Source organism: Salmo trutta, chromosome 39 (assembly GCF_901001165.1).
Source record: "Salmo trutta chromosome 39, fSalTru1.1, whole genome shotgun sequence".
Lineage (NCBI taxonomy): Eukaryota > Metazoa > Chordata > Actinopteri > Salmoniformes > Salmonidae > Salmo > Salmo trutta.
In genome coordinates this window covers 14093073-14237251 of record NC_042995.1, presented here as the reverse complement: position 1 = coordinate 14237251, position 144179 = coordinate 14093073, and the positions used below count along the sequence as shown (strand labels likewise).

Below are 144179 nucleotides of genomic sequence, written 5' to 3'. Positions count from 1 at the left end.
CCAGGTCTGCAATACAAGGACTCATTTAAATTGATTTACATCTCCAGACCCAACAATAAGTTGTCAATTGAATTCTCATTAGAATTCAGACTCTCGTTTGAATAATGTCATACGGCTCAACGTAGACGGATGAAAGACAGACAGTTGACAGCTTGTCGGAGTATGAGTTTTAATCAAACGAGGGGAAAATGCCACGGTGATATTGATGCTATGGTCTTTAGCTCCCTCACTGCGTCTGTTTTGCTGTGGTTATTCTACAAAATGTGGTAAACAGCTATCTTATTATGGATGTGCACGTTACATTTTGGCTAATGTAATACTTGTAAAATATGGTCTCAGTTTATCATTCATTTATTATTTATAATCCACATTCATGTCCATTGCACTTTAGTGGAACATAATGTATCACTTTAAGTGTGAAATAATGGAGCATTTCCCTAGCAAGCTGCAAGAGCTACACAAACTTCATAAAAGCATTGCATTTTAAGCTTGTCCATTTGTAACATCCGCCTCTATATAAATTGCATGATCAACCAAATGGAACTAAACGTAATTAAGCCCAGTACAAGGTTAATTTGGTCAGTAATGGTATTAAATGAGTATATGGAGATAGTTCCCTTTCTAAATACCAATTCATTAAATCCCTGTTATTAAAATATGAAACTGGGAAATTACACAGAGCATATACACATTAACGGTCATTAGTAATAGATTCATGTATTTGTCTTAGCAAAAGCCTCGCCAGAGAGTCTCAAGGTGAATTTTTATGTTCAATATAATTAATCATCACTTCAGTAACCTTTTATTCCAAATCTAAAATTGTCATTACTTGTACACACACTCATGTATTCATATCTTTCTATGGTTAGGCTTGGTCAAGGTCCACGCATCAGAAGAGCTATTCAAATATACAAAATAAACTGGGTGTTATAAGAATCTTAATAAGCGTAATAATTGGTAAGTGGATGTATTGATTCAAGTTGAGGTGGCTGGTCCATAAAGGAAAATTGCTTTTTATATTCACATTTAACTGTAATTCAAATTCTGATGTTATTGTCTTGCATTCGTTGTGGTCTTTTGTGTTTGGCCCAAGGCTGATCTCCACAATTGTCACGTCTCTCTACGAGAGGTGGGTGTAGGAGTCAGGCGCAGGAGAGGAGATAAACGCAATCACAAGAGTTTAATAAAGTCCATCAAAAAGCATACAGGCACAGGACCAAAATATACAGACCAAAATAACCAATAGAACGAAATCCTAAGGAAATACACCTGAAAGAAATAGATGAACAAAAATAACATCACCCAACATAAACCAGGGAAACGAAAATAAACCCACACGAAACAAAGCGGGTAGAGAGAAAATAAATACCCACACTAATCAACCTAAACAAGGAACAGATGCACAAACAAAACACACAAGACAAAACTAAAAAGAAAAAAGGATCAGTGGCAGCTAGTAGACCGGCGATGACGACCACCGAGCACCACCCGAACAGGGAGAGGAGCCACCTTTGGTGGAAGTCGTGACAGTACCCCCCCACTGACGTGCGGCTGCCGCAGCGCGCCGAAGCCGACCTCGAGGACGACCCGGAGGACGAGGCACAGGGCGATCCGGACAGCGGTTGTGGAACTCCCTCAGCAATGATGGGTCCAAGATGTCCCCCCTCCTTACCCAGCACCTCTCCTCCGGGCCGTACCCCTCCCAATCCATGAGGAACTGCAGGCCCCCTACCCGGCGCCTAGAGTCCAGGATGGACCGTACAGTGTATGCCGGTGCCCCCTCGATGTCCAGGGGGGGGACCTCCCGCACATCAGCGTCCTGCAGTGGACCAGCTACCACCGGCCTGAGGAGAGACACATGAAACGAGGGGTTAATACGATAGTGAGGGGGGAGTCTTAACCTATAACATACCTCGTTTATTCTCCTCAGGACTTTAAATGGCCCTACAAACCGTGGGCCCAGCTTCCGGTAGGGCAGGCGGAGGGACAGGTTTCGGGTCGAGAGCCAGACCCAGTCCCCCGGCGTGAACACTGGAGCCTTACTGTGGTGGCGGTCAGCGCTCACCTTCTGCCGTCCACCAGCCCGTTTAAGAGACTCCTGGACGGCTCTCCAGGTCTCCTTTGAGCGCTGCACCCAATCCTTCACCGCAGGAACCTCGGTCTGGCCCTGATGCCATGGTACCAGGACCGGCTGATAGCCCAACACGCACTGAAACGGTGACATGTTCGTGGAAGAGTGGCGGAGTGAATTCTGTGCCATCTCGGCCCATGGGATGAACCTCGCCCACTCTCCTGGCCGGTCCTAGCAATATGACCGCAAAAACCTGCCCACATCCTGATTAACTCTTTCCACCTGCCCATTACTCTCGGGGTGAAAACCAGAGGTCAGGCTGATCGAGACCCACAGACGCTCCATAAACGCCCTTCACACCCGGGACGTAAACTGGGGACCCCGATCAGAAACTATGTCCTCAGGCACCCCATAGTGCCGGAAGACGTGTGTAAACAGGGCCTCTGTGGTCTGCAGTGCCGTAGGTAGACCAGGCAAAGGGAGGAGACGGCAGGACTTAGAAAATCTATCCACAACGACCAGGATCATAGTTTTCCCCTGCGATGGAGGAAGATCGGTGAGGAAATCCACCGACAGGTGGGACCAAGGCCGCTGTGGAACGGGAAGGGGCTGTAACTCCCCTCTAGGCAGGTGTCTAGGAGCCTTACACTGAGCGCACACCGAACAGGAGGAGATGTACATCCTCACGTCCTTAGCTAAAGTGGGCCACCAGTACCTCTCTCTAAGACCCCGCACAGTCCGATCAATACCTAGAGGACCAGAGGAGGGTAGCGTGTGAGCCCATCTGATCAATCTATCGCGAACACCAAGCGGAACGTACTTTCGACCAGCTGGACAACCTGGTGGAGGGGGATCTGATCGTGATGCCCGCTCGATGTCCGCGTCCACCTCCCACACCACCGGTGCCACCAGGCAAGAGGCCGGAAGTATGGGAGTGGGATCGATCGACTGCTACTCAGTATCATAGAGACGGGACAGTGCGTCAGCCTTAGTGTTTTGGGAACCTGGTCTATGCGAGATGGTGAAGCGGAATCTAGGGAAAAACATCGCCCACCTAGCCTGATGGGGATTCAGTCTCCTCGCCGCCTGGATGTACTCCAGATTACGGTGGTCAGTCCAGATGAGAAAAGAGTGTTTCGCTCCCTCAAGCCAATGTCTCCACACCTTCAGGGCTCAGACCACAGCCAACAACTCCCGGTCCCCCACATCAGTTTCGCTCCGCCTGACTGAGCTTCCTAGAGAAGAAAGCGCAGGTAGCAAAGCTTGGGGGGGTGTGCCCGAGCGCTGGGAGAGCACAGCTCCAACCCCAGCCTCAGACGCATCCACCTCCACTATGAATGGCAAAGAGGGGTCCGAATGTGCCAAAACGGGAGCATCGATGAACAGAGACCAAAAGCTTTGTCCGTCTCCGCTGATCACCTCAAATGCACCGCCCCCCCCCTTCAGCAGTGAGGTAATGGGAGCAGCCACCTGTCCAAAATCCCAGATAAACCTCCGGTAGTAATTGGCAAACCCTAAAAACCGCTGCACTTCTTTTACCGTGGTCGGAGTCGGCCAATTACGCACGGCCGCAATGCGGTCACATTCCATCTTCACCCCAGATGTGGAAATGCGGTACCCCAGAAAGGAGGCAGATTGTTTGGAAAACAAACATTTCTCGGCCTTGACGTATAGGTCATGCTCCAACAATCGTCCAAGTACCTTGCGCACCAGGTACACATGCGCGGCGTGTGTAGCAGAATAGATCAGAATGTCATCGATGTTGACCACCACACCCTGTCCGTGCACGTCCCTGAGAATCTCGTCTACAAAGGATTGGAAAACTGCTGGAGCATTCTTCAACCCATACGGCATGACGAGGTACTCATAATGGCCAGATGTGGTACTAAACGCGGTTTTCCATCTCCATCTCAGATACGCACCAAGTTATACGCGCTCCTGAGATCCAGTTTTGTGAAGAAGCGTGCTCTGTGAAATGACTCCACCGCCGTGGCGATGAGAAGTAGTGGGTAACTGAAGCCCACTGTAATGGAATTTAGACCTCGATAGTCAATACACGGACGCAGACCTCCATCCTTCTTCTTCACAAAAAATAAACTCAAGGAGATGGGTGACATGGATGGCCGAATGTATCCCTGACTCAGAGATTCAGTGATATATGTCTCCATAGCCACTGTCTCCTCCTGTGACAAGGGATACACGTGACTCCTAGGAAGTGCAGCGTTAACCTGGAGGTCTATCGCACAATCCCCTCGTCGATGTGGTGGTAATTGGGTCGCCCTCTTTTTATTGAAAGCGATAGCCAAATCGGCATATTCGGAGGGAATGCGCACGGTGGAGACTTGGTCTGGACTCTCCACCATCGTCACACCGATAGAAACACCTAAACACCTACTTGAGCACTCCTCTGACCACCCCTCTAGAGCCCCCTGTCTCCACGAAATTTTTGGATTGTGATCAGCCAACCAGGGAAACCCCAGCACCACTGGAAACGCAGGAGAGTCAATGAGGAAGAGGCTACTCCGCTCCTCATGCCCCCCTCGCGTCACCATGTCCAGTGGAACCGTGGCCTCCCTGACCAGCCCTGACCCTAGTGGTCGACTATCTAAGGCGTGCACGGAGAAGGGTTGGTCCAACTGAACAAAGAGAATCCCTAACTTATTAGCGAACCCACAATCAATAAAGCTCCCTGCTGCACCTGAATCTACTAGCGCCTTACGCAGGGAGTGAGGGGAAAATTCAGGAAAGGAAACATACACATACATATTACCAACAGGGAGCTCTGGGTGAGTTTGGTGCGGACTCACCTGGGGTGTTCGAGCAGCGCTCTGCCTGCCCTCTCGACTCCCAGACGAGCTCCTCCAGCACCGGTCAGCAGTGTGTCCTCTGCGACCACAACTGGTTCAGGAGAAGTCTCCTCCGGTCAGCCTAGCGGCAGCACTTCCCAATTCCATGGGAATCAGAGCAGGTAGGCTGGGAGGTGGAACGAGCAGGACCCGATCAGGATGCCCACGGGAGCCAGCAAGTTGTCCAGTCGACTGGACATGTCTATGAGCTGGTCCAAGGTATGGGAGGTGTCCTGACAGGCTAGCTCCCTGCGGACGTCCTCTCGTAGGCTACACCTATAATGGTCTATCAGGGCCCTCTCATTCCACCCTGTGCCTGCAACCAGGGTCCGGAACTCCAGCGCGAAGTCCTGTGCGCTCCTCGTCTCCTGCCTCAGATGAAACAGACATTCACCCGCCACTCTACCTTCAGGTGGATGGTCGAACACAGCCCGGAAGCGGCGGGTGAACACTGGGTAATCCTGCCTCACTGAGTCTGGGCCTTCCCAAACTGCATTGGCCCCCTCCAGGGCTCTCCCCGAAACGCAGGAGACGAGGGCATTAACACTCTCCTCTCCCGAGGGAGTTGGGCGAACGGTCACTAGGTAAAGTTCTAATTGGAGCAGGAACCCCTTGCACCCGGCAGCCGATCCATCATACTCCCTCGGGAGCGCGAGTCGAATCCCGCTGGAACTGGATACCGTTGGAGAGTGTGGTGGTGCAGGCTGAAGAGTGGCTGATGATGGTGTAGAGATTCCACTCCTCTCCCATCTCTCCAGTCTCGACAGTACCTGATCCATAGCTGTTCCTAACTGGTGGAGAACGGCTGTATGTTGGTTTACACGCTCCTCCATGGATGGGGAAGGTGCGTCTGCTCCTGCTGACTCCATAATTATGGTGCGGGTTTTCTGTCACGTCTCTCTACGAGAGGTGGGTGTAGGAGTCAGGCGCAGGAGAGGAGATAAATGCAATCACAAGAGTTTAATAAAGTCCATCAAAAAACATACAGGCACAGGACCAAAATATACAGACCAAAATAACCAATAGAACGAAATCCTAAGGAAATACACCTGAAAGAAATAGATGAACAAAAATAACGCCACCCAACATAAAACAGGGAAACGAAAATAAACCCACATGAAACAAAGTGGGTAGAGAGAAAATAAATACCCGCACTAATCAACCTAAACAAGGAACAGATGCACAAACAAAACACACAAGACAAAACTAAAAAGAAAAAAGGATCAGTGGCAGCTAGTAGACCGGCGACAACGACCGCCGAGCACCACCCGAACAGGGAGAGGAGCCACCTTTGGTGGAAGTCGTGACAACAATAACCTTATTGTAACGGTCGTCGTATGAAGTGGACCAAGGCGCCGCGGGTTGAGTGCTCATTTGAACTTTTATTTGAACACTGAAAAAACAAAACAAGAAAACGAACGAACGCACAGTAATGCAGGCTACACACAGCTATGCAAAAAAACAACTTCCCACAAACCACAAGTGAAAAAAGGGCTACCTAAGTATGACTCCCAATCAGCAACAACGATGTACAGCTGTTCCTGATTGAGATCCATACCAGGCCAAGAAAGAAATACACAACCTAGAAAATCATAGAAATACAAAACCAGAACAATACCCAAAAACTCCTACAACACAAAACAAACACACACCTCTTACATAATAACATACCCAATAAACCCCGAAACACTCTAAACAAACGCCCCCTGCCACGTCCTGACCAAATTATAATAACAAATAACCCCTTTACTTGTCAGGACGTGACACTTATTCTCACCTTAGTATTCAAAGTTTATTTATTTATTTATTTTTATTTCACCTTTATTTAACCATGTAGGCTAGTTGAGAACAAGTTCTCATTTGCAACTGTGACCTGGCCAAGATAAAGCATAGCAATTCGACACATACAACAACACAGAGTTACACATGGAATAAACAAAACATACAGTCAATAATACAGTTGAACAAAAGAAAACAAAAAGTCTATATACAGTGAGTGCAAATGAGGTAAGTTAAGACAATAAATAGGCCATGGTGGCGAAGTAATTACAATATAGCAATTAAACACTGGAATGTTAGATGTGCAGAAGATGAATGTGCAAGGAGAGATACTGGGGTGCAAAGGAGCAAGATAAATAAATAAATAAATACAGTATGGGGATGAGGTAGGTAGATAGATGGGCTGTTTACAGATGGGCTATGTACAGGTGTAGTGATCTGTGAGCTGCTCTGACAGCTGGTGCTTAAAGCTAGTGAGGGAGATATGAGTCTCCAGCTTCAGAGATTTTTGCAGTTCGTTCCAGTCATTGGCAGCAGAGAACTGGAAGGAAAGACGATCAAAGGAGGAATTGGCTTTGGGGGTGACCAGTGAGATATACCTGCTGGAGCGCGTGCTAGGAGTGGGTGCTGCTATGGGGACCAGTGAGCTGAGATAAGGCAAGGCTTTACCTAGCAGAGACTTGTAGATAACCTGTAGCCAGTGGGTTTGGCGACGAGTATGAAGCGAGGGCCAACCAACGAGAGCATACAGGTCGCAATGGTGGGTAGTATTTGGGGCTTTGGTGACAAAACGGATGGCACTGTGATAGACTGCATCCAGTTTGTTGAGTAAAGTGTTGGAGGCTATTTTATAGATGACGTCGCCGAAGTCGAGGATCGGTAGGACGGTCCGTTTTACGAGGGTATGTTTGGCAGCATGAGTGAAGGATGCTTTGTTGCGATATAGGAAGCCGATTCTAGATTTAATTTTGGATTGGAGATTCTTAATGTGAGTCTGGAAGGAGAGTTTACAGTCTAACCAGACACCCAGGTATTTGTAGTTGTCCACGTATTCTAAGTCAGAGCCATCCAGAGTAGTGATGCTGGACGGGCGAGCAGGTGCAGGCAGTGATCGATTGAATAGCATGCATTTAGTTTTACTTGCGTTTAAGAGCAGTTGGAGGCCACGGAAGGAGAGTTGTATGGCATTGAAGCTAGTCTGGAGGTTAGTTAACACAGTGTCCAAAGAGGGGCCAGAAGTATACAGAATGGTGTCATCTGCGTAGAGGTGGATCAGAGAATCACCAGCAGCAAGAGCAACATCATTGATGTATACAGAGAAGAGAGTCGGCCCGAGAATTGAACCCTGTGGCACACCCATAGAGACTGCCAGAGGTCCGGACAACAGGCCCTCCGATTTGACACACTGAACTCTATATGAGAAGTAGTTGGTGTCCCAGGCGAGGCAATCATTTGAGAAACCAAGGCTGTCGAGTCTGCCAATAAGAATGTGGTGATTGACAGAGTCGAAAGCCTTGGCCAGGTCGATGAATACGGCTGCACAGTAATGTCTCTTATCGATGGCGGTTATGATCTCATTTAGGACCTTGAGCGTGGCTGAGGTGCACCCATAACCAGCTTCGAAACCGGATTGCATAGCGGAGAAGGTACGGTGGGATTCGAAATGGTCGGTAATCTGTTTGTTAACTTGGCTTTCGAAGACCTTAGAAAGACAGGGTAGGATAGATATTGTTCTGTAGCAGTTTGGGTCTAGAGTGTCACCGCCTTTGAAGAGGGGGATGACCGCGGCAGCTTTCCAATCTTTGGGAATCTCAGACGATACGAAAGAGAGGTTGAACAGGCTAGTAATAGGGGTTGCAACAATTTCGGCAGATCATTTTAGAAAGAGAGGGTCCAGATTGTCTCTTATTCTCCAGTATCCCAGAACGTTTTTGAGTTAGTGCTACAGGATGCAAATTTCTGTTTGAAAAAGCTAGCCTTAGCTTTTCTAACTGCCTGTGTATATTTGTTTCTAACTTCCCTGAAAAGTTGCATATCACGGGGGCTATTCGATGCTAATGCAGAACGCCACAGGATGTTTTTGTGCTGGTCAAGGGCAGACAGGTCTGGAGTGAACCAAGGACTATATCTATTCCTAGTTCAATTTTTTTGAGTGGGGCATGCTTATTTAAGATGGTGAGGAAGGCACTTTTAAAGAATAGCCAGTCATCATCTACTGACGGGATGAGGTCAATGTCATTCCAGGATACCCCGGCCAGGTTGATTAGAAAGGCCTGCTTGCAGAAGTGTTTTAGGGAGCGTTTGACAGTGATGAGAGGTGGTCGTTTGGTCGCAGACCCATTACGGATGCAGGCAATGAGGCAGTGATCGCTGAGATCTTGATTGAAAACAGAAGAAGTTAGTTAGGATGACATCTATGAGGGTGCCCGTGTTTACGGATTTAGGGTTGTACCTGGTAGGTTCATTGATAATTTGTGTGAGATTGAGGGCATCAAGCTTAGATTGCAGGATGGCCGGGGTGTTAAGCATGTCCTAGTTTAGGTCACCTAGTAGCACGAGCTCAGAAGATAGATGGGGGGCAATCAATTCACATATGGTATCGAGGGCACAGCTGGGGGCAGAGGGAGGTCTATAGCAAGCGGCAACAGTGAGAGACTTGTTTCTGGAAAGGTGAATTTTTAGAAGTAGAAGCTCGAATTGTTTGGGTACAGACGTGGATAGAAATACAGAACTCTGCAGGCTATCTTTGCAGTAGATTGCAACACCGCCCCCTTTGGCAGTTCTATCTTGGCGGAAAATGTTATAGTTAGCGATGGAGATTTCATTTTTTTTGTGGTTTCCTAAGCCAGGATTCAGACACGGCTAAGACATCTGGGTTGGCAGAGTGTGCTAAAGCAGTGAGTAAAACAAACTTCGGGAGTAGGCTTCTAATGTTAACATGCATGAAAGCAAGGGTTTTACGGTTACAGAAGTCAACAAATGAGAGCACCTGGGGAGTGGGAGTGGAGCTAGGCACTGCAGGACCTGGATTAACCTCCACATCACCAGAGGAACAGAGGAGAAGTAGGATAAGGGTACGGCTAAAGGCTATATGAACTGGCCGTCTAGCACGTTCGGAACAGAGGAGCAGGTTTATGGGCACGATAGCATAGATTCAAGGCATAGTGTACAGACAAAGGTAAGGTAGGATGTGAGTACATTGGAGGTAAACCTAGGCATTGAGTAATGATGAGAGAGATATAGTCTCTAGAGACGTTTAAACCAGGTGATGTCATCGCATATGTAGGAGGTGGAACAACATGGTTGGTTAAGGCATATTGAGCAGGGCTTTAGGCTCTACAGTGAAATAAGACAGTAATCACTAACCAGGACAGTAATGGACGAGGCATATTTATATTAGAGAGAGGCATGCGTAGCCAAGTGAACATATGGGTCCAGGGAGTGGTTGGGCTGACTGGGGACACGGCGATTCAGACAGTTAGCAGGCCGATGCTAACAAGCTAACAGTTAGTAGGCCGGGGCTAAACAAGCTAGCAGTTAGCAGACCGGGGCTGGCAAGCTAGCAGTTAGCAGACCGGGTTAGCAAGCAAGCAGTTGGCAGACCGGGGCTAGCAGTTAGCAGACCGGGGCAGGCAAGCTAGCAGTTAACAGACCGGGGCTAGCAAGTTAGCCTTTGGGGGACATCATGATGGGGGTAAGTCTGTTTTTGCCTCTTCGTGCGGTGACGTCGATAGACCAGTCCTGGAATTAGTAGGGTTCCAAGTAGCTCTAGGTAGCTAGTAGGCCGGGGTTAGCAGAATGGGCCTTCAGCTGACGTCGCGCCTGAGGGGCCTGTTGGAATCCTCGGGCAGATTATGTCGGTATTCCAGTCGTAGAGGATCGGCGGGTTCCGTGCCCCGTACCGGCAGTAGAAGGGGTCCGGATATTGTAGCCCATGAGTGGGCTTCGGTGGTAGCACAGGAACCCTGGCTGGGCTAGCTTCAGGCTAATTGGTGCTTGCTCCGGGATGGAAACGCTAGCCAGGAGTAGTCACCTGGGATTGCGGTTACCTAGTTGCGAAGATCCAGATGAAAATGTTCATAGTTTTCGGTAGGAATCCAGGGATATGGGGGAATTTTTTAAAAATAATAATAGGTCCGTTATGCTCTGGTTTGAGTCACGTTGTTCGAACTGGCGAGAGCTTTCCGAGCTAAAGGTTAGCTGATGACCGCTAGCAATGGTTTGCTGACTGATAGCTGGTAGGTAGTTAGCTGGCTAGCTTCAGTTGAGGGATTCCAGATCCGAAGTAAATAGAAATACTTTAGAAAAAAAACAGATCCACGCCACATTGGGTGAGGCGGGTTGCAGGAGAGTATTTAGAAGTTGAGGTTTAGGAAAATATTTTTAAAAGATATGCGAAGAAAAAGATGTAAAAAGAAATATACAAGGGACACGACAGGACAAAGACAAAGACGTCTGACTGCTACGCCATCTTGGATTTCAGATGGGAGGGTTTACATTTACCTTCACTACCTTATGTTCAAGTTTACTTTGTCAACTTTATGGACCTTGTATTTCTTTAAGAGTGCAAAGGCACAGAAATCACTACTTTATAAAAATATATTCATGTTTCCTCAAGAAAACAAATAGAAATAGAGATTCTACATGTCCAAAGAGAATATCCATCCTTGAAACAACTAATGTCGATCACAAAGTAACTCAATGACTCTCCACAGACTTTCTCTCGATATCATTGAGTCTAGAACCCAAACACTGTTCCACTCAGCTGAGCGGTGTCTTCTGCTCTCTCTTTCAGCGGTCCCTGGATACGTTGGAAATTTCAATTTTGATGGAAAAAATCTATTGTTGTACCTGTCCCAAAAACCTCTCATCCGTCTGCATCAAATGATTACAGACCTGTCGCTCTGACCTCTCTCCTGATTAAATCTCTTGAAAAGATCATCAAGGCATACATCATCAACACCACCAGTCACCTTCTTGACCTCCTCCAATTTGCATACCAATCAGAGAGAGGGACAGATGATGCCATCCTTTTGCTCTTACATCTGGTGTACATGCATTTGGAGGGCGGTAAAACCCATGTGCCTATCATGTTTGCAGATTTCACCTCGGCATTTAACACAACCAATTCGTTGGTCCTCGCGGACAGACTGAGAGGAGACTTCGGACTTGATGCTATGCTTATCACACGAATCACCAACTTCCTAACTGACAGATCTCAGCAGGAAGGAGTTGGCAACACACTCTCTGAGGTGCGCACTACTTCAGTTGGAACCCCACAGGGCAGTGTTCTTTCACCAGTACTATACATATTGTATACAGACAGCTGCCGGAGCCGGTTCCCAGGGTACCACCTGATCAAATATGCTGACGATACTGCTTTGGTCAGTCTTCTCGTAGGGGATGAAACGGAGCACGGACCGGCTATAAATGATTTTACTGTCTGGTGTGAGTCATCCCATCCGATTTTAAATACATCAAAAACAAAGGACGTGGTGATTGACTTTCGAAGGAACACTACCATGCACACACCATCGCTGATTAAAGGTGAGCCCATAGAAATAGTGGAGGAGTACAAATACCTTAGGCTAGTCATTGACAACAAGCTGTCCTGGGATCAGTGTACTGACGCTATTTTTAGGAAAGGCCAACAGAGACTGTATTTCCTATGAAAACTGCACTTTTTTAATGTTGATCTAACCATCATGGTTCTCTTTTATAAAGCATTCATTGAGAGCATTCTGTCCTACTGCTTGACCTGCTGGTTTGGGAATATCAAGGTTGCACAGAAAAATAGGTTGGGCAAGATAGTCAGGACTTGTGGAGAAATCATGGGGCAGAAACAGCAAGAACTGTCATCTCTCTACCTGGGCAGATCCCTCCAGAAGGCCAATAAAATAACAGTTTTCAGCTCCTTCCCTCTGGACGCAGGGACAGACTATCCAAGGTTTAAAAAATAGGGCCAAATACTCATTTATTCCGAATGCAATTCTGAAACGTAACAAATGTTGGACTAATTGCTCTTAGCACTTGCACTATGAAACAGCACTTACCCTGCCTATTTGTTTATAAATATCCTTTGCTATTTATTTTATATTTTTTATATGTTATATGTTTTATGACTGCTGCAAGATGAATTGCCTCATTGAGGACATTGAAGTTTTCTGAATCTGAATGTAATTTAAATATCTGTCTTTTATTCCCAAGATCTCTCCCAAATGAAGTAGTTGAACCCTTGATGAAATGAATTGGTCTAGGTTATAGCATGTTCACTGGGGGTTGGTCGAGATCACCGCTGTCCATAATCCTCTGTACCCCAGGGACCAGTAGATGTAGTGTGGGTGTGTGTGTCGGCGCGAACCTTTTTCCCCTGAGACGATTCCACGTGACCCTCCCAAATAGCCGTCTCAAATTAGCCAGGCCCGATGTGCTCTACTGGCATGTTAACTGTTATGAGAGCTCACATGTACGAGCTGTGTGGAATGGTGGTCTGCATCCCAAATGGAACCCTATTCCCAATCTAGTGCACTAGTTTTGACCAGGGCCCATGGGGTTATACAGGGAGTAAAAGAGGACCATTTGGGAAGCAACCCTGGCCATGGACGGGGCGGCTATGAAAAGGACCAGGAGACAATAGCCTTCAACTGACAGGCTCATTAATGGGTAAAATTGTCTTTACACAGGTCACCCGAGAGCTATAATTAAAACGCATTATAGATTCTTATTTTTTATTGAAGCAATTAAATAAAGCAACTGCAAATATAACCATCCGAGAGGGTGTTGGTCAACAATGTGTATTTGAGAAAAAAGGAGGGGGTGTTTAGGTGAGATTTGTAATGCTGCTCACGCATGTTCATGCAGGCACGTGTACAAAGGCTCATACACGGGTTTAGACACATGCACCATGCACGTTCACACACACACACAGGCACGCACGCACGCACACACACACACACACACACACACACACACACACACACACACACACACACACACACACACACACACACACACACACACACACACACAGAGAGAGAGAGAGAGAGAGGCCTGTGAGGTTTGATAGATGTGTCACATCGGAGCGTTGAATGAAAGCCAATTACATTTATAATGTCAAACGTTGAACAGAAATTAGCCACAGCGTTATTACGGGCAAACTAATTGCAAGGAAATGCTCAAATGATTCAAATCACCGGGGCTATTTCTAGACATTAGGCATTTGAAGATAGCTACAACACTAACAATTTGTACCACCCATTTTATAATTACATTTAATAGGTTGTCTTATCAGAGCTCCAAACGTGGATTTGGATTATCACTCCCCTGACTAGATGGACGGGGCCAAGTTGTATTTGTCTCTCCGTGACGACTGCTCACATCCATCGCATAAGAGAAGGGGAAAGAGATAATATTCGGAGGTTAAACTCCGGAATTGCCTCTTGAAAAGGTAAAAAATGAAGCAGAACACTATTGGCCCACCTGCTTTGTATTTTAAAGCAGGCAACCTGGAAGGTCTACCATTGGCATTCAGGGCCACTTGACTTCCAATGCAATAGATTTCCTACAGTATGCAAAGATGTACAGTTCATGGAGAGGCCCCGTCTTCAGCATTGACCCCATCCATGCTATTGACCCCCTGCATTGTGAAGCCTCTTGGAACTCAAATGGGATGCTAATATGCAGCAGGAGAATAGTCTAGGCTGTTAAGCATATGTAGCACTTGCGTTACTAAGGCTGCCTTATTAGTCTTTTCACGAGGCCCCACATTTCAAATCATTAGAATAACAACACAATTGGTTTCGCCGAGACGCGAATCGCCCTCTCCAACCAAGGTCAGATACTGTAGAAGGTATCTTGGGAATGACGTTAACCTCTTTTTCATGAAGCTCGACGTTTCTGCTTCATCGACATAAACCAAGCGCTTTATTGGTGCGTTGTGGGTCAGTAAATCCCCCTACAGTTTTTCACGAGACATCAGTACGAAGATACGAGCCCTCGGCGCTACACATCCAACGCCGGCTGTACTTTACTGTATTCACGCTGTCTGATGATACCTAAAGAACGTCTGAGTCGATCTCTGTGTAGTCACGCCCTCACATCTAACATCGAAGCAGCTTAAGTTTCTGCTGCTACACCCGGATGCCTTATCCACGGGTGTACAATCAGCAACATAAGCAATAGGCCCTTTATCCTTAAGTCCACATCATCCTACAGGCTGGCATGGAGACATGGGGCTCTGCTCCGGAGTTAAGGAAAGATTACTGACAGTGTGTCCTCTGAGTTTCTCCCTGTGACGGAAGAGCGCTATTTTTCATTGGGCGCCTTTTATGATTTCATCGGTGGTGCCTGATGCTTTCTGATTGAATTGAATGGGCTGTTTGTTAGATGTTTGTGTAGAGAAATGGAATGGAATGGTCTGGAAGCCTATATAATGTGGCTCCTTAGAAGGAGGTCAAAATGAATGGGAATCCCTCAGGGTTTGTCTATGGGATGACCATGGTCTTCAGAGCAAGGATGATTCAGACGCAATCAGGCTCTATGGCGTCTGTCTGCAGTTGATGATATTCTGATCCATGACATTCACACACACACACACACACACACACACACACACACACACACACACACACACACACACACACACACACACACACACACACACACACACACACATACACACACACACACACACACACACACACACACCTCATCCATCCCTCCCCAACATCTTGCCGCTTCCCAACATGGGCATGGTGGGGTCTGTGAGGTCTCTGTGCCTAGCTCTGCCTGGTATTGAGTCATTAGCCATTCCAGACGTAACAGGGCGATCAGCAGAGCCAGCCTGGCCTGAGACAATTAGAGAGCCCAGAGGTGGCTGCACATCACAATGAGCCCAGCATCCATGATTAAAACATCAACTGCACTGAATATGCTCTGCCTACCGGGGAAGGGGGGGAGGAGATAGGAGCTAAGGCATTAGAGGCTACATCGATGTTATTCTATTACGTGTCGGTTTAACCAGCTTCAAGAGTTGTTGATGTTCTGATGGAGAACTGAGTAAATGATCGATGCTGGATCAATAGTAATAATAGCAGACTGTTTTGCTGAAAAATGTATGTATCAGCTTCCATGAGGAAAATGTTGTCGAGTGTTATGTTATTCTCTTTTTTCCTTCAAATATGCTATTTGCATAAAATGTAAACGGTTTAATTAAGCTTTAAGTGTCGGCGTTGTTCTGACATCACTGGAGAATTCTATTGGCTTTCTTCTATTCCCCATGGTGGATTGCCCTCCTTCTCCTCCCTCTCCTCCTTCTCCTCCCTCTCCTCCTTCTCCTCGCGCTCCTTCGTCTCCTACCTCTCCTCCTTTTCCTCCCGCTCCTCCTTCTCCTCCCTCTCCTCCCCCACCTCCCTCCTGAGTGTCTCTGTCCCATAATCACCACTGACTCCCTGTCTCCCCCACCATAGTAGACCTCCCAGAGGAGCCTCCCTCCCTCCACTCCTCTCCCTATCCCAGTCCCTCATCCCCCCAGTATGGAGCCCTCTGTGCCCAGCCTCTTGTCCCTCTGTCCCAGTCCAGGCTGGCTCTATGATTCAGCCACCATGGAGGAGTAGAGCCCCAGAGAGCTCCTCTGCTGTGTCAATAGGACTCCCTGGCAGCCATCAAAAGTCCCTCTGTCCCTCTGTGCACCAGAGAAATTCCCTCCCCCCTCTGGCTGTAGTAATTTACTGTGAGCTGTCAAGTGCACTGAACTAGCAGCCCCAGTGCAATTTGGGTGCATGGTGAACAAAAACACTACATTACCCATGATGCTTTTTGGCTGAAGGTGTGAAAACCTCAAGGCATTCAGACCTTGGTAGGTGGAATTATTTGCCATTAGTTGCATGCATATCATGATGTTATGGATTCTGATGATAGATATATTGGTGTTGAATCCATTCTTATCAATTGGAAATAAGACATCGCTGGTGATATTGTAGGATGATACAGATGGATATAACTACAGAGCTTAACGTAGATACAAGATAATTAAGAATAAAGGGAATGGTAATTGTCTAACATGTAATAATCTGCTTTGATGAAGATGTGGCTGTCAACGTTGTCTCATTGAATTTGAAGCATCGCAGCACACGCTCCTGCTCTGACAAACGCTATAGCACCTCATTAAATGTGACGGTTGGCATTATTCAAATTCGGAAACAGTTGTACCTCAAAGAGCAAAGAAAATTATCAAATTGATTTGATGATGGTTAAATTGCGAGAGAAGACATGGTCTAACCATCCCATGCAAATGAGTCCAATTTAGAATCGTGTATTCTGGCTGGGAAGCGGCGTTGCAAAAATGATCAGGCCAGCCAGTCACAGATATTAAAATGAATTATATCAAATCGGAATTTTAGTCACGCTACATTAACTAATATAACGTTATTAACATTTCAAGAGGGGAAAAAAGCTTTTGCCTGCAAAATTAACAGTGACTGGAGTGACCTGCAGGCATGCTCGTCTGATCAGTCTAATGACAGCATAATGGCATATTTACATTAAAACCTCGCCAGCTAATATGGGATTCAGAATTAGACGTTAAATCAAGGATTATTTATTCTGGCCTACTTGGCCTCTTCTGCGACTATTTCTTCTCTCACTTCAATGGAAAACCCCAAAACTTTTTCATTCGGAGTCTCCAAACTGTGGTTCTCTTTCCCTCTCTATTCTCATTCTCACTCTCTCTCACTCTCTCTCTCTGTCTACATCCTAATGGTCTCTTTAGTTACAGCTCTCTTTGTCTTTCATCTACTCCTCTCGTTCTCTCGGTCTGTCTTTCTTTCTCTCTCTCATTTTCTCAGGGGATGAATTCAGTCTTTCACCAGGGTAGAGGGCCACACTCACCGTTTTTTTCTTCCCTGGAAACAGAGAGTGAATTTTGTATTTTAATTGTTTCACTTTCATTTTGTTTTGCTTTGGTCTCCCCACATCCCTTTTCCTGTCTCTTTACTTCATCAGTTGCAATCATTTTAAGTTCAAGGACTGGGGGAAAAAAGGATATACAGACTAACACTTAAAGACAAGCATTTAAGATAATCATATCTAATGTGCTCTTCTGTTTTCAAAGTACAATTGCAATGCATATACAACAGCATAAACCTTTACTTTAACCACAAAAATGGGATAAAAAAAAAAATTCACGATTAATTTGCACAATACCCATAGCCATCATGTTACGGGTGTCGTAATGTAAAGACCAAGGCGCAGCGGGTTGCGTGCTCATCATAATTTATTTATATGAAAACACGGGAGAAAACAAAGAACGACAGGAACAGTTTTGCAGGCTAACTAAAAGCAGTGCAAAAACAACTACCCACAATACGACAGGTGAAAACAAGCTCCCTAAATATGACTCTCAATCAGGAACAACGATGTACAGCTGTTCCTGATTGAGAGCCACACCAGGCCAACAAAGAATTACAAAAACTAGAACAGCCCCTAGAAATACAAAACACAAGAACATACCCAACACCCGGAACACATAAATCAAATAACCCCTCTACAATACACACACACAAATAATCCCAAAAAACACTCTACGCAAAATATCTCTCTTATCTAAACATATACACAAACCCATGAAAACAAATACCCTCTGCCACGTCCTGACCAAGCTACAATAACAAATAGACCCATATACTGGTCAGGACGTGACACATCAACCCAGTACATGTAGTTTCACAGGACTTCATTTATATACCCATCAAGGCTAGCAAATGTTTAAAGGGGTGGTCCACTCAAAATAAAACATGATTTTTTCCACTTCCCTGTCTGTTGTTGATTTCTTAAGACAGCCAGGGTAGGTGGAAATATCATGTTGGTTGTATTTTCAGTGGAACGTTCCTTTAAATATTTTTTCAGTTTGTTTTTCTTAACCTGGCCAGCCAGGTTTGTTATGGATCCATTGTTTTTTAGAGGGGGGAATAATTTATAAGCTGCACAGGCTGAGTTATTGTGTCTGGTTGGTGGAGACCTCGTGCCGCCACATCTAACAACAGACAGCGCCGCTTCTCTCCTCCGCTCTCCTTCTATCATTTCCACTCCTCCGCCCACGTGTCTGCAACCACTCTGCTCATCTGCAGCCAGCATTTTATTTTTTATTTTTACAAATGACAGTCTTCTCCTTTATTTTTCAAGGAGAGGAAGCTATCCTTAGACAGAAACAGGAGTATGTTTATGGTCGCAACAACACCTTGTGTCATTAGACGCTTGTATTTAGGGTTCATTAAAAAGGGCCTGCTGGTATCCCTTGGACATAGTTGTTTAGACTTGAAATCTCTGTAGTTTGCAGTAAGAGTGGACAGACAGGGTAGTGTGTGTGCATTACATACGTTTCTGGGTGAGTAAGCTACTTGTTTATTAGGGACCTGGTTTATTAGAGTGTAGAGAAGGTTGATTTCCGACCACCATTATTCAACTGCACTTTAAATCCATGCATGCATATTTTGAGTCAAGGTTTAATCTTTAATTGGGCAATCGGCAATTGCTACATCCATTTTTGGACTTATAAATGAATAATGTATACCCATTGATTCTTGAAAAATAGAACTTGAGCGCTTAGTCCACCTGTCATACCTCATCACAACCCCAAATATAAGCTTGTTTTACTCCAATGTTTGTAAATGATGTAAATGTAAACACAATCTATAGTATCAAAACCTGGTTAAAACTAAAATGTTGTCATCATGGCTGGTCAGTTGTTGCATCCAGAGCTCCGTTTAGGAATCTGAGAGTGGTTCCATTTCTCCAGCCCCATCCCTCAGCGTTTTACCAAAACAGTGGCAGGGTCACCGCTTTGTTATTGTTCAACTGCAGATTTCCCCTTTAAACGTTATCGTTGCACAATGGCATTTCTGAGAGGGAAGTGCTTGGATCTGTGTCCCTCTATGTGTGTACAGGTTGCCAGCCTCTGCTTTTGACATTCTCTACATAGGTGAAGGCGCTGCATGTGTATTTAGGAATGCAAAGTGACAACGTGACTGTGCTCGGTACACAGTTAGCCATCTGGTCCAGCAGGTCACATGCTCCGGTCATACCAGCAGATGAGCTCAACCCTAAAGTCTGTGGAGATATTTGGCATTCTCAGAGTGGGCACAGATTTACATAAAATCGAAGACTGTGTCATTCTAGAAACATTCAGAAACATTGTGCTGACTTAGTGTACCCAGTGTTCTGTTTATTATTATATATACAGTATATATATTTTACAGCAGTTATAAAGACAAACAGAAAAGAAATAAAAAGATAGTCACATACACAAAATAAATTACATGCAAAACAACCTCCAATAGCAACAGGTTTAATTTTAAAGTACAGTTAGCATTATAACATAGTAATAAATATCATCAGGTATCATTTTAAAGTACAGTTAGCATTATAATGTAGTAATAAATAGCAGCAGGTATCATTTTAAAGTACAGTTAGCATTATAATGTAGTAATAAATATCAGCAGGTATCATTTTAAAGTACAGTTAGCATTATAACATAGTAATAAATAGCAGCAGGTATCATTTTAAAGTACAGTTAGCATTATAACATAGTAATAAATATCAGCAGGTATCATTTTAAAGTACAGTTAGCATTATAACATAGTAATAAATAGCAGCAGGTATCATTTTAAAGTACAGTTAGCATTATAATGTAGTAATAAATATCAGCAGGTATCATTTTAAAGTACAGTTAGCATTATAACGTAGTAATAAATAGCAGCAGGTATCATTTTAAAGTACAGTTAGCATTATAATGTAGTAATAAATATCAGCAGACTTCATTTCATAATGCAGATATATTTTCAGAGCTTTTTGAATCAAGTAGTACCAACTATGTACATGAAATATTACACTTTTGAAGAGCTTTTTTCGATAAAGGACAGTAAGGGGACCAAACTTGCAGGAATGTGGGTCCATTGTTTACTTTCTAATGGCAAAAAAATCTGCTTGTTTTTAATGACAATTTAAAAGTGGGTGGGTTTTGATTTTTCCAACACACAAGAATACATTTCTTTGCAAAGTATGAAATAATTATCAGCAACCTTGTCTTGCCTGAGTCAAGCGTAGTATTTGCCATGTGATTAAGGAGGTAAAGGCTTGGGGATTGTACCAATTCTATATCTAAACTGATCTGAGTGACTGTACGAATAGAGCACCAGAAATCCATTCGTTTATTGCAGTGCCAGATATATGGAAAACAAGTTCCTTTCTCTGTCCTGCATTTCAGGCAATATGGTGAAGTATCTGGGAGCATACTGTTTAATTTAACAGGGGTAAGATAAAACTTGAAAATGAATTTGTTCTGTTAGAGAGAACAACAGGAAGACCAATATGATGGTGGATGGTGTAATGGACAGAAACTAAAAGACATCAGATGGGATTGGAGGGTAGGAGACTAGGGGAAGGAGAGAGGTGGGGGTGGCAGTTGGGGGGTGAGGGGGGGGTTTAGTGTAGGCTGCTGAAAAAACAGTTTGTCTCCCCCAACGGCGAGCCTCTGCCACTTAACAAATGAAATCACAGTGGAAACGTGGCGTATTAATATCATAATGAAGGCGAGAGTGGCCATTAGAGGGGTGTAATGTGCCTCCAGGGGTCCGTGATGGATGTTCACCGGCGCTCGGGCCTTATTTGCACACAGTCACCTCTGTGGTGGACAACCATTAGGCCCCGACATAGGAGGTAAGGGATGGGGCGGCTGGGCTGGACAGCACCACAGAGAAGGGATTTTATTAGACAAACTGACAGCAGTTTGTGTAGGAGAGAATGTGTGCGGAAGGCTGGGGGGGGGCAGTGTGGGTCTACTCTTTCTAACAGACAGAGACTGTGCTCTCATTCCCTGCTCTGTCTAATGTCTCTCTCTGTGGGGTGATTCTGTATACTCCTGTAATTAAGACAAATTGGCCTCGAATGTGGTATTATGTTTACAGCAACATATAGTATGTCTGAAAATATTTATACTGTAGGATAGAGACATTATCATCATACAGTAGCTTATGTGATTAGAAAATGTGTCACCTTAGTATTTTCTATTTCTCCAGGTCTCACAGCAACAAGATATCCTTCCCTCCCTGTCCATCTATCACTCTCTCTCTAACCCTATCTCTCTCTCTCCTCCCCATCTCTTTCTCTCCCTCCATCCCTCCCTCCCTATGTTTCTCTTCCTCTCTCTCTCTCTCTCTCTCTCTCTCTCTCTCTCTCTCTTTCCTCCCCATCTCTCTCTCTGCCTCCCTCCCTCCCTCTTTCTTTCTTTCTTTCTTTCCCAGTCTCTCTCTCTGCCATGTCTCTCTCTCGCTGTTTCTCTCTCTCTCAATTAAATTAAATTCAATTCAAGGGGATTTATTGGCATGGGAAACATATGTTAACATTGCCAAAGCAAGTGAGGTAGATAATATACAAAAGTGAAATAAACAATAAAAATGAACAGTAAATATCACAACCACAGAAGTTCCAAAAGAATAAAGACATTACAAATGTCATATTATGTCTATATACAGTGTTGTAACGATGTACAAATGGTTAAAGTACAAAAGGGAAAATAAATAAGCATAAATATGGGTTGTATTTACAATGGTGTTTGTTCTTCACTGGTTGACCTTTCCTTGTGGCAACAGGTCACAAATCTTGCTGCTGTGATGGTACACTGTGGTGTTTCACCCAGTGGATATGGGAGTTTATCAAAATCAGGTTTGTTTTCGAATTCTTTGTGGATCTGTGTAATCTGAGGGAAATATGTGTCTCTAATATGGTCGGTCATACATTTGGCAGGAGGTTAGGAAGTGCAGCTCAGTTTCCACCTCATTTTGTGGGCAGTTTGCACATAGCCTGTCTTCTCTTGAGAGCCAGGTCTGCCAACGGCGGCCTTTCTCAATAGCAAGGCTATGCTCACTGAGTCTGTACATAGTCAAAGCTTTCCTTAAGTTTGGGTCAGTTACAGTGGTCAGGTATTCTGCCACCGTGTACTCTCTGTTTAGGGCCAAATAGCATTCTAGTTTGTTCTGGGTTTTTTGTGTTAATTCTTTCCAATGTGTCAAGTAATTATCTTTTTGCTTTCTCATGATTTGGTTGTGTCTAATTGTGTTGCTGTCCTGGGGCTGTGTGGGGTGTGTTTGTGAACAGAGCCCCAGGACCAGCGTGCTTAGGGGACTCTTCTGCAGGTTCATCTGTTATGGAAGGTTTGGGAATCACTTCCTTTTAGGTGGTTGTAGAATTTAACTGCTCTTTTCTGGATTTTGATCATTAGCGGGTATCGGCCTAATTCTGCTCTGCATGCGTTATTTGGTGTTCTATGTTGTACACGGAGGATATTTTTGCAGAATTCTGCATGCAGTGTCTCAATTTGGTGTTTGTCCCATTTTGATAATTCTTGGTTGGTGAGCAGACCCCAGACCTCACAACCATAAAGGGCAATGGGTTCTATAACTGATTCAAGTATTTTTTGCCAGATCCTAATTGGTAGGTCGAATTTTATGTTCCTTTTGATGGCATTGAATGCCCTTCTTGCCTGTCTCTCAGATCGTTCACAGCTTTGTGGAAGTTACCTGTGGCGCTGATCTTTAGGCCAAGGTTTGTATAGTTTTTTGTGTGCTCTAGGGAAACGGTGTCTAGATGGCATTTGTATTTGTGGTCCTGGCAACTGGACCTTTTTTGGAACACCATTATTTTGGTCTTACTGAGATTTACTGTCAGGGCCCAGGTCTGGCAAAATCTGTGCAGAAGATCTAGGTGCTGCTGTAGGCCCTCCTTGGTTGGTGACAAAAGCACCAGATCATCAGCAAACAGTAGACATTTGACTTCAGATTCTAGTAGGGTGAGGCCGGGTGCTACAGACATTTCTAGTGCCCTCGCCAATTTGTTGATATATATGTTGAAGAGGGTGGGGCTTAAGCTGCATCCCTGTCTCACCCCGCGTCCCTGTGGGAAGAAATGTGTGTGTTTTTTGCCTATTTTAACCCCACACTTGTTGTTTGTGTACATGGATTTTATAATGTCGTATGTTTTTCCCCCAACACCACTTTCCATCAATTTGTATAGCAGACCCTCAAATTGAGTTGAAGGCTTTTTTGAAATCAACAAAGCATGAGAAGACTTTGCCTTTGTTTTGGTTTGTTTGTTTGTCAATTAGGGTGTGCAGGGTGAATACATGGTCTGTCGTATGATAATTTGGTAAAAAGCCCATTTGACTCAGTACATTGTTTTCACTGAGGAAATGTACGAGTTTGCTGTTAATGATAATACAGAGGATTTTTCCAAGGTTGCTGTTTACGCATATCCCATAGTAGTTATTGGGTTCAAATGGTCTCCACTTTTGTGGATTGGGGTGATCAGTCCTTGGTTCCAAATATTGGGGAAGATGCCAGAGCTAAGGATGATGTTAAAGAGTTTTAGTATAGCCAATTGGAATTTGTTGTCTGTATATTTGATCATTTCATTGAGGATACCATCAACACCACAGGCCTTTTTGGGTTGGAGGGTTTTTATTTTGTCCTGTAGTTCATTCAATGTAATTGGAGAATCCAGTGAGTTCTGGTAGTCTTTAATAGTTGATTCTAAGATTTGTATTTGATCATGTATATGTGTTTGCTGTTTGTTATAGAGCCCAAACGATTGGAGAAGTGGTTTACCCATACATCTCAATTTTGGATAGATAATTTTTTGTGTTGTTGTTTGTTTAGTGTTTTCCAATTTTCCCAGAAGTGATTAGAGTCTATGGATTCTTCAATTACATTGAGCTGATTTCTGACGTGCTGTTCCTTCTTTTTCCGTAGTGTATTTCTGTATTGTTTTAGTGATTCACCATAGTGAAAGCGCAGACTCAGGTTTTCTGGGTCTCTATGTTTTTGGTTGGACAGGTTTCTCAATTTCTTTCTTAGATTTTAGCATTCTTCATCAAACCATTTGTCAGTGTTGTTCATTTTCTTCGGTTTTCTATTTGAGATTTTTAGATTTGATAGGGAAGCTGAGAGGTCAAATATACTGTTAAGATTTGCTACTGGCAAGTTTACACCTTCACTATTACAGTGGAACGTTTTGTCCAGGAAGTTATCTAAAAGGGATTGAATTTGTTGTTGCCTAATTGTTTTTTGGTAGGTTTCCAAACGGCATTCCTTCCATCTATGGCATTTCTTAATAATATTACTCAGTTCCTTTGGCTTTGATGCCTTTTGAGTATTGCTCTGATGATTGAGTATTGCTCTGTTCAAGTAGACTGTGATTTTGCTGTGGTCTGATAGGGGTGTCAGTTGGCTGACTGTGAACGCTCTGAGAGACTCTGGGTTGAGGTCAGTGATAAAGTAGTCTACAGTACTACTGCCAAGAAATGAGCTATAGGTGTACCTACCATAGGAGTCCCCTCGAAGCCTACCATTGACTACGTACATACCCAGCGTGCGACAGAGCTGCAGGGGTTGTGACTCGTTTTTGTTGGTTATTTTGGGGGGGCATATGGGGGAGGGGATGCTGTCACCTGTCACCTAGACTGTGTGCTGAGGGTGTCAGGTTCTTGTCCGGTTCTGGCATTTAGGTCGCCACAGTCTAGTACATGTCCCTGGGCCTGGAAATGATTGATTTCCCCCTCCAGGATGGAGAAGCTGTCTTCATTAAAGTATGGGGATTCTAGTGGGGGGATATATGTAACACACAGGAGGACATTTTTGTCTGTTAAGATCATTTCCTTTTGAATTTCTAGCCAAATGTAAAATGTTCCTGTTTTGACGAATTTAATGGATTGAGTTAGGTCTGCCCTATATCAAATTAGCATACCCCCTGAGTTCCTTCCTTGTTTCACACCTGGTAGTTTGGTGGATGGGACGACCAGTTTTCTGTAACCTAGAGGGCAACCAGTTGGTCTGTCTCCTCTATACCAGGTTTCTTGTAGGATGACAATGTCTGTATTTCCGATTTCTTTGATGAAGTCCAGGTTCCTGCTCTTTAGGCCAAAGGTAGATGACCTTAGGCCTTGGATATTCCAGGATGAGCTAGTGAAGGCTTTGTGTTCCATAAAGTGTCCAATGTTTTTGGTCGTGTGGTTTGGCCTCAGGCCAGTAAGTGTGAGCAGAGCCTGCTGAGCATCTGGTACATGCCATTGGCTTGGGCTTGTGTAAGAGTGGGGGTTGGTCCTGTTTGCCCGCAAACATCCTGGTCGTAACTCTCTCTCTCCCTCTCTCTCTCTCTCTCTCCTACCCATCTCTCTCTTTTCCTCTGTGTCTCCCCCTTGCTCTCTCTCTCTCCTCCCCCCTCTCTCTCTCCCCTTCTCCATCTCTCTGCTTCCCCCTCTCTCTCCTCCCCTCTCTCTCTCCCCTTCTCCATCTCTCTGCTTCCCCCTCTCTCTCTCTCACACACACACACACACACACACACACACACACACACACACACACACACACACACACTCCCTCTCTCTCAGCACATTTCAAAAGAATGAATTACTATCTGCTGTCACTAGGCACAGGCCAAGAATTCTTTTTTGTGGGTCAAGTGTTTCAGAATGTCATCTTTGACAGGAACCATCTCATACAATAAATACAGGGACAGACCTTGACTTCAACTGTTTTTCCCTTTTATATGCATACTGAGAGGATCCACTGCCATTGTGTGAATACAACCAGCCTTCAGAAAAAGAGTTGGAGAAAAAGAAGGAGAAGAGAGAGAGGGGGAAAGAGCGAGAGGTATAGAGAAATCAATATTGAATTAAAACAACCAAACCACATGTAAAGCTATGTGTGGAGGGAGGGAGGGAGGGAGGGAGGGTTTGGTGTTTCTGCAATGTAAGTACGACTAAAGGACATACACAAAAACAACCTGTTTTTAAACACCAACCAGAGCGTGTAACACTGCAAAGTCCAATCAATACCCCTCCTAAATGAACCAATGAGCTATTGAAGCTAATGAAAAGCCTATCTAACACGGCCCTGCCACTCAATACATAGAGCAGAGGTGACCACAGCTACCATAGGGCCTGTCTTCTACTGTGTTTTTTTAACAAGGGACAAGGCTGGGGGTGTGCATTGTGTGTGTGTTTGTTGGGACTGCGGTGTGATGGAGAGACCAAGAGACGGGGGGGGGGGGCATCGGCTTTATAGTAGAGACAATCTATTTAAGGGGTGCTCAGGGGAGCTTCTAAACAAATGTTGAGTAATTCCAGCCAGCAGTAATTACCCTTGTCTCTGACAAGGAGAGTGTGGTAGCGTCTCCTTCACCCTCGGCCCTGGCCAGAAGGCAGCGAGACACAGGCAGCGGTCAGGCTTCCATATCTGGATGCCGCGCTTGTGTACGTGTGGCTGCGGTCCAGCAGTCAATACTACAGTGTACACCAAAAACCTTACCCCCCTCCTCCCTCTCTGTATCTCGTTCCCTCTCTCTCTCTCTCGCACCCTAGCATCTGAAAGAAGGGGGGCTCTGAACATTCCTGGCTCCACTACAGATTTTATTTGCTACATTGGCCAAGGAGAAAATGTGTTATATAAATTTATGAGTATGGGCCAATATGACACGTTACATGTTATGCCTGAGCTGTATTGGAATAAACAGAAACAGCTTGGGTTTTAAACAACATTGATTTATGAGTGAATTCGATCATGGTCCTATCAGTAGTGAAATTCAGTCGGCGTGTGGAAATGCATTGTTTCCAAGAGATGTACTGTAATGTTTAGGGTGGAACCCAAGAGAAAGTAAGAAGCTCCCAGCAAACACTCAACAACACAAACATCATGTTCCCGGCAAGTCTTTGAGTGTAGCCATTTCAATGCTAGAAACAACAGATACCATTGCTGTTACTGTAAGCCAGAGAGGGGAAAACGCAGATGGACAAAAGATGGACTATGGTAGGCCTGCTGTATTGAGTTATGGTAATACTGTGTATCCCCATCGATTCACATTAGCATTAATTCTGCAATGTTCTTCTATCAGATAATGAAGTCGAAACAAACTAACAAGTCATATCACATTGTTTTGTACCTTGTGAATTTGTATCGTTCATTAGAGCAATTAATGTGTAAAGTGTATCAAACAAACAAATAGATTTTCACCTCAACCTCTGAAAGCCAAGGAGTCCAGAGACGACTTTACTTTATCCCGGCTGATCGATTAGGATCTCTAAGCTGATCTCCATGCAAATGCACCTCAATCAATCCCTCCGCTCGGTCAATCGATACAACAGCTTTGTTTGACATTGGTGGTGTGATTTTATAATTACACGACCAGAGAATAATTCTAGCAGAAATGGGAAATGGATCACTGGGGTTATCTGGATGGAAGGATGGAAGAAAGACAGTAGGGTTAAAAAAAACTAAACAAAAGAAACAGAGTGAAGGCTGGTCTGGTGTGAGTAGAGATGGCTCCAGAGAAGGGGGAGGAGAGGGGAGTGAGCGTGATGTGACAGCCCAGCGTGGGCAGGGGACAGACGGGTACAGCTCTGGACATCACCCCCCCCCCCCCCCCCCCCAGCCCCCCTCTCCGCCGCCTCCTCTTCTCCCCCACTGATGGACAGATGCAGAACTGACAATGACCTCCCTCACCTACCTCTCACTCTGTATGTTGACACTGGCCACTGGGGTGGGTGGGTGGAGAGAGAGAGAGAGAGAGAGAGAGAGAGAGAGAGAGAGAGAGAGAGAGAGAGAGAGAGAGAGAGAGATTTCACAGCATGTATTTTTCAACCTGCTGTAAAGTCCAACTGGCCACAGTGCTAGACCAGTACCTGTTCACTTCCAGCGAGAACGTCCCTCAATCCTGACTCCACCCCATACTTTTGGCATCCACTTCTCCCAAACAAGTCACTCTGAAACTCATTCTGATTCGAGTTGTGGTGAAAGTCACTGACAAAGACAGTGATGGGAGTGAGAGGGAGGTTGAGAGAGAGAGAAGATTCACCCTACCTGAGGATTCCAGGTCAAATGCCACAGCTTAAATGCCACAGCAGAGGCTCTTCTACTCTGTTCCCATTCTATCATTCTCTCTCTCTCTCCTCTCTCTCTTTCTCTCTCTTTTTCTCTCTCTTTCTCTGCTGCCCAGTGCTCTTTGATTGGGGGAGATATGGCAGAGGAGTGGGAGAGAGATGATAGAGCTGCTTAGCCCCGGATAACTGGTGGTTTGGTGTTACTGCGGCAACACTGTAATTAATCGCCAGTGAGGGATGTGGGGAAGGGGAGGGGGAGAGGCCGGAGGAGAGGCAGGATTTGGGAGGAGGGTTTCGTGCCTCACGGTCCCCTGGAAAACTGTTTCCCACGTGGCCACACCTGCGGTCGGAAAGGAACGGGCTACATCGAGTGGCCTTGTTTCCACGGTTGCAGCAGTCGTGGCCTGCAGGGAGCTCTGCTTGGCTCATGGCTCGGAAAAGACATGGACACATGCACATGGACTCAACACAGACACACAGACACACACGCACAGAGACACACACACTTGATACACAATACAGCCTTGTCTCTGTACACCTTTCATCTGGGGTGAGATTTGGAGAGGCTTCGCTCCGCAAAGGCTTCTTAATTCTCCCTTAATTCACGAGCGCCCCAGATTCACTGAGCTGGGAATAACCTGAGAATGATAATGAAGAGGCCTCAGAGAGGGGGAGAGGTGAAAGATAGGAGAGAGCGAGAGAGAGAGAGAGAGAGAGGTAGGGTCCCCATGCCTTTGAATGTGCTCGGAATGAATTGAGGGCTTTCTGGGAGTCTTTCAAGGGAAGACGTATCTTATTAGTGCTGATTACTAGTCATGCCGTATCCTCCGCCGAGGGTTTACCTGGGTTCACCCTTTCACTGACACGTTGAGAATGAAGGGTTCAGCCATGGTTTGATTAAGTGATAGAAAACGGACTATACAGCTTCAAACGGACTATACTGCTTCATACGGACTATACAACTTCAAACGGACTATACAACTTCATACGGACTATACAACTTCAAACGGACTATACAACTTCATACAGACTATACAACTTCAAACGGACTATACAACTTCATACGGACTATACAACTTCATATGGACTATACAGCTTCAAACGGACTATACAACTTCAAACGGACTATACAGCTTCAAACGGACTATACAGCTTCAAACGGACTATACAACTTCAAACGGACTATACAACTTCAAACGGACTATACAGCTTCAAACGGACTATACAACTTCAAACGGACTATACAACTTCAAACGGACTATACAGCTTCAAACGGACTATACAACTTCAAACGGACTATACAACTTCAAACGGACTATACAGCTTCAAACGGACTATACAGCTTCAAACGGACTATACAACTTCAAACGGACTATACAACTTCAAACGGACTATACAACTTCAAACGGACTATACAACTTCAAACGGACTATACAGCTTCAAACGGACTATACAGCTTCAAACGGACTATACAACTTCAAACGGACTATACAACTTCTGGCGGACTATACAGCTTCAAACGGACTATACAGCTTCAAACGGACTATACAACTTCAAACGGACTATACAGCTTCAAATGGACTATACAGCTTCAAACGGACTATACAACTTCAAACGGACTATACAGCTTCAAGTAGTGAGTGGAGTTACAAACAAGCTATACTAAACAAGTTAAATGTCTTACCTGTGATTAAATATTTCACACACATTGCTACGTGTAGCCTAGTGTAGGCCTGAAGCCACAGGGCTCTTCTCGCAAGCTCTATTTCCGTATGTGGGGGAATTGCGAATCGCAGGTCGGGATTTTTGACCTGGTTACATGTACATTGAACAACACAGCAGCTTTTTGGCATGTTTTGTTATTTTCTGTATAACAGAAAATCGACGACAAAGTTGCCTCTTTTACACTGTGAAAGAATGCTTGTTTTCCCCAATTTGTGGGCATGGACGAGAGGAATTCCTTATTATTACGTGAATATCGATTCGGATTATAGTAATAATGCTCGAAAGAAGAGAAGAACAACATATTCGGTGGAATATCATAACATACAATCTCATCAGGTGTTTCCAAATAATAATCCATTAATGGATTGTTTTAGAATCCACCGGATGTCACTCCGACTCATTGTTGGGAAAAAGCCAAAATGCAACTGAAATCTGTTTTTGTGGTTGGTTTGGATACTATTATTTAGCTATCATGCCCAATTTGAAGACGTTAGCTCGAACTTCCCTGACCTGAGAGTGTCGCAGCTGACTTGGCCCATTTAAGATAACATGCTACAAATAAATGAAATCATGCTGGTTTAGACACAGAATAATTAGCTGGATAGTTAGTAACGTGGTAGTATAAAGTTATCATTTACAATCAACAATGTAGTTGAGTAGAAGTGGGTCATATTTAGATTTTGTCTACAAGTAGCCTGGAGCTAACGAGTAATGTTCATAAAAGAGGTTCACACTTGTTGCTTGATCAGTGGGTAGGCCTATTATCCGGCCAAAATGACATGAAAAGTGATCAAAATAAATGAACAGTATTGCAGTCATTTCAGCAGTTCTGAATTACTTAGATTTTAGAAAGCAAAACAATCGACATCTTATCCCAAACTTGTTGGAAGCGAGAGTCATCTTGCTGTCATTGGTTAGCTATGTTGATTTGAGCCGCATCCCATTTCTTGTAGGCCACCGAGCCCCAGCCACTCGCCTTCACTCCCCTCAAAGATGTACATGCATTGGCTAGGTGTAGATGGCTTGTCTACCAATATGATTACACTAGTCCACTGCTTTTAATCTTCGAGGAGCTGTGAATGAGTGCACAGGCGAGAAAGGGTGCACGCGCACTTATGCTGTCTTCCTGTTTTCTAGTTAGTCATCAATCATCATTGACTTCACAGATAAATAGCCATGTTGCTTGTTGTATGATTTAGCTAGTTAGTTGTCATTACTTTGAGCGAAGCTGCCACTATGCTCTGAATTACTGGAAATCAATGATTATTTTATGAGTGGTCCCAACGATTGTCTGTCACCTCAGATCATGGATGGAGAGATGAGAGAGCATCTTCAACGAGGAGCAAGCAAGGTATTTTAAGGCCAGGCATCACACTCTAATAGCAGGGGTTGGGACCTAAATTATTTTCAATTCCTTTTGTTCTATATTTTCTTTCTTCATTTTGTTCCACTTTTCCGACCAGCAAAATAAAGTTCTGAACTGGTTAGAACCCAACAAAAAGTACAGGTTTATATCATTCCTTTCTGTTCCTTTTTAAACCTGTGAACTCAACAGTTGTTTACATTTAGCTCATTAAATTACCTCACCAATCAGTGTGGATAGAGCAGGCAAGCTAGTTGTTTACATGTGTGATGGACAGACAAGTGTAACCTATGGCGCAAGATGCGGAGGAAGCTTGAAGCGCTGGAGATCTTGTTATGACATGCATTATGTGAATTAGGTCCACAGAATTATACCTAGGAGGAGAAGCTTCTATGGAGGAACTTTGAATGTCCTTTGAGCTAGCTAGCCAACAATATTGAGCTAACTAGCTAACAAGCTTGTGTGTGCAGGGCGGCACCAGAATTAAAAACACGTCTTACATTTTTGTAGTTAATAAATCCGACATGAGACATGATAACTAGGCCTAAAGTATCCTTAACTAGCATTGAAAAAGTTTATCCATTTCTTCTCTACCTAATAAAAAATCTCTCTCCCTATTTTCTGAACCACGATTGTAACGTCAGTACAGTAGCCTATGGCTTGGAGGGGGGAGGGGCAGTGGTGTAAAAAGTGCCCAACCATCATACTTGAGTAAAAGTAAAGATACCTTAATAGAAAATGACTCAAGTCAAAGTAAAAAAAGTCACCCAGTAAAATTCTACTTGAGTAAAAGTTTAAAAGTATTTGGTTTAAAATATGCTTAAGTATCAAAAGTAAAAGTATAAATAATTTCAAATTCATTATATTAAGCAAACCAGATGGCATTTTATTGTTTATTGTTTTTTATTTATTTATGGAAAGCCACGGGCACACTCCAACACTCAGACATAATATATAAATGAAGCATGTGTGTTTAGTGAGTCTGCTAGATCAGAGGCAGTATGGATGACCAGGGATGTTCGGTTGATAAGTGTGTGAATTTGACTATTTTCCTGTCCTGCTAAGCATTCAAAATGTAATGAGAACTTTTGGCTGTCAAGGAAAATATATGGAGTAAAAAGTACCATATTTTCTTAAGGAATGTAGTGAAGTAAAAGTAAAAGTACTCAAAAATATAAATAGCAGGTAGCAGGTATCCGAAACACAGACAGGCGACATGCAAAGATTTTCAGCTTGCAGGCAGACACTGGAATATGTTTCTGAGTGGCAGAGTTACGGCTTTGCATAGGCGCTTTGTTGCGTCTTGTTGTGCCTGAAATGTAAAATAATGTTATTAACCGATGCTCATGCTTTTAAAATAACGGTTCTGTTCCAGAACAGTTTGGATCACTTTCGCTCCATGTTCTGTTTCTGTTCCTTAAAAAAAACATAATTTTCTGGTTTTCGGGAAACTGTTCCCTGAATCGGTTTCAACCCCTTCTCTTAAGGATTTCACTACCTGCATCTTCTTTGTATTGTTCAAGGTAAGCTATAGCCAGTGTTGTTGGAGTGACAGTACTATTGAAGACAAGTCTGAAGACAAGCTGCTATAGCTAACGTTAGCCTAAATGTTTCACCGACTATTTCACCAACCATGGTATTTTTCATCCCTGTATCCCACAAAACACGTTAGGTAGCTAATAAGTTCATGTTAATTAATTGAGAGATAGGGAGACAGAGATAAGAGAGCAGTTTGAAGAGGAAGAGAGACCCTTCTTTGCGTATGTGTACAGTATGTGTGTGTATTTAAAAAATAAATTGGGTCTCCATGACAATTGACTTTAATATGGACCCAAATAAATAAGACTGATAAAGTACTGAAACATATTTTTTTCCCTCTGGGTATGATGGTAAAGGGACGCTCATGGATCTGGCGGCCAGCGCTGGATCCAACGTGGTCATCACCATGGAGCACTCAGCTAAGGTAAGAATGATGATCTAGAAGTTTGTGTTTGTGTGTCTTAGAGATCTCTTTGTGTATGCTTGTCAGAGAGGGAGATAATAATCATGACTCTCAATATGAATCATTATTATCAATTTTTTTTAAGGATTTGTTGTTGATGATTCATAATCAGACTAAAATGTACATTATTTCGGCTCCAATTCAAATATATGTATCTATTATTGTACAGTATAATAATGTGTTCTAGTAATGATTATTTCATACAAACAATACCAGCAGTTGCTACTTTCAAAATAATAAATATAGTGACAATCTCTTTTGAAACAAGCTGAGTGCTGGTGTTTTTCTCTCATGCCTCAGCGGAATTAGAAAAAATCTTTGAATGCTGTTTCGTCAGTTTTAACTTTTTGGCTGCAGTCAACTTTAAAATCTCAGAACTCGGGTTCTGATAAAGATATCTCAGTTAACAAAAATCGAAAAGTCAAAATCTGATGATGTGAAGGTTTTTCCCTCGGCCGCTACACATATTGTTTTGCCAATTCAATGTTCAAACAAATCATGTAAAGTACTATGATACTGTAGCCTACACTGTATCTGTCAACGTTGGTATGAAGAGATACGGGAGACAGGCGCAGGAATGCGTAATAGTTTTCTTTATTATACCCCGAGTTACGGCGTGCTGTGTAAGGGCACGGGGACGGAGACCAAACACACACGTACACAAAACACAGGGCTGAAACCCAAACAAAAGAGTGAGGAGTACCTCGAATAAATACACACACACAATGATTAACACACAGGATGAATCATCTGCGCAATCCACAAGGGCACTATAGCCCAAAACACACAGCACAGGTACTCCGATAAACGGAGCTGGACACTCTGTGACTTATTTACTGGCATTGTATTACGTAGAGAGAAGAAGAGCCGGCGATATCCCTACAGGCATCTACCGAACATAATGGGGCCCTTCTCAATCTTCCCAGGAGTGGTGTTGGATTGGCTGCGTCGGTTTTCACAAACACTATCCGATCAAGCACCCGGAGACATCGCCAACTAGACAGATGATTAGTCACTGTTAACAGTAGGGGAAAAAACACAGTGAGAGAGCGGATATTAATGATTCAATACAGTTGGGTGACAGATGATTCTGTTACTGCGTAGATAAAGTGTCAGCGGCCTTGTATCAATCATAATAGGCTTCTTATTGAGCATCAAGAAACATGTTTAATATCATTAAATCTAGATCTGTATCCCCCCTCCTATTTCTCCCTCCTTCCCTCCATTTCACATCTGGCAGTTATCCACGTGTGTAAGAGAGAGGCGATAGAGAGAGGGGGTGGGGGAGAGAAGGAGAAGGTAGGGGGAATAGAGCGAGAACGAGAGAGAGGAAAGAAAAAACTCCAGGGGCAATCATTCTTGGCAGTGCTCTGGCAGCTTGTGCGTTTTTGTAATTTCAGACTGTTTCACAGTGGCACCTGCAGCAAGGTGCAATAACGCTTTACGGACTGCTGCTGATGTCATCACATTTTGACAAACTTCTCAATCTGAAATGACCTTGGTCTGTTGACAATCGCCGGCCTCTGTCTGCCTCTCCTCTGCTGTTCGTCACTATCCACGGAGGGCGTTGAGAAAGACGGCTGCGTGTGTTTGTCTTTAAACACAGACCTCTATCGTACTTCTACTTTTGTCCTATTGAAACAGCACTACTCAGTCTGTTTCCATCTTCTATACTAGGTTTGTACATTTTGGGCTGAGTCTTGGTAAATGTAACTGGAAGGCTATCACACTACAGAGACAGACAGGTAGACAGGCAGGCAGACATCAATTTGGATCTCTCCATCACACAAAGGATAAAACAGGGATTCCCATCTCATTCCTCTTCTGCCTGTCCCTCCATCCCTCCCTCACTCCCTACTGACCCCCCATTCCCAACCACACGCAATTCCAGGGTCTGGTCTGGAATCCTACTGGTTGTAATGAAGTCATTCCATCCACACCTGATTGGGTGACATTGCCATTCCCTCTCCCCCTTCTTCGTCCATTGCGGTCCTCCGTCCACCCATCCCCACTACCCACTGGACTAACACGGGTGAACTCGTGTGGAAAATGTAAGATAAGTGGGTGGTGGTGGTGTGGACTGTAAGTTTTCTTAACTAACATAAAACAACCAGATGAACTACTAATTGGATGTAACCATTGGTAGTCATACATGGTGTGATTCTGTAGTCGAGAGAGTAGTCACACCGTCTAACCTCTATGAACCAGTGGAGGCTCCTCAGAGGAGGAAGGGGAGGACCATCCTCCTCAGTGAATTTAAAACAAATGATTATTGTGAAACATTAAAAAAGTTATCCTTTTTAGATAAAACTAAACTAAATGTTTTATGTCCAATATGTCACCAAATAATTGATTGATATACATTGTTTTGCAATGAAGGTCTACAGTAACTTCAACAGCACTGTTTGGGGTAGCGCCATGGTGTAGCCGGAGGTCAGCTAGAGTCCGTCCTCCTCTGGCTACATTGACTTCAATACAAAACATAGGAGGCTCGTAGGCCTCACACCCTTCCATAGACATACATTTTATTTATGACCACTCCATGGAGGATGTCCTCCAACCAATCAAAGCTTTTGCAGTATAAACCGACATGTTGTCCATCCAATCAGAGAATTAGAATTGGAGAACGAACCTAGTGTGTTGTATTGGGATTGTGCCACAGAGCATTATGGGGATTCTATGCGTTGAGGAGTTTGGTGACATTGTTGGATTAAGAGTGAAGAATGATAGTTTAGCATTTTGGGGATATTATTCCATTCAAATTAGTTTTTTCAAATTACAGGAGATGGAGGAGGTATATTATGAATTGTTTTCTTGGTTTTAGAACTTTATTTTTGTGTCCAGTTCGTGCAATTTATTCAAATATGCCTTGCTAACTTCAGTAGCTAGCTACCAGCGCGAGTGTAGTTTTCTCTGCCAGAATAGTTGAGTGGCCAATGCTGCCGAATATGTTGTGGACTTTTTGTTGAAGAACCCCTTTCATTTTCTGGGGTACATGGAAAAGTTGCGAATTAAATGCAGGGGTCGACCTCTGCCTGAACTCAGTTTCATGAAAAACAATGAAAAGTTGAGGGCGTTCAATACCAACTGGTATCAAAAGTATATCTGGTTAACAGGGGACTTTCATCAAGCCGCCTGTATCGCTGACCTAACCTGCTTTATGGAAAGTCTGAGCCTTGGTCGAAAGGTGGGTACAGTGATCTGAAGAACATTGATCGTTCAGCTAAATGGCAAAACAAAAGCAGGGAGCATATAAATGCCCACATCAGATTCAAGCTTCTGTGAAAAAGCTGCATCGATTATGACAAAGGTGTGCGTATTCAAACTGCGCGACACAACGAGAAGGGAAGAAGAAACAGGGACGTTATCAAGCTGCTTATCAACACATCTGCGTTTTTGGGCTTGCAAGAATTTGCTTTTAGAGGACACGACGAGAGGGAAAGTTCCACCAACAAGGGCAACTAACAAGGCGCTTGCAGAGGTAATTGCACGTTACGATGCTTTACTTGCTGAACATATGGAACTTTCTACAGTCTTTTCTGGGATGTCGAAAACAATTCCGAGCGGTTTGATAGCTTCCATCGCATCATCCATTAAAAGTTAGATTAAAAAGAGAGGTTAACAGCGCATTTGTTCTTGTACACTCAAGTAGACTTTCCACTTTCTTCCGGTATTTATTTAGCAAAAAATGATAACGCATAATCACTCCGGACAGACACAAGCAAAAAGTCATTACATAAATGTTGCAGCAGCCTAGGCTACACCTAAACATTCGAAATCTGGGATGAAAACGAGACTATGTTTCAGTCTGATCAACTGTAGGCAGCTGCATACAGCCTCTGCGCCCTGTCCATCTGGTCAGGGTAAACTAATTGGTAACGTCATGTATTTATAGTCCATTTGTGTGTCAGGAGACAATGTGTATGTGATCAAATTTAGTTTCTATTCAAAATTGGGCTGGCTTGGCTGCCTATATGTTTTTTAAATCCTAAACGATTAACTGGAATGAATGAATCAACATAATAGTGACGACAGATTTGAGTAATTGTTTTTATAAGGCCTACAGTTGCATAGGCCTGCATGATGCGAACATGCATAAAGCAAGTTCAGCCCTGTGAGTTCTGTTGTCTATCAGTTCTTATCTATGTGTCTGGGTCGAAGAAATCCCACTCCTAATCTAGTCTAAATATAATTTAGATGAACAAATATAAGGTAAATGCAGTTTGATAGAGTTTTCATCCCACTCCCAGGGCCAGGAGTTTTTTTTCAAACCATGTGACCTGATTAGGAAAAACTGGTCACATCATAGCCCATATAAAACCATTTTTCAACTGATTAATCACTGTCATACACTTTCATAGAGTTTTCCTAGTTATATAAGGAAAAACTCCAGGTCTCAGTGGGTAAAAATTGCCCCACTACTCCTATGGTGCCACCAGTCTGCTTGCAGTTGTCAGTTATCATCAGGTATGTGGATGATCAGGGCTTTATTCAGGAACATTTCTTTGGATACTTTAATGTGTCAAGTGAGCGAGATGCGTAGTCAGTGTTTGACTTTATTAATTTTGAGACTTCATAGAGCAAGTCGTTGGCGCAGCTACGATGGCGCAGCTGTACTTGGATGTATCTGATATGTATTTACAGCCAAGTCTCCTCCAGTTCCCTGATTTAAGAGGTGATGACCACTCCACTTCACTACCATTGTCAACTTTCTCCTGACAATAACTGAAGACCCTTCTCATGGCACATTGAATGTTTCCCCTCCAAGCACTGTGAGTACCCCTGTCAATTTTCTCTCATTACTGTATGTAGAGTCAATCACATTATTACACATCAATGAGTTTACTCCTTGCTTGGACTAACTCATTCTTAGCTCTTTTGTCTAACTGTGTAGTGTGTTGTGTTATTGTTTTTTCTCTTCCCAGTCAAATCCTGTCCTGCACTGGTCAAGCCTCTGAACACCTCAACTCATGCCTCATACCCTCATTCAATCACTCATTCAATCCCTTTCCGACACTGTGTAAGTAGCCCTCTCATTCCCCTTCCCCATAATATTGTACCATAAATGACTTTATTAAATGCTTTAGGTTAAAAGAATTCGTCTTTTTGACGATTTTTTTAAACACACTTTGTGGTCTCCGTGCATTCTGCGCCTATACCGTGGGTCTCCCATCCTCCTCAATTATTCAAGTCACCGGCCTCCACTGCTATGAACAGAGGTCCTCATAGAAAGTGGCACCAAACCGCCTATGTTGACAGCCAGGTCTCATGTAACATTTTAAATGTGAATTCGGGATTTACAGTTGACGTCGGAAGTTTACATACACCTTAGCCAAATACATTTAAACTCAGTTTCACAATTCCTGACATTTAATCCTAGTAAAAATTTGCTTTCGTAGTTAGGATCACCACTTTATTTTAAGAATGTGAAATGTCAAAATAATAGTAGAGTGATTTATTTCAGCTTTTATTTCTTTCATCACATTCCCAGTGGGTCAGAAGTTTACATACACTCAATTAGTGTTTGGTAGCATTGACTTTAAATTGTTTAACTTGGGTCAAACGTTTCGGGTAGCCTTCCACAAGCTTCGCACAATCGTTTGGGTGAATTTTGGCCCATTCCTCCTGACAGAGCTGGTGTAACTGAGCCAGGTTTGTAGGCCTCCTTGCTCGCACACACTTTTTCAATTCTGCCCAAAAATGTTCTATAGGATTGAGGTCAGGGCTTTGTGATGGCCACTCCAATACCTTGACTTTGTTGTCCTTAAGCCATTTTTCCACAACTTTGGAAGTATGCTTGGGGTCATTGTCCATTTGGAAGACTCATTTGCGACCAAGATTTAACCAAGCTTTAACTTCCTGACTGATGTCTTGAGATGTTGCTTCAATATATCCACATAATTTTCCATCCTCATGATGCCATCTATTTTGTGAAGTGCACCAGTCCCTCCTGCAGCAAAGCACCCCCACAACATGATGCTGCCACCCCGTGCTTCACAGTTGGGATGGTGTTCTTCGGCTTGCAAGCCTCTCCCTATTCCTCCAAACATAACAATGGTCATTATGACCAAACAGTTTTATTTTTGTTTCATCAAACCAGAGGACATTTCTCCAAAAAGTATGATCTTTGTCCCCATGTGCAGTTGCAAACCGTAGTCTGGCTTTTTTATGGCGGTTTTGGGGCAGTGGCTTCTTCCTTGCTGAGCGGCCTTTCAGGTTATGTCGATATAGGACTCGTTTAACTGTGGATGTAGATACTTTTGTACCTGTTTCCTCCAGCATCTTCACAAGGTCCTTTGCTGTTGTTCTGGGATTGACTTGCACTTTTTGCACCAAAGTATGTTCATCTCTAGGAGACAGAACGCGTCTCCTTCCTGAGTGGTAGGACGACTGCGTGGTCCCATGGTGTTTATACTTGCGTACTATTGTTTGTACAGATGAACGTGGTACCTTCAGGCGTTTGGAATTGCTCAGATGGATGAACCAGACTTGTGGAGGTCTACAATTATTTTTCTGAGGTCTTTGCTGATTTCTTTTGATTTTCCCATGATGTCAAGCAAAGAGGCACTGAGTTTGAAGATAGGCCTTGAAATACATCCACAGGTACACCTCCAATTGACTCAAAAGATGTCAATTAGAATATCAGAAGCTTCTAAAGCCATGACATCATTTTCTGGAATTTTCCAAGCTGTTTAAAGGCACAGTCAACTTAGTGTATGTGAACTTCTGACCCACTGGAATTGTGATACAGTGAATTATAAGTGAAATAATCTGTCTGTAAACAATTGTTGGAAAATTTACTTGTCATGTACAAAGTAGATGTCCTAACCAACTTGGCAAAACTATAGTTTGTTGACAAGAAATTTGTGGAGTGGTTGAAAAACGAGTTTTAATGACTCCAACCTAAGTGTATGTAAACTTCTGACTTCAACTGTACAAACAAAATAATACGAAATGCTCTGAGACCAGGTTGATGGGGAAGGATAAGGAATGTCCTTTGCTTCAGGTTCAATTCCACGTGGTAGGTTTTTTTGTCTTTCTCCCAACTATTTTACTCCACTGTCTACAGAAAGGAACAAACGATGGAAAGACTACTGTGAAATGATCTGAACAAAAAGCAGTCAAGCAGTCAATCTGACAAACACACACACACACACACACACACACACCAGACGATAGATTCAAGGAGAAAACCACCAAAAATCCCTTCAGAACTTCACAGTCTGTCTTTTGTCAGGCTATCTAGCACTGCTATCACACTATGTGAACACACGCTGATGCCCCTCAGTAGGCCTCTGCTGCATATCTGTCTGCCTGTCCATCTGTCACGGCTGAGTCTAACATGACAGCCTCTGCCTGTGTGTCTGAGAGCGTTACAGCACAGTGGAATCTGACAACACAAAGCAGTAAGAGCTCTAAAATAACTATGAAAGCTCTACTCTATACCCATTGTTTTAATAAAGCTCTACTCTATACCCATTGTTTTAATAAAGCTCTACTCTATAGCCATTGTTTTAATAAAGCTCTACTCTATAGCCATTGTTTTAACAAAGCTCTACTCTATTTAAAAAAAAAATATATATATAACCATTGTTTTAATAAAGCTCTACTCTATAACCATTGTTTTAATAAAGCTCTACTCTATAGCCATTGTTTTTAATAAAGCTCTACTCTCCTGTGACGACCGACTCAACAGTGTTCCTTTTAAGCGCTAAAGGTGGGAGAAGGGAGATGAAATGAAGACATCAGCATCTGACTCCCCATCATTGAGGGGGACTGGATGAAACGGATCTCCGCTTGTTTGAGTCATTAGCGGACGTTTGGGGCTCAGTAATAGACGGAGTGCCGCACTGATAAGGGACGTTAAACCCGCCATATTTTCTATTAGCTCTATCAACTCTAATCTAAAATGTATGGGCAGGGATACGGATAGGCTACATCTTTGATGACTTGTGATGATAGTCAATGAAGATACTGTACATCTATGAATAGCAATGCTATAGTGAAGAGAGGACATTTGATCTTGTCTCTATCGGATATGATAAGGTATCATGAATGAAACTGAATAAGTGAATGGTCTATTGGCTTGAGTATAACAAATGGTGGTTATCTCTTAGACTGAACTGTCCATGTATTTATCGACAACCTGAAGTAAGTGTCAATTAGGCTTACTCCATAAGTTCCAGACATACAATTTGCATGACAAAATGCAACGTGTTATCAATATCTCAATGTCATGCATTAAAGATGTCTCTCATTATCATAATCATGTATTATCATAAAAATAATACATTATTAATAATGTATAATTTGCATAGGGAAACGGCTAATAAACCAGAGTTACATATTAAGCATCAGCAAAAAATCCAGTCCTGACAACCTTAAAGGGATTGTTCACACAAATGACAAAAAAATAACTAATTGTAATTTTGTAATTTGGGTGAACTATCCCTTTAAAAACATTCTAAGATATATATTGTTTTGCGGTGTCTCTCTGAAACCTCCAAGCACGTTTGTTTTTAAAGGGCACAAATTAATGTCATGTCTTCTGAGAGGGAGGCATCAAGGCTGACTAGCTGCCTGAGGAGTGACAGTGTTGGGAAGAGACCAGCTCTAGGAAAGAAGACATTGTTGAGGAAACAAAGTCTGTGCACTCTTCAAGATTATAATTAAGAATGTGTCTAAGGTTTTGTTCTAAAAACCTACACCCCAAATAATTTGCTTAAAAATATGACCTGTTTGAAAACAGACACACAGATGATAGATTAAGTAGTAGAATGTATTTTCTTAAGAACGCAGAATTCTTATTCTAAAACACTGAAATTGATTAAAATTGGAACTTCGAACCACTAAGGGCCACTTTCAACAACACTTTGCTAAAAGATACATGATGCTAATAAAACAAATGCTAATTTAAAAAAATAGTACCTTGTGTTCTTTGCTATCAGTCCCTCTCAACATTAATATATTGTTTTTGTGCATCTGAGGGAAAACAAGTAGGAGTTCACGAATTAGAACAATACATGGTGATTCCAATTACGGTAAAAAGTAATGAACAAGATGCGCTAATGATGAAAAAAGGTGTTTGTGTGCGCTATCAAGAGCCAGTGTGGAATATTTAATATCAGATTTATTTCCATGATGTGTGTTGTGATGAGACTTCAAATTATTCTTTTCCACACAGTGTCTGCATCAACACAGCAAAACATTGTGGGTATTTACTTCTCTGTTAGAGCGGTGAAACAATCAAGGCTTGGATTATAGCGACTCTTCAAGACGACACCGATAATGAGATCGTCCCCCACTTCATCGTCAATGAGTGGCGGGAATAAAACAGACAAAATGCTTAATAAATGGCCAAGGTGTTTTATTTTATTCACATCCCCCCCCAAAAAGAAAAAAAAACACAATTTCAATTAATGAAGCTGGAAATTGTGTATGGGGTCCCTCCAGACTCGCATTAACTATGACTGGAGGGGCCAATCATACTTAGATCTGTGCTGTGGTCTACATTTCCTATGCAAGACATGCCCACTACTCTCCTCCTTTCCTCTCCTCTTCTCTCCATCCTCCTCTCACACCCTCCATGCTGAGGGTTGTCGGTGCAGGGCCACTATTAGTGCTGGAGAGATAAAACTGCTCCCAATTAGCGCATCACTGACCACGCTGTGGGTTCTCTTCACCCGTTAACGCTGGCTGAGAGAGGGAGGGAAGGGGATGAGCAGGGAGGGAGAGAAAGGGAGAAGCGATGGACAGTGAGAGAAAAAAAGAGAGAGAAAGGATAGAGTGAGATAAAAGAGCGAGGGAGTGAAATGGGGCTTAAGCATTCATTTTGAGTGGAGAGACAGGTCCCATTAGCATTTAACAGCGGTTGTGCAACTTGGTGCGGAGGTTATGATGCAAATGAGGAGGAATTAAAAGTGGACAGAGGTTTGTCATTGATGGATTGCAGTCTGGCAGTGCTCACCACTTCGTAGTGTCCATCAGAGGCGATTACTGTGTAATTAAACCTTATTTCTGGACTCTCCGGTGCATAATTACTTGTGGTGGTGGGGGGGGGTGGAATATGGAACCATCATCTAAAAGCTATGGCGGCAGAATGCTTTAGCGTGATGGTCTGTCCGTTGTCTCAGTCCAATGTCAGATCCAGCCGGCTGACAGTGCAGAAGAACAGTCACTTTTAATAAGAGGTGAAAACATATTAAACGACACAGTATGCTGATTATAGTGGAATTAGGCTTTCAAGTGCTCCAGTCCTTTGTGTTATTTGCATAATGTATTCTTTCTATCCACCTCTTCTAGAGCTTTGGGCAATTTCCTCTCACAATTTGAATCTATTGCACATTTAAGGCTACTTAAAGAGAATGATCACGTTGCATATTTGAATTGTTGTGCGGGGAGCGGTTAGGTATGTTAGGTGTATCCTGTTGAGTCTGGCCCTGGCCAGGTGATTCTGGGTGTGCAGTGGTGACCAGAGTAACCCTCCAAGTTCACGCATACACGTACACAAACACACGCGCACGCACACACCAATATTTGCAATGCAAATGAAGAGCACAGGAGTAAGTGCCTCTTTGATATCAACAAAATGACAACACATTGATTTAACAGAGCTCCACTAATGATCTACCGCTACTCATAAGAATACCACAACAATACATACATATATATAACTGTTTCAATGAAACCTGAATGAACTAACAATATGTACTGTGTCTATAAACCCATCCAAGGTTTGTACTGTAATGAGAAGACCTTGGACCTGCAACATATTGTTGCTATGTAGACTCTCAGGGCCAAACTGTAATAGAATGTACATACACGCAGTAAGGATGGGACTGGTTGTAGCTTTTCAAATCAACTTAATATGTCATGTTTTGTTTTTTTTTAAAAAGGTAAGAAAAAAGAGCAGCGGCTGAACCTCAAATCTCACACACCTCATAAAGAGATAACATGTAGCAAAGTACAGTAGACAAAGAGCAAGCTGAAACTCCATTGCTCAGCAACCTGAAATCTCAGTCTGCTTTGCACAGCTAATTACACTGTAGCTAGCTTCCTACGCTTACCATCAACCATATAATGATGCTTTCAAAAATGGTAGAGAAAAAAGCACCTCATTTACATTCATAGTAGTCATTTTATGTGAATTCTTTGTGTGAGGTAAGGTTTTAGTGTTTTTACTTGACACTTTCCCCACAAAAATAAATGAATTGTTACATTTTAATGAGAGACTACACTTTTGGTGCACTGCAACATAACAGAAATATTTTAATTGCACACGTTGTAGGTTGAGGTGGCACAAGGTTTGTTAAAAAATTAGCATTATCTACTGTATACTGCATACACAGTGCATCTTGCTGTGAAGATATTCCATATTATCTGTGTTTGATATCAAATAATTTGCACTACAGGAAATGTACATTGTGTAAAAACAACATTTAACATTAAAGTATATTTAAACAATTCAATTACCCCCCCCCCAGCCTTGATTTAAATCGAAACTACACTTTTAGAAAAAAGGGTTCTTTGCAGAGGGATAGGGTTCGACCAATAACTGTTTTGATCTGAAGAACTCCTTTTGGAAGACAACGTTTCTTTGTAAGGCAAAGAGTTCTACCTAGAATTATAACATCCTAAGAACCATTTTTGGAAGAAAGGGTTCTTTGATGATTCTTTGGAAGGCAAGAAGGATTCTTTGGAAAGGCAATAAGGGATCTTTGGAAGGCAAAAAGGATTCTTCGGAAAGGCAATAAGGGATCTTTTGAAGGCAAGAGGGATTCTACATAGAACCATATATCATATTTCCCAGCATGCTCTATTTCAGGGTGATTTTTTGAATTTTTTTCAAATGTGTTTTTGCATGTACATTGATTGGCTGATTAATTTTATGTTACACAAAGATAAATAACATATTTTTTGACTAAACCAATCTGTTAGTAGTTGGACTTATTGCCCACGTTAAAGAGATGGTTGTTATAGTTTATATCATTGAGGTAGTCTCACAATTCAATCTTCCCTAATTATCAATGAATGTTGCGGGTGATAAAAAATTTGACTTGTTGGATATCCTAACTCTGGCTGGATTCCATTAGGAATTACACATCACTTTGCAAGCTAGCATAATGTGAATTGCAGGCCTAAAGTGGCCTGTAAACCAGGGTTTCCTAATGAAAGGCCTCATAATATAGACATTGAGTGTACAAAACATTAGGAACACCTGCTATTTCCATGACATAGACTGACCAAGTGAAAGCTATGATCCCTTATTGATGTCAACAGTTAAAACCACTTCAAGGGGACGAGACAGGTTAAATAAGGATTTTTAAGCCTTGAGACAATTGAGACATGGATTGTATATGTGTGCCATTCAGAAGGTGAATGGGCAAAACAAAAGATTTAAGTGCATTTGAACGGGATATGGCAGTAGGTGCCAGGCACACCAGTTTGAGTGTGTCAAGAACTGCAACGCTGCTGGGTTTATCACGCTCAACAGTTTCCTGTGTGTATCAAGAATGGTACACCACCCAAAGGGCATCCAGCTAACTTGACACAACTGTGGGAAGCACTGGAGTCAACATGGGCCAGCATCCCTGTGGAACACTTTCGACACCTTGTAGAGCCCATGCCCTGACAAATGAAGGCGCTTCTGAGGGCAAAAGAGGGGAGGGGGTGCAACTCATTAGTAAGAAGGTGTTCCTAATGTTTTGTACAATCAGTGTATAATGTATTGTTATAATTCATTTAAAGGCTGGTGGAACCATTCATAAAGGGTTCTAGGAAGAACCTTGAGATTATAAAATGGTTCTTGGTAGGATCCTTCAGAGGGTTCTAGGTAGAACCATATACAGGGGGTTCTTTTTAAGAATCCTACATAGAGGGTTTTAGGTAAAGGGTTCTACCTAGCACCAAAAAAGTTTCCCCTATGGGGACAAACCGGAGAACCCTGTATGGTTCTACGTAGCACCTTTTTTTTCTAAGAGTGTAAACTCTGTACTGTTATGTTGGCATTCAACACAGTTAGAGGATGTCATGAAAACAAGCTTTATTTTCAAGGAACACAAAAACCCAATTGAAGACCTTAGATCTTAAAAAATACAACCAAAAAATATTAGTTCAAGAAAAACATCTTTAATGAATCAGTTGTTGTCTTTTGTACCTCAGACAGATTACATGAAAATACATTTAAGTGGACTGCAAGTATGGCAACATATTCACACATATAAACATGTATGTGGTGCATTTTGTATGTATTTATGTATATAAATATGTACAACAGAAGCACGTTACACTCAGTTAAAGTTTTGTGCAAGTGTGTTTTATATATACTAATTATATATAAAATCCCACACAAACCAAATCATATTCATGTGTGCCCACGTAATATACACAATCACACAACTACAGTTCACCAAAGATTAAAGCAACACATTGGTTGATCTGCAAAGTCCAACAGTTTCCTCCCGTCCACCAAAAATGTTTCCTTGCGGGTGTTGTGTGTCTATATGTCGCTCGGTGCCTTGAGTGAGTGTGCATCCAGTTTTGTCAGACACACACGTTAGACTATACCACCATCTCCTCTGCTCAGTGCCTCTGAGGTAGACTCAAGCTCAAGGACCTGTGATTTCCTGCTCCCACCCATTTCCTTTTTGTTTTTCTTTTGAACGATTTTTCAACAAATGTAGGACATTCAAAAGACATAAATGAAATACTACATGTATAATATGTAGCCATGAGGTAGAAATGTTTTAAAGAACACTATAATAAAATGATTGAATAGAAAGGGAAAAATAAACGAACACGGAAACCACCAATAACATTGTTTGCCAGTTCTGGTACAAAGAAAAAATGAAGCCAAATACAAAGCAACAAAACAAAGAAAATAAGATTGGTTGGAAAGTACAATTCAATTGATTTGGTTGTGTCGAAAGTACTGTATATGTGAAGGAATGGGCTTTTTGTGCTCTCATGTACATCAGTTTAGAGAGGGCAGACTGAATTATGGGATAGACCGCGTTGTGGTCAGTCTTGTTGACAGACTGCACTGCAGTTTCCATGTGCTGTTGCCGCGCTGTCACACACACACACACACACACACACACACACACACACACACACACACACACACACACACACACACCACAGCGTGTCATTTCCTCTCCTCAGTGAGAGTGAATGGAGAAGTGAGATTCACACGCCTGGGCTGCGGGTCAAGGAGAAGGTAGGGAGACTCCATTTTCTATTTCCAGAACAAGCCTTCTAGCGATGAGCTTTTACACATACAGCACACTCTGGCTGTGTGTATTAGTCTGTTGACACTGTATCAAGTTTGTGAAACATTTGAACATTCCGATGAATGAAAGTTTTGTGAAAGTGCATTCAGCTAATTCTTAAGTAACTCCAGAGGTAAAGCGGAGAGCTCAACATGGAGGCTTTGTGTTTTAAGGTTTGTTTCTGTGTAGTTTATCAATAAAACATTGTACATTTCACCCACCTACCAATATTTTATATGAGTGAAGTATAACTTGAGTCAAAGTTTCAAAGGCCGTGTAAGTGGTTATATTATGGTCATGTTACTTCCGTGGATCTACCCTTTTATCTACCCAAGAGAGAGAAATTGGAGAAGTGTTCAATCTTAAATATCCGAGCCATCATGGTCGACTAGCGAGTGTGCAGTCACAGCAAGTTACATTTAAATTCCATTGAGTGCTAAAATGGAAAAGGTATGCAAACTAGAATTGGAAATAATACCAATCAAAGGAGGAGATAAACGTTACACTAGTCACAAGTTGACAAAACAAACAAAAACAAACAAAAAACGACAGCAAAATGGTACTGGCAATCTCAGTGCTCGGGGATTGCAAACCCGTGATTATTAAAGACGAGACAAAAATACACACAAAGGAATGCTATAGTGCAGCTGTTGTACAATAATAATACACCTGCGGTACTTCAACATCACCAGTGTAGTGCTTAGCAACAGTCACGTACAGAGAACAAAAGAAGAGCAACAAAATACATTCAAATGCAACACAATGAGCTATGAATCACTGTTCTGTGGGTCTTTTGGAACTGATCACAGTAGGTTGACTGAACGTTTCTTAAAGGTCCAATGCAGCTGTTTTTTTTTTATCTCAATATCAAATCATTTCTGGGTAACATTGAAGTACCTTACTGTGATTGCTTTCAATTAAAATTGTAAAAAAAACAAACAAATATAGCTCTCCGCAAAGGTCAATTTCTCAAGCAAGAATTTTGCTAGGACATCTGGGAGTGGTCTGAGTGTGGAGGGGAAAACAGAACATGTGCTGTTATTGGCAGAGAGGTTTGGAACTCTCTTTCTTATTGGTCTAATAACTAATTTACCGCATGGTGATATCACCATGAATGGCCAAAACTCCATCCCACCAAAACAGGCAGAAATTTCAGGCAGTCTTTTCAAACAGCTCTTACACTAAAATTACATTATCATAATTTTCACAATTTCCCAGTATTATTCCAACCTCATAGTGTGGAAATATATATAAAACACAGAAAAATCTTTTTGACTGTACTGGGCCTTTAAGAGCCAGGACGAGTATCAAATTAGTAGTATATTCACCCTGACCATGTTCTTGGGGTAATGTGTGCACATACTATCCAATGAGGATGTGATTGGCCAAATATCTTAAACAATTTCTAGCTCCTACCCGCAAGCCCTTGTTGAGTCTCCTTGCAGCTATGACACAACTGGATAGGTGTTTGCAATATGACCGAAAATCCCCAGAGCATTCCAGAGGTCTAGGTGGCTCTACAGCCATACTGCTGTGAACAATCCAATCATGTCAGATCTGTACTTGGATAAGCCAATGAGGACCTCTGGTAAGGAACTGAAAACCGGTTTGGAATTGAGCCCCTGGTGCTAAACCTCTGACCTCGGTGATGAATAAAGATGGCAGCCTTTTCTCATTCAAACTGACTCAACTGGCTGATATAGAGCAGTCATTAGCAACTAGCCATTTTGGATCTGAGGCTGTCCCCGACTGCTCCGCTGCCTCCTAGGTGAGTTAAAACCAACTGAGGTGGAACAGAAAGGTTGTGTGATCCTGATGTTGCATTTATTCTGGGAAATACGGAATCACACAACTGTGTCACGGCACCGTTCGCTTTCTTTCATTTGGTTTCCTGCTTCGTCGTCAAGTACAGTAGTTCTATGGCTTCCTGTGGTAACGCAATAGCAACCGAAGTCCACCGTTCCATCTAAAGAGTTGCGGGTTGTTGACAACAATATAACCCACTGTACGTGGTCATCAGTGCCCCATTAAAACACCAGGTGAACAACGTTCTTGATTCAATCAATACACGAGGCAGGATCAGAAAAACACACTAGGGCATCGCATTTTCGAAAAACCTTAAAATGGAAACTGAACTCATCACCAAATTCTTCACTTAAGCACCTCCATATTGACTTATTTGTCCCGTCGTTCCAGAACTAAATCTGGTTACATTCATTTTCATCTCCTCGACCGTCTCACCTAGAAGGTTTGAGTTAACCTAACACTGTTTCTCTAGATATTATATAAATTACTAAAATCTTGGTCTTAATACTCTCAGAGGATCGTAGTGCTTATGTGTGGTGATGTCGTTGAGGTACTGTACAATTCACAAACACTTTCCTGAGTTTTTTTGCAGACAGAGGATCAAAAGAGATGAAGTGTATGGATCGGGGGTCCAGATTACTGTCACCCCCTGAGGAATACTGTTGATACTTGGTGAAATGGCAGGAGAAAAAGATCGACCTTCTCCATTGGCAACCGCCACTCTAATTTTAATCTCGCTGTTGAAGTTTAAAGCTCTTAATATCAGCACATGCCATTAATGTAGATTGTGAGGCAAACAAAATCATTATACATAAAAAAGAAATTAGAATTAAGAAAGCACCACTACAGGCACTTGGTTAGCCAACTACATTTTAGGGGACAACAACAAAGGTATATATACACACAGGGTCCTCCTCTGTCTCAAGTTGACCCCTTCAAAATGTGTAAACAATGCCTGGCTTTAGCAGTGTCAAGCATCCTAATGAAATCTCTGCTCGTTACCTGCAAAACCATCAGGTATCACTCCAACCAAGTCTCTTGATGTTTCTCCACCTCTGGTGTCAGGCCTCACGTGTGGGGGGGTTACGTCGCCCCTCTTGTGTGCCTTCCTCTCTGGTTAGCACCACAGCTAGGTCAAAGAATTCCCAACGCCTCTTTCTTGAGGACTTTCCCCCCCCCCCGAGGTTCACTGACCGCACCCAAACATTTTGTTCCACTTGGTGTACGTGTCGATCTCTTTCTGCGATATACTGGGCTGGAATTTGCAAAAAACACTGTCAAAGTCCTGGTAGGTGAGGGGTCGCATCTGGCCTGTGGGCATGATGCTCACCGAGAGGTCCAGGCCTTGGGAGGAGGTGTGCAGCATGCCCACCAGGGCCTCCTGGCACAGCCTTGCCACGTCCAGGCCGGAGAAGCCCTCGGTGCGCTGGACCAGCAGCACCAGCTCCTCCTCACTGAGACAGTACTTGCGCTGGGACTGGGACAGCAGCTGGCTCAGCATGCGGTGGCGGGACGAACTGTCCGGCAGCGGCACCAGGACCCGCCGGCCAAAGTACCGTCGCAGCCCCTCGTCCATGTCCTGAGGCTTGCTGGTGGAGCAGACCACCAGGACGTGGTTGTTGGAGTCATCGGCCGGCCCAAGGAGCAGCGCATCAAGCTGGGCCAGGAGCTCGGCCTTGAGCCGGTGAACCGGGCTCTCATTGTTGAGCTGGGCCGACAGCAGCATGTCCACGTCGCTGATGAACAGCACTGAGGGCTGGCGGCAGCGCGCCACCAGGAAGGAGGCCTGCAGGATCTTGTCACCCTCTGCCAGCCACTTGGTGGCCAAGGTGGAGCCTCTGAGCTGCAGGAAGGGTGCCCCCAGCTGGCTGGCCATGCAGCGGCCCAGCAACGTTCGGCCCGTCCCTCTGGGGCCAAACAGTAGAATGCACCTCGGGGCCGAACCTAGGCCGCTGAACATGTCCGGACGTAGCATGGGCCAGAGAACCTCCTCCTTCAGAGTGGCCTTGGCCAGCTCCAGGCCTGCAATGTCACTCCAGTCCACTGGGGGTCCCTGCTGCAGGATCTCAGAGGTCACCATGTCCAGGAGGTGGGGGTCGCTGCTCTTCAGCTGCTCCTCAGCGGGCCGGGAGGATGAGGTCGCCCCCGTCAGGGAGAGGTGGGAGAGGTGCACGCGGTGCTCGTCCCCTTGGTCGCTTAGGGAGGGAGAGGTGAAGCTGCCCAGGGAGTCGGCCGAGCGCGAGCCACCCAGGGTGGAGGCATAGGATGGAGGGGTGAGTGCTCCGCCTGCAGACTGCTCAGAGGCCATGGGCTGCTTGTGGGGATTAAACGGCAAAGATGACTTGTCAGCGTTCCTGTCAAAACTGTTCCCTCCGCCCGCATTTGAGATGCTGCTGTCCGGTACCCTGTACATGGGGCTCTCTGTGGAGCTGCGCGCCTGGCCATAGACAAAATTTCCATAAGTGGAGTCCATCTCTCCTTGCCCTGTCATGTAGAAGGCTTTTCTCTTCAGAGAGTTGGACGAGCTGCCATTCAGAGGCGTGGGCGCGATGGGGCCGAGGTTATGCGACTGGTAGGGGTACCCGGGGAGCGTGGAGGAGGGGGGCAGGGGGGTGGGAGCGGCGATCCCTGACGGTAGGTAGGAGGATGGAGGGGGGGCTCCCCCGGGGCTGTAGCCTGGCCCCACAGCGCTCTGGGAGGGGTACCCGGCATGGGGGTAATTGTAGCCAGAGAGGTTGGAGGATCCCCCATTGTAGGTCGGGACCAGGGAGGGGTGTGGGGGCGGAGGAGGGGGCTGCAAGAGACCGGAGCTGTGCAGCGGGGAGGTGGTGACCTGGGAGCTGTAGCCCAGGTAGGAGCCACTGTAGCTGTGGCCGTATTCCTGAGAGGAGCCTGCAGAGGAGTGGAGGGCCGTGGCGGTGTGACTACCACAGCTGCTGCTGGAGTAACCAGGCTCTGTCAGGCCGCTGGAGGCCAGGCCCGGGGACGGAGAGCTGCACATACCAGCCACCTCCGCCGCCACCCCTCCTTTCCTCATGGACATCCCCTCAGGGACGCAGTAGACCCCCTCCTGCCAGGCCTCGCCCTCCCCCTTCCTGCCGTTCATCCCGGCCTCGGCATAGGAGTTCAGCAGGGCCCTCTCACTGGGCATCTCCAGGATGCCAGAGTACTTCTCTGCGTACTTCTTGAGCAGGTTGGAGGCGGTGAGCGCAGAGATGTCGTCGTTGGCCCAGGCGTACTGGTATGTGCTTCCGCCGCGCTGCAGGTGACCCCGGTAAGCCTCGGCCTTGTGGGCCGGCGAGCGCGTGGTGGAGGTGATGTCAAAGTGCTGCTCCGCCCACTGCGCGTGCTCTGGGGTCCACTGCATCTTTAGGCCTGCAACGGCAAGAGCATAGAGACAGACAGGACAGTTAGGTTGGTCTTATTTATAAGACAAGGTACAGCCACTCAAAATTCAGCATCTCTTGACTTAGGCTCTCTGTCAATTGGTCTTCGTTATGCTGTCAACAGATTGATTTTAATGGCTGTGATGTGATGACAGTTTATTGGGAGTGATCAAACACTGTCATGCTTATGATAGTACGCACTGTATTTTGCTTAATCATGGAGATTCACTGCTGCCCTTTCTTCAATATAAAATCGAGAATACAAGTCATGAATATGTATATGAATCTGAGCTCGGAGGTTATACAGTGGGTGGGTCATTTATGAGGTTATACACTGGGTCATTTATGACATGATTCACACATCATGATCAATAATTAACATCCATGATGACTAATGTACTACTGAGCAAAATGTGTTCTAGTTGAATGAAATTTTACATTACGTGCTACTGTATATTGAATAATAATTACTGTGAATAATAATTGTATATTTTATTTTTGACGTCCATCAGTTTCATTTAGTCAATGGCTTAAAGCGGCAATATGTAACATTTTGGGCGACCCGACCAAATTCACATAGAAATGTATTTTATAGATCTGCCATTCTCATTGAAAGCAAGTCTAAAAAGCGGTAGATCTGTTCTATGTGCGCTATTTTCATGCTTTCTGTTCTTAAGCTTAGTTTTTGCGACTTTTACTTTCGGTTTTGTTCACCAGCTTCAAACAGCTAAATATACAATATTTTGGTTATGGAAAATATATTACACAGCGGTTTAGATGGTACAATGATTCTCTATACTATACTTGCTTGTTTTGTCACATAAACTGAAATTAGGCGAAATATTCAGATTTCTGCAGCCAGGAAATGGCAGAGCGATTTCTGCAAAGTGCATCTTTAAATAAACGTAAAATATTACATTCATGAAAATGACTAACTAACGAACATTTTTTACATTTAAGTCGTCTGATTCTTTCGGCGTCTCGCATTCTTTTGTTTCTAGGAACACGGATGGTATATATGACACGGGTACTGACAGATCACATGAAGGACACCGCCTCTCTGCCTTGGGACCGGGCTGGTCGCTACCAGGTTAGGACAAAATAATGCACCCTGCACAGTACAATATGACACAGACATGGCAGGTCACTCCATAATCCCTCTCTCATCTCAGGCGGCCGGAGATGGTTTCAGAGTGCGCCTCGCCTAGTGCAGCAAAGCAATCTCCCCCCGCCGTCAGTGTTCTGCTGCTTTCATCAATACACACACACACACACACACACACCAGATCCACAGCTGGCTATGAATTACAACACCCTGTGTATGAGGCCTCTGCCATACACCGCACAGTGCCGGACTGCACCTCCACCCCGTCACCTCTCTCTCTCTCTGTCTCTCTGCCTTTCCATCTCCATTTTCTCCTACCTTTCTCTTTCCCTTTCTCTCTCGCACCTTTTCCCTGTCCACCCTCTCTCATTACCCCCTCCCATCTTTGTCCTCATCCCTTTTTCTCTCCCCCCCTCCTCTGGCTCGTTCGCTCCATCTCACACACACTTCAGTCACCTAGCTCCCTTTGTTGCCTCTGAGGCTCAAGAGCCACTATTTTATATAATCCCCGAAGACTATCTGCAAATACTAACACACACACACACAGACACACCCACACCCACACACACACAGTCATCTCACTATCAAAGCATGGTGCTATCAAAGGCCAGACCCACATCGTCGTAGGAGCCTCCTCTCAGATCGGACTCTGTTTGATTTGATTTAACACACAGCGGATTATGAGGATCGTTTATGACCATCCTTTCTTCAGTCTCAGTAGCATGTCTTATGAATCCACCGTCGGAGGCCCTTTAAGCACTGTATGCCTTACAATCACCGTACCACGGACGTTCCTTTTGGGTTTTTTAAGTGTAACTGGCGTGAACACACACACACACACATTCACTGACACACATCTCCAGTAGGTTCGGCGTGTCAGCGTAGCATGGTGTTTGTTTGGTAATGGAGCGGGGGAATCCCCCAGGCTCCTCTCTGATTCTCTCTCCCAGACGTCTCGCCAGACACCAGCAGCTAATTAGCAGGATGACGATTTGCTAATTGTGTTCATTTACAAGGTTTTAGCCGAGGGGAGTCTTGCCAGGGCTGGCACGCATGTCACGCTCCTTTACGTAATGACTCTATGAAACTCGACGGAGAGAAAGGGCTTGGAAATACTTCGACCTGGATCAAATTGATCAACAAACAGCAGTCAGCTAATATAATGGAACAGTGCGGAGTGTTACATGACGGTTCATTGACAGTGGTTTCTTAAAAATAACTGCTGCATGATGGGAATAATTGTTGTTATTGATAACTAATTATATAGCATCTGTATTATTTTTCTTGTTTTGTAAAACAAGTATACTTCTGCACAGTAAAATGGGTTTGGATACACAACTAGAATGTTTACTCAATGTTTATTTTGGGCTTAGAGGTTCGACACAGAAGTGAACTAATTGCCAAAATGTAAAAAAGTTGAAGCTTAGGTAAGGATGGGAGTTAAAAACAAAAAGGTATTCATTTGCCAATGCAGCTCATTTGAGAATTCTAAAAACATAATGCATTTATATTTAAAAAAAAGCATCATCAGAAAATATTGTTCTAAACTCTGTGATTTTTCTGGTTCGTAAATTATTATTTGTCATGGTTAGCTAATGGAGAACGTTATATCTTGTACCCAGCAAGACATTACACCCGATAGCTATGTGGGTGGTTATTGCAGTATTTCTCACATCCTTTATACTAATTGTGAGGTTCTAAAACCTCCCAACTTCACCATTATACGATAGCTGCAATATTTGTCCAAAGTTCTAAAATAGTTTGATAATTTTTGGGGTAAATGTAATTTATTGGAAGAATGATCATTTCATTTGTAGATAGATAGCAGAGTATTAAGTAGTTCAGAGGTTATGGTAGTAACAGTTTGGAGGGAAAAATACCATTCTATACTCTCTTAAAAATATAGTATCTCTCCAATATTTCAACACAACAGTATATCTTCTTGTATCGCTCTCACAATACCCTGGTCTACCCAAACAACATCTCTCTCTCTCTCTCTCTCTTCACAGCAGCATGGTCTCTCTCCTTGGAGTGCTAGCTAGCCTCTCTCCTCACAGTGTTATTATTAACTAGAGATGCCTCCCTCCTCCCTGCCTGTGTTGGAGAATTCTCAGTCTGACTCCTAGTACTGTGTACTGGGCCTTGCTCTGGGGACCACGGTTCAGCTGCCAGCATGTCAATGGAGAGAAACACACAGGAGGGAAGGAGGGAAAGAGAGGGGGGATGACAGAGGGGGAGAGGGACAAAGGGAGAGAGAGAAGCTATAGGGGAAATAGAGGGTGGGAGAGAGGGTATGCAGTGCCAACAGATACAAGCACACACACACACACACACACACAAATAAATACACACCCACACGACCTTCTACGCAGTAAAAAAAAAGAAAACACATCTTCCAAATCTTCCAAATTCCAGCCGACTTAAAACAACCCCCTAACCTCCCTTTTATCACCGTAATATTAACATAGAAAACCTCAATCACCCCTATCTTATTTAAATCCATTTAGAAAACATGGAATCTTTATAATTCCATCATCAATAAAGCCAACACTTCTAAGAGACGTGTCAGGCTCCATCAGTGCCTTCATCTCTCCAATCAGGGGGTTAATGTAAAGCCACAGCTTGCGTCTCAATGGGATCCTATTCCCTACATAGTGCACTACTTTTGACCATAGCCCTATAGGCCCTGGTCCAGAGGTGCAGATTATTAGGGAATAGGGTGCCATTTGAGACTCATCCAGTGATTACCTCCACTATGCAAATGAGGGCCAAATGATAACTTGCACTATTTAAATCAGGTAACACTGATTAGTCTCCCGTTATTCAGATGAGGGCATATGAGTTTGAACTCAAGGCTTTGAACCTTATGCACTTCCACAAACACATGGAACAGGCCCTGAGACTGGCACTTCAATCATACATTGTAGTCTATGTGATGGTTAAAACATGGAATACACAAATCTATAATCTTAGAAAAACTATTATGCCACTCTAATTGAAAACATTCTCAATATTAACATCCAATGCAAGAATATGGATCACCATGAATGACCGTGTAGCAAAATTGTCAAGAGCAACTATACTTTTATCAGGAACTGTGTGTGTGTGTGTGTGTGTGTGTGTGTGTGTGTGTGTGTGTGTGTGTGTGTGTGTGTGTGTGTGCGTGTGTGTGTGTGTGAGCGTGTGTGTGTGTGTGAGCGTGTGTGTGTGTGTGAGCGTGTGCGTGCGCTCTCTAAGAGAAAGGGAGAGTGTGTGAGTCTGGCCGAGCATGAATGCACTCATCTGCAACAACATCCAACCACATTTGGATACGTCCAGAGAGCATCAAGGCATGTCTGTGTCTTTTCTGTCCGTCATATAGAAGATCAAATCAAACTCATTTCTGCTTCTGGACATTGGCATCAACGCGACTGTATATTAGAAAGGGGTGTGTACGTGTGCGTGTGTGTCTGTGAGTGTGGAGTAAACAGGTCTTCAGAAAGCACTAATGAGCTCTTTGAAGTCCGTCTGCTGTGTGATTCTGCACAGAGAGTGTGTGAGCGGACTACCTATTTCAGCCCTGTCATAACTAAGATCCATGCGTTTACAGAGACAGACGTGAACAAACACACATCCAAAGACCCTTCTCTTCCGACGAGTCGTCTCGCATTATGCACGCCAAACAAGTTACGCCGCAATATATTCAGAACATGTTCGGCAGCGGGTTTTGAAATGAAATGTGGTGAAAGACTGAATTTGTGGCAGCAACTGATTGACAAGTGATCTAACTTCATCAAATGAGAATAAGAGACCAATTAAATTTCATGAGGAAATGGTCACAGCAATTACTGAAATAGAGCAGAGGGCATCATTTAACCTCGAATTCAGCGAGATATTGTGTGTGTGTGTGTACGTGCGTGCGTGCGTGTGTGTGTGTCACCTTGTTAATGAGGCTGCCACATTGACACTGTTACTAAGCCAGTGGCGATGCCGTATTGGCACGCTACCTGCCGTGTAAAATAATGTGATTAAGCCCTCTAAAATGCAATTAATTAAGTAATTAGTCGTGAATGAGTGTCAGACACTGCAATCAAAATTGCTTCAGTGTTTTGGTTAATTGATTGAACCGCTGCACTTACAAATACTGATGTCAGGTCCCTAAGCTAAGAAGTTACAGTTTGACTCTTAGCGTACGACCCAGCTATAACATTGCATCAATGTTGTCATCCGGATTCCTAAACGCTTGTGTACTCCTAATGAAGGTAACGATTGTCTGGTGGCCCACTAATACTCATAGTTCTGTTCAGAAATGTGGGTACCTGTATACAATAGATTGTCAGGCAAAAAACTCCACTTAAAATCAAGCTGCCTGTTTATAGAGCTTGAAACAGAAGAGAAAGCAAGGACTTGGGAGTCTGGGGTTCAACCTCAAAGACAACAGAACAAGTGAAGTTATATTTGAAGTATTTGTTTCTCCTCTGTTGGTATGTAAATGCGGGATTTAAAGAGGTACTTTGTGTCTGAGAAGATGGAGCTGAAACGCCTCACGTGAATGTTTAAATTCCAATGTCTGAGGATTAGATCATTTCATCCAAAAAATATTATCTGTCACTCCATAGATCCCTTCCAAAACAGAAATATATATATATATATATAAAACAAAATTAAAATAAAATAGCTTGAACCCAAAGCTTGACAAATTAGTTACGAACCCCCACAGACCAAGCAAAGACCAAACCCCCCCATTTCTTCTGAAACTGTAAAGATAAACAAAAACCAAGCGTTGCAGTCTTTGAAGCACACATTTTGAAGCCCAACCGCTGTTCGGTGGCCTACCATGACAACAACTAGTCTGAGGGAAAACAACAACCACAAAAACAGAGCGAGTTAAAAGCGCAGACAGCGAGCAGTGACTTTCCACTTTCAATACAGACACAAAAGATAAGCTGTCATCAACGAAAATTAGATTTTATATTAAAAAACGTATAACACCAACTGGAATTCAGGAAATTCTGAGTGACGGGTCATTTTAGAAAATCCGACAGATATCCTTTAAATATTCCTAGTAATTTGGTGATCCCTCATCCCTACTAATTCTCCCTCACGTTATGGATTTGCTCTAGAAACTATAACCCGGCGGCTTTCAGGGATAGTTAAAGTGATAGTTCACTCTCCAGTAAAAGTTTGCCAGATGTTTTCAGACCTTAAAAGTGAGCTAATGTTGCGAAGAGTCCATGTCCCATGACAATACAGACACTTTTGATTACTCCATTGAGCACTAACAAATCTATCTAGGCAAATATAGTGACACTTTCCCCTGAGCTGTATAATGAAGTGACACTGGATAAATTGCCTTTTACTAGACCTACTATCAGAGCTCTGGGTTAAACGGAGAGCGCAGTTAAACAAATGCTCCGGATCAAGGAAATTGTGCATGGCTTCACGTGTCAGTCAGGGAGGAAATTGAGAGATATTCAGAGTGAGCTCTAAGCCGGGGCCGCGGCGGCGACACGGGGACGCTAACGCCCTAGCGCCTCGCCATTCATCTTTAATGCAGTCGGGGCCTGTCATTCAGACAGTCCATTTCCTGTGACTGGCGCACCGTGCCTAATCACCCGGTTATACCCACGATGGCGCTCTCAAAGACACAGCACACACATACATAAACACACAGCGGGCCTGTAGCCCACTGAGACAAGACACCAGATCATTTTAACCCAGTGTTAACACCGACAATGCCTTTCACCGCTGTTAGCCAACATAATGACCCCCCCCTTACTCCTCCCTCGTCTCCAACACATACCACACACACGAACACACACAAACTGCAATCCTGCAGATTCATCTTAACAAGCATGGACATGTCCTAATACGTCCCCAGAATGTGCTGACATTCTCAGGACGCTAGAAAAAACAGGGCTCATTTAAAACAGTAAGCCACTGCTGAGGGACCTCATCTACATATATTCTAAACCTGCTAGAGGTGATGGGATCCTCCTGGTGGCGTAGGCCAGGACTTTGTTCCAAATGGCACCCTATTCCCTATACAGTACTTTTCACCAGTGCTATATGGGCCCTGTTCAAACCTAGTGCACTTTATAGGTAATAAGGTACCATTTGGGAGGGGGCCCAAGATCTTTTTTCTTTAGGGGTCCTGCAGGGGTTAACACAGGGCTAGGTGGTATTGACACACCCCAGCCTGGATCTATACCGGCGGTGCCACTGCGACTTTGTTTACCTGCTTGTTAAGTAATTAAAATAGATTTCAGACTGAAGGCCCTAATCCTTTTAGAAACCACATTGATTGGACGACCGGCAGAGGAGAGTCATTGTGTCATTCAGTTCAACGTTTATTTTTTAACACAGGTGGAGTGTGTGTGTGTGTGCGCGCACGTGCGTGCCTACATGTCTATGTGCACTGTGTGTTCCTCGTGAAATCGAAACTTGGAAAAGTCCTCGACGTGGAGGACGTCATTAAAGGGACTGTGGACTATGAGGGGGTGCAGTAGAAAGGCAGCGAGAGAGGCCCACCTACAGATAATGGAGGGGAAGGCTCTCACCTCATCTAAAGCTGTCTGTCTGCGTAAATAAAATGAGATAATTATTGAGTGAACAAGCGGCGAGACACTAAACGTCGCGAGGCGCACTCTTTTTTTACCGCTGCGGTCGGTAAATCAACGCAAACAGGGTACTTTCAGACATTAAGTGCCCGCTAAGCACAGTAGATGCATCATATTTCAAGAGCGCTGCGTTTGTGTGGGTGAGGAGGCAGGGAAATGGAGTGTGATGGTTATCCATTACCTTATACGGTGTTGGACGATGATCATTTTCAAGTGACTCATTTCTGGAAGTACCATCTATTGGGTGCTTGGGGAGAGAAGACTTTGATAGGTAATCCAAAATAACTATTCACGGGGTTGTTACCACGGCAGCACAAAGAGACACTAGAAGAGAAAGGCTCTTTCCCCGCTCATTATTCTAATGTTCTAGTCAGAGAATAATCCACATGACGACGCGTACACACGCAACAAAATCACAGAGCAGGCCATTGGATTCACTGTCCGTAGGTACTAAATTAGACTCAATATCAACATATGCATACATCTCATTGTCAAATCAAATCAAATGTATTTGTCCCAAACACAATTTACAGCTGGTATAAAAGATGCAGCAAAATGCTTATGTCCTAGCTCCCTTAACAATGCAGTACATTAACCAGTGATCAATAATAACAATGCAGTACATTAACCAGTGATCAATAATAACAACGCAGTACATTAACCAGTGATCAATAATAACAATGCAGTACATTAACCAGTGATCAATAATAACAATGCAGTACATTAACCAGTGATCAATAATAACAACGCAGTACATTAACCAGTGATCAATAATAACAAGACAGTACATTAACCAGTGATCAATAATAACAAGGCAGTACATTAACCAGTGATCAATAATAACAACGCAGTACATTAACCAGTGATCAATAATAATGCAGTACATTAACCAGTGATCAATAATAACAATGCAGTACATTAACCAGTGATCAATAATAACAACGCAGTACATTAACCAGTGATCAATAATAACAATGCAGTACATTAACCAGTGATCAATAATAACAACGCAGTACATTAACCAGTGATCAATAATAACAATGCAGTACATTAACCAGTGATCAATAATAACAATGAGAAGAGTCCAAAATAGTACATGTAATAGAGGTAGTTGTACATGAATAATGGACTGGATTTACACTGTATTTACTAATATTAAGTGGGTAGTGAGATCAATAGTATATAATAGAACAGCAGCGTGTGTGTGTGTGTGTGTGTGTGTGTGTGTGTGTGTGTGTGTGTGTGTGTGTGTGTGTGTGTGTGTGTGTGTGTGTGTGTGTGTGTGTTTATGGGTGTTTGTGTGTATGTGTTTGTGTGTAAGGGTTGGATATGTGGGTAGTCAGTGCAAATAATTTCTATGGTCCATATACAGTCTCTCCGGTGCAAATAGTCTCTAATGTGCAAGTCTGTGCAGGGAGACAGCTAGGTTGAGTTTTTCAGCATTCTGATGGCCTGGTGGTAGAAGCTGTCTCAGAGCCGATATTCCAATACCGCTTTCCGGATGGTAACAGAGTGAAAAGTCTGTAGCTCGGGTGAATGGAGACCTTGATGATCTTTTGGGCCTTCCTCAGGCACCACCTGGTGTAGATGTCCTGAAAGGCAGGAAGGTTGCCCCAAGTGATGTATTAGGCCCTCTATATGGCCTTCTGGTTTAGAGCGAAGCAGTTGTCGTACCAGGAGTACCAGGCTGTCGAATGTGCAGCTGTAGAACTTCATTAGGATCCCAGATCCCATCCCGAATTTCTTCAGGCGCCTACGGTGGTAGTGTAATTGGACCATGTCAGGTTCTCTGTGATGTGGACGCCGAGGAACTTGGAGCTTTTGACCCCCTCCACTGCAGCCCTGTCAATGACAATAGGGGAGGGCTCCTCCCCCTGTTTCCTGTAGTCCACGATCAGCTCCTTGGTTTGGCTGATGCTGAGGGAGAGGCTGTTTCCCTGGCACCACAGGGAGCAGAGGAGGGGGCTGAGCATGCACCCATGGGGGGCCCCGTGTTGAGGGTCAGCGTGGCAGAGGTGTTGTTGACTACCCTCACCACCTGGGGTCTGCCTGTCAGGAAGTCCAGGATCCAATTGCAGATGGTCCTCATACTCAGGGCCTTGAGCTTAGTGTCAAGCTTGAAGGGGACTATGGTGTTGAATGCTGAGCTGTAGGCAATGAACAGCATTCTCACATAGGTGTTCCTCTTGTCCAGGTGGGATAGGGTAGTGTGTAGCGCAATGGCGATTGCGTCATCTGTGGATCTGTTGGGGAGGTATGCAAATTGGAGTGGGTCCAGGGTGTCAGGTAAGGTGGAGCTGATGTGGTCCTTGACCTGCCTCTTGAAGCACTTCATGACGACAGAAGTGAGTGCTACAGGATGTTAGCAGTTGATGTTATTCTTCAACAACACAGACCCCAAAGCAAATCAGGGGGAGAAAAATAGATTTATTCAAAGAGAACAAATCATAGTTGTTATGCTTGAAAGTGGATGTTCGATGTTCATTCTTTCCTGTTCTCGTTGTTTCTCCACTGAGACAGGATGTAGTTTATACCGACGCCTAGCCTGTGGTTGACTAACTAGAATTCACTGCAGTAAAATTGGGCCAATGGCCAAATACAAAGTTTCCTGTTTCAGGCTTCAATGTATAGATAGTTTGGACCAATGAGAACTTGCCACACGCAGCTATGAGTCCTGAACTGGAAGCCTAATTCTAAACAGATGTTGAACTGAAAAACAACTAGTTCCGTTGATCTCTAGTTCTCTGCGCTTTGTATTTATCGTTGAATATTTTTACAAGGGCGATAGTAATTTAGGTGGGTTGCCTTAGTTTGCTTGGGTAAAGGGACAATGACGGACATCTTGAAGCATGTGGGCACCACAGACTGGGACAGGGAGAGGTTTAACACTCCAGCCAGCTGGTCTGCACATGCTCTGAGGACGCGGCCGGGGATGCCGTCTGGGCCGGCTGCTCTGCGAGTATTCACATGCTTGAAGGTCCTACTCACATCAGTCACAGAGATTGAGAGCTCAGTACAGCAGCAGGGGCCTCGTAGAGGGATCAGTGTTGATTTCCTCGAAACGAGCATACAGTAGAAGTTGTTTAGCTTGTCTAGTGGAAAGGCATCTGTGTTCGCCGTGCTGATAGTTTTCCCCTTGTAGTCCGTAATGGTTTGTAGTCCTTGCCACATGCGTCTAGCATCAGAGCCGTCTAAATGCAATCCCTGTACTGTCTTTTTTCGTCTTTTGATTTATTTCTGGAGGTCGTAGCTGGTCTTTTTGTATTCATCCATATTCCCAGAAATCCAAGTTGAATGCGCTGGTTCGCTCTCTCAGTTTTGCACGGATGTTGCTATTGAACTACAGTTTCTGTTTGGGATATGTGTGAATTGTCATTGTTGGGATAAAATCCTTTATGCATTTCCTGATGAACCCTGTGACTGAGTCTGTGTACTCGTTGATGTTATTGTCAGAGGCAACCCAGAAAATTTCTCAGTCTTGTAGCATAAATTCTGATTGGTCAGACCAGCGTTTAACAAATCTTACCATGGCTTTTCCTGCTTTCATTTTTGTTTGTAGACTTGCAAGATCAGAATGAAGGTGTGGTCTGATTTTCTGAAGGGGGACCAACTTATTTTTCCTGTAAGAGGCAAGAGATGTGTTGGTGGAATTTTGGGAGAACTTTCTTTAGATTTATTTTGTTAAAGTCCCCTACAACGAATGTGGACTCGAGATATGCTGTTTCTAATTTGTTCATATTCCTGTGTGATTCCTTGAGTGCAAGTGTGGTGTCGACTTGAAAAATATTGTTCATGGAAATCAAATGTCAATTAAAGCCAATTTGGTACATTTCACGTACAAGAAATACCTACAATTACTTACTATTATCTTCATTTGAAAGAGTTTTGTCACATAACTTTTAACTTTCTGACAACAGTGGAACCAGAGTTTCCTCTTGAATGGTTATTGAACACCAGCCACTGATGCATCACTTTGTTGTCACTGGCTTTCTGTTTGTGTGTGTGTGCTGCGGCAGGCACGGTAACGTTAAGCTTTCGACAGACGAGCCAGGCATGGTTGTCAAAGTGACACTGTTTGTGAATGAATGTGTGTGCGTGCGTGTGTGCATCGAATGCATGCGCTTCTTGATAGTGGTTTGTGTCAGAATAATTTCTACACTGCCATAGCCAACAGTGCAAACCCCTCCAACAGAGACAAGAGTCACCAGTTAAGAGCTCTGCTGCTGCTAATTATCTGACGATAGCCACCCTGACAATCCTCCAAAAGAGGAAAAGGCGGGCGACCGTGTGTTGGTGAGATGGGGGTCAGAGAGGCCCGCTCCAAACAGGAGTTGGCTCAGATTAAAAACTGCTGTCAGCAGAACACAGCCCGTCTCTACTACTGAACAGCACCATTCTGAAATAACCCCAACCTCCATATTGAACTGTAAACGCATGGGATCAGTTTGGAAGTCAAAGGTGTTAAGTCTTTCACACTTCACATCAGGCACTGCCAGCTCAGGCGGGTTTTTCATCCAACAAAAATCTACATAAAGGGATACCGGCACACCAAATAAAAGGACATTATTGACAGTTTGCAATTATTTCATTCATGCCTGAAATTATACGGAATAAGAAAAATGTGTTTACTTCAATATTGCTAATAATATTTTACAATTTGGTAAAACATGACGAAAACCATTGGTTAACTCCAGACTCATTTGGAGTCTAAAATACCTCTACTTTGAATTCAATGTGGATTTCATTCTGGTGGAATTCACACAGGTTGTCTAAACACTCAAACAGTGGATCAATATGGCCATCGATCTGTGGCATTGAGACTGAGCCAGACGTGTCGAGGGGGCAAGAGATTCTCACTAGCGTTACCCAGTCTACCTCTGAGGAGCCGCAACACACACACACACACACACACACACACACACACACACACACACACACACACACACACACACACACACACACACACACACACACACACACACACACACACACACCAGTATCTCTACTTGCACATTCATCGTCTGCACATCTACCATTCCAGTGTTTAATTGCTATATTGTAATTACTTCGCCACCATGGCCTATTTATTGCCTTAACTTACCTCATTTGCACTCACTGTATATAGACTTTTTGTTTTCTTTTTTCTACTGTATTATTGACTGTCGAATTGCTATGCTTTATCTTGGCCAGGTCGCAGTTGCAAATGAGAACTTGTTCTCAACTAGCCTACCTGTTAAATAAAGGTGAAATAAAATTAAAATAAAACACACACACACACACACTCTCAAAATATAAATAACTCCAACCAAACTACACCACACATATTTCAGTCTCTTTGCTCCCGAGACATTTCTGCCTTTGGAAGTTAGAATGAGCTGTTAGTTTGACTCTATGAGGACATCCATTACAGTTCTCTGAGTGAATATCAAGCCAGCTAGGCAGTCAGCGTAACACCGTCACAGGTTCTCAGACTGAACTGACGCCGTCGATTCCTTTGAATAATTCATCGGGACTGAGTGATAAGATGGCCTCTGATGCAGCTCTGAGACTGAGGGGTAGATTTGGAAAAGTCCAAACTTTACAAGAACCAGCCCGTGACTGACTGAGCAATATATATTTCAGACAACTCACTCATGATATCACACCACAAGAAGAGGAAAGACCCAGATACTTGCTTCATTTAAAATAAAAATATCTTAGTGTCTTAATGTCATTAGTCATTATTTCATCTCTTATCCTCTATTTTCCCTTTTGTTTTACAATAACTGTTTTAGTATTACATCAAATTAGTGGGGAGGAAATCAAAAAAATCGTTATTGTAAGTATAATTACAATTGACAAAAAGAATATCAATCATCGCTTATTTCCATTTCACGGAGAGACCAGGTTAGTCAATTCCTCAAACAATTTCCAGACAGGTATTTGGAAGCATCAAACTAAACAGTCAAAACCACGGCGATTACAAAACGCCTTCCCCCTCCTTAATATGGCATCTCGGCGGTTGGAGCGTGATGGGGGGTAGCAATAAGCCAGACGGTGTCTCAGAGGAATAAGAGAGAGCAGATTTAATGTAATCATAAGGGAAGCTCATCTTTCAGGGAACAGTAATAATGAGCAATCAATAAGAGCCCTAACAGAGTTAGAGAGAGTGCCTGACAGCAGCTGTACGCCTGTTAACAGGCAGTGTCTGCTCTCATATTACTGGGGTGGGTGCACCGTGACACACACACACACACACACACACACACGTGCACGAGCACACATAAACACACACACACCTCTGGTGACACCCCCCAGCAGGGTGTCAGTCTCTATCGATCTCTGGCTTTAATCACATTCACCGTTAATGTACCCGAAAGGTGTTAGAGTGGTCTAAGCTGTACTACAGATAAACCAGTGTAAAGCGGATATAAGGACCACACTTTTCTTGTGAGCGCCGTCAAACGTTTGACCAGTATCTCACTTCAAAAAACAAGGACATTGATTTGAATGAGAACGCCTGAAATGGCTTGGTAATGGTCAAAGTGAAAGAGTGCAATGAACCTCAACGGTGCTGAGGAGATGACATCATTAGCTTCGGTGAAAATATCTGACCCTAAATCAGTTGCTATGGGCAACGGCTACCTCCTTCCTCTGGACAACACAGTACTGCAATAAGTCAGTCATCTCCTACCTTACTGTGATCACACTTTCAGACAGTCAGAGAGAGAGAGAGAGAGAGAGAGGAGGCTAACAGAAAGAGAGAGCGAGAGGGCGAGCGAGAGAGAGCGAGAGGGCGAGCGAGAGAGAGAGAGAGCGAGAGGGCGAGCGAGAGGGCGAGCGAGAGAGAGAGAGAGAGAGCGAGAGGGCGAGCGAGAGCGAGAGGGTGAGCGAGAGAGAGAGCGAGAGGGCGAGCGAGAGAGAGAGAGAGCGAGAGGGCGAGCGAGAGAGAGAGAGAGCGAGAGGGCGAGCGAGAGAGAGAGAGAGAGCGAGAGGGCGAGCGAGAGAGAGAGAGAGAGCGAGAGAGAGAGAGAGAGAGAGAGAGAGAGAGAGCGAGAGAGAGAGAGCGAGAGAGAGAGAGAGAGAGAGAGAAAAGGAAAATAAAGGAAAGGAAAGGAAATGCGACACACCACACTGACACTCACACTTGACTGACCCTCCAAGACCAGGTACACATTAACCCAATGACAACATGCTAGCCCAGGTAGCCTAGCTCTACACACTAACCCAATGACAACATGCTAGCCCAGGTAGCCTAGCTCTACACATTAACCCAATGACAACATGCTAGCCCAGGTAGCCTAGCTCTACACATTAACCCAATGACAACATGCTAGCGCAGGTAGCCTAGCTCTACATATTAACCCAATGACAACATGCTAGCCCAGTTAGCCTAGCTCTACACATTAACCCAATGACAACATGCTAGCCCAGGTAGCCTAGCTCTACACATTAACCCAATGACAACATGCTAGCGCAGGTAGCCTAGCTCTACACATTAACCCAATGACCACATGCTAGCCCAGGTAGCCTAGCTCTACATATTAACCCAATGACCACATGCTAGCCCAGGTAGCCTAGCTCTACACATTAACCCAATGACAACATGCTAGCCCAGGTAGCCTAGCTCTACACATTAGCCCAATTACAATATGATAGCCATGCTAGCCTAGCTCACACCCAATTACAAATCAAATCAAATGTTATTGGTCCCTAGACATATTTTGCAGATGTTATCACAGGTGCAGTGAAATGCTCGTGTATCTAGCTCCAACAGTGCAATATACGTAACAATACACACAAATCCCCAAATAAAAATTAAGAAATAGAATAAGCAACGTCAGAGTTGAGAGTATTTTTTATTTAACCTTTATTTAACTAAGCATGTCAGAACAAATTCTCATTTACAATGATGGCATAGGAACAGTGGGTTAACTGCCTTGTTCAGGGGCAGAACGACAGATCTTTACCTTGTCAGCTCAGGGATTCAATCTAGCAACCTTTCGGTTACTGGCCCAACGCTCTAACCACTAGGCTACCTGCCGCCCTGAGTTATATATAAATATATACAGTGTATATAATGTTGTGTATAGACCGTATGGACAGTATATGAATATCAAAGGTGTGTACAGCAGTAGTTATATAGAATGAGCCTTGACTAGAACACAGTACATAGATATGAAATGGGTAAAACATTATGTAAACATTATTAAAGGGACCAAGTGTTCAATGACCATGTACATAGGGCAACACGACACATGTACCTGTGTGAGCAAGGCTTGCTGGGCTAGCATGTTGTAATCCACTACAGGTACCTGTGTGAGCTGGAGGATGGAGCAACATGCTAGCCCAGCTAGCCTTACTCACACAGGTACCTGTATCATGTAATACTCTTCCCGGTGTGAAATAGTTCTCAATCGTTTTGATTGTGTTCTGATTGTGACGTCATGCTGTATAATATCTCCCAGCGTGAAAATGTTCCCAGTTAAATAATTGCTCGCACATCTCTTCATGTGGATGGCTGAGCTCGTCTCTTTACGTGGATGGCTGAGCTCGTCTTTTTACGTGGATGGCTGAGCTTGTCTCTTCATGTGGATGGCTGAGCTCGTCTCTTTACGTGGATGGCTGAGCTTGTCTCTTCATGTGGATGGCTGAGCTCGTCTCTTCATGTGGATGGCTGAGCTCGTCTCTTCATGTGGATGGCTGAGCTTGTCTCTTCATGTGGATGGCTGAGCCCGTCTCTTTATGTGGATGGCTGAGCTCGTCTCTTCATGTGGATGGCTGAGCTCGTCTCTTTATGTGGATGGCTGAGCTTGTCTCTTCATGTGGATGGCTGAGCTCGTCTCTTCATGTGGATGGCTGAGCCCGTCTCTTTATGTGGATGGCTGAGCTCGTCTCTTTATGTGGATGTCTGAGCTCGTCTCTTTTTGTGGATGGCTGAGCTCGTCTCTTTTTGTGGATGGCTGAGCTCGTCTCTTTATGTGGATGGCTGAGCTCGTCTCTTTATGTGGATGGCTGAGCTCGTCTCTTTATGTGGATGGCTGAGCTCGTCTCTTTCTGTGGATGGCTGAGCTCGTCTCTTTTTGTGGATGGCTGAGCTCGTGTGGATGTTTCTCTCACACCCTGCCTCGACCTCGAGAAACTGTTCTGTGGGAATGCACATTTGCTTCACACATCTGCCAATCAACGATGGCCAGGAGTATTGTCTCTGACCAATCAGAAGCTTGTTGAGGCGTGAGTTCAGCATATAAATACCCGGACTCACGTGTCAAAGTGATGAGGGTTGATGTGAGAAGACATTTTTTGCGATTGCAAAGACTTGGGCACTACGTTTTCGATTGACAGTGCATATATTTGGTTGTTAGTTAGCTAGCTGTACAAACAAAGTAAAACGGCACACCTCTGAGAACAAGTCATCTCGACCAGTTTACAGCTAATTATGCTAGCTATCTAAATCAAGGGTGAGGAGGTGTGAGAGAAACATCTGCACGAGCTCAGCCACCCACAGAGGCGCGCGTGCAGTTATTGACTGGGAACATTTCCACGCTGGGAAGATTTGTACAACATGACTTCACAATCAGAACGATTGAGAACTATTCCACGCTGGGAAGATTTGTACATGACAACACGCAGTAAATTACAACATCCTAGCCCAGCTAGACTAGCTCACACAGGTACCTGTAGTGAATTACATATAACATTTTGCAATGGGCCTTATTATAGGACAACAACCACCTGAGCCACTGCCTGTTCACACTGCTATCATCCAGAAGGTGAGGTCAGTACAGGTGCATCAAACTGGGACCGAGAGATTGAGAAACAGCTTATATCTCAAGGCCATCAGACTGCTAAACAGCAATCACTAACTCAGAGAGGCTGCTGCCTACATTGAGACCCAATCACTGGACACTTTAATAAATGGATCACTAGTCACTTTAAATAATGCCACTTTAATAATGTTTACATACCTAACATTACTCATATCATATATATACTGTATTATATGCCATCTACTGCACCTTACCTATGCCGCTCGGCCATCGCTCATCCATATACTTATGCGTACATATTCTCATTCACCCCTTTAGATTTGTGTGTATTTGGTAGTTGTTGGGGAATTGCTAGATTACTTGTTAGATTTGTGTGTATGAGGTAGTTGTTGGGAATTGTTAGATTATTTGTTAGATATTACTGCACGGTCGGAACTAGAAGCACAAGCATTTCGCTACACTCGCATTAAATCTGCTAACCATGTGTATGTGACAAATAACATTTGATTAGATTTCTTTATAGAGGTGGGGACAACTTTAAACGGTGTATTAAATGAGCTATTCAAACATATTCCTAAATTGACTTCAGCCAAGAGAAATGAGGCTATGAGACAGTGTCCAACATGGGAATCTCTTAAGATTACTTTTGTTTTCTATCCCACAGCACCACACATCACCGAGCCAGCCTGTGTGTGATGTGTGTGTGTGTGCATTAAGCCTGGGTAAACTACAGCCCTCTCTCCCTGGGGAGCACTTACTCACTCCAAGAAAGCAGAGCTGGAGGATGGAGCTAAACAAGGGTTCATTGGCCAAAATATCTCCTCTCCACACCCACACACACACACACACACACACACACACCCACACACACACGCACGCACACACGCACGCACGCACACACACACACTTTCCCGTAAGCAATATCCCCTGAAGCACTCATCCACTGAGAATAGCCAAACAGTGGTAGAGCGAAGAAAAGACAGAGAGAATGAATGGAAACAGAGAGAAGCGAGTCTAGTAGCTGGACTAAGTCCAGGGGAGCAGGGGAACAAACCACAGCCTGCCTCTACGACCACTTCTTACTGCGTCCGTAACATGTCAACCTAATGGCATGGACATGCAGCCAATTGATTTGTAAACCAATAGGCCTGTCCCTCTTGCACATTCAGATTACTTAGTTCACCGGTTCAGCACGGAATGAATAGTCTTCTCCAACACTCACTCTGACCACAGAGGTGGTACTGGGAGGGTACATGAGGGTAAAAGGGGAGGGGAATATGCATATCTTTATGTTTACAGATTGCTCAAGGATATTAATCAGACATAGACGAATGCAAGTGCACACAAGTATGTAGATAACCCATTCCATGTCAAATGAACCTCATTTTGCTTTTCATCAAAATAATGATTTGACTGCTACCTATATAGTAATCTATATGATGTATAATGGAAGCTAGTGATATTTGACAGTCTGAAAGATATGTTGTGGTCCTCAATGTGAAAATGGTGGAAAACAACGACCCCGGGACTGAAGTAATGATCATCTCAGGTTATTTATAAGTGATGGTTGATGATCGATGTGGCCGCACACGGACACTAAGCTCTAAATCTAATATCTGTTAAATACAACCGTAAAATATATCTCCCTGACCACCGGCACAGCACAAAGGACTTCAACTATAGTCGCGAGAGGTGAGAATAACTTCATATTATCCACAGTCCGAGCACATTTCACTCATGTCTGTGTTCAAGTGAATCGCCATGAAAATCCCTTTATCTACGAAGGCACTGTAGTCCATATTGGACAGTGCTGCTATTATGGTCTGTCGGGGTCCGTCTACCCCACGCTACGCGGCCTTCTCTTTTTCACTAACATCTCCACACTGACTCCTCTGTCTCACTGTTAAGTGGGGAAACATTCATTTCAAATGCTTGAAGATATGAGAGAGACTAAGATCGATTTGCCTTAGGTGACCTATAAATTTACAGTATTAAGGATTAGATGTAGTCTTTATCACGTTATTCAGGTGTGGCCTAAAAATCAAGAGATTGCGAAACAGATATTTGGTACTGTCGTTCCATGCATGTGCGCATGCGCGAACACACAATGAAAGACCTACTTAAAGATAGCACTCAACTACTATAATCTCCTAATACGCATTCAGTTTCCCTCGTGTTAGGATGATTTCACACCCCTGTAATCATTAGGGGGAGGGCTGGAGAAATACGGCATTATGAGCATTGTGCCTGGGAGACCACAATGGGCATAAGATTATAGAAACAAGCCGTTTAGCAGGTAGACGTCTCAGAGCTTAACTCTATCTCAGCTAGACTATAGCAAGTCATAGGAAAGAGTCTTAATTGTGCTAACAGAACACCGCATAACCATATTGACAATGATTCTATTGAAATCAGACTAACTTCCGGTAAATGTGTAATATCAGGAAATCTACACGTTTAAGGTACAGAAGCTAACTGTCTGTCTTGTCTAGACCCTGATCTTACCAATCTTATGTCTGAACCAACCCAGTATGTAATGTGCTACTAATGAACGAGCAGGCCCATTGGCAGGCAGGCGGGCGGCTCTAATTCTCCTTCACAGGCGATCATGTTGCAGCGGAGAGCCAGATCAATACCATTTGCTCGATACACTGGAGGACTTGAATCCATAAAAGCGCTTTTATTGAGTAATTAAACACCCATTACAGTCCCAGGCAGCCAAACAATACATTTGATAATCCTCTAAGACGCAGATCCACAGTGGTGATTAATACCCGGGTGAATGCATGGCCAGGGTGACATAAAGGTTCCTAGACTAGATGACATTATGCTAAGGGTTAGCCTAGCGAGCTAATACCGTACTGTAAACAGGACTGGACTGCCTTCCAAGGGAGCAGAGATTCTACAGCTTCAGAACAAATTAAAGGGTGTGGTACTGTACCCAGCTAGCACAGAACATTCCCGTAACATTCCCGAAAGGTTCTCCTTTGGTTTTCCTACAACATTCTTGGAACCAAAATGTGTTAGCTGGGTAGTACATTCTAAAAGGTTATGTCTGTTGTTAAGAATATTCTGCTATTAGAATTATCAGTGGAGAATGCTGGGGGTAAGGTGTCTGTAGCAAATAACTGGGTTACATTGTAAAATTAATGGAAAGAGAGGGATAACTGACATTGGCACAGGACAAATATGGGTCAGTTGAAATGTTGCAGTATCACGAGCTTCAATAAAACACATTCTGGAGAACAGTAAGTGAACCTTTTGCTTTCTCAACAATACATTGTGAATTTAATATGGTGCTTTGAAGTACAACCATAAAACTATCACCTCTAGCCGTCTCTAAAATGACAAATGTGTTCGACCCTGAGATAAATCTACAGCTACCAGTTAGTGATGTGTGAAGAAATCGATACAGTTACATATCGGGATATTATTTTTGCCGATATTTCGCATCGTACCGTTTTGACAATACTACAATATTAGTTTTGCGCTAGTTGGCTGTACCTGCACTAAAACTTCAGTATTTTCCCTTTATAGCTTGTTCTCCATCTTCTTTCCATCTTCGAATCGCAATACGTATAGAATCGACACCTAAGTATGGTGATAATATTGTACCGTGAGGTCCCTGCCCATTACCAGTCCTATCTACTACCACTTTAAAAACTCACACCACTTTACATAATATTGCAACAATTATTTTATTTGGTTCATACGGCCCACCGCAGTTCTTTTTGAAACTCTTTTAAGGACCCATGCTTTCTACACTTTCACAACTCGTCAAAATACCCACAATCTCGCCCTTGTTGGAGAGCGTTTAGCCTTGTTGCGCCAACAATATGGCGCCTGGGTAATTCTTCTTAAATATGAATGGTCCATTCAGTCTGCTCAATGGACTCTTCTGGCAAAACCCCCCTTTTCTCTCCTGACAACAATATTCAGCGCAGCGCTCTTGGCAGTTTCCCGGCCAAAGTAACAAAAGAGGAACTCGAATACGTCGCTGACGGTTTCAAAAGCATTAAGCCTTCAGTGAAATGCCTAGTTCTTGGCGAAAGCAAAGTGATTTGACAACAATGGACAAATCATACAGTGGTTTATGAGCTTTGCAGGACACAACGGCAGTCTTTATTCCAAAGCACACATTAGTAATCATGTCATTGAGACCCCCCAGGGTTCTCATTGGCCCGAAGGAGTGTGGAGAACAGGATTAATGTGTCGACCGGGTGGAGGGTGGAACTTGGCCAAGTCTCTCAATTCAACACTCTATCTAAATGTGATGAGGTTCTTTTGCCATACACACTCTAAGAACAGAAACACATACAAGAACACACACACACACACACACACTAATTTTTGCATGTTTTCTATCTAATAAGACTAAAACAAGCGAGTGGCGAGTTAAAAGTATAAGAGGATATATTTTCTACATGTCAAACAAAACCTTTTGAAAATAATGGAAGCAATTGCATCGGTTGGGTTTAAAAAAATATATATCTTCCTCTTTGACCCAAAACAACTCCCACGACTGATGCACACCCACTCAAAAGTCAATACCACGCGTGTATCTGCCTATATGGATAATGTATGAAACCAGGTTGAGGAGCTCAGAGCTGCATCTCATTACCCAGTGCATACAGTACCATCCTTAGCAGACTCTACATTCTCAAACGCAGCCAAACCCTGCACCCGACACAAACACACAATAACTGATAGAGACTCCAACACACAAATTGGCACGCACACCCACAAAGACACAAACATGCTTGCATACACATTGCCACACACAGACACACACCCTTCTCCACAGGTCCCCCGCAGATCAACCTGATTATGCACACGCTTCTGCTGGACGTGGCACTTTACAAAACACTACTCTCCTCCATCCTCGCTGTCTGTTTCTCGCCCCTCCCTCCCGGAGACAGGCCACAGGCTGCCGTGCTGGCCGTGCCGCACACACACACACATAACGCACCCAGCCCAGCCACTCAAGGTCCTTTGTGCCACCCCCTGGCAGCCTGCCAAGCTGTCAGACACACACACATACACAGCTCTGCGGAGAGAGGGGCTGGGTGAATGAATATGCCAGGCAGGGACTTACTTGACCGCGGCTGACGAGAGAGAGAGAGAGAGAGAGAGAGAGAGAGAGAGAGAGAGAGAGAGAGAGAGAGAGAGAGAGAGAGAGAGAGAGAGAGAGAGAGAGAGAGAGAGAGAGAGAGAGAGAGAGAGAGAGAGAGAGAGAGAGAGAGAGAGAGAGAGAGAGAGAGAGAGAGAGAGAGAGAGAGAGAGAGAGAGAGAGAGAGAGAGAGAGAGAGAGAGAGAGCGCGATTCTCCAATGATCGTCTGCCTAATCAAGCTGTACACCAGCCGAGACGCACAGAGTAAGATATAGGATCAGATCACAGGCAGATGAGAGATGACTCAATTCTCGCTCGCTCTCTCTCTGCTGCTGTCTTTTTCTCTCCACCCAGCAGCCCTGAAAAAAGCAGTCATCGTTTAATAACTGGTTCCCTCATCAGGCAAGTCGCATATCAATGCACCGTTTAACTCAGATGTCCATATCAATAACTTAATTAGAATCGTCGAAGGTCTCATTTGAAAATACAATGTACAGGATAAGCCGTGGTCTATAGTGGATCTAACGAAGCCGAATATCCGGTAGCAGGACGTTAGCTTTAATAAGTCTTTAGCATATTTAACTTTTCCCATCATCTCGGTAGAATGTGTTAATATCTAAGGGAATCTTAGCCATGGGTAGTATGGAGAGATTGAGCAGCAGAGAAGCCACGCGGGGTGAGAAATTACTGATTAAAATTCCGAATGGGCAGTGAAAAAAAAGAGTGGGGAAAAAAATCCATAGCTTCGATTTGATTAAACCTATGAAAATGGTGCATTACATAAAAAACAGGGGAACTTCAAACACTTTGAGCACTTGCCATGCACAGGGAAGATATTATTTTAATTCCTGTATTCACACCAAGGTGAATTTCGCTGAACTCTGGATGAAGAAACAGTGCGATGTACCCGAGATGTGTGCAGTCTGTCTCGGTGTTCACAGATGAGTATAGTTGCATGATGGGTAAAGTGTTTTAAACGGTAGATGATCACTAGTGGACTGTTGTCTGACACTGCTTCCCCTTCCAGGCCCCACACTGATTCCTTTACTTGTCCACTAATTTACTGCCACAAATCTCAACACACACCTGAGCTCTCACACTTGTCTTTCTGCACCATACACAATTACAACGTCAGGAAAAAAAAACTCGCCGAAACCCACTTGTAATGTTGAATGATGGGGAAAGTATTTTACGTTAAAAAAATTATAACAATAGATTTTACAATAATGGGGCCCACTTAAAATAGCATGCTCAAAATACTAAATAGGCTAATGAATACAAAGTGCTGACTATCGTCACCATAATGAAAACATCCATTCATACAAAAAAGACATCCCTCCCCTTATTACTGGGTATATGGTGATACCTAAAGTACTGTGCCTTCAGAAAGTATTCATACCTCTTGACTTACAGTATTCCACATTCCGTTGTGTAACAGCTTGAATTCAAAATATATTACATTTATTTATTTTCATTTATACACAATACCCCATAATGTGAAAACATGTTTTTAGACATTTTTAGCAAATGTATTGAAAATTAAATACATTAATGTCTGATTTACACAAGTATTCACACCTCTGAGTCTATAATTTGTAGAAGCACCTGCAAAGATTACAGCTGTGAATCTTCCTGGTTTAGTCTCTAAGAGCTTTGCACACCTGAATTGTCCAACATTTGCCCATTATTCTTTAAAAAATGAATCAAGCTCTGTCAAATTGGTTGTTGGTCGTTGCTAGACAATAATTTGTAGCTCTTGCAATACATTTTCCAGTAGATTTAAGTCAAAACTGTAACTAGGCCACTCAGGAACATTCAATGTCATCTTGGTAAGAAACTCCAGTGTAGATTTGACCTTGTGTTTTAGGTTATTGTGCTTCTAAAAGGTGAATTTATCTCTCAATGTCTGGTGGAAAGCAGACTGAATCAGGTTTTCCTCTAGGATTTTGCCTGTGCTTAGCTCAATTCTATTTATTTTTTATCCTGAAAAACTCCCCAGTCCTTAACGATTACAAGCATACCCATAACAGGATGCAGCCACCACTATGCTTGAAAATATGGAGAGTGGTACTCAGTAATGTGTTGTATTAACACAAAAAATGAATTGCTTTCCCACATTTTTTGCAGCATTACTTTAGTGCCTTATTGCAAACAGGATGCATGTTTTGGAATATTTGTATTCTGTAAACGTTTCCTTCTTTTCCCTCTGTCAATTAGGCTAGTGTTGTTGAGTAAATACAATATTGTTGATCAATCCTCAGTTTTCTCCTATAACAGATATTCAACTCTAACTATTTTAAAGTCACCATTGGCCTCATGGTGAAATTCCTGAGCAGTTTCCTTCCTCTCCGGCAACTGAGTTAGGAAGGACACCTGTACCTTTGTAGTGACTGGGTATATTCATACACCATCCAAAGTGTGTATCAAATGTCTGCTTGTTTTATTATGTGACTTCTTAAGCACATTTTTACTCCTGGACTTATTTAGACTTAGTATTACTGTACTAAACCAGATACTGTACATCAGGAGACCTCTTTCTCTCCTAAACCCCCACAAGACACAGGGCTGTCAGCACTCAGAATGATAACAGTATGATGACAGACTGAGGGAGGGGAAGAACAAACAGATCACCGTTCAAATGGCTAGAGGAAGGATTTAGGCGTTTGTCTCTGGGACTATCATACTTTCCAAAAGAATGCCTTTGCCCATACACTGTCAGTCAGAGGAACACCAAACACAAAAAAACATCTAAACAGACAGCCAGAGCTGACAGACTGATCCAAAGAAATGAAGGAGGAGGAAGACGAGGAGGGGGTGCAGGAGGAGAGCGAGGAGGGGCAGGCTGGATGTCAAGGATTTACGGATTGGCGGCCGTTCATCTTTGCAGCAGCAGAACGAATGCTTCTTCGTCTCACAGACAGTATAGCAACAGACAGCTGCCTCCCGTTTCCAGCGCTGTGTGCCTCTCTAACTTAGATCACTGAGAGAGTTGTCAGCACACACAGAGAGACACACACAAAGACAACATAGCCAGCTGCCACAAGTCCAGGGACTAGTTTTTGGAGAGAGAGAGAGAGAGAGAGAGAGAGAGAGAGGGATTTGCATGAGCCAGGCTCCCTTGGGGTCATTTCTCGCTCGCTGAAACGGGGAGAGCACAAAAGACAACACTTAACATATTTGCTAAAAGATGACAACCCTGCCTAGATCTCATTTGAAGCCGGCCTTTGTCAGGAGCTGCAGACGAGAGAAGTCCACTGATATTTGCGAGAGAGAGCGTCTGACAAGTGTCTCTTTCTTTAACATTACAAGGAATCCAACTATATACATCTTCCTGAGCAGTAATTCCCCAGGGTTCAGTATATGCAAGGGAGTCATTTTGGCAAGTTAATAAGAGAGAGGGCTTCTTTAATGGTAAACATTACAGACGGATAGAAACTGTCAGGCTAATTCCTGTCTTTAGTCCCACAGGGAATAGTCCAGCTAGCCTTAACGCCAAACCGCTCTCTGTATTCACTCTGAGTCAGAGGGAAAATCACTAGCAAGATAAACAAAGTAATCGCGAGGAGACTGTTATATATTAGTGTCTCTGTTTGTGAAGACCGTTTTCCTTAACCCTCTCTAATATCTCTACTATCCCCTTCATTATCTCTTTGAGCAACTATTACGGCGCTTCTGAACAAAGACATAAAATGAGACATTATGTACATAATGAGGGGAATCATTGGTGCTGTCAATTTCAGTTTCTAATATAGTAGGGATGTGTAGTGGATAGTGATCTTTAGTGTTTAGATCTTCAGTACAATACGATAATACTATTTGAGAGTGAATGCACACACACACATCCATCCAACACACCTACACGTACACACACTCCACCCCCCGTCCTACATGCACAACTCTCATTACATCAGCAACAGCCAGTATAAATGACACGGGGTATAAGTCAGTCTCTGTGCCTGTAGCCTCCACAACTTCCCTCACTCTATCAATTTATCAGGATAACCACAAGGTAGAAAAACACCATTAAGAGACTGCTCAGTGCATACCAGCTATCCATCGCTACACTAAACGACGTAGAACGTCAACTTCCTTATTTAGGAAATAACCAAATTTAAATCCAGTAAATATCAGTACAGATAGTTGTCCTGATTTTTTTTTTTTTAAAGGAATAAATTGTGTTTAATGTTCACACAGGCTTTTGCCTTGACTTATGCGTCAAGAGATCACTCATCTGTAGGGGCCCAAACTGAGATATTTGGATTTGCAACCAGGCTCCATGATGTGCATAATAGAATCGAAAACAGAATACAGATGTACCGTATAAAAATCAAGCAAAATACATTTGAGAATGAATCAAACAACAGCATTATAGCAAGGGGACATTTTTACAATGCAGCGGAAATATCTCGATCTGAAACAGTCTTCATCTTTATTCCAGAGAAGTTCTTGGCTGTATTAGCCAACACTATAACAAGCTGCATTATGTGGGCTAATCTAATGAAAACAAATCTATTCTATCATTCAGCAAATATATAGTGGATTTACATGAAATTAATTCATTAGTAAAGTCAGGGGGTGGAAAAGGATAATCAATCGACATATGTGACTGACTACACCACGAGCTGTGGTGCGTTTCAGAGAGAGAGAGAGAGAGAGAGAGAGAGACAGAGAGAGAGAGAGAGAGAGGCTAATATTAACATTCATCTCTATACTAAGGTATAAAACAACAAATGAAAACTTAGTGACAAATTAACATGACAAATAAACAAAATGTTGATGTTGAATAAAGTAGGCAAAGTCCAATTTGTTATTTCTCAGAACACACAGAGAAATACAAATTAGACTCGGTGCATAATATTCTATCTGGCCTAACTTGTTACACTACATTATCTAAGGAACAAACACTCTTTTTTTGTGACTTCAAAAAAGTTCATTCCTGTCCGTTTTGAATTGCACACCTCGCTTTATAGTTTGTATGATGCATACGGATCAACGCCACAAAGCCAGTCCAGAAATGGGATAGGCCTAAATCTTCTATGTTCACATATTCAGGATGAAGTGGAATTATTGTCATGCTCATTCGGGATATTTTGGTTTTGATGCAAAAATATCTCAATAGTCTTTTATCAATTTGAAATATGTGTCTAATAGCCTAACTAGGCTAGATATTTCAGTGTTCAATGTTGATAAAGGCCTAATGGTGACAAAGATGACCTCTTAATGTGTTATTAATAGCTGCTTAAAATTGCTGTTTGTCATTTCTGATGAGGTTAATAATCAATTACTAGCTATAATTCTTACTTGTAGGGTAGGTTTCTGGTATAAGAAACATTCTATTAAAACAAATTACTTATAAATGACTGATATATTTTGATGACATTACAGATTGTTTGCCACACCTGAGACTAACAAAAGCTAACCTCACAGTCTATTCTCCTAATCATTTGAATATACTCATTTACTAGTAGTATATCCGTAATAACAACCTCTGAAGATTAGTATAACACGTGTACCGGTATATTAGTCATAATTTAAGCAGACTAATATATTCTGAATGTAGCCTACATAACAAGTGGACCTGGGAGACATTCCTGTTAGCCTAATATTGTCCAAGCACAGCGCGTCAAAAAGGAGTTCCGGGTGCAGCAGTTCCGAAAACATATCGGCATCATAACGATGTGCATTCAAAGCCAGCACAGACAGACGTCAAGGGTCCGTTTGCATTCACGGCGACCATCTGATGCGAGGAATATTCCATTAGGTATACTATAGTACTCTTTTGTTTTCCCGAGAGTGGCAACAATTCGGCCTGGATGGAGTATGATGCAAAATGATTTTGATGTTTTAATCGTTTTAACTTGGACACAAGCCTGAGGATGACAGGCCTAATAGCATGGACAAATCAACATGTAGGCCCTACATTGCTAAACTCTCACAAAACAATGTACACGCATGCAACATATCTCATCATACATCAGTCATATTCCCTGACATTATTTTCAAGAAACTGACACAAAACAAGCACGGTTAAAACAGCCACGATTTAAAAAGAACAACAACAGTTCATCAAATGAAAGACTGGGAAAAAGAACCTACCATAGACGCTGCTGCTACTGATCATGTCTCGCTGCGAATAACGGGGAAGAAGAGGGGAGAGCATTGGAATTGGAATTTGGACGAGGAGGAATTCCAAAGGTTGTTTTACATAAGAAGCACTACTCTCCACTCTCACATTTCAGTTTAACGTGAGTCCTTCTAGTCGGGGCTACTCAACGCTCATCTAACCTACACGCATACTATTACAGGGAAAGTGGACCCTACGCTGTTGGATAGCGCTGTAGAGGGGAGGGAGGGAGGAGGGAGGGGGCAAATCATATGATGGTGCACCCACTTGGTTCACACCAGATCATTTGCGCATTGATTACTGTTATTTTGTTATCGAGAAAGTTACATGTGGTGATATCGCTCTAGCCTAATACAAATACACAAGCTCTGGCACAGGCTACTCTCGCGCTTTAACAATAGATGGCGTGTCACAAGGACTGTGATATTGCATCCGCTCATGCGAACGATAAGATGCATAGGGATACTTGTTGTAATCACCGTATGCATGTATAAAAGTTGGCTACTTTGAAACAATGCACTGTCATTCGAACAGAGCAATAGCCCTTGGATCGCCTAAATAAGAACACAACATACCCATGCGGTTTTAAGTGACACTAATCCAAAACGCAAATGCGCTACTTTACAATCCTAAAACGAACAAACTCGTTGATAAATGATTTGCAAAACCACTAAAACTTGTTTTTAACTGTGAATGCTTAAATCCCGTATGATCCATTGCGTCTCGGAGGGCGTCTCGGAGGGTGGTGGTGTCTTTACGGATAACGCGCTTGGGTGCGCTGCTAAGGCAAGACTCGCCTAATATCGGCTACTTTAATCTCGAATGTAGTTCTGGAAAGGCTTACCTGTATGTGCGACAGGTCGACCTCTGGGGTTAGAGCAACATCGATCCACGGCAGAGCTTGCTGATGAATGACTGTGCGGTGGGTTAAGCGAGGCTGCCTGCGATTTAAAACCATTCCAAGTTAGCGCAGGCAACACTGACCACAGCCACTGCCATGTTGGAATTTCAAACCCTAAAACAGCTGCTTCGGAGACTGACCAGTATGCCTCGCATTGCGCATGCGTTTAGCTGCAAAGACCAGAAATTCAAAGTCCCGCGTAAAGGGGTAATTATGCAAGGTTATTATCTTGTTATACCAACAGACGTCGAGGCAGCATTGTATTGGGAAATAAGCAGAAGCTCGTGATTGTGTTCAAGTAAAAGCTACAGTAGACTATTGTAGGCTATGAGATTGGATCTGTCTAAGCAGACAGTTTTAATCTATGGATTATTTATCATAGCGTGCTGATAAAAAAAAGAACAATTGCAAATAAGAAATCAATAACCATTGTCCCATGTTTAGAGAACAATCTGGGAATGTAGCCTAGCGTGTGAATGTGTGATTGCTGTGTGACACACGCGCGCACACACAGACACACACACTCGTTCCACTAGCCCTAGTGCTGTATCTCCCAATGATAATTATAGCACCGATGTAGAATTATCTATCTGAGTCCTAATTAGAGCTGAACTGTCCCAGTTAACACACTATCAGAGCATCAGTAGGGAGATCACATTTAAACAAGACATCAAAGATGCAACAACTGTCAGATGAAGTTCAGTGTGTCAAATAAAGGCTCAATTGAAACATCCCAATTATCATGAGTTTATCATAAGTTCATTAAAAAAAATAGTGAGACATCTGAGATGGTCTTCAGTGCTCACAAAAGAGCAGTTGATGACAGTGAGTGCACACACGCACAACGCACACAAACTTGCACAGGCGCGCATGTGTGAGTGTGCGCGCGCACACACCTAGACACACAAAGAGGTTCAATTGGGAATTATTTTTTTAAAGTGCTATAAACTGTCCCCAAAAGGGGTTGCTATTTCGATGATCATTTTGAACAGAGAATCGCTTCAATTCCCACTGTATGCTCCCATCTGTTCCACTCTGTTCCCCTTCAATTTAACCCCTGATCACACATGGCCTGGCTGGCTGACTGACTGACTAGGGCTGGCTCTATACTCTAGGGTTTCACTGGCCTTTTACGGGACCTCTGGTTTGGACACCATCAGTTCAGCATAGAGCTATTCCAAATCCCAGTGCTCCAGTTCCCATCACACCTTCCTATACAGGTTCCAAATCCCAGTGCTCCAGTTCCCATCACACCTTCCTATACAGGTTCCAAATCCCAGTGCTCCAGTTTCCATCACACCTCCCTATACAGGTTCCAAATCCCAGTGCTCCAGTTCCAATCACACCTTCCTATACAGGTTCCAAATCCCAGTGCTCCAGTTCCCATCACACCTTCCTATACAGGTTCCAAATCCCAGTAATCCAGTTCCCATCACACCTTCCTATACAGGTTCCAAATCCCAGTGCTCCAGTTTCCATCACACCTCCCTATACAGGTTCCAAATCCCAGTGCTCCAGTTCCAATCACACCTTCCTATACAGGTTCCAAATCCCAGTGCTCCAGTTCCAATCACACCTTCCTATACAGGTTCCAAATCCCAGTGCTCCAGTTCCAATCACACCTTCCTATACAGGTTCCAAATCCCAGTGCTCCAGTTCCCATCACACCTTCCTATACAGGTTCCAAATCCCAGTGCTCCAGTTCCCATCACACCTTCCTATACAGGTTCCAAATCCCAGTGCTCCAGTTCCCATCACACCTTCCTATACAGGTTCCAAATCCCAGTGCTCCAGTTCCCATCACACCTTCCTATACAGGTTCCAAATCCCAGTGTTCCAGTTCCCATCACACCTTCCTATACAGGTTCCAAATCCCAGTGCTCCAGTTTCCATCACACCTCCCTATACAGGTTCCAAATCCCAGTGCTCCAGTTCCAATCACACCTTCCTATACAGGTTCCAAATCCCAGTGCTCCAGTTCCAATCACACCTTCCTATACAGGTTCCAAATCCCAGTGCTCCAGTTCCCATCACACCTTCCTATACAGGTTCCAAATCCCAGTGCTCCAGTTCCCATCACACCTTCCTATACAGGTTCCAAATCCCAGTGCTCCAGTTCCCATCACACCTTCCTATACAGGTTCCAAATCCCAGTGCTCCAGTTCCCATCACACCTTCCTATACAGGTTCCAAATCCCAGTGTTCCAGTTCCCATCACACCTTCCTATACAGGTTCCAAATCCCAGTGCTCCAGTTTCCATCACACCTCCCTATACAGGTTCCAAATCCCAGTGCTCCAGTTCCAATCACACCTTCCTATACAGGTTCCAAATCCCAGTGCTCCAGTTCCCATCACACCTTCCTATACAGGTTCCAAATCCCAGTAATCCAGTTCCCATCACACCTTCCTATACAGGTTCCAAATCCCAGTGCTCCAGTTTCCATCACACCTCCCTATACAGGTTCCAAATCCCAGTGCTCCAGTTCCAATCACACCTTCCTATACAGGTTCCAAATCCCAGTGCTCCAGTTCCAATCACACCTTCCTATACAGGTTCCAAATCCCAGTGCTCCAGTTCCAATCACACCTTCCTATACAGGTTCCAAATCCCAGTGCTCCAGTTCCCATCACACCTTCCTATACAGGTTCCAAATCCCAGTGCTCCAGTTCCCATCACACCTTCCTATACAGGTTCCAAATCCCAGTGCTCCAGTTCCCATCACACCTTCCTATACAGGTTCCAAATCCCAGTGCTCCAGTTCCCATCACACCTTCCTATACAGGTTCCAAATCCCAGTGTTCCAGTTCCCATCACACCTTCCTATACAGGTTCCAAATCCCAGTGCTCCAGTTCCCATCACACCTTCCTATACAGGTTCCAAATCCCAGTGGTCCAGTTCCCATCACACCTTTCTATACAGGTTCCAAATCCCAGTGCTCCAGTTCCCATCACACCTTCCTATACAGGTTCCAAATCCCAGTGCTCCAGTTCCCATCACACCTTTCTATACAGGTTCCAAATCCCAGTGCTCCAGTTCCCATCACACCTTCCTATACAGGTTCCAAATCCCAGTGCTCCAGTTCCCATCACACCTTCCTATACAGGTTCCAAATCCCAGTGCTCCAGTTCCCATCACACCTTTCTATACAGGTTCCAAATCCCAGTGCTCCAGTTCCCATCACACCTTCCTATACAGGTTCCAAATCCCAGTAATCCAGTTCCCATCACACCTTCCTATACAGGTTCCAAATCCCAGTGCTCCAGTTTCCATCACACCTCCCTATACAGGTTCCAAATCCCAGTGCTCCAGTTCCAATCACACCTTCCTATACAGGTTCCAAATCCCAGTGCTCCAGTTCCAATCACACCTTCCTATACAGGTTCCAAATCCCAGTGCTCCAGTTCCAATCACACCTTCCTATACAGGTTCCAAATCCCAGTGCTCCAGTTCCCATCACACCTTCCTATACAGGTTCCAAATCCCAGTGCTCCAGTTCCCATCACACCTTCCTATACAGGTTCCAAATCCCAGTGCTCCAGTTCCCATCACACCTTCCTATACAGGTTCCAAATCCCAGTGCTCCAGTTCCCATCACACCTTCCTATACAGGTTCCAAATCCCAGTGTTCCAGTTCCCATCACACCTTCCTATACAGGTTCCAAATCCCAGTGCTCCAGTTCCCATCACACCTTCCTATACAGGTTCCAAATCCCAGTGGTCCAGTTCCCATCACACCTTTCTATACAGGTTCCAAATCCCAGTGCTCCAGTTCCCATCACACCTTCCTATACAGGTTCCAAATCCCAGTGCTCCAGTTCCCATCACACCTTTCTATACAGGTTCCAAATCCCAGTGCTCCAGTTCCCATCACACCTTCCTATACAGGTTCCAAATCCCAGTGCTCCAGTTCCCATCACACCTTCCTATACAGGTTCCAAATCCCAGTGCTCCAGTTCCCATCACACCTTTCTATACAGGTTCCAAATCCCAGTGCTCCAGTTCCCATCACACCTTCCTATACAGGTTCCAAATCCCAGTGCTCCAGTTCCCATCACACCTTTCTATACAGGTTCCAAATCCCAGTGCTCCAGTTCCCATCACACCTTCCTATACAGGTTCCAAATCCCAGTGCTCCAGTTCCCATCACACCTTCCTATACAGGTTCCAAATCCCAGTTCTCCAGTTTCCATCACACCTTCCTATACAGGTGCCAAATCCCAGTGCTCCAGTTTCCATCACACCTTCCTATACAGGTTCCAAATCCCAGTGCTCCAGTTCCCATCACACCTTCCTATACAGGTTCCAAATCCCAGTGCTCCAGTTCCCATCACACCTTCCTATACAGGTTCCAAATCCCAGTGCTCCAGTTCCCATCACACCTTCCTATACAGGTTCCAAATCCCAGTGCTCCAGTTTCCATCACAACTTTCTATACAGGTTCCAAATCCCAGTGCTCCAGTTCCCATCACACCTTCCTATACAGGTTCCAAATCCCAGTGCTCCAGTTTCCATAACACCTTCCTATACAGGTGCCAAATCCCAGTGCTCCAGTTCCCATCACACCTTCCTATACAGGTTCCAAATCCCAGTGCTCCAGTTCCAATCACACCTTCCTATACAGGTTCCAAATCCCAGTGCTCCAGTTCCCATCACACCTTCCTATACAGGTTCCAAATCCCAGTGCTCCAGTTTCCATAACACCTTCCTATACAGGTTCCAAATCCCAGTGCTCCAGTTCCCATCACACCTTCCTATACAGGTTCCAAATCCCAGTGCTCCAGTTCCCATCACACCTTCCTATACAGGTTCCAATGTAGGTCTACCACCTTGTGGTCCCCTGGTATACCTCCAGACAGTGAGACAAGCAGACAGACAGACCGACAGACAGGCAGATATACAGACAGATAGACAAGCAGACAGACAGACAGGCAGATATACAGACAGATAGACAGACAGACCAACAGACAGGCAGATATACAGACAGATAGATAAGCAGACAGACAGACCAACAGACCGACAGACAGGCAGATATACAGACAGATAGACAAGCAGACAGACAGATCAACAGACAGACAAGCAGACAGACAGACCAACAGACCGACAGACAGGCAGATATACAGACAGATAGACAAGCAGACAGACAGACCAACAGACCGACAGACAGGCAGATATACAGACAGATAGACAAGCAGACAGACAGACCGACAGACAGGCAGATAGACAGACAGATAGACAAGCAGACAGACAGACCGACAGACAGGCAGATATACAGACAGATAGACAAGCAGACAGACAGACAGGCAGATATACAGACAGATAGACAGACAGACCAACAGACAGGCAGATATACAGACAGATAGACAAGCAGACCGACAGACCAACAGACCGACAGACAGGCAGATATACAGACAGATAGACAAGCAGACAGACAGACAGGCAGATATACAGACAGATAGACAAGCAGACCGACAGACCAACAGACCGACAGACAGGCAGATATACAGACAGATAGACAAGCAGACAGACAGACAGGCAGACATACAGACACATAGACAAGCAGACAGACAGACCAACAGACAGACAGACAGGCAGATATACAGACATTTTCCGCGCTAAAAAACAAGAGGTGCAATTTACACCTGCTCTTTCCATGCCACAGACTGGCCAGGTGAATCCAGGTGAAAGCTATGATCCCTTATTAATGTCACCTATTAAATCAACTTCATTCAGTGTAGCTGAAGGGGAGGAGACAGGTTAAAAAAGGATCTTGGGACAATTGAGACATGAATTGTGTATGTGTGCCATTCAGAGGTTGAAAGGGCGAGTCAAAATATTTAAGTGCCTTTGAATGGGGTATGGTAGTAGGTGCCAGATATACTGGTTTGAGTGTGTCAAGAACTGCAATGCTGCTGGGTTTTTCACACTCAACAGTTTCACGTCAAGTTGGACATCCAACCAACTTGACACAACTGTGGGAAGCATTGGAGTCAACATGGACCGCTTTCGAAACCTTGTAGAGTCCATGCCCCGACAAATTGAGTCTGTTCTGAGGGCAAAAGGCGAGGTGCAACTCAATATTAGGAAGGTGTTCTTAATGTTTTGTACACTCACCCTATTTGCATATTTTGTTCACATGCTGAGTAAATCTCACCCTTATTTTGTTGCAAAAAAGTACTCGACACATTGAGGGAATGTCCCCCTCCCCATTATGTTGAAACCTGGACTCTAAACTGGACTGCGGCTGATAGGAGGCCACAGCTGAACGTGAGTCACACTACTAGGAGTGGTATTGCTGTGGTGATAGAAAGTGATGCAACAGAGACAGAGGGTTGAATCAGTAGGAGGCTGGGGGCTGAGAATGGAGGGGGTTTGGCTCGCCTTGTGTGTGCCAGCCACCGTGATGGTGTACCTACGTGGCTGTGAGGTCCGCACAGCTGCCGACTGGCTTGGAGGTCATTCTGAGATACAGCCACGCTGTGATTCTTGATGGTGCTGTGGGTGTGTAAACACACACTCACACACACACAAATGCACACATATACAAACACACATGCGTACACACAAATATACACAAACACATGCATACACATACAGTGCACACACACATATATGAAAATACGCACGCAAGGACACACACACCTTGTGTCTGGCCTTTTGTCCTTGTGTCAGCAAGCAGGACACATGGAATTATTAGACTTCTTTGACGTCTCCTTTTCTTTCTGTATAATATCCACACTTCACATACATTCCGAATTTCTTCAGAATGTTGTTGGTTTCTCTCTACTTGCGTAATATCTTTGTCCCTTTCTGTTTGATCCACTACACTATTATTTTTTTGTAGGAAATGGTGGAGTACCTAGAGTATTTCAGACTTGATGTAGAAAGTACTGTGTAGGCTCCACACATAAATTACCCTCCTGTGGTAGGCAGAATATTTGCATCTAATTTGCAAATTGCAGTGAAGACAGCAATTCAGGGGATACTGAATATTCAACGGTAGCATGAAATATTTGACACTAATCGGTAAAATACCACCTAGTGTACGAATCTCCCAAAGTCATCTATCATTCGGATTTCGTTTTCAAATTAACCACAAGTCCAATTTGAAAGGGAATTTGCAAGAAAGCTCAGTTCGCCAGCACCAACATGATTCCCTAAGAGTAATGGATAGGCTAGAAAGACTGTGTGTGTGCGTGCGAGCGTGCGTGCGTGCGTGTGTTGCGTGCGTGTGTGTGTGTGTGTGTGTGTGCGTGCGAGCGAGCGTGCGTGCGTGCGCGTGTATACTGTATGTGCAAGCATGGCCTTGTTGAATTTGAGCAGGCCTAGCCGTGATTTTACTGCTACATTAATCTAAATGGATTTGAAGTCATTAACCGTTTCAGAGGTAATGATGTGGTGCTACCACTAATGAGCTTTAGCTCTTAATTGAATAGGAGGGGGTGTACTGTGATGCTAAACCCACAGTAGACGTTCACTCCACTCTCCTCGTTTCCATCCTACCACACACACACTGTAGACACACACATGCATGTGACATTTGGTGACGCACACACACACATACACACCCTCGACGTTGACAACGTTTTTCCTTCCCTACGCTCACAGGGGTTAGAGAAGGGGTTCCTAGTCACGTGACTGTCTGGATTACAGGCCCTCCGCCCGAGGACTTTGATGTCACCCTTCATCACTTCAAGACCACAAGCTGTACTTTTGTTTTACATCAATTACAGGAGAAATCTTTTCTTTTTTTTTTCCAGTCATCCTGAAAATGAAAAGAAAAACATTGTCTGGTGTCATATTATGATTGGATAATGCATTATTTAGTAGGCCACTGAAGTGCCGGATCCAAAAACATCTTAAAAAGCTTAATTTGAGATGCTTCTCGTCCTTAAAAACAAAACAAGCAGCTTTGTATAAAGGCAAAGTAGTTTTATCAACTGTCACACAGATCAAACATTTCAATTGAGAGAATGTGTTTTACATACATTAAGAATACAAATCTATTTTCTTTCCTTGATGTCTATAATCCTCAAATCACCGATATAATTGTATTCCTCGTTTAGAAATCATTATGCAAACATTTAACCTGCAATATTTATTAACAGATAAAGATGTCAAGTACAATTTGAATGAAGCTGAAATCTAACATAAAAATCTCACCTTTCTAAATTCCCTACAATACAATACGTTCCCTTGGTAATAGTACCTATGTGAAATAAGATTGTGTTGGTGTCTCTTATCAAGTGCACAGAAAGCCCCAGTGAATAGAGAACACTGACATAAAAATAACACCCTCAAAAAGCAATGAAAGCCTAAGGGAGAAAAATGAGAGTATTTACAATGAAACTCAGTCACTGTTCCATAGTGCCTAGCGTTCAGAGGATCAGAAAGAAAATAGACTGAGTAGGCAGGCTGAAAGGCCTGTGTGTCTCTGCTGGTGTGTGGTCTGCTGTCCTTTATGGACTGAGACTAAGACCCTGATGGGTCGGAGCTTAGATTGAACGGAGCCTATTGAGAATAAGCTACTAAATCTGGCAATAAAGGCAATGTGATTTACTGTAAACGCCACTGGGCCCACTGAGTCACGGCTAGAGAGGCGCAAACACATAGGGACACACACGCGCACGCATACACACACACACACATACACACACATATTCAGGCACACACACACACAGTCTCTCCCGCCTGGTTGGTTTGCCTCTGTCTGCTACGTGAGTCGCCCCACACACTCGCTCTGTGCACCCAGTCATGCGGCTCAGCAGCAGTGACTTTGACAAATAACCAGGAAGTCCCACTGTTGGCTTAAAACTCCAAGTTGTTCAGTTGCATTTCTGCATTTGTCCTGCCTTAATGGCTGTGGAAGTGGCTTTCGAGGTAATCTGGCATTGATTGATTAGGTGCTGGCCAAATCCCCTCACCGAGTGCATTGGTAGGCTGGCCGCCCGCTGCTGCTGCTGTGTGAATGTGCAAGGGAATGGCTGTATTAGGGGAGTGTGTGTGTGTGTGTGTGTGTGCATGTGCGTGTGTGTTAACACTGCCTGCTACACAAATACACACTTATATCCACTCAGGTGGACAGGCTCATGAGAGGACTCTCACTGCAGCGGGCAAGGACACCATATATGCTGTTGTTTGTTATTGCTGCTCAATAGAAACATGCTTTAGGCCTGCAAAACCAGACAGACAAAACATGTCCTTTTCATAAACATGCAGACATGTTGTGTCAGTCAGATTTCAGGTGGTAGCTAATAAGTGTCCTTGTATCAACTGCTGTTGATTGGATTATTTATAATACAGCACATGGCATCAATACAGCTCAGAGCATAGTGGAAAGATGATCATATTGAGAAGTGTTTGCCAATTAGATTGCAGTCTAATCCAGACATGATAAGGTCAGAATTGTTAAGCATGCATAGTGTAGTCAATACAGTGCATTCGGGAAAGTATCCAGACCGCTTCCCTTTTTTCACATTTTGTTACGTTCCAGCCTTATTCTAAAATTGATTCAATTACTTTTTTCCTCATCAATCTACACACAGCAAAAAAAGGTACAATTTTGCACATTTCTAAAAAAAAAAAGGAACAGAAATACCTTATTTACGTACGCTCCAGAGTTCCTCTGTGGAGATGGGAGAACCTTCCAGAAGGACAACCATCTCTGCGGCACTCCACCAATCAGTCCTTTATGGTAGAGTGGCCAGACGGAAGCCACTCCTCGGTAAAAGGCACATGACAGCCTGATTTTTGTTTGCCAAGTGCCATCTAAAGGACTCTCAGACCATGAGAAACAAGATTCTCTGGTCTGATGAATGCAAGATTGAACTCTTTGGCCTGAATGCCAAACCTGGCACCATCCCTACGGTGAAGCATGGTGGTGGCAGCATCATGCTGTTGGGATGTTTTTCAACTCCCCAAATAGAGGTGTGCCAAGCTTGTAGCATCTTACACAAGAAGACTGTAATCGCTGCCAAAGGTGCTTCAACAAAGTAAAGGGTAAAGGGTCTGAATACTTATGTAAATGGAATATTTCTGTAAATAAAAATATACATTTGCAAAAATTTCTAAAAACCAGTTTTTGCTTTATCATTATGGGGTATTGTGTGTAGATTGATGAGGGAATTTAAAAAAAAAGCAATTTTAGAATAAGGCTGTAACTTAACAAAATGTGGAAAAAGTCAAGAAGTCTAAATACTTTCCGAATGCACTGTACACTGTAGACCTTTAAATAGTCTAATGTTTTCCATGTGGTATGCTTTAATGATTAAATTACATTCATTAATATGATATTTGATTTAACCCTATGCAATAATTTAAATGTATTCAAATTAAATCAGCATAAAATCACCTGTCCAATTCACATTCTCCTTCATTCTATATCATATCTAAAACTAAAGAACATCCTTTTAACAGTTCTCAATCAAAGAATAACATGTTAGTCTCAAAAAAGCCAGAGACGTCTGGGCCATGAACAATTTTACATTAATTTTAATGGAGACACTTAAATGGTAATTATTCCAATTCGGCTCAAATGTGGAACTAACAAATGGAATTCAATCAGGGCTGGCACATAATGACCGTCATTAGGCCCCAAAAATTATAATGACATCCTATCTGCATTTCAACCTGACGACTCTTTTACGTTGGGATATCGAAGCCAACTCACATCTCCATGGTGATAAGCCCTATTTTTTTTGAACGCCGCTCATGACTGGTAACCACCTCATTGTTTGTGGCATAGTCTTCCGCTGAATGAACGACTGGCTTCATCTAATTAACTACTTGAAAGGTCTATTCTTGAGTTCGCCCTTAATTGAGAGTGGGAGAGTGCTGGCGTCATTGACCGCCATGGCTCTCTGTCTCCTACCTAGGCCTTTTCACATGATGCAGTTCTGCTCTGGCCTGGCCTTTTCACATGATGCAGTTCTGCTCTGGCCTTTTCATATGATAATAACAGTAATATATGCCATTTAGCAGACGTGCAGTCCTTTGAAACAGTAGGCATCTTGTATATTCTCTGTCTGGTAATGGGTCAAAATCTCAAGGGATAAAACAATGTGTGAGTGAATGATTGTCTTGATAGTATCACACTCAAATTTTTCAATTAGGGGCAAATCCTGACTTGCCCCAAATGTATGTGTAATTTTAACCCTTTTTTAGGTAACGTTCTAGTACATTATAGGATTGTGAATCTTGGTTCTTACAGATATAGTATTTCAGTGATGGGTTATTACAGGTTCACTGCAGGTCTACCTCATACAGTATGGGAATGTGTACCTCCTGCTGTTACAGTGAGGGGGTTACAGGTCACAGAGAGCACAGTATTATATTTACTTTGCTTGGTGCAGCACAGACAGCAGCACTCCACAACATCTCATGGTCACCAAAGTGTCTACACAATTAGCAGGGGGCTGTGTATGTTCAGCGTGTGTGTGTGTGTGTGTGTGTGTGTGTGTGTGTGTGTGTGTGTGTGTGTGTGTGTGTGTGTGTGTGTGTGTGTGTGTGTGTGTGTGCATATATATATATATATAGCTGGGTGTGCTAGACCATGTCCCTGAGGTTTACTCTCCTGATTCAATAGCGCTCCACTTGGATGGACTCTATCAGATAGCTGAGGCCCAATGAAGGCTGCTGTTCAACAGGGCTTAAAGTACAACACTGCTGCAGGTCCACAGCGGGAAGGTACCTGGTCTTCAGATAGTGTCCAACTACTGTGTCCACACTGTACCATGTGTATACAGACACAACCACAACAACAATGGTGTTGCAACAATAGGAGTGGATACAATGTGATTAAATAAAGAAAAATAATATTGCTATAGTGATAATCGGTGATAATACATTCCACCAGAAACGTACATTACCGTTCAAAAGTTTGGGGTCACTTAGAAATGTGCTTGTTTTTTTTTTTAAAAAGCACATTTTTTTGTCCATTAAAATAACATCAAATTGATCAGAAATACATTGTAGACATTGTTAATGTTGTAAATGACTATTGTAGCTGGAAACAGCTGATTTTTAATGGAATATCTACATAGGCGTACAGAGGCCCATAATCAGCAACCATCACTCCTATGTTCCAATGGCACGTTGTGTTAACTTATCCAAGTTTATCATTTTAAAAAGCTAATTGATCATTAGAAAACCCTTTTGTGATTATGTTAGCACAGCTGAAAACTGTTGTCCTGATTAAAGAAGCAATAAAACTGGCCTTCTTTAGACTAGTTGTGTAATTGCCAAGAAACTGAAGAGCTCGTACAACGCTATGTACTGTACTACTCCCTTCACAGAACAGCCCAAACTGGCTCTAACCAGAATAGAAAGAGGAGTGGGAGGCCCCGGTGCACAACTGAGCAAGAGGACAAGTACATTAGAGAGTCTAGTTTGAGAAACAGACGCCTCAAGCCCTCAACTGGCAGCTTCATTAAATATTACCCGCAAAACACCAGTCTCAACATCAACAGTGAAGCGGCGACTCTGGGATGCTGGCCTCAAAAACAAGGGCATTTCTAAGTGACCCCAAACTTTTGAACGGTAATGTATATGTTCCTTGTATGAGTGGAGAGTGTTCCAGTTGATTCTATTTTCATTTGTTTCTGATTTTTAAATGACTCACAGTCTCATGATGGTTATCATGCTGTAGAAAAGGACCCAAGGCACATACTGTATGGAGTCTAGGCTACGCCTTTCTTTCCATGGTGCTATTGGATACCAGAGTCTACATTCAGAAACCCCGCTGGATTTAATTCTCCAACCTCCCTGCAAAATGACTTCTGAATTGCGTCTGTGCTCACTAAAAACATTTCTCTCAGAGCCTGAACTTGAATTTAAGAACCTCGGAGAGATAACAAAGAGCTCACCAAAACAGTTGAAATGACCAAAAGATTCAGAAGCCATATCTCCTAGAATACCTTGAAGATAATGGTATCTTGGCCTGGGTTTACAGAGAGTAAAGAGAGGCTATAGCTGGGCTGTTGGGGTGCACTGAGGCATTTCCAATCTCAGTTTGAACCCGTAGCATTGGCCCGCGTCATCTGACAAATGACTGCTAATGCGAGATCACAGGCCACTTATGGGAGATTATTGTGGGTTAAGGTGAGGCCGTCGGGAAATCCCCATCCAGACAATGTTTTGGAGGATGTGCACGGCTTTGAGTGGAGGTGCAGTACAGGTATAGAATGAGCTGATTTGTCTGCAAGGCAATCACTGAGGGCGACGTTTTCATCACGCAGAAGAGCACAGATCTGTGAAAAGATACCGTAAAACTTCTGCAGCACAAATGAATTCGAAAGACGACTTTGCCCTACATGTGTTTTCTTTCCGCACTTTGTGAACGCAACAGTAACAGCGGCTAAAACCTTCAAACAATCATTTGCACCACTAACAAGGGTGAAATCATCTGTGATTGGTTGATTTGAGGAGACGTGGTTTTGTGATAGGCTGGCCACAACACCCGTGAGCTTCCACTGTCGGTTCTTTAATCTAGTGGCTGATGCCAGTTTGAAACAGAGAACTTTGTCTGTTTGTCTTGACCCCCAGGACACTGTGTGTTTCTGTTCTAATGTCTTACAAGGACACACGTCTTATCAGGCATGAGAGTGTGTGTAGCGCGATGCCTTCAGGAAGTATCAGGAAACAATACTATAGAATTCCAGGGGGTATATGCTCATGCAAAATGCAGTGCTTTGCTACAGAGCAAGCTACACCAAGGAGGCCAGGAGAAGCCTGCCTTAACCAGGATAGCTGCATTATCACAACTACATGTAAATGTGTAGGAATTTGACCTTTGCAATTGAAACAGATGTAAGTAAATGCCTCAGTGACATGGATAGGGAAGTTCAGAGTAAGACAGCCAGTCTCACCTCGCACCGGCTCAGTCCTCTCCCGTTTTCTCTCCCTCTTTCTACTGACTCATTTAATGGAAGAAAATTAAAACGGCCCTCAACTCCACACAGCATCTAGTTGTAAATCTCTCTCCCTGCGGCTTACAGTTCAAATTAACGGCCCAACATAAGTATTTGAATTTCATGAATTGCAATAATACTTACATCACAAGATTGTGAAGTCATGTCTCGAACAGCGATGATATGATACATTTAGAACCATGTGCAAAGTGGTCCCCAGATAGATCCTGATGCATTATAATAGAGTTTACTGGCCAGCCCCTGAGTGCAGATATTCATGTTTCATACTTGAAGGCTTCGCTGCCTTCCACACTGGAGCGTTTAGATGGGAGCATTAAGTAGTAAAGGAGATTAAAGGACTGTTGGCTTTTCTTAATAACTGGGGCATTCACTCATGGGGTGAGACATATTTTCAGTCTGATAGCAGTCTGCCGACTACGCCACAGCCTGGCTTAAACAACTGAATGAATATAAAGGCCTTAAAAGTGTCGTGATTTACCGTGAAAATGGCAAAAGTAAAAGTGAAATACTTCTGATTCGTCATGGCATATTTTAAAGAGGTATTTCAAGCCAGTTTTATTAGTATTTTGATAGACAAAGTAAAGGTGTTTGCGTTTTTGCCTGTGGGTTACTTGGGTGCATATGTGTGCGCGTGTCTGTTAGTATGTGTGTGTTTGGGTGGGACGTGCATCCGTCCATGCATGTCTGTCTCTCTCTGTGTGTGTGTGTGTGTGTGTGTGTGTGTGTGTGTGGAGCAGAAGAGGACACCGTTGATGATTCTCATCTCCTTCCTTGTGACTGTGTGGAGTCAGTGAGCCGTGGCAGGGCTGCCATAACTACTAGTTGAGCACTGTCAGCCACATGACCCTCTCCTCTGTACCAGGAGATGTGCTTCCCTGACAGACAGGCCTTTCCAAACAACAGACGTGGGCATCGAATGTCCCACAGAAATGGCAGTGCTTCTTAACTGAGTACTCAACCTCCTGTCACATAGAGTGACTATAAAGTGCATAGATTGTATTTTAAAGAGCGTCTTCACATGGTTAACAATGTTTCAGCTTTTAGCATAGCAACATTGTCCTTTATAGGCTGTAGTCAACAAGCTCTGATCAATATGTCGGCTAAATCTATTGGCCATTCTTTGACAAAAAAGCTTCTGCAACACTAGCTGTAGCATATATTTCCTAATGGCCAGATTGAGTCTATCTCTTAACCTTCATGTACCTGCCCTCTCAAGTCCAATGCTCCATTCACAATCAATGCCACCTCGGCTAGAGCTGAACAGCCCTTAATAGCATACTGGTTCCATATAGACAAACAGCTCAGTGTTGTTCTCCTGCTACACAGCTTCCTGTCCTGTCCCTTCAGTATCTGGGCCCAGCATCTCTGTTTGTGTCTGTTAATTGGCGAGTTAATTGATATGTACCTGAGTTCGATCCTGCCGTGTGTCAGGCTCCACCGCTAGCTCCGGGGTCACGACCTGCATCCGGGTGCCGGTCCCCTGAGAGCCAGCCTGCAGCGTGGAGTCTATAAAGCCAGGCCAACTAACACCGCAAACAATTAAAACAACTACACTGTCTCTCTGAGTCTCTCTCTGGGTCTCTCTCTGTCTCTCTCCCCGGGCCTAGAAGGAGTGTTCCGTCCATCTAGTGCTGCTCTGAAGGAGCCGGGTAAAGGTTTGTCCATCGGCTAGGCTGTTGGCTGGGCCTGATGGTCATTCCCCTGGCTTATATAACGATGCTGGGGAAAGAGTGGGGCCGGAGAAATCGATACCAGCACAACAGCTGTGTAGCTGGAGGTGGAGGGGGGAAGGTGAGGGAGGTGAGGCATGTTTTGGGGTGTCCTTTTCTAACCACCTGAGCCACTTACATCACGTGGAAGACAAGAACCCCATCCTGTATTTATGCCATTTGTTTAAACACACAATGATAACCACTTATGTATTATTCAAAACAGCAATAAAAGGCCTTCAGACTCATCTGAATAGGGCTGAATCATACAGAATGAATCCCCAACGTTATCTTCTGAGAAAACAACATATATCATATCATATAGTAACAACAGAACAAATGTCCGATGCAATAACAACAGCACATTCCAAGCAGCTCTCTTACACAGAGAAGTGTATAGTATAGTGAATGTCAATGTAAGTGTAGTTGAAATCCAACTCTCCGTCTGAGCCCTTTGCTCTTCAGTCCTGTTGCATGGCTCCCGTCTCCCCAGCCCTCCCTCACAACAAGCAGGGGGGAGAGGAAGCCATCCCTGGGTCTAAATATGCAGTGTCTGTGGCTAGGGAGACCTGCTGCCAAAGCCAGTGTGAATCCTAATGATCACAGAGCGGCCTGCGGGCCCCCTCTCTTCCTCTCCGCTCCAGGGGCCCGGGCTAAGCGAGGACGTTGGGGACTTCTCAGAAGACAGTGATTCTTATCGCCTGGAGGAGCCTGAAGGCACCGCCATCAAAACTCCAGACCCCACTGTCTACCCTTTTTCTCCCTCCTCTTGCTGCTGTTCATTCACTTATCCTCATCCTCCTCTTCACCTGTATACTTTCCTCGTCCCCTCATCCTCCACCTCATTCCCCTCCTCCTCCTTCCATCACTCTCTACTTCCTTCTCCCCTCCTCTTCTTTCCACCCTCCTCCTCTTTTTTCTTTCATTCCCATGCAGAATATATGAAACAGCTTGCTGGTCTGTCATCAGTGTGGGGGGAATCTGAGAGGACGTGACTATCACATGACAGGAACATGAAACCTGCCCCCTTCTCAGGTATTCTGGAACACTGTGAGACTCCAGTAATTTCCAACAAGCCAAGTTCGGAGAGTTTCGTTCTGTATATGTTCCAGCTTTCAGGGCAGATGCACAGCTGATCCACAGGTTGTATAGAAATATCAGAGAATGGGTTAGAGTATGTTGTAATGCATCTGAACGTTTTAATCTATATCTTACCTGTTATATCACATCTCATTCCCCACCAATGTAGTTGTTTCGTTAATATACAGGGAGAGAGAGAGAGAAGCAGAGAGAGAGAGAGAGAGAGAGAGAGTGATAGGCAAAGAGAAAGCACAGGAGAGAGATATGAGAGAGAGAGCGAGAGAGAGAGAGAGAGAGAGAGAGTGATAGGCAAAGAGAAAGCACAGGAGAGAGATATGAGAGAGAGAGCGAGAGAGAGAGAGAGAGAGAGAGAGAGATGGGAGATGAATCATGGATAAGTAGAGACACAGCCTGAAAGTGATGCTAGCCTGAAGGCCTTTTCAGTATCCATCACATTCAACAGTGGGTCTCACAGCTCCTAGCTCCTCTACCATATGTGATGTGCCATTTAAACAATGCTGCCAACAAGTCTGTTATATTCTTATCAAAAATGAACTGCTCAGGACCTGAGTTAACAGCTATTACTAGACCGTGTATTTCATATTGTACACGGATACATGCAAAATAGAAATATCTGTGTCGTTCCATGAAATGAGTGCCTTTTGCACCCTGTGATAGTTTAAGTAGATTTTTGCACAAATATTGAATTGTAAAAGCCTGTTATAATAAATGAAGTGCCCATTAATATAGACCGCATGGAGAATTCAATAATTCCGATTTTTTTTATATGGATAAAGGCTTGCTAAAGTGTCACAATTCAGCATTCTGACAAGTCCCTCCGTGCACCTGACTTTTAGGAAGAACCCACTTAGCTCAAAAATGTCTCCAAGTTTTCCCCATCATCGCAAAGTCCTAGTTTTTTGTTGTTGCTTTGACAAAGTCATTTCTGATCGTTATTATTTATGTCATGTGATTAGGGGTCTGTCCCTCATTTTAAGGTCAACCCTGTTACTTGAACTGAACTCTTGTTTTAATATGGTGAAATGATTCCTTTTTAAATATTATTTACAAAAGAAACGTTGAACATCTAATAGTCAAATCAAAGTGTAAAAGCAGGTGAGCTGCTTCCACCCTTTTTGGTCGTTTTCTTGTGTTTTGTGGTGGGGAACTGAGCAGGTCAAGCATAACACGTCAGCCCTGTTACCCATAGATAGACAGGCTAGAAATGTTTTAACAATTCCTTTTTTTTTGTGAAGCTTGCATTCATTTCCCCCTCCCTGTTGCACACAACAAGTTTCCATTCCCCCTGTCACAAGGGGATTCATGGCTGATTTCTGATGAAATCATCAACCCTGTTACAGTCAACACTGTTACTTTATTTGGCACTTAATAGGCACCTACTACAGTATTTTTTATTTATTTAACCTCTTGAGATGGGAAAACATGTTTTTTATTAGGTTGAACATGTGCTCGTTATGACAGAATGTTAAAAGGATTTCAAATCTACCCGTATTTTTTAATACCAAGTTACACTTCACAAAAGGGCAAACACACACACACACACACACACACACACACACACACACACACACACACACACACACACACACACACACACACACACACACACACACACACACACACACACACACACACAGTACATATACATACAATAAATGAATGAATCAATAATATTCTTCCCACAAACCCCTCCCTAGTGACAACCCACTACAACAACTGTTCATTCATTAATTCACTGACAAACAAACAGAGGCAACGTAGCTGAACACAACTCATCTTAGAGGAAAAGTTACACTCTCCAGGGTTGAGGAGAGAATCTTCAAAAATGGAATTTAATTGGATCCCTTGCCTCTTGTTTGTCATAAGAAAAGATAGACAGAAATACAATCAGCATATCTTTGACCACTCTTCTTCCTGAAGAACCTGAGATGAGTCCCAAATGGCACCCTATTCCCTATATAGTGCACTACCTTTGACGAGAGCCCTATGGGCCCTCGTCAAAAGTAGTGCACTATATAGGGAATAGGGTGATATTTGTGATGCACATTGGTTTCCCAGAGAAAGGTGCCATTGTCTGGTGTCACTCTGAACAGACTGGCGGCAGGACATAACTGAAGACTGATGCCACTCATTATGTTCTTACACAGTTTACTCTTTCACGCAGTCTGGTTACTGGTTGGTTTGTTAGTCCAACGTGTTTTCAATATGTCCAGGGAAAACCGCTAATAACGTTAGCCTAGTCCTACAACCATTTCCTAATTCTGCAGTATTTTTTGCTCGTCATGGTAACTTGTCCAAAACACAAAGTATACCTGACAGTACTGTACTCATCTGCTCAAAATGATGCATGCAAATATGGGCCTTAAAAATGCAAGTACATATGTTCCTTCCTCTTATTTGATTATGCACTTGCAATGACACTCCCCCTCAGCCCTCCAAAACCAAACCAAACCAACTTATAGGGTCACAGCGAAATAGAAACTGCGGAGGATGACTCTAACATGACTACATACCTGTGGCTTTGCTAGTAATACATTGTTTCTGAAGGAGGAAGTTGAAGAGCTGCTTTCACCAAAGACAAGGACCAGCCTCCATCCGTAAGAAGTGGAGCTTGTAAAAGCAGTGATTACCTTCCTCTATCTTCTCCCACTACTCCTCGAGAGGGAACGAAGCCAGGTCCTTCTCTGAGAAGAGTACCACTCAATTACCCGTCTCCAAAATTACATAACTGTATCGTTTCAATGGCGGCCATGTTTTTACGGGCTCGTAGTGGCCCATTTGGGGTCTGTATTGAGTGTGTGTGTAGGTTAGAGGGTGGGCTTGAGAAGCCTCTTCTAGTGCGGGTTGATATTGAAATTCCTAAAAGGAGGTAATTGAAAATGGGCACTTTTGGGCTGTCGACTAGTGTTCTTCTCCTGGATGATGGGCCATGGTGTAATCATGTGCTAGACTTCCTATCGTGATGAACCAGGGAACGCTTCACAGTCAGTCAAACAGTCTTATTCCACGTTTAGATCTAAATGCAAATTGGAAAATAATAATATCACACCTATCTGAAAAATTGTATATGGAAAGAAAAAGGGCAAAACAAAGACACTGTAGCCTAACAAAGACTATTCTTGAGTATGACATTGATAATAAGAATTATTCAAATGCATTTTATATTTCTGTGTGTTCCCTATAAAGTGTTTGTGTTAGACTACTAATCATTACCATGTAGTCATCCAAATGGTTAAATCAGCCATGGCCTCACACAGCTGTTGGTGTCATTATAATTGGGCCTGACCAGGAAAAACTTTGGACCTTACGGCCCATAAACTAAGAATAATAGAGGATTGAACAGTGAGTAGTGCGACGTACTCCGGTCACTGAGCCACCGACTTAACCAATCAGTTAATTAACTCGACCAGTGCTCTTCCTCTGTCTCCTTTCCCCTCTGTAGTCGCTGCCTCTAAATCTCCCTATTCAACAGACTCGGGGGAAGAGAGGAATTAAGACGCAGCGAGATCTCACAAGTGCTGTAGCAGCTATTGCTAAACCTTTCTGCTTTCTTTTTATCTTCTCCCCTCCGCAGCCTTCACACAGCGCGTGGTTAGAGTGTGGGGCGATAATGGGTATTCAGCAAACCTAAGTTAGGTGGGCGAGAGGAGCTGCAACCCCGAGTTTCCACCCAAAGTGAGACAAATGTCCAATTCTATCAGCGAAGAGTGAATAAAATAAGTGAATAAGTGGAGGAGTGGCCGGGCTGATGTGGAGCGAGAAGAGCCTATTGTCGTGGTAGGAGAGCTACTCAGGAGAGAGGGATTGTGTTGACACACAATAGAAGTCCTCTCTGCTGCTTTTCATAACAGTGGTACAATGGTATGTCCACACTGTAAATCGCGGCAACTTGATAAGCCATTGAATAGATGTTTTGTCATTTGTAACCGCCACGTATAAGCTTGAAGGAAATTATGTACCAAAATATTTGTGGACATTTTCCCCCAAAAAATTCAAGCTATGAATATACTGGTCCAAAATGTAGAACTGTATTCCTGAGTAAAATGAAAGGTTAACAAAAAGGCCAGTGAGAGATATTCATATGGTCAAGACATTTGGTAAGCAAAAGGAGAAAGTGATGTTATATTATCATGTTGAATAAGGAGTGTAAACGCAGGCCTTGCGAAGGACTGAGAGCAAAGGATAGATTTCCAATAGGATTCATGCAGTTAACTGTAGGGTTTAAACTTAACTGCCCTGTTTATTCCTCAAACAAGAGCCCTCAAGATCTGTAATAATCCGATAACAATATCATCGAAACCCCACTCCGTCCACATCTCTTAATCAGTCACAATATCTTGCTTCTACAAACATAAGATCTAATACTACAGATAAAAGGGAGGATCATTGTCTGATAAACAGCTTTGACTGAGCACTGTGGAGGGAATGGACTTGGACCGCTGCCAGTTCATTGAGTGTCGCACAATGGGGTGTGGCGGAAGGAAGGGGCAGTTTGGGATTGGCGATTGGCAGACAACTGGGTGGGGTTATTCGGTGAGGAGGAGGGGCCCCTAAACCCATCTCTAAACCTCCCTTCCCACACACACACACACACACACACACACACACACACACACACACACACACACACACAAACGCACATACACACACACCATTCCAACAGAAAAAGGCCAATGAAAAAAAGGGGGCAGGCGGCATAGTCGAGAAATGGAAGTAAAAAAATAAAAGAAACCCTTTCTGTGGGAGATGTCTTTGTCAGAGCCCTCAGTAGCCTGCCGCTAATCATTGACGGAATGATTAAGGAAGATGAGGAAGGATTTTTCTGCGCGTGAAGGATCTGATTGTTGGTCTCCTCCTCTGCGGTGTCCGGAGTAGTGCGGCCGGCGGTGGAGATCAATACACTCAATCACAGCACAGAGAGGCTCTGTCAGTCACACTAAGCTAGACTATTATAATGGAGTGGGTGGACAGGGAAGAACTCCACACGGCCCTTTGTGTTAAGAGATCTAGAGATCTCGTTCCGCTCCTCATAGGGGGCACCAATGAACTCGGGCGGGAGATGCGCTAACCCTCACCTGCAAGACTTGAACACACAAACACACACACTCACATATGTACACACGCATATACCCAGGGGGGCAGATGTAAACACAGACACAAACACACAGCTGTGTAGACCCATATGCACACACACACACACACACAAAACAACACACATGTACACACACTCATACATCCACATTATGCTCTGTTTGCACTTATCATGATACATCAAATACATCGGGTATATAACCAAATGTGTCATTTTAATTCAAATCTAAATAACACAAAAACTATAATATTGGATATTGGACAATATTTCTGCAAGCATTCCTTCTCTGAACACTACAGTTTGTCATTGTCAAGCAAAGGGAAAGGTCTCTGTCTTAAAACTGCCATTGGGGGAAGATGTAGCTGATGAAATAGTATAAAATGAATCATCAGATTATTTCTCTCTTCTGAGAATTCACTCAAAAAGCCCAAAACCTTGGAAAGTACATTACACAATTGATACTGTTTATCCACATTTGCTGTTTGAAAAGGAAAAAAACACAAATAAAGGCTACTTTTGTAAAGCTGACCTGGCCGAGCCAGAATCCTGGTAGCAAAGAATCTCCACTATGATAGACATTGCCTCATCTTCCCCAGAAAACTCTGTGATTGAGTTTACATGCTTTCACCCCCTCATCCCCCTCCACCCTTATATCCCACACTATATATCCCTGCCACCTTCCTACGGAGCAGTGAAGACTTGTTAGTACCCCAAGAGCAAGGGGGTTTGGACGGAGCAGGGCAGCTGTGTCCCTGACAGAGAATGGATGGTCAGGGTCCATCTGGTTACTGCAGCCCTAGACAGACATGATGTATACATCTTCAGTAGCCAATGGGTGTCATCAATCCCTCGCCATGGCGACTGGCCGTGACAGCTACGCCGTAGCAACCCCGTAGCAACCTCGTAGGAGCCCCAGGTGTGTGTGAGGAGAGAGAAGGCTGCTATCACAACACAGCGCAATCAGCACCGTGTGTGTGTGTGTGTGTGTGTGTGTGTGTGTGTGTGTGTGGCATCCCAATATAGATGTATGTCTGTGTGTCTGTATCTTTTTCTCCATAGCACTCAATTTCAGAACGTTGGTCCATCTAACTCTGTATCTGTCTGGTTTCCAAAGCTGCTTTTCTACAGGAAAAGTGAGTCCAGATGAATGTTACAGTATGTTGCCTCCTCATCTTCGCGCTGCCGTCCCCGAATCAAATAGAAGCCAACCTTGTCAGCCTCCACTGGGTGGATCCAAAGACGGATCGGAGCACTGGCCTTGCTACTGACCATTCAGAATATGTTAACAGCTCCACTTCCCTTGAGCTGTCACAGTTTGAAAATTCAGTGTGCATTTTTTACACCGGCATCCGTACACATCTGGTCTCTCCCTCTCTCTGCATTGACTTGTACAAGGCTTTTTAAATAGCGTTTGCTGCAATACACGGCCTGTTTAAAAAGCAGAGGCAGAAATGTGTAGGTTTTTCCAGCCTAGCTCAGTTTGTGATGGAAATGTTATTATAGAAGGACGGAGGAATGAATGGCCATCCAGGATGAGCTAGCGTAGCCGGAGAGGAAGTACACGATGCCCTTGGTGTCCCAAGGACAAGGACACTTGAGCTCTTAAAAGGGTTGGTACAATCACACACATATTTACAAATAGTGCCTGTTGGACCCATGTTTGTCAAGCACATTATCATACCTTTAGCTACTGTATATTTTCTTGTTGGTGAGTTATCTGTCTATATACAGTGGCTTGCGAAACTATTCACCCCCTTGGCATTTTTCCTATTTTGTTGTCTTACAACCTGGAAATAAAATAGATTTTTGGGGGGGTTTGTATCATTTGATTTACACAACATGCCTACCACTCTGAAGATGCAAAATATTTTTTCTTGTGAAACAAACAAGAAATAAGACAAAAAAACTGAAAACTTGAGCTTGCATAACTATTCACCCCCCCAAAGTCAATACTTTGTAGAGCCACCTTTTGCAGCAATTACAGCTGCAAGTCTCTTGGGGTATGCCTCTATAAGCTTGGCACATCTAGCCACTGGGATTTTTTCCCATTCTTCAAGGCAAAACTGCTCCAGCTCCTTCAAGTTAGATGGGTTCTGCTGGTGTACAGCAATCTTTAAGTCATAGCACAGATTCTCAATTGGATTGAGGCCTGGGCTTTGACTAGGCCATTCCAAGACATTTAAATGTTTCCCCTTAAACCACTCGAGTGTTGCTTTAGCAAACGTGCTTGCTCATTTTTTTCTTTAAGCAATGGCTTTTTTCTGGCCACTCTTCTGTAAAGCCCAGCTCTGTGGAGTGTACGGCTTAAAGTGGTCCTATGGACAGATATTCCAATCTCCACTGTGGAGCTTTGCAGCTCCTTCAGGGTTATCTTTGGTCTCTTTGTTGCCTCTCTGATTAATGCCTTCCTTGCCAGGTCTGTGAGTTTTGGTGGGCGGCCCTCTCTTGGCAGGTTTGTTGTGGTGCCATATTCTTTCAATGTTGTACTTCTCCACAACTTTGTCCCTGACCTGTTTGGAGAGCTCCTTGGTCTTCATGGTGCTGCTTGGTTGGTGGTACCCCTTGCTTAGTGGTGTTGCAGACTCTGGGGCCTTTCAGAACAGGTATATATACTGAGATCATGTGACAGATCATGTGACACTTAGATTGCATACAGGTGGACTTTATTTAACTAATTATGTGACTTCTGAAGGTAATTGGTTGCACCAGATCTTATTTAGGGGCTTCATTGCAAAGGGGGTAAATACATATGCACGCACCACTTTTCTGTTTTTAATTTCTCCAAATTTGATTTTACTAAGTTACTTTTTTTATTTCACTTCACCAATTTGGACTATTTTGTGTATGTCCATTACATGAAATCCAAATAAAAATCCATTTAAATTACAGGTTGTAATGCAACAAAATAGGAAAAACGCCAAGGGGTATGAATACTTTTGCAAGGCACTGTAGGAATTTTTACATTGTAATGTCTTTGCAATGTTAACAAGGCACATTCCATATACTTTGAGTTGCTGTATGTTCTCTCCTTAGAGAGTTATCTGTTGAAGCCAGCATACATTCAGTCTGAAAATAAAAACGTTCACGTTTTAATAGTCATATGTACAGGATACACATCGTATACACTGTCCAAGGAAATGCTTACTTGCAGGTTCCTTCTGGACAATGCAACAACAATAAATAATAAAAGATAAGAATGCAAACAAAGTAAATGATTCAGTAGAATAGAATAAACATTTTAGCACAAGTATAGTACAGGAAGGCACAATTTATAGTCCAATATTTACACATGTTTTGTGGAAGAGGGGATTGGGGCAAGTGTTTAAATTGTGCATTATTATAAATTAGAGTCTGGTAGCAGCAGTTGTGATGTGTGTTTAGCATGAATGTATATATATATGTGTGTGTGTGTGTGTGTGTGTGTGTGTGTGTGTGTGTGTGTGTGTGTGTGTGTGTGTGTGTGTGTGTGTGTGTGTGTGTGTGTGTGTGTGTGTGTGTGTGTGTGTGTGTGTGTGTGGGTGTGCATGAGTGAGTGCATGCGTGCTAAGATGTGGAGAATCAGAGCAGGTGGTCAGTCCAGCTCAAGTGTTCAGCAATCTGATGGCTTGTAGATAGAAACTGTCTCTGAGCCTGTTGGTATCAGACCTCATGCTCCGATAGCGTCTGCCCAATGGTAAGGGAGTGAACAGCTCGTGGCTGGGGTCTCTGTGGGGTTGTGTTATGTGTTTGCCATGGTGCTTTTCTAAACTGAGTATTCCCAAGGGCATTCAAATTTAATGTAATACCGCTATCACAGTGTTGTCGATAAAAAAGTGCTGATATTTGTTTATTCAAGTGTGTTTCTTATAAATATGAACTACGATGTCCCGTGTAGCTCAATTGGTAGAGCATGGTGCTTGCAATACCAGGGTTGAGGGGACCAGCATGAAAATGTATGGGGACCAGCATGAAAATGTATGCACTCACTACTGTAAATCGCTCTGGATAAGAGCGTCTGCTAAATAACTAAAATGTAAATAATATTTTTTAATATATTGAATACATAAAAGGACAACTAACCACCAATTCTCCTGTATATCTCCAAACTAATAATAAATAATATATATTTTTTGTAATCAATGAATATTTAAGTGTCAAAGAAAATGCACTCCCAGATCATAATCTAAATCAGTTTTTTTCTCTCTCAATGTGTCACAAGCAGCCTCTCGTCCCTTCCCCATTTTGTCACACGGCTGCATCCCTTGTCCTGTGGAGTGTAATTATTTCCCTCTAATTGGAAGTGAATCAAGCTCGGTAAACACAAACACGGAGTCTCTTTAGATGAATACACTGCGGTAATGTGTTAGGCATGGAGGGTGGCTTTCAATGGGTTCTGGCCTAGTTCCAAGTAGTTGGAGTATGATTCTCATTATAGGACTGTGACACCCAACCTGGGAGATATGGGCAGACGCTAATAATACCATTGTGAACAGGCCTGCACAGTAAAAAACAATAGAATAACAGCACTATCCTGTGTCCGACACTGAGCTTGGCTTTTGTTTACAACAAAACAGGATGTTGTGTTGTCATATATTAATTATGCATTGGCCAAAATCTGCAAGTCAATGTTACTGTACTCAAAGCTGCTTTTCTCCTGCTAGGAAAATTGAGAAACCTAGAGCAATGTTGATTTGTTCCATGCTGTATGTTGATTACAGTGGAGGCTGCTGAGGGGAGGAAGGCTCCAAATAACAGCTGGAACGGCACAAATGGAATGGCATCAAACACCTGGAAACTATGTGTTTGATGTATTTGATACCATTCCACTCATTCTGCTCAGCCATTACCACAAGCCCATCCTCCCCAATTAAGGTGACACCAACCTCCTGTGGTTGATTATCAAATATCGATCGTTACTGAATTAGAATAGACATGTAAAAACGAGGGGTGCAATACTTGCTGAAGAAACAGTCTTCTCATAGAACCATACACTATTTATCTGCTAAAAGTAAAAACAAATGATGTCATATCCTCTCTCTATGTGTACAGCCCATGAGATCAAACCCAGATCAAACCTGAAAGTTCCTAAACGCATTCAATTAGAATCAAAAGCCAAAGATGAAACGTGAAAAATATTCTCTAGTCTGTTTTTTTTTAGTCTCCAGCATAACATTTCGTCCAACTAATTACTTAAGCAGTTGTCAAAGGTTTGAGATCAGCTCTTGAATTCAAATGAACACTGTCCATGGGTACCGCCGGACGGTTTTGCATATATTATGAATATTTCAGCTTTTGCCGGTAACCTTGGTGTCGTTTGGCAGATAGAGACTGGCAGCGAGCCATTTAAAAGCTTCTTTGCTGCAGCGAGGAGGAGCCAGGGTATTAAGCTTTATCTACACTTGACATTTAGAATCATTTGTAATTAATTCATTTAGAAAGTCTTTCTCTCCCTAAATGGTCATGAGCGGAAAGGACACATACGCACGTGTGTACACACACACACACACACACACACACACACACACACACACACACACACACACACACACACACACACACACACGGCGCTGATTGCGCTGTGTTGTGATAACAGCCTTCTCTCTCCTCACACACACCTGGGGCTCCTACGAGGTTGCTACGGGGTTGCTACGGCGTAGCTGTCACGGCCAGTCGCATATAACACACTACACACGCAATAGTGAGATGCAATTTGTTGCATGCCAGTAGTATAATGGTTACAGGTTAACACTTAACACAGGTGTGTATCTTCTACTACTGTAACATTCAGGCTGTTGTGTAGTATGCTGATGGAAGTACGAGTTCCCAAGTTTGTGAATGTGAAATGACGGACACAGGTCTCTAGACCTCTGTCTCTAGTTTCCCTGTCATCTCTCCCAGCAGGGAATATCTCAGGAACACTCCAGCGGACAGGGGTGTGTGCATGTCTCATGAGCTCTCCTGGTCAGGCATGGAGGTGTCACATCACCACATATAGCAGAGAATGGCACCCAGGAGAGAGAGAGAGACATAGAGAGAGAGAGAGGGAGACAGAGAGAGAGAGAGAGCAGTGAACAAAAGAGAGAGTCATAGACAACACACACACATGAATCAACAAGAGACATGGACCAACAATGACAGTGGATCTTTCTTCCCGGTACAGTTTATTTAGAGCACTCAGCAGGTGTAAAGGACTGCAGTCTGTCTTTGTGTCAAGCCTTCCTCTCCTCCCAATCACCACCAATGTTTAGTCCATAGGGGAAGCTATGCTCTTCAGTCTGAAAGACTGACAGAAATGAATTGTGGGGGTGGTGTGTGTGTGTTTGTGTGTGTGCATGCTTGTGTGAGGGGTTGCCAACTGGAATTAAGGAATGTGAGTGGGCCAACTGGTGGAATGGCAGTCTCCAGCGGTGTTGGAGTGTTTTCAGACCCTCTCCTCCCATGATCCCCTCTGATTCTCCCTCTGGCTTATAACTTCCTGGTTTGAGTTCTGGCTGAGCAGAGATGAGCTATGCCTCCAGTTTAGTGAATGGCAGCGAAGATGTCTGTGTGTGTGTGTGTGTGTGTGTGTGTGTGTGTGTGTGTGTGTGTGTGTGTGTGTGTGTGTGTGTGTGTGTGTGTGTGTGTGTGTGTGTGTGTGTGTGTGTGTGTATGTGTGTGTGTGTGCGCGTGCGTGCGTGCGGACGTGTTAGAACAGTAAACAAACAAACATTTTATCGACTGGGGACATTTTGTTAGTCCCCCACGAGGTCAAATGCTATTTCTAGGGGGTTTAGGGTTAAGTTTAGAATTAGTATTAGGGTTAGAATTACATTAAGGGTTATGGTTAGGAGCTAGGGTTAGTTTTAGGATTAGGGTTAAGTTTAGGGTTAAGGTTAGGTTTTTGGGTTAAGGTTAGGGTTAGGGTAAGGGAAAGAGTACGAGTTGGGTTTAGGGTTAAGTTTAGGTTTAGGGTTAGAGGTTAGGGAAAATAGGATTTTGGGACTGAATTGTGTGTCCCCACAAGGTTAGCTGTACAAGACTGTGTGTGTGTGTGTGTGTCTGTGCGTGCATGCGTGTGCCTGCGTGTGCGCGTGCGTGTGCGTGTGTGTGTGCGTGTGTGTGTGTGTGTGGACGTGTTTAACTATTCTTGTGGTGACCAGAAGTCCCCAAAAGAATAGCAAACGAACCAAAATTTGACCAACTAGGGACATTTTGTTAGTCCCTACGAGATCAAATGCTATTTCTAGGCGGTTTGGGGTTAAGGTTAGAATTAGTATTAGGGTTAGAATTACGTTAAGGGTTATGGTTAGGAGCTAGGTTTAGTTTTAGGGTTATCGTTTATGGTTAGGGTTAAGTTTAGGGTTAAGTGCTTGTGTGTGCGAGTGTGCTTGTATGCATACCATGGTCATGGAGAAACATTTTTCTTCATTTTTTAAATGAAGTCATAGATAACCAGAGGTGGTTTTTGCCGCTAAATAATGACCTATTTTGGTATCATTATGTGTGTTGCAGTGAAGTGTTTCCCCCCTGATTTCAATTGTATCCATCTTTGTTGTGTTGACTGCAATACATACAGCACAAGATGGGACCCAGGATTTATCTGAGCTGTCACCATCCCCTCCTTTCAGAGGTGTTCCTGAGTGTACTGAGAGCTCTGCAAACACCTGTGATGATTGTATGTCTTTAAAGGCTGCGCGGGAAGGCCAACACTGCAGAGTGTACGTCCAAAATCTATTCTTTGTATAATAGAACCCTATAGGCCCTGATCAGAAGTAGTGCTCTATACAGGAAATAGGGTGCCATTTGGGATGCAGCCAAAGTATTCAGGGTGCCATCCAGTGGCAACATCAGAGAAAATGTCAAAGATTCTGAAGGCTTGGTTAAATATGACTGGATTTCTTTGCCTTAAACCTTCAATGACATTTTTGGCTGTCAGAAAGGTCAGGTATAGCTCCTGTGTAATGCTAGCTCCTATTGGGATGAACTTTACTATGGGTTAATACATTTCACTCATTTTTTTGTGTTGTCAGTTTCCTGGTATGTCGCAATGCTCTTTATCCACTGCATAGGCTATGTGTTTGTTCCTACAGTACAGTCATGTTTTGGCATGATATGTAGTATATCCCTTATATAACACTATTGTTCAGCAAGTTAGTTAGAGTCTGAAAAAGAACCAAATGTCATAAAGCAAACGTTCATTTAGTTATTTTGTACTTCATCCATAGACAATTTCAACGTGTATTTTCAGGCTCAAGAAGTATTCAGACACTTTACTCTGTACTTTGTTGAAGCACCTTTGGCAGCGATTACAGCCTTGGGTCTTCCTGGGTATGACGCTATAAGCTTGGCACACCTGTATTTGGGGAGTTTCTCCCATTCTTCTCTGCAGATCCTCTCAAGCTCTGTCAGGTTGGAAGGGGAGCGTTACTGCACAGCTATTTTCATGTTTCTCCAGAGATGTTCGATCGGGTTCAAGTCTGGGCTCTGGCTGGGCCACTCAAGGACATTCAGAGACTTGTTCCAAAGCCACTCCTGCGTTGTCTTGGCTGTGTGCTTAGGGTCATTGTCCTGTTGAAAGGTGAACCTTCGCCCCAGTCTGAGGTCCTGAGTGCTCTCGAGCAGGTTTTCATCAAGGATCTCTCTGTACTTTGCTTCGTTCATCTTTCCCTCGATCCTGACTAGTCTCCCAGTCCTTGCCACTGAACAACATCCCCACAGCATGATGCTGCCACCAACAGCCTTTTGGCAAACTTCAAGCAGGCTGTCATGTGCATTTTACTGAAAAGTGGCTTCCGTCCATAAAAGCCTGATTGATGGAGAGCTGCAGAGATGGTTGTCCTTCTGGAAGGTTCTCCCATCTCCATAGAAGAACTCTGGAGCTCTGTCAGAGTGACCATTGGGTTCTTGGTCACCTCCCTGACCAAGGCCTTTCTCCCCTGATTGCTCAGTTTGGCCAGGCAGCTAGCGCTAGGAAGATTCTTGGTGGTTCCAAACTTCTTCCATTTAAGAATGATGGAGGCCATGGTGTTCTTGGTGACCTTCAATGCTACAGAAATGTTTTGGTACCCTTCCCCAGATCTGTGCTTCGACACATTCCTGGCTTGGAGCTCTACAAACAATTCCTTCAACCTCATGGCTTTGTTTTTGCTCTGACATGCAATGTCAACTGTGGGACCTTACAGTGCCTTGCAAAAGTAATCAAAAACTTTATTTGTCACATGCGCCGAATACAACAAGTGTAGTCTTTACTGTGAAATGCTTACTTACGAGCCCTTAACCAACAGTGCAGTTCAAGAAGAAAATATTTCCCAAGTAGACTAAAATAAAAAGTTATAATAAAAAGTAACACAATAAGAATAACAATAACGAGGCTATATACAGGGGGCACAGGTACCGAGTCAGTGTGCGGGTGTACAGGCTAGTTGAGGTAATCTGTACATGTAGGTGGGGGCGAAGTGACTATGCATAGGTAACAAACAAACAGCGAGTAGCAGCAGTGTACAAAAGGGAGGGGGGGGGGGGCAATGTAAATTGTCCAGTGGTGATTTATGAATTGTTCAGCAGTCTTATGGCTTGGGGGTAGAAGCTGTTGAGGAGCCTTTTGGTCCTAGACTTGGTGCTCCGGTACCGCTTGCCGTGCGGTAGCAGAGAAAACAGTCTATAACTTGGGTGACTGGAGTCTCTGCCAATTTTATGGGCTTTCCTCTGACACCGCCTATTATATAGGTCCTGGATGGCAGGAAGCTTGGCCCCAGTGATGTACTGGGCCGTTCGCACTACCCTCTGTAGCGCCTTATGGTCAGATGCCGAACAGTTGCCATACCAGGTGGTGATGCAACCGGTCAGGATGCTCTCAATGGTGTAGCTGTAGAACCTTTTGAGGATCTGGGGACCCATGCCAAATCTTTTCAGTCTCCTGAGGGGGAAAAGGTTTTGTTGTGCCGTCTTCACAACTGTCTTGGTATGTTTGGACCATGATAGTTCGTTGGTGATGTGGACACCAAGGAACTTGAAACTCTCGGCCCGCTCCACTACAGCCCCGTCAATGTTAATGGGGGCCTGTTCCGCCCTCCTTTTCCTGTAGTTCACGATCAGCTCCTTAGTCTTGCTCACATTGAGGGAGGGTTGTTGTCCTGGCACCACACTGCCAGGTCTCTGACCTCCTCCCTATAGGCCGTCTCATTGTTGTCGGTGATCAGGCCAACCACTGTTGTGTCGTCAGCAAACTTAATGACGGTGTTGGAGTCGTGTTTGGCCACGCAGGCGTGGGTGAACAGGGAATACAGGAGAGGACTAAGTACACACCCCTGAGGGGCCCCAGTATTAAGGATCAGCGTGGCAGACGTGTTGTTGCCTACTCTTACCACCTGGGGGTGGCCCATCAGGAAATCCAGGATCCAGTTGCAGATGGAAGTGTTTAGTCCCAGAGTCCTTAGCTTAGTGATGAGCTTCGTGGGCACTATGTTCTTGAACACTGAGCTGTAGTCAATGAACAGCATTCTCACATAAGTGTTCCTTTTGTCCAGGTGTGAAAGGGCAGTGTGGAGTGCAATTGAGATTGCGTCATCTGTGGATTTGTTGGGGCGGTATGCGAATTTGATAGGTCTAGGGTGTCCGGGAGGATGTTGTGGATGTGAGGCATGACCAGCCTTCAAAGCACTTCATGGCTACCAACATGAGTGCCACGGGGCGGTAATCATTTAGGCAGGTTACCTTCGCTTCCTTGGGCACAGGGACAATGGTGGTCTGCTTGAAACATATAGGTATTACAGACTCATTCAGGGAAAGGTTGAAAATATCAGTGAAGACACTTGACAGTTGGTTCGCGCATGCTTTGAGTGCACGTCCTGGTAATCCGTCTGGCCCAGCGGCTTTGTGAATGTTGACCTGTTTAAAGGTTTTGTTCACATTGGCTACCGAGAGCTTTATCACATAGTCATCCAGAACAGCTGGTGCTCTCAGGCATGCTTCAGTGTTGCTTGCCTCGAAGCAAGCATAAAAGGCATTTAGCTCGTCTGGTAGGCTCGGGTCACTGGGAAGCTTGCGTCTGGGTTTCCCTTTGTAGTCCGTAATAGTTTTCAAGCCCTGCCACATCCAACGAGCGTCAGAGCCGGTGTAGTCTGGATTCAATCTTAATCCTGTATTGACGCTTTGCTTGTTTGATGGTTCATCTGAGGGCATAGTGGGATTTCTTATTAGCGTCCGGTTTATTCTCCTGCTCCTTGAAAGCGGCAGCTCTAGCCTTTAGCTCGATGCGGATGTTGCCTGTAATCCATGGCTTCTGGTTGGGATATGTACTGTGGGGACAACGTCATTGATGCAGTTATTGATGAAGCCGATGACTGAGGTAGTGTATTCATCAATGCCATTGGATGACTCCCGGAACATATTTCAGTCTGTGCTCGCAAAACAGCCCTGTTGTGTAGCATCTGTGTCATCTGACCACTTCCATATTGAGCAAGTCACTGGTACTTCCTGCTTTAGTTTTTGCTTGTAAGCAGGAATCAGGAGGATATAATTATGGTCAGATTGTCCAAATGGAGGGTGGGGGAGAGCTTTGTATGCGTCTCTGTGTGTGGAGTAAAGGTGGTCTAGCTTTTTTTTCCTGGCACATGTGACATGCTGGTAAAAATTTGGTAAAACTGATCCCTGTGGCTCAGTTGGTAGAGCATGGTGTTTGCAACGCCAGCATGGTGTGTGCAACGCCAGGGTTGTGGGTTTGATTCCCATGGGGGGCCAGTACAAAAAAAAATGCATGAAATGAAATGTATGTATTCACTACTGTAAATCGCTCTGGATAAGAGCGTCTGCTAAATGACTAAAATAAAAATGTAAGTTTGCCTGCATTAAAGTCCCAGGCCACTAGGACCGCCGCTTCTGGGTGAGCATTTTCTTCTTTGCTCATGGTCTTATAGAGTTGGTTAGAGCGGTCTTAGCGCCAGCTTCGCTTTGTGGTGGTAAATAGACGGCTACGAATAATACAGATGAGAACTCTCTTGGTAGATAGTGTGGTCTACAACTTAATAAATCCTCTTAGGGATAGGGGGCAGTATTTTCACGGACGGATGAAAAACGTACCCAAATTAAACTGCCTGCTACTCGGGCCCAGGAGGTAGGATGTACATATTAGTAGTAGATTTGGATAGAAAACACTCTGAAGTTTCTAAAACAGTTTGAATGATGTCTGTGAGTATAACAGAACTCATATGGCAGGCAAAAACCTGAGAAAAATCCAACCAGGAAGTGGGAAATCTGAGGTTGTAGTTTTTTCAAGTGATTGCCTTTACAGTGTACAGTGACTTAGGGTTCATTTTGCACTTCCTAAAGCTTCCACTAGATGTCAACAGTCTTTAGAACCTTGTTTGAGGATTCTATGGTGAATTTGAAGGGAAGTAGGTGTCCCATTATAAGGCATGAGTTCAGTCACGCGCAGAGACTTGGGAGCGAGCTGAGTTCATATTCATTCCTAAAGAGAACGGATAGGTCCGGTTGGAATTTTATTGAAGATATATGTTAAAAACAACCTAAAGATTGATTCTATACATCGTTTGACATGTTTCTACAAACTGTAGTATAACTTTTTTGACTTTTCGTCTGGACTAAGTAAGCACACGCGTTGTGGATTTGGATAGTGAACCTAACGCGCGAACAAAATGGATGTATTTGGACATAAAGATAAACTTTATCGAACATTTATTGTGGAGCTGGGATTCCTGGGAGTGCATTCTGATGAAGATAATCAAAGGTAAGTGAATATTTATAATGTAATTTCTTAGTTTTATTGACTCCAAGATGGCGGGTTTCTGTTTGCTTGTTGTTGGTGTCTTCTGGGCTGTACTCAGATTATTGCAAATTATGCTTTCGCCGTGAACCTTTTTTGAAATCTGACAAAGCGGTTGCATTTAGGAGAAGTGTATCTATAATTCTGTGCATAACACTTGTTTATTGATCAAAGTTTATGATGAGTATTTCTGTAATATGTGTGCTCATTGTGCTCATTCACCGAAAGGTTTGGAGGGAAAACATTTCTGAACATTACGAGCCAATGTAAAATGGGGTTTTTGGATATAAATATGAACTTTATCAAGCAAAACATACATGTATTGTGTAACATGAAGTCCTATGAGTGCCATCTGATGAAGATCATCAAAGGTTAGTGCTTAATTTGATAATATCTGAAACTTTGAACATCCCACGGAGTACCAGCTCCACAGTGGAAATTGGAGCATCTGTCCATAGGACCACTTTAAGCTGTGCACTCCAAAGAACTGGGCTTTATGGAAGAGTGGCCAGAAAAAAGTAATTGCTTATAGAATAAAATAAGCAAACACATTTGGTGTTCGCCAAAAGGCATGTGGGAGACTCGCCAAACATATTGAAGAATGTACTCTGGTCAGATGAGACTAAAATTGAGCTTTTTGGCCATCGAGGAAAATGCTCTGTCTGGCGTAAGCAACACCTCTCATTACCCCGAGAACACCATCCCCACACTGAAGCATGGTGGTGGCAGCATCATGCTGTGGGGATGTTTTTCATTGGCAGGGACTGGGAAACTGGTCAGAATTGAAGGAATTATGGAAGGCACTAACTACAAGGAAATTCTTGAGGGAAACCTGTTTCAGTCTTCCAAAGATTTGAGACTGGGACGGAGGTTCACCTTCCAGCAGGACAATGACCCTAAGCATACTGCTAAAGCAACACTTGAGTGATTTAAGGGGAAACATTTAAATGTCTTCTAATGGCCTAGTCAAAGCCCAGACCTCAATCCAATTGAGAATCTGTGGTATGACTTAAAGATTGCTGTACACCAGCGGAACCCATCTAACTTGAAGGAGCTGGAGCAGTTTTGCCTTGAAGAATTGGAAAAAATCCCAGTGGCTAGATGTGCCAAGCTTATAGAGACATACCCCAAGAGACTTGCAGCTGTAATTGCTGCAAAAGGTGGCTCTACAAAGCATTAACTTTGGGGGGTTGAATAGTTATGCAAGCTCAAGTTTTCTGTTTTTTTTTGTCTTATTTCTTGTTTGTTTCACAATAAAAAATATTTAGCATCTTCAGAGTGGTAGGCATGTTGTGTAAATCAAATGATACAAACCCCCCAAAAAATCTATTTTATTTCCAGGTTGTAAGGCAACAAAAAAGGAAAAATGCCAAGGGGGGTGAATACTTTCGCAAGCCACTGTATATAGACAGGTGTGTGCCTTTCCAAATCATGTCCAATCAATTGAATTTACCACATGTGGACTCCAATCAAGTTGTAGAAACATCTCAAGGATGATCAATGGAAAGAGGGTCTGAATATAGCAAAGGGTCTGAATACCTATGTAAATAAGGTATTCTGTTTATATTTCTAGAAAAACTGTTTTTGCGTTGTCATGAGCATGTGATGAGCAATTGTTTTTAATCCATTTTCGAATAAGGCTATATAACCAAATGTGGAAAAAGTCAAGGGTTCTGAATACTTTCCAAATGCATTGTATTCATCTAGGCAAGTCAGTTAAGAACAAATTCTTTTTTTCAATGATGGCCTAGGAACAGTGGGTTAACTGCTTGTTCAGGGGCAGAACAACAGATTTGTACCTTCTCAGCTAAGGGATTTGAACTTGCAACCTTTTGGTTACTAGTCCAATGCTCTAACCACTAGGCTACCCTGCCACCCCAGGGTAGCCTAGTGGTTGTATCTGTTGTTGAATACATGTTGTTTAGTATATTTTGTAAATTTAGTATGTTAAGTTACATTTTCTCTGTGAGAAGCAAGTTCATTTAAAGTTATATGCAATTTGGTTTATGTAGATAAAACATTTCAATGTTGTTAACCCAGTAACCCAAAACCTGATCTAATTAGTTTAGTCGTACGGAGTTTGCAGCAAATTTGCAGCGAACAGTAGAATGTTCGCCACGTTTCTAACAATTGTTTGTCATAAGTTCACAAGTCGCTGCAAATTTGCCAGAACATTTTGCAACAAAACTCATTTTTGCATGTGAAATTATTTTTTTGCTGCGAATTGGTCAAAGGTTTGCCACAACTGTTTGCCCGAAGCCTGTTTAATTTCAGTAAGGGAAATCATGTTTTCCACACCATGGAGTTAGAAAATGATGCTTGGGACACTGGAGAGAGCAGTCAGGGTTTTCCAATCTGTGGGCTGAAATTGGAAATGAAGGTCAGATCATCCCCATTCTGATGTCAATAAAAGTCAGCTGTCCTCCATTGCTCCACTTCGCTGACCATGTATTACTTACAGTCTATTCTGTTCACGTTGGTGCTAACTGATACAGTAGTTGTAGACACCATGCAACAGAATTTGACTGTATGCTATGCAAAGAACGTGAATGTATGTAGAGGTGATAGTGTTTTGAACACTATTCAGAATAAATTGTAGCCTACAAAGTGCTGTATGTCCATAAAATGTTAGTGTCCATATTAAGAAAGCCTGCGTGTGTTTACTCACATAACTGCTTTTGTGTCTTTACCTACACAATATACAACAAAGTACTTCATGTAAATAAAACCATCTGTTACGGTCTCCATATTAGGACAGCTTGCAGTGTATTCTGCACTAAACCGTTTATGTCTTCTATTTTAAAGATCACATTGTTTTTGTTTGTACTTAAATGAGCTTCATCTTTTTATTTTTTTAAATATTTTTTTTACACATAGTGACCTCCACAATCTGAGGGCCAAAATGCCTTAACAAAATACTGCTGCCATTCTCCGAGGAGTAAGAAAGTGCTGATAGCTATGTGGATCCAGATCATATAACATGATTTATGGTAAGAGTGAATTATGGAAACATTGACCTTCCCTTTACATTCCATCAAACTGATAACTAGCCAGTTAGCTGCAGTTGGGACACGCTCCACAGAAAAGCACCATGTCAGGCTTGTTTACATGCAATGATACAGCTGGACGGCAAACAGTAGATCCATATCAGATATGGCTTTGATATATGAATAGGAGTCACAACTACTGTGTGTACGACTGTAGAGCATGCAGTATCCTACTCATGGGATTACAGCTATTATGAATACTCTGAAGCACACTGTCTAACTAATTATCCTATCATATCATATCACTTATTTCTGTTTAAGTATTTTGTTCTGCATGGAAAATATAAGACATTTCTCTTAAATGTTATGTTATGGAAATATGACGTTTTTTCCCCTCCCTTTTCTAACAAGATGTGACGACGAGCCCACCTTTGAGATTTTCTTATATTGAAAAATCTACATCGCCTCCACCTTTGTTTGCACTCTCTATTTGCATATCAAAGAAAACCCATCGGGACCTGCTTTGCATATTTAAATCTGATTAGAAACTTAAAATGAATATGTCAGTAACGGTCGAGTTTTCATGTCTGACTGTATGGGGACTACCTAGCTCGTATAATTAGTGGCAGCATGTGTAGTATAGCGAGAAACAAAACAAAATGGTATAAAACAACAGATGATGCACCTTTCATATTGCCTTTCATTAAGCATGTTCAAAGAGTCGAACCTAACCTTGCACCTCGAAGCCTGCTCAATGATAAGTCCCTCAGAACGATAAAGATAAAAATATGTATGTTTTTGGTAATATTCCTTAACAATGACATTAAGGTCTACCAAATTCCAACAGTCTTTTTCTGAAGGGATTTTTTTCAGAAGTTTTGCGGAATAGTTTGAAAGGAGAGTGGTATGGTTCAGGGTCACTTCATTATATGACAAAAACAATCTGTCTATAACTGTCTTACAGTTCAAAGTCACAATAGGGTAACGTGATATTCTATCTTCTCACTTGACAGCAGATATGTCTCTGGCTGACATGTTGTTCTTCTAATTCTGGGACTGGGAGTGTGATCTGAAACAAAAGAAAATGTAACATGATTTTGTGTGTGTTTTTTCACTTATGGGAACGATGACAGAAGCTCATATGTCTTAAGTTAAAACCCCATGCATCTGTCACATGTGACCAAAAACATAGGCCTGTCAGTGAGGCCTATATCAAGAAATAAAAACACTTTGAACCCTATATCTCAACTTTTCCAATTGAAAACTTTGACAAGACGAGCGACGCCGCGGCTGCACACTGCACAGATAGTGTCTAAAATATGAACTAACTACGTGATTATTAATTGGGTTCGTTCTATGATTCTGTATTCTGCGCTGCATATCGTCGCCGGGCCTCAGCGGGATCATGGCTGCCTCGCGCTGTGTCGGGGGGGGGGGGGGGGGGGGGGAGAGAGTCTGGAAGGCTCAGCCATTTAGAGTGTGCCTCAACATGTACGCATCAGCATACCAATGAGCGGGGTTAAGAAGGCACAGCTCCTCCAGGAGACTAGCGCTCGCTCTCCTCCTTCTGCAGCCTGGATCCGCCGCGTCTCCATGGACTTATTTCCAAAAAAAAACCTCCTAATATGGGCTTATGTCAATCACCCCAACAGACAGGGAGATCTCCACTGATATGAAATAGTCATACATTTAGAAACCAAGGGAGGACGGCAGGACTCCACCGTCTCCAACTTCTCAAATATTCAAATGCAATTCAATTTACTGTAGTATAGATACTTAGAAAAAGTTGATTATGTGTAAAAGAATAGCAGGTTCTTACATGATATGAGTAGGCCTATGAGTAGCAGCTGGAGACATTTCCTTTATTTGAGCAAACATCTCTATTTTGGTGAAAAAGGGCAAAATTTGTATCCTTAAGAATAAAAAAGCATTTCACAGACATCCTTTTTGTTTGTTTGTTTCTTTGTTTTTGATATGTGTCAAAATGTGCAGGAAAACAATTCCAGAGCATATTTTCTCTTACACAAATGGACAGGTGCAAAATCTTTGATCTTTTTATGACATATTTATATAGCAACTTCACTTGACGGTTGTGACACTGAATGGAAGAAAAAAAATGTCCTGTCGCAGAATTGGATGTATTCGTAAAGTGTTGGGATGCATTTAGCTAGAAACATGTCAGGACGCTGAATCGTAGGAGATGCGAGGATGATGCCAAAGAACAGTGCGCCTGGCGGGATGCTGCCAAAGAACAGACACGTTATTTCACCTGGTGCATATTATCTCACGACAGGAACTGAGTGACACAAAATAATTTACCAGTAAGCATGTCATCCCTTTGCTTTCCAATAATACGATACATTAAAACTGTCCCCTTCACCGCATTTCATTTGTTGAAATGTCTTTTTCTTTGTCATTGTCGTCGAGCAAAAGCCTTCAACACCTTTCATGATGCGACAATCATCAAATGTTCCAAGGATGTCAATTCAATGAGTATCTTCCATCATTCCCTGAGTCTGGACTTCTTGATGGCGGTGTTTGAAAAGCACACATAGGACACACAATACCACAGAGGATACTGGCCATACACTACCTCGATTACTGCACCTCTACCTCCACTGATCCATTCTCCACCAGGGTCACAGCACATTGGGGCTTCTTTCACTCAGCTTAGACTATGCTACATACTGGGCCTGGGCCACAATGGAGACAACGCAGGATACCAAGGAGAGATGGGGAAGCCACAGGGAGGGTCGGCGGATTGATCCTCCCATCAGTGACCTCTTTTCTAGTTAGTGTTTTATTGACTAGCGATGCTGAGCAAGAGAGAGAGAAAGAGAGAGTGAAAAAGGTGTGTGAGAGAGAGACAGAGAAATAGTTGGGGGGGGGGGTAGAAAGTCTGTCCTGATAATCCTCAGAGTTTTGGTGATAAATGATCACTTTGTCCTTTTTCTTTCTCTGTGTGTTGCTATGAGCCATCTGGGCAGAGGTAAACTCATTGTTAAACTCCTAGACCAAAGCCAGTGGGGGGAAGTAAGCCATGATAACACAATTTTTAGGCCAGACGCGTAATAGATTAATTTTTCAACAATTAACATAAATGTCTTTCTCTTGGTAATTCCATTATCAGTGCTCGCATAATTGCATTCTCATGTTGCAAATAGATAAGTAGAATGGAAATACAGTGAGGATACCAAACATCAGGCATACATGAGGGAAACCTCCTTTGAGATTACGACATACTGTAAGTGTAGGATTACATTATGTCTGTCATATACACAGAGGGTACAAAACATTAAGAACACCTTCCTACTATTGAGTTGCACTCTCCCCCCTACAAGGTGTCGAAAGCGTTCCACCCTCTGAATGGCAGGCTTAAAAATCCTCCCCTTCATCTACACTGATTGAAGTGGATTTAACAAGTGGCATCAGTAAAGGATCATAGCTTTCACCTGGATTCACCTGTCAGTCTATGTCATGGAGAGAGCAGGTGTTGTTAATGTTTTGTACACTCAGGCCATCCCCCAAAGAAAAAAATATATATAATTCCAATCCTTTTAAAAACTGGACATTACTTTAATGTACTGTAGGCTACCTTTCCTATTTCATTGAGAGAGAGAAAAATGCATTTCAGAATTGAACCATATTGAAAACTAAATAAAGAAAGAGATGCTTCCTCAAGTCTATGATCGTATGATATGAACATGAGAGGGGGTGCTATGTTCCTATGCAGCCCTGTGGAAAGGTGTCCGGTGTCATTACTGTGGAAAGCCTGAGTCCTGAGAGTGACTTAAAAATTAATGAGGGAAGGACTCTGCCTTTTAGTCCATGTAAAAATTTCATTAAATTGTATTATTCAGTTGTCACTGTGGCTCTGAATTAATAACACCCAGGCATCATGCCATGAATTAATATTTTTCACCTTTTTTTTCCAGAACCAGCAAAGAACCAGGTTGAATAGAAGTGTTTGCGAACATACTGTATATAAAATAGTACATTCCCACATTGCATGACATACTCAATCCATGAATGTTTGTTGCAACACATCAACAATTCCATATATAGGCCATACATGTCACGTCCTGACCAGTAAAGGGGTTATACACCTGTAGCACGCGCTCCAGCAGGTATATCTCTCTGGTCACCCCTAAAGCCAACTCCTCCTTTGGTCGTCTCTCCTTCCAGTTCTCAGCTGCCAATGACTGGAACGAACTACAAAAATCTCTGAAACTGGAAACACTTATCTCCCTCACTAGCTTTAAGCACCAGCTGTCAGAGCAGCTCACAGATCACTGCACCTGTACATAGCCCATCTATAATTTAGCCCAAACTACTACCTCTTCCCCTACTGTATTTATTTATTTTATTTATTTTGCTCCTTTGCACCATATTATTTAGATTTGAACTTTGAACTTTCTTCAAACTACAAATCTACCATTCCAGTGTTTTTCTTGCTATACTTTATTTACTTTGCCACCATGGCATTTTTTTGCCTTTACCTCCCTTAACTCACATCATTTGCTCACATTGTATATAGTCTTATTTTTTTCTACTGTATTATTGACTGTATGCTGTTTACTCCATGTGTAACTCTGTGTTGTTGTATGTTGTCGAACTGCTTTGCTTTATCTTGGCCAGGTCGCAATTGTAAATGAGAACTTGTTCTCAACTTGCCTATCTGGTTAAATAAAGGTGAAATAAATAAATAAATAAAAACAAATAAATAAATAAAAAAAATTGTTATTTTAGTTTGGTCAGGACGTGGCAGGGGGTGTTTGTTTAGAGTGTTTCGGGGTTTGTTGGGCTATGTGCTTATGTAAGAGGGGTGTTTGTTTTATGTGTTCCGGGGTTTTTTGGTCTATGTTCTATGTAAGTGTATTTCTATGTTCAGTCTAGTCTTTCTATTTCTATGTTTAGGGTTTGTTGATTGACCTTCAATTGGAAGCAGCTGCTCCTCGTTGCTTCTGATTGAAGGTCCTATGTATAGGGGTGTTTTTTGTAATGGGATTTGTGGGTAGTTGTTTCTTGTTTTGTGTCTGTGCACCTGACAGAACTGTTTTAGTGTCGGTCGTTGTTTTGTATACGTGATTTGTTTGTTTTCCCTTCTTTTGATTTAAAGAAGATGAGTATACACGTTCCCGCTGCACCTTGGTCCAATCCTTACGACGCCCGTTACAATACAGCACATACTGTACCTTGAACTACAATACCTAATACATCTTGGGTATCACCTAGCCTTGGAACCTGAAACCAGTTACGTCAAATGTGCTTTAGGCGTTCGTTGCCTTGAATGTGGATTGTGTAAGCTTATTGGACGCACAATACAATACGGAATAGAAGAGAGAACAAAGACAACAACTTTGTATACAAGCACTAACCTGAATCGTGACAGAGTATAACCTAGAACCACAGCCACAATAAGGTATACATTCAATTACAATAACGTGAGAACAGGACAGTGAGGATCAAGTCTTCCTCACGGTGACTGACACACTATTAAACTCAGGTTCTATGTGTGCTCTCAGACCGTGCTATCCCACTGAGCCTATGTATTAACTCAGGGAGAAAACACAAGTCTAACACCACTCACTGAGTAGCAAGATATGGTATATATACTGCTCAAAAAAATAAAGGGAACACTTAAACAACACATCCTAGATCTGAATGAAAGAAATAATCTTATGAAATACTTTTTTCTTTACATAGTTGAATGTGCTGACAACAAAATCACACAAAAATAATCAATGGAAATCCAATTTATCAACCCATGGAGGTCTGGATTTGGAGTCACACTCAAAATTAAAGTGGAAAACCACACTACAGGCTGATCCAACTTTGATGCAATGTCCTTAAAACAAGTCAAAATGAGGCTCAGTAGTGTGTGTGGCCTCCACGTGCCTGTATGACCTCCCTATAACGCCTGGGCATGCTCCTGATGAGGTGGCGGATGGTCTCCTGAGGGATCTCCTCCCAGACCTGGACTAAAGCATCCGCCAACTCCTGGACAGTCTGTGGTGCAACGTGGCATTGGTGGATGGAGTGAGACATGATGTCCCAGATGTGCTCAATTGGATTCAGGTCTGGGGAACGGGCGGGCCAATCCATAGCATCAATGCCTTCCTCTTGCAGGAACTGCTGACACACTCCAGCCACATGAGGTCTAGCATTGTCTTGCATTAGGAGGAACCCAGGGCCAACCGCACCAGCATATGGTCTCACAAGGGGTCTGAGGATCTCATCTCGGTACCTAATGGCAGTCAGGCTACCTCTGGCGAGCACATGGAGGGCTGTGCGGCCCCCCAAAGAAATGCCACCCCACACCATGACTGACCCACCGCCAAACCGGTCATGCTGGAGGATGTTGCAGGCAGCAGAACGTTCTCCACGGCGTCGCCGGACTTTGTCACGTCTGTCACGTGCTCAGTGTGAACCTGATTTCATCTGTGAAGAGCACGGGGCGCCAGTGGCGAATTTGCCAATCTTGGTGTTCTCTGGCAAATGCCAAACGTCCTGCACGGTGTTGGGCTGTAAGCACAACCCCCACCTGTGGACGTCGGGCCCTCATACCACCCTCATGGAGTCTGTTTCTGACCGTTTGAGCAGACACATGCACATTTGTGGCCTGCTGGAGGTCATTTTGCAGGGCTCTGGCAGTGCTTCTCCTGCTCCTAAATTGCACAAAGGTGGAGGTAGCGGTCCTGCTGCTGGGTTGTTGCCCTCCTACGGCCTCCTCCACGTCTCCTGATGTACTGGCCTGTCTCCTGGTAGCGCCTCCATGCTCTGGACACTACGCTGACAGACACAGCAAACCTTCTTGCCACAGCTTGCATTGATGTGCCATCCTGGATGAGCTGCACTACCTGAGCCACTTGTGTGGGTTTTAGACTCCGTCTCATGCTACCACTAGAGTGAAAGCACCGCCAGCATTCAAAAGTGACCAAAACATCAGCCAGGAAGCATAGGAACTGAGAAGTGGTCTGTGGTCACCACCTGCAGAACCACTCCTTTATTGGGGGTGTCTTGCTAATTGCCCATAATTTCCACCTGTTGTCTATACCATTTGCACAACAGCATGTGAAATTTATTGTCAATCAGTGTTGCTTCCTAAGTGGACAGTTTGATTTCACAGAAGTGTGATTGACTTTGAGTTACATTGTGTTGTTTAAGTGTTCCCTTTATTTTTTTGAGCAGTGTATAATCACACAAATCAACAAGTAAAACAAATCACTCAAGTGCCATAAGTCAATCTCTGCCCTCAAACAAACATGTACAAATGACGTGGTCTGATTATGAAAGGCTTTCTTTCGGTCAGTAACGGAAACGCTGTCTGAAATAGTGCCACAGTAATCGCAGTGGTGAGCTGAAGCTCCGAAACGATCCTATTCATCCATTATTTCCCTCTCACGTAAACAAGTAGAGGAAGCAAAGGGCTCCACTTCCTTTCCCCTGAACAACCTTCAACCTGGAGTCATCACAATAGCAGCAGTGTTAACACTATTCTTTATTCCCTACTGTTGCAGCTACAAGCATGTTGGGTGCTTCGATAAGAACGGTGGACAACGAAACTAGGGTGAAAGACGTAAGGTTTTGCTCAATCCACAAACACAGCATCCTCCACAGATTGGTGCCGTCAAACGGAGTTGTATATAACGGACGAGTCAACTGTGATTGTGGCAAATACCCGAGTTGCTTTACTCCGATTGATAGAGTTAAACTAGCGGTGATGCTCTTACAAAGAGTCTGAGCAGGGCAGGCCAACAGAGTACACCTGCTAATGGAAAAAAGACTGGTCTCCTCACACTCACACACGTATCCTCTGCCACTAACTACAACCTCAAAGAGCACGGCGTCGAGATGAAAGATACGACTAGTGCCCATGTGCACAATGAAACGCATGCACAAAGGTAACACGGACTGCCACCGTTCAAAGCTAAGTTCAAAGCTACATGCTGTCTGCTTCTCACACCCTCTGGCCAGTGCATTCTGATCATCAATAGGACTATAACGTTGTTCTGTCACGCCTGCCCTGTAACTTGTGAGACTCCATGTCAGGGCACATCTAGATGGAGAGAGCCCTGATGCAATTACCCTGTCTTATAACAAGGGCCAAGGTGAGGAATTTTGACTACACAACAGCATGAAACCAGAACATGGTCTTGAGGCATGCTTCGGTTTTAGCCTTGGGAGAGAAAGCCTTGCAGGGAAGCAAGGTAAACAACTAAGATGTTAGCTGTCGGAAAAACAGAGGTGAATGCTGTGCTTCAACCATATTGTAATTCTAAAGAAGGAAGAGAAAAGGTGAAAGGGTTTTCATGGCAGCTCCATGTGTTCACTCTTTATTTCCCAGAAACCAATGTGTTTCGGTTGGTCAATGGTTTATCTTCAGATGGAATGAGTGAGTAGGTTAGTCTAAAGGGTCTAAGGCGGTAAGTAATGTGTTGTGCTTCTTCTTTAATGAACAGAATAAGTCGGCATGCATTCTTCTATAAATCTTTCAGACGAAGGACACCCTTTTGGTAAGCATCACAAGGTCTGGCCAAAGAGAGACATCTAAAGCAAGGAGGTATTGTGCCTCAACTTGTTTGCGATTGAAAGATACTTATCCAAGATGGCATAGCAGTCAGACGTCCTTTGTCCTCGTCTTGTCGTGTCCCGTGTATATATATATTTACATCTTTTCTTCGCATATCTTTTTCTCACTTTGTATCTCACCTGGTTAAATAAAGGTGAAGTAAAATAAAACATGTGTAGCAACCAACATCCCAGGTATACAAAGGACAAATGCAGCAAATAGAATAAACACATCTGTGCATACAACACAAAGAAACACAAAGTAACCTTGTACATTTTCACTCCAATATGCTCTCAAACTCACTTCAAGAAAATACGTTGGATTCTTGCTTTTTAACCATGGGGGAAATGTTTAACACTTTACTTAAAGCAGACAGGTATAATGCTTTATAACTTGCTATAAGCATCCTTTATGATTATCTTTTTACAAGGCTTATAACATATCTGTCTATGGAGCAAATCTTCAACTGGCCCAAGTATTTTTTCTTCATTATCTCATAACACAGTCATCAGGCTTCTAACTGAGCTGCTAGGCTCATCTGGGGGAGGTTTGTTATGCTTCCTGTCTGCCTGTCTGCCTGTCTGTGCTGCCTGCGCTGCCTGTGCTCCGTGCAGAGTGACATTGAGCCTCACCCTTTTGGGGCTCTCTCGTGTTTCACTCCAGTGCACATTTCACTGGTCTCTTCACTCCTCCGTCAGACAATGAGCTTTTTACCGCATATATTATCCCTGTTGTTGTTACGCTTGTTGCTCTGGTTTTTTTTGTATAAAAAAAGGAAATGAATTACTAATAGTAGCAGTCAGATATTTATGAGATGTTTTGTATTTGGGATATTTTACCTGTCGTCCATCATTTCTGTCAATGGTAGGGATGAAGTGGAATGATGAAGTTTTTCATTCAGTTGTCAAATGTAAAATACATTGTTGGTGTGTTTTCTCTAGTGAGCAAAATTGTGTTGCTTTGGATATGGTTACAAAATATTGATGTGATATTGTAATAAGAACTTCCAGGTGAACAACAAGGAGAGCAGTCGTAGGTAGAAATATTAACTTTAGCCATCTTAAATTCCGCCATTAGAGGTATACACGCACTGTAGGATTTGTAATTTGTACATTGACATAACACGTTTTGTGTTTGCAGCTACTCATCAATTTGGCTTTTAATGAATCAAATTGATAACAACAAAATGTTGAAAAAAATAAACACTAACTACACATTTAATGTAATATCATAAATAAATGAAATATCATTCCATCAAATCCCAATAAACATATTTTAATTGAGTCTACTCCAGCAATAATAAAACCGTTTACACCAACATCTTCTTAGAGGGTGAGTGTTGAGGACACAGATACTGACCATCCTCAATATTATACTAAACAGTGATGAAGATATCCAACTGTGCTGTCATGATTATGAGGTTCTTCCTTTATAATCTCTTGAGTGTTGTTCCACAACCCTGACTCTTAAATAGGGATTACTGTGCCCCCTACTGGTTATAGAATAATACTGCACTATCATTTAGGACGTTTAGACAGAATGAATATCACAGACAATATGTTTATGAATAATTCCACTATAATGACTCCAAGTATACAGTTAGTGACAGATCAAATGACTTTCTGTGTGAAACCAGGATGGATTTAATAATTTCCTCATCTGATCATCTACATAATCTGACTATTTTAGAGGCCGGTATTAAATCAAAGAAAAGGCCAATGAAAAATGCATAGGGGAAATTGTGTCAATTTGTCAGCGAATTGAATTTGGAGAATTTGACACAAAGCATTTGTCACAAAAATGCATTTTTCCCTCTGTCTCGGAGACTTGCAAAATGAAGAAGATGACAGGTGGAAACGACTTGTCGCGATCTATCAAACCGTATTGTATGGTTGATTTATAATGATTATTGGTTGTAGTGGCAGGAAGCAGATAACCATCATTCTATCAAGTCTGTACTTGGGTTGGTGGTTACCCAGCTAGCGCAGTGGATCTGGGCAGATTCCGGCTGAGAGTCGGGGCACTAGGCTGAGAGTCAGACTCGGCCGACGTCATGTGGCCGGAGTCTGAGCTGCCTTTGGCAGTATTACTTATCTATTGGATGCGGGGATTGAGCTCGGGCTGATTCCGGTGTGAGTTATCTGGCCCGAAATTATTACTTGGGCCTCGGGCCGATTGAGGCTACTCTCTGGCAGATGATTACGCAGGCTGTTTTATATAATTAACATTTCATTATTTATTTTTCCATATTTTCTCATTGTTTCTGTGATCAAAAAATAGAATTAACATTTAAATAAAAAAATGTAAGAGTCCTGTGTAGTATTTTAGTATTTTGATACTTTGTGCAAGGCAATTGATAACCATTCAACACTTTGTGGATGGAGCTTCCCGGGTGGCGCAGCGGTCTAAAACACTGCATCGTAGTGCAAACTGCGTTGCTGCTGATGCTGGTTTGAGATCCGTGCCGTCCGCGACCGGTAGACCCATGAGGCGACTTACAATTGGCCCAGCGTCGTTCGAGGAGGGGAGGGTTTGGCCGGTCGGGATGTCCTTGTCCAATCGCGCTGTAGCGGCGGGCCAGGTGCATGCACACTGACACGGTCACCAGGTGTATGGTGTTTCCGCCGACCCAAAATGTTTTTTTTTGTGGATGGGTATAATTGGTATGTATAAAATGTATAATAGTAATATTTAAAATTACTACATCGGTAATTTGTATACATTTATGTACATTTGGGGGGGATTCGGGTAAGATGCCGGCAAAGTCGGCTGAATTCTGATAGACGAAAATGGCTCAATGTACTTGGGCCATTTCTGGGCAGTCATTCATTTTGATTCCGGGCCGAGTCCGACACCCGATTCCGGGCCGATTCAATCAGTTCCGGCCCCCCAGAAGAGGGTATTGTCAGTTCTGGTTTGTTATGTCATCTATACACACGGAACAAGTGAATGTGTTTTAGAAACATACTTTCTCTTTTACCAGACCACTTGTACATTCATACCAAACATCCACATATTTCATATGTATAAAATAATATGATTGTTAAAACGTATGATGCAGTCATTGATTTGTGCAGAACCTCAGACCCATCTAAATAAGAGTATACTATTTGTGTTGAATCAAAATAAATCAGAAAAGTGTTTATACAAACAGTAACCTTGTTCAGTAACCTTGTTCAGTAGCCTTGTTCAGTAACCTTGTTCAGTAGCATTGTTCAGTAACCTTCTTCAGTAACCTTCTTCAGTAACCTTGTTCAGTAGCCTTGTTCAGTAACCTTGTTCAGTAGCCTTGTTCAGTAGCCTTGTTCAGTAACCATGTTCAGTAGCCTTGTTCAGTAGCCTTGTTCAGTAGCCTTGTTCAGTAACCATGTTCAGTAGCCTTGTTCAGTAGCCTTGTTCAGTAGCCTTGTTCAGTAACCATGTTCAGTAGCCTTGTTCAGTAACCATGTTCAGTAGCCTTGTTCAGTAACCTTGTTCATCTCCTATTCACTACTGTATTGTTACACTCACTATAGCCAACCGGTAAATAAAAAACATACTTTAAAAAATCATGCTATTAGTACTCTCCTGTTTAAAAAATCATGCTATTAGTACTCTCCTGTTTAAAATATCTAATTGAATGACCTTGAATAATAATACTGACGAAATTACTGAAAAAAATGCTACTGTGCATAGCTGTAAAGTTTTGCTTACAAAATACAAACACACACTTTCTCTCTCTCTCTTTTACTGTTACATAGTTGGCATCAATCTGACAAAACTCAAATAAATGGTAATTTTGAATACAAGCACATCTCTCTTGCTCTGTCTTTGTTTGCCCTGGCGATTTGCCACATCATAAAAAACAATCGCCAGTATCATATCCCTAACATTTAACCAGGTTACCACATACCCTCATCCAAAAAGCACCACTACAGGAATATGACAATATCAATTACATGGAACCCACTGATTTCCCATTCTTCCAAAGTAGAAGAGATCAGCTGAATACATGGTCCAGGTCAGAGGTCAAATATCATCTCCCCCGCATTTTGTTTCCCAACACAACAGCCCCTCAGGCGCTGCTAACGTTCTCTTTCCTGCATCTCTATCGGACTGTTGGGGGGGGGCTGTCAGTCCCCAGGTGGAGCTGTCGAGTACTGTTCAGCTCCTCTCCCCCACCAGCTAGTCAGTCAGTGTGTCCAGGAGAACAACGCTTTGGGTTATTCATCGATTGCCTATTTCAATCCTAGCGAAAGCTACTCCGTGAACACACACACACACACACGAGCACACACACGTACAAACGAGTGGACACACACACACACACACACACACACACACACACACACACACACACACACACACACACACACACACACACACACACTCCAACCGCAAGCATACCTATAGGCTTATTTATGATGAGCATATCATCCTACTACTACAGTATGTATACCAGCCGTGAGGCTCCTTGTAAAACATCCTAAATCTATACATTTAATGGTAGAATTTATAGAAGAAAACAAATGAACAGATGATTGAATAAATTAATATGGAAGTACTGATTACTGGTTGTTCTGTGGGCTGCTCAATTGATTCGACAGCATGCAACAGTTTGTGTGTGTCTGTGGGGGTGTGTGTGGGTGTGTGTGGGTGTGTGTGTGTGTGTGTGTGTGTGTGTGTATGTGTGTGTGTGTGTGTGTGTGTGTGTGTGTGTGTGTGTGTGTGTGTGTGTGTGTGTGTGTGTGTGTGTGTGTGTGTGTGTGTGTGTGTGTGCATATCTGTAAAGAAAAATGTCATTATTATGTGATTGTGTTGCTTGTGAATGTGTAATAAATGAATCTGTGTGTCTACGGTGTGCATTCATTCATTGTGTGTGATCTGTCACAGTATTACTATTATTTAAATAGATAAACACAAACATCAACACACTGTACCTTATGGAGATAAAGAAAGACCTTCAACCAAATAACAGGTTCTCCCACAGCCTTGCAGATTAAAAAGGCAGTCGGCTCACCTTGAATTCTTCAGCAGGATCCTTGACGTTGTTTTGTACACATCACGTCAGAAACATGTGAAACCCTTTTCAGGCAGTGCTTCACTACTTTTTTGCCTGGAGTGAGCCTCACGGGCTGCGTTATTTCTGAAGAGGTGTCGTTTCAGAATGAGGGGTGCTGCAGCTCTGCTGGTGTTGCTGTTCTGTCGGTCTGGGGCATGGGCTCAGGGAGAGAGTGGAGGGGATAGAGAGAGTTTGGTGGAGAGCCAGGGGACTGAAGATACAGAGTTGACTAGCAAACAGACGACCGGCCAGACCATCACAACGCCTGATATCTGGGGTGAGGTAGAGGAGCTTAGAGACATGGTGGATAACCTGGGAACCATGATTTCGGAGCAGAGAGAGAAGCTGAGGAACATGGAGAAAAAGATGGAAAGAAGGTGGAGAGAGAAATGGCGAAGAGGAGCTGAGGCCAGACTGGAGAGTGAGAATGCTGGTATTTATGGAATTTGGTTCATTTAGAAGTCATTTCAGTGGAGGATCAACATGTTTTTGAGAATTGTTTTGCTTCTATAAATCCAGCTATGGGGGCCAGACTGAGTGTCATCGAGAGGGAGGTAGAGGACTTGAAAGAACAGAATACAGGTAGAGGGCTTTTTTGTAATATAAATTAATTTGTTATAATGAGGTCAGTTCAGAGGAGGATCATGAACTTATTTTTTTCCCATAATTCTAGCCATGGGTACCAGACTGAGTGCCAGTGAAAGGGAGGTGGAGGAGCTGAAGAGAATGAATGCAGGTAATGTAATTTGTCCACCAACATCAGTTGTTTCTCATTAGAAAGAAAGGTTGACGAATAAAACTGTATTTGTAACATTTTCTATGAAATTGTTTATAGACAGTTATTTAGGCCTGTTTCTCATATGAACTCACTTTTCATGGCTGTTTCTCATGCCCTTTTAGCCCTGGAGGCCAGAGTGACAGACAGTGAGAATGGGAACACAGGTAAAGGACCGGATTCCCGGATCGTAGGCGCTTGTTGCCATTTCCTACTCCTCTGAACTTTCACATGCCTTAATCACGAACGTGTCTGGGATCTGTTAAATGATGACCCACCCTAGTTTTGCCAAAGAGAAAGCACTGAGCTATGTAGGGAGAAAGGCAGGATCCCATGTTTGAGATAATGGAGGGGGATAATAGAGAGAGACTACTTCCTGGAGGACGATGCCGTGCTCACTCATTTGTTTCCATGTGAATTCTTAAAAAGATGGGTGGGGCGAAGGATTAAGAGGGTGTGAATGATGCTGAATGGGCGTAAACAAAGAGCCCTCTAGAGAGTCTGAAAATTATTCAAGGCGATTTTTCCTCCTACTTGTCTCCAAAATGTAATAACAGGTTTATCAAATTTCAAAGAAGCATATCTTAATTATATGATATTATATGCCATTTTGAAGCTGAGTCTGTACTTTTATAAAATGTAAAAGAAAGACAATCTTGAAAATTGGACATAAGCTCACCTTCCTGAGTTCAGTCACATATATGAAATCATTCTGCTTAAAACAGAGAGTTTAAGGTTTACTAATCTGTCTTTTTGTAATGGTAGCCTTAGAGGCCAGACTGAACGCCAGCGAGGGGATGATGGAGGAGCTGAGGAGAGAGAATGCAGGTAAACTCCATGGAGCGTATACTGTAGGCCTGCAACTGCACATGCTTGTAATCTAATGGAATGGCTGTTGGGCTGTTGACGAATCAGTGTTTTTTTTTTTCTTCATTGCGGAATGTGTTTGTAATATGATAAATGTTGCAGATTGCATCTTTGCTTTTTACTTAAACCTTTTTTTAGGATTTCATTTCCATGTTTTTTTAGGTGATTTTTGTCTTCATCAGGCTCATATTATGCATTGAACATGTTTGTTTTTGTCTTTAATCAATGAATTTGAATTCCCTCCTCTGTGTTCATAGACAGACCAAAGGTGGCCTTCTCTGCTGGTTTGACTAATGATGGATATTTAGGACCCTTTAATAGTGTCACCACACTAGTATACAGAAGGGTCATCACCAACATTGGCAAGGCCTACAATCCAGATACAGGTACAGAACACACTTAAAACCCCCTTTTCACCTTGTATTAAAATGTGACCTGGGATCAGATCATGTTCACATTAGACATCTGCTATCAGACAGGTGTACACATGCATTGTGATTGTGTCATCTTTATCCCACATAAAAATGTGCAGACGACCAGCTATTCCAGTATTGCTAACAGTGTCTGTGACAGTCTATTGACTTGTTTTACTCTCCTCTGATGCAGGTGTCTTCACAGCACCAGTGAGAGGACTCTACTACATCAGATTCACTGCCATGAGTCTCAAAGGTCCACAGTCCATAGGTGCCTATATTTACCGTAACACTAAGAGTGTCATGTTCAATCACCAGGACAATGACAATGGACATAATAGGTTCTTGTCTAATGCGTTGACTCTAGAGCTGGAGGCCGGGGATGTGGTCTACATGCGTCTCCCAGTAAATCAGGAGCTTTATGATGAAAAGTCGAGTAACTACAGCACCTTCAGTGGCTTCCTGCTCTTCCCTATGTGAAGGGAGCACTCTGGCGTGAGTTTGAGATCAATAAATAAACCAGATCATTTCTATTATTGACGTGAAGCGACTCCTTCACTCCATCCAGGCTTTCCCGTGTATTTTTGACAGTGAGAATTGCAGAGGAAAAAGAAAATAAGATAATAAATAATCATAAAAAGGAATGATTTATTTGATTTGAAAATGTAAAAGGTTGTTACATTCATATGTTGATGGACATGGTAAGAAGTCCAGACCCCTCTTTGACCAGGAACCAAATCAAAGTGTGAACAGGTAACACAACAATGGTGCCTGACCTAGTGGGGGTGTTCAAGGCACTCTCAGGTTGACATTAAACGGGCTGTGTGTGGCTCTCTCCCTACCTGCCCACGGTAAGGCCTCCGCATCAACACAAAACAGCCTCTTCATCTTTGTCACCTCTGGTGAACAGAACTCAGAGAAAAAAGATATCACATGTGGCGTTCCAAAAGGTTCGGTTTTGGGTCTGGTACTGTTCCGTTTATGCAGTATATGTAACCCCTTGGCAGCGTTATCAGAAAGCACATAATTGATTTTCACTGCTACGCACAGAAACTTTACATTTCTGTGTCACCAGAGTATTTTAGCTCCACAGATAAATTCTTAGACTGTATTAGTGATTGAAATACTTGGATGGCTCACAACTTCCTCCAGCTAAATCAAGACAAGACCGAGGTACTTATTATTGGAGCCAATTATTACAGAGAATTTGGCTCCCATTTTAATTTACGGGCAATAAAGATAAAACACCAGGTACAAAACCAAGGTGTCATTTTATATTCTGAACTCAACTTCAAATTACACATTAGGAATGTGACCAAAATAGCTTTTTACCACCTGAGGAATATTTCCAAGGTGTGGCTGTTTCTCTCTCAGGCTGGTACAGAGAAACTTTTTCTATGCTTTTATTACAAGCAGGCTTGACTACTGCAATGCTCTCCTGTCTGGTCTACCCAAGAAAGCCATTGGTCAACTGCAAAACATACAGAACGCTGCAGCACGGGTACTGACCAAGACCAGACAGAGCGCACACATTAAATCAGGTTTAAGGTCTCTGTACTGGCTGCCTGTGAGTTTCAGAATTCATTTTAAGATTATTATATCGGTTTTTAAATCAATCCACAATTGTGCACCCCAATACATGTCAGACATGCTTTTAAGTTATGTAACAAGTAAGTCCCTCAGGTCCTCTGTCCCCAAAGCCTAGGACCAAGAAGTATGGAGAGGCAGCCTTTAGTTATGCCCCCAACCTCTGGAATAGCCTGCCAGAGAACCTGGGGGGGGGGGCTGAAACTGTGGACATAATTTAAAATAGATCTTTTTAGTTTTGCTTTTCCTAAGTGTGCTTTTTAGCTGTTCAGTCTTTGTTATTCTTTTTTTTATCCTCTTATTTCAGTTTTTATTTTCATAGTTTTTTATGAATTGTTTTCCCTGTGAAGTGCAGTGTTGCATTTATGTCTGAAATGTGCTGTATAAATAAAGCTTGATTTAATTTGATCTAAAAGGCCCTGCTTAATCAAAGGCTTTATTCATTAAATCTCTAATGTGACGGACACAATATGATCCTACATTTATAGTATGTTGTAATCTCAAAGGTTTCCCTCATGCTTTGAACATCTGCATAATCATCTGACAAGATACACTATATATACAAACATATGTGGACACCCTTTCAAATTAGTGGATTCATCTACTTCAGCCAAACCTGTTGCTGACAGCTGTATAAAATCGAGCACACAGCCATCCAATCTCCATAAACAAACATTGGCAGTAGAATGGCCTTACTGAAGAGCTCAGTGACTTTCAACGTGGCACCGTCATAGGATGCCACCTTTCCAATAAGTCAGTTGGTCAAATTTCTGCCCTCCTAGAGCTGCCCTGGTCAACTGTAAGTGCTGTTATTGTGAAGTGGAAATGTCTAGGAGTAACAACGGCTCAGTCGCTAATTGGTAGGCCACATAAGCTCACAGAACGGGGCCGCAGAGTGCTGATGCGCGTAGCGCGTAAAAATCGTCTGTCCTTGGTTGCAACACTCACTACCTCGTTCCAAACTGCCGCTGGAAGCAACGTCAGCAGAAGAACTGTTCGTCGGGAGCATCATGAAATGGGTATCCATGGCAGAGCAGCCGCACACAAGCCTAAGCTCGCAATGCCAAGCGTCGGCTGGAGCGGTGTAAAGCTCGTCGCCATTGAACTCTGGAGCAGTAGAAACACGTTCTCTGGAGTGTTGAATCACGGTTAACCATCTGGCAGTCCGACAGACGAATCTGAGTTTAGCGGATGCCAGGAGAACGCTACCTGCCCGAATGTATAGTGCCAACTGTACAATTTGGTGAAGGAGGAATAATGGTCTGGGGCTGTTTTTCAAGGTTCGGGCTAGGCCCCTTAGTTCCAGTGAATGGAAATCTTAATGCTACAGCATATAAAGACATTCTAAGCAATTCTGTGTTTCCAACTTTCTAGCAACAGTTTGGGGAAGGCCCTTTCTTGTTTCAGCATGACAATGCCCCCGTGCGGAAAGCGAGTTCTGTACAGAAATGTTATGTTGAGATCGGTGTGGAAGAACTTGACTGGCCAGCACAGAGCCCTGACCTCAACCCCATCGAACACCTTTGGGATGAATTGGAATGCCGACTGCGAGCCAGGCCTAATCGTCCAACATCAGTGCCCGATCTCACTAATGCTCATGGCTGAATTGAAGCAGGTCCCCACAGCAATGCTCCAACATCAAGTGCAAAGCCTTCCCAGAAGAGTGGAGGCTGTTATAGCAAAGGGAGAGGCCAACTCCATATTAATGCCCATGAGTTTGGAATGAGATGTTCGACAAGCAGTTGTCCACATACTTTGGTCATATAGTGTATAACATCATAGCCCAGGTTGAAATGCAACCTTTCATCACAAGAAGGAGAATGCCAGAGTTGTCACTTGTACTGGGTATCTTTAGGTAGCGTCAGTGTGTAGGTGTGTGTCTCTCCTCTACCTTCGAGACGTGACTCTCCCTTAGGGGCGATAATGGCATTCTCCATGACAACGGCCACATGACATCGCCGCTGCCCTTGAGGGCCAGGACACATCCTCCGGGGGGGGATCACCGTGGAAACACGATAGGGTCAGAGGTCGCCTCACAAGCTAGAGGAGAGGAGTGTATCCCAGGGCTCTGCCCTGGTCTGGTAGTAAGAGGCTTTAACCACAGGCTGCATCTGCTCTGGCTAGGTCTGACTGTATGTAGCGACGGCTGCTTGCTGGCTGTCTCTCTCTAAGGCCAGAGCTGAATCAATATACAGTGGATGCACTCAGCACCCATGCATACTGTTACACAGTGCAGCCTTCGGGCAGGGGTACAGTATGTCAACAGTACAAGATTTAACACTGTACATCATCTCAGTTTGTTCAGTAATGTGTTGCACTCTGAACAACAATGCATAGCAACAACATTTATTTCACATAATGTAGATTTAATAGTACATATCTTCCTGCAATGTTCTAACCATGGCACCCTGTAGAATATCCTTGTGAAATACCAACCATATAGCAATAACGGACAAGGCTTGAAATAAAACCCACTAATCCATAAAAAAAAAAAATAATAGTATAACCAGTAAAGACAAAGATGAATGATAATTGATGCTCTTCTTTAATATCTGGATATGTCAATGCTAATAATTGATCAAGTGTGGATCACAAAACAGCTCACTCAGTGGTTCTGTACATGAGATATTTGTGAAGTGTGCTCCTGCCCTCCGGTGGCAAAAGAAAGCAACACACTTGTTGATAATGGCGTATCATTTACTTATAGAAATGATACATGTCTGGAAGAAAATATATAGAATAATTCACTCAGAAAGGTGTTATTTGTACAGAATGAAATGTAACATTTTAACTCGTCTTATTTCAGAGTTCTCTGTCCTTGACAAACAAAAGATTACGTATTATTTAATCTCGGGTTTGGCACATTTCAACACTAATGAGTCAACAGGAAACTCCAAGTACAAACATGTAGATCCCATAAATACTGTACTACCAAGGTCAAATAAATACATCTTTGCATAAAAGTCAAATATCTTAATAACATAAGTAAAGGCAGCACTGCCTCCAATTAATTCAGGTAGCATGATACAAAAACAAACATTCAGTGAACATAAAATGACCTGTACACTAATCAAACTCTTGGATAAATGTTGTTTTTATAACGTGCTGACACCCAGTGAAAAACAGGGACCTGGGCTTCTTTGGAATTTGTCAGTCCATAAGTGGGGTCCATTTGGAGGTCATGTGACTATGTGGTGGCCGGCTCTACTTCACTGCAGAAACAGGAACTTCCATTTCACAGATTTACTATGAAGCCATTATGGCCCCTGTAGGACAAGAGACACAAATATCACCAGTTTAGATTAGGTCCTTCCTCCACCAGGTCACACAGAGTGTGAGCATGTCTATAGAGGTATTCTACAGGGCCATATACCACATTTTGCACATACACATGAAGATAACAGACAAACACCAAGGTGTCTCAGAAGAATACCAGTCTGCCAGGATTGTTTAGAAAGGCATTTGTCGCCATTTAATATAACAAACGACATCTTTCCAGATAGAAAAAAATCCCACTGTAGAATGTACACACTTACATCAAGATATGCCCTTCCCTTCTTTCCTGTGTAAAGCAGTGGAGGCTGGTGGGATGAGCTGTATGAGGACAGGCTGAATGTCTGGAATGGAATGGTATCCAACACATGGAAACCCTGTTTGACTCCGTTCCATTTATTCCAATCCAGCCATTCCAATGAGCCCGTCCTCCTATGGCTCCTCCCACCAGTTCACCTGTGGAACATGTGAGGTTCACAGAGAGATCATGAAAGTTAAGAATGGCAACTTTATGTATAGAAGCAAGCACATCGTAGTATGATAGGGGTAACAAATGGTTCAATTTTGGGTCCAATCCAGTTGTTACAATGGCAAAATTTGCATGTCATCACCGTGTTAGTGCAGGTCAAAAATCACCACTCACCACATTGGTTAGCGGTAAGGCAGTGGAGGGTGAGGAGCCGGAGAGGGAGGAAAACAAGTCTGGTGCTGGCCTTCGGGAACAGGAGGACTGGGACTTACGGACGGCTAGAGCCACAGCCTGGGCAAAGCAGGAGGGGATGGCAGTTCTCCTGGCCAGGGCTGCAGGCACGTATGGTTTGGGTGAAGTCAAATTAATCATGTTCAGTTTGGGTGATGAAGGGGCATTAGTCTGATTGTCTCCCGCAGCTGGTTCACAGAAGGTACGACTCAGCGTAGGAAGAGAAGGGGGAGGATAAGAGGGAGGGTGGTGATTTCTTCCCCCAGGAGGCCTCACTCGTAACTGGGTCGGCTCCGTCTCCTCCTTATCATAGCACACAGGGGGAGGGGGAGGAGGGGAAAAGAAACGGTCCTCTGCTGACTCCTCTATCACCAGACTGGGCTTCCGGAACAATCCCCTGCTCTCTAGTAGCTCAGGAGTTGAGGTCACCTCATCTCCAGGTATTCCATTGGTGTGGGCCAACAGGTCAGCCGTGTATGGGTTGGGAATCTCTGAGTGTGTATCCGACTCCTCCCGGACTTGTACCTCTAGACTTTTCTATAGTTCTGAATCTAGAATGTCTGTGGGTGATTCGGACTCCTCCTGGGCCTCCATCTCTGAACTCTCCTGCTTGACTACCACTGGTGAATTTGGTGCGGTCTGGTAAAGCTCACTAGGACTAGACACGGTTGGAGACCCAGTCAGTGGAACCTTCTGGAAACCCTGGAGGAGAACGTTTAGAATCCATATCAGGCTCTGGGGTGGATCCCTCAACCTCTGACCTTTCCAGTGATACCGGTGTCTTCTTCCTTGTCTGGTGGTGCTCCAACCCAGCTTCAGCAACACCATTGGAGGGTTCATCAATGGTTTGTGCTGGGTCTAAGGCCTGGGTCTTCTCCAGGGTCAGGTCCACCTCCAAGCCTCTCTGCTCCTTCAGGGACTGCCCTCGGGGCACCACGGTAAATGTGATCATCCCCTCCCCCAGACCAGGACTCCTCCAAGCCTCACCAGGGGCCTTGGTCTTGAGTTGGAGTAAAGAGAGGGGACTGAGTCCCTTACTTCCACCGACTGTGTCAAGGACCCAGGTGAGCCTCCATTGGTGGAGTTGACGGGTCTTGGTGTTGGGAACGAAGGATGCTTGAGGTTGGCCCTGGTTTGACAAAGCAGGAAAGGGGTTAGTATCTCCCCTAGGCTGGGAGGGGAGGGGAGGGAGGGCAGAGAGGAGAGAGATGGTAGGGATTGGAGGGTGGAAAGATGCTAGATGGATGAGAGGTAGTGGAGGGGGTAGAAGGGGGAGTGGGAGGCACTCGAGGCAGACTCAAAGGGCTGGAGATGTTTGGGGATGAGGATGAGGAGTCCAGGTCCTCCTCACACTCCCATCTCCTCCTCCAGTGTGTGAAGTGACAGTCCATACCCTGTAAAGACAGAGAAACTGTTAGGTTCATCTGGAATAGATCATGGCTGGTGGTTTGAGTAACTGAGGATTGCAATATAGGAAATAAGGGTGCAAATATGATTGTAGATTAGATTGTGATTGAAATGAATACTTAGGCGGTTATAACTAATTTAAGACACAATACAGACACACAGCCCAGTTTCTGACAAAACAAGTTCATCAAAGCACTTTATTAAAATCGAATGAATACATTTGCACAAGGAATATCCACCTATTATCTCCTCAACAGATGTAGTTTTTAAACTATGACTGAAAAGAAAGAGGTGAATGGTAGAAAACATGTCAATTGAGGAGCAGAAAAACAAAGAAAACAGGAAAGACAAGTTGGAGACAATAAAACCAAATGCCTTCATGGTTTCATTCAAAAGTGAACTTGTGAAGAGATATGCACGTAATTTAGACAGAGGTGTGTATTGTATGATGCGTCTCTAAAAGGCACAGTTATGATATTGCAGGAAATAAAGCAATGTGTTACTGTACTGAGAAACCTATCATCTAAAACCCAGAGAAACTAAACAGGCGGTAAAAGCACAATACACTAACAAAATCAACAAATGAAACAGAAATAAAATGAGAGCTTATCAAGAAGACAACCGAGTGATAAACATGACAGTCCAAAAACCAACATGGAGGAGAGGAACAAGAATCGTTCACCACGGGGACAAGAGGAGAGCGGAACAGAAGGAGTAGCGTAGAGGAAGAGGAAAGGAGGACGCAGCTGTCACTCGCCGTCTGCAGGGGAGGAAGAAGGGACACTGCTTAGAACAGTGGTCTACAATCCTGCTCAGGTACCAGGATTGAGAAGTACTTCCTACAGGGAACCCTAATTAACAGCCTACAGATGAACAACAGTCAAGCAGGACAACCAATCAGACAGGGGAATAGGAGTCAACAGAAAGAGCCCACTAACATACTGACCACTAGCAGACAGGTGAGACACCATAAACAGTACATGATTCGACATGAGCCCACCCTCTAACTCAGGGATGGGCAACTGTATGATTTGGGTATGCAGACCCACAAGCCACTGCAGCCCCACATGATAAGTTCTGTTTTTTTGTGCCCACCCCCACCCCATCAAAGTTGCCAATCCCCGATCTAACTCAATATTACAACACAGAGTCCATTCAAATTACAAGTCAACTAGTGATTCAAAATGACTGACCCTTGATCTCAGTGTCCTGGGGTGGTCCGTTGTGGG

At 43.4% G+C, this 144179-nt stretch overlaps 2 protein-coding genes and 1 long non-coding RNA gene across 5 annotated transcripts; 2 read left to right on the top strand and 1 right to left on the bottom strand.

The window, feature by feature from the left end:
- The first annotated feature begins 31482 nt into the window (after positions 1-31482).
- LOC115179373 (uncharacterized) lies at positions 31483-38771 on the top strand. 2 transcript variants are annotated; one of them, XR_003872884.1, is made up of 4 exons: positions 31483-31694; positions 33602-33669; positions 38382-38480; positions 38634-38771. It is a non-coding gene; the product is annotated as an uncharacterized LOC115179373 (long non-coding RNA). The 2 variants fall into 2 exon arrangements; XR_003872885.1 differs by lacking the exons at positions 31483-31694; positions 33602-33669 and adding an exon at positions 36344-37189.
- A 10424-nt stretch (positions 38772-49195) lies between these two features.
- On the bottom strand, positions 49196-82894 carry LOC115179372 (fidgetin-like). 2 transcript variants are annotated; one of them, XM_029740818.1, is made up of 3 exons: positions 82703-82876; positions 81831-81861; positions 49196-53159 (listed from the first exon to the last, which is right to left on the bottom strand). In XM_029740818.1, the coding sequence occupies exons 1-3, from the start codon at positions 82814-82816 to the stop codon at positions 50971-50973; spliced, it is 2334 nt and encodes a 777-aa protein (XP_029596678.1). In that variant the 5' UTR covers positions 82817-82876; the 3' UTR covers positions 49196-50970. The 2 variants fall into 2 exon arrangements, with proteins under 2 accessions (XP_029596678.1, XP_029596679.1); XM_029740819.1 differs by lacking the exon at positions 81831-81861 and having other exon boundaries at positions 82703-82894.
- A 51094-nt stretch (positions 82895-133988) lies between these two features.
- LOC115179439 (uncharacterized) lies at positions 133989-136519 on the top strand. Its single transcript, XM_029740967.1, has 7 exons — positions 133989-134361; positions 134448-134510; positions 134602-134664; positions 134829-134870; positions 135469-135531; positions 135828-135956; positions 136177-136519. The coding sequence occupies exons 1-7, from the start codon at positions 134034-134036 to the stop codon at positions 136461-136463; spliced, it is 975 nt and encodes a 324-aa protein (XP_029596827.1). The 5' UTR covers positions 133989-134033; the 3' UTR covers positions 136464-136519.
- Positions 136520-144179: the final 7660 nt, after the last annotated feature.

Coding starts and splice junctions, on each gene's coding strand:
- LOC115179372 (XM_029740818.1), bottom strand. CDS start 82,816: ATGGTTTTAAATCGCAGGCAGCCTCGCTTAACCCACCGCACAGTCATT. Junction 81,862..82,702: donor TCGACCTGTCGCACATACAG/GTAAGCCTTTCC, acceptor CGTTATTCGCAG/CGAGACATGATCAGTAGCAG. Junction 53,160..81,830: donor CAGTAGCAGCAGCGTCTATG/GTAGGTTCTTTT, acceptor TTGCCGTTGCAG/GCCTAAAGATGCAGTGGACC.
- LOC115179439 (XM_029740967.1), top strand. CDS start 134,034: ATGAGGGGTGCTGCAGCTCTGCTGGTGTTGCTGTTCTGTCGGTCTGGG. Junction 134,362..134,447: donor ACTGGAGAGTGAGAATGCTG/GTATTTATGGAA, acceptor CTATAAATCCAG/CTATGGGGGCCAGACTGAGT. Junction 134,511..134,601: donor CTTGAAAGAACAGAATACAG/GTAGAGGGCTTT, acceptor CCATAATTCTAG/CCATGGGTACCAGACTGAGT.